General features: G+C 45.1%; 2 protein-coding genes across 9 annotated transcripts in view; one reads left to right on the top strand and one right to left on the bottom strand.

The window, feature by feature from the left end:
- The first annotated feature begins 24,723 nt into the window (after positions 1 to 24,723).
- meis2a (Meis homeobox 2a) lies at positions 24,724 to 103,545 on the top strand. 5 transcript variants are annotated; one of them, XM_035419741.1, is made up of 13 exons: positions 24,738 to 25,463; positions 25,969 to 26,201; positions 26,957 to 27,098; positions 27,491 to 27,541; positions 28,157 to 28,207; positions 28,828 to 28,977; positions 36,727 to 36,841; positions 56,732 to 56,877; positions 78,037 to 78,113; positions 95,840 to 95,898; positions 97,659 to 97,769; positions 98,191 to 98,285; positions 101,401 to 101,517. In XM_035419741.1, exons 1-12 carry the CDS (start codon positions 25,452 to 25,454, stop codon positions 98,247 to 98,249), a joined length of 1,206 nt encoding a protein of 401 aa, XP_035275632.1. In that variant the 5' UTR covers positions 24,738 to 25,451; the 3' UTR covers positions 98,250 to 98,285; positions 101,401 to 101,517. The 5 variants fall into 5 exon arrangements, with proteins under 5 accessions (XP_035275606.1, XP_035275623.1, XP_035275632.1 ...); XM_035419750.1 differs by having other exon boundaries at positions 24,745 to 25,463; positions 97,680 to 97,769; XM_035419715.1 differs by lacking the exon at positions 98,191 to 98,285 and having other exon boundaries at positions 24,724 to 25,463; positions 101,401 to 103,545.
- Positions 103,546 to 117,820: 14,275 nt separating this feature from the next.
- Positions 117,821 to 144,179, bottom strand: part of cdin1 (CDAN1 interacting nuclease 1) — a 63,253-nt gene continuing 36,894 nt past the window's right edge. The window contains exon 11 of one of the 4 annotated variants that reach the window (XM_035396536.1): positions 117,821 to 118,625. In XM_035396536.1, coding sequence (XP_035252427.1) covers positions 118,490 to 118,625 — 136 coding nt within the window. In that variant the 3' untranslated portion in view covers positions 117,821 to 118,489. Of the gene's footprint in view, positions 118,626 to 123,712; positions 124,740 to 140,305; positions 140,426 to 144,179 lie in introns of those variants that run through there. The other 3 variants (XM_035396464.1, XM_035396688.1, XM_035396766.1) reach the window with 3 other exon arrangements.

The raw sequence follows: 144,179 nt of genomic DNA, 5'->3' as shown, positions 1-144,179 counted from the left end.
AATTAATCAACGCATACATTAGACAGTGATGGGCGACCTGCGCATTTTTGACAAAATGATTTTTCATCGTGTTGGGACGATTTCGTTGCCTAATATGCCTCCGAGGCACTCCGACAGAACCCATCATTTATTCTGTCTCTCCCACTGACAGGCTCCAACCTGTCTTCCCCAGAAAATGAACATTATCTGTGCTCCTGAGACGTTTAGCGAGGGGCTAAGCTTTTGAGTGACGATAATAGACAGACAGAAATATAAGACCGCGATAATGTTCTCTTTCTTGCACGATCACCATTTTTTTTTTTTTGCCCCGTCCCCAACCCCTCCTGCTCCAAAACAGAGGCTTTCTCCGTGATGAGCAGCATATGTCGAGATAAAACATGCATGCAAAATTTAAAATAAACACATAGTTTGATTGCTCTTTGTTTTGCAGCTAAGGGAAGACAATTATGTCTTCATAATGAAGTGAAGCATTTTTAAATAGATTTTTTTTTTTCTGCAGTTCCGAGCATATGGCCGTGACAGACGTTAGTCATTTTTGCTGCGGAAATTGCAAGCAAACGACCCAGCATTCCTTATGAAAATCACATTCAATTAGAATCCGTGTCAAAGTATGGACCGCAAAGCCGCACCCACAAATCTGACTCTTCTCATGTGTGTGGCGGTATCAGTCGTGGATATTGCTGTTTTTTTTTAATCTTCATGGATTTTTATGATCACTTTGATTTCCATTACAGAAAAAAAAAACATTAAAAGTTCTTTTTAAATCTCTTTTCTTATACTTTTTTTCTTTGAATATATCAGACAACATGAAAGTATCTGGAAAAATAAAGTTTCTTTGCGACAAAAATCACTGGGTGTATATCATGGTCATAAGTTCAGCAGAAATATTACTAGCTGAAATTGTTGAGGTGTTCAATGACAATGAGATTAAAAAGATAAATAAAATAAGAAAATGTATTCTCTTAATTATATCTACTAGTAAGTAATTTTGATAATATATTTAATATAGTTCCTGTATTGTGTGTATGCCTCTTGTACACCACATGTACACTGTGAGTGCCTGGTGTGTGTGGGTGTGTGTCTGTGTCTGTATGCATGTGTGCGTATGTGTGTGTATATGCATGTATGTGTGTGCGTGTGTGTTTGGGTGTGTGTGTGTGCCCGCATGCGTATGTGTGCGCATGCGCGTATGTGCTCATTCACACAGTATGAACAGTACTCTGTGTGGCTGATCCGTCCAGTCTCCCCCATCTCTCTCTCTCCCTCTCTCAGCCCATATGTGCAGTAGGTTATCTGAGTCTCTCACCCATGTGGTCTGTCATTAGCACCTTCATTAAAGCCAGGCGGCTAGCTCACTTGTCTGGAACAGGTATCGCCGTGCTTTACGTTAATGAAGGCGCAATATGCTACCTGTTATTTTAGGATCGTTTCCGCTAAGCCCCAGTAATGAAATGAGCTTTACGGAACCTCATTTGCTTTTAATAAACTCCTTTTTTCCCCCTACATCTTCAGGGTTGAAAGGCACACAGGATTGACAGGGCTGGTTATATTATAGAAAGGGAATCAGGTTCAGAAGGCAGAATAAAATGAACATGGTCTCATTTTATTTTTTATTTATTTATTTATTTATTTATTTGAACTTATGATTAAGAATGGCATAAGGATGACGCTTAAATCCGCTGAAAGATGTACATGTGACCTTATAAAGAGACTGCTTCTACATATCTGCTATATGAGTTTTCTTTAATAATCATTCACAGCTACTAGTCAATTACTGTCTCACACACATGGATCCGTGTCCACATAAGCACCTCAGTGCCTCAGCTTTTGTGTTGGATATTAAAATATAAATGCTAATAATTAAGGAATATGTTAATGTGGCATTATTAAGACATATATAAATGACCTCTTCTAATAGACAATCACTCATGACAATCAGGACAATCTTGTGATACAAGATAGCAGCAAAACAGGTGCAGTTGAATAGCTGAAGCAGACAATTGAACTGACTGGCTTGGCTCCTATTTTGAACCTGAAGTGAGCACCAACTGACATGCACTAACCAGTCTTCCATTCAGCTGAAATATCAAGGCTTACTTGCAAACTGCTGGTGCAAGACATTCACAATTTCAAGCAATTGTTTACCTCACAGTTTTCTAATGCAGTCATAAATGGAACAATTAAATATATCGCCATCCCTTGGGAAAGTCAGGCTCCTTCAGAAACCGACGTCTTCGAGCAGGTTACGTCACGCGGCTGCCGTAACTAAGTACAGTACCGCGAGGAAAGCCACGTTGTCAGCACACATTAATCATTCGCAACGTCGGAAACAGACTCCTTTCATAAGCAATTTCACTCATTAGAAGGATGGTGCATATTCAAATTATGCAGCGAGAAGAAGCTGCACAATAACAGAGAAATAAAGTTAAATTTAGACAAAGGAAGCACGGCGTGTGAGATTTTAACCCTCGCCTGGGCTCTGTGATGGAGAAATCTGTTGGCGTAATGAGCACATTCAAGGCTTCGAGTCAGAAACAGATAAACACGCCCTGCATTGATTCTACGGGGTCTGTTGAGTAGACAGGATAAGCAGGGCTATTTCTTCCCTAAAACATGAAACCCCATTTAACAGTCCTTTTATTAAAGAATATAGCTGAGTGTTTATAGTCTGCAGTTTTTAATACGATCTATGAATCAGGCACCCTTTCATAAGATCAAATCCGGGACTATTTTAATCTATCAATAAACCCAGGGCCCACATCAGATGCTATATTATAGTCTATGAATACGGTGCTATGAATTATATGTGAACTGTAATCCTGATGCTAGTGGAACCCAGACCAACACAAAGGGACATACTATTTGAGACAGTTAAACATTAAAATCTCAAGAGATTTATTTCACAAATCAAGCATCAGTACACTTTCAAATGGGATGAAAGCCAGCCAAGCATTTCTTTATTAGAATCATTATTCCTGCTGTTCTTTCATGGATGCCTGTATTCAGAGAAGCAAACACACTGGGGCTCAGTTCTGAAGTCCTGCTTCCACATTTACACCACAGCTATCAGGCTGACATAAATTATAATGCAGCCAGAATTATGATCTTTTATAATTAATTAAAGGACCTTCATGAAGCTGCTTTTCAGGGGATTATAATTTGAATCCATTCTTTTTTTTTTCTTCCTTTATTCAGTCTGGTAATTTCGCAAAAACAAAACATCTCCACACATAAAAACAGGGGTTGACACTTCTCTTCATTCTTGTTTTTGCAGCAGACCAGGAGTCAAGAAGAAAATGTGTTTTCTTCTTTATAACTGACACTATGCTCCCTGCTAGCGTGTGGTAATTAGCATGGACCACCTTATCACTTCTGCATGTCAAATATAATAGCAAAACTGGCATGCAATTAAAAAGCTCTGATGGCTGTTGTTCCTGAGGTATTTGTGGTGCTTCAGTTTTTTAAATGAGAACAGCATCTCTAATCTGAATTCTTATGTTTCTTGCATATGTGGTTTACTGCATGATTATCTATACATAAATGAATAACTGTAATATACCATGTATATGCGTATCAATACAGATAAAGTATACGTTTTGCACATAATATTACGAGGTTACTGAAGACATGAAGTCTGATTTAGAGGTATTATAGGTTATTTTCTAGTCTACGAAAGTGTAGACAGATTCTTTCATATATTTGTTATATCATAATTATAGTATGCACTTCAAAACCAGGTCTCTGGTCTCTGGTTAGTGGCACTTTTAACCAAATATTCATATTGTAGTCTTTTTGTGTCATGCCTATGACTGGTATTGAGCTCTACAACACATCCTGATCATAGCCACAGATAATATGACTTAATAAACAGGTTTTTTTTTACTACCCAGAACTCTGCAGCAAAGCCATGCAGCAGGAGAAAGCTGAGAAGGTCACGCTGGTCAGCCGTGGAATCTATCTGTACAGGAGGGTCAGTGTCATCCAAACCCCATTGGAACACATTTGGTAAGGTTCAACACCTGCACTCCCTACCACGGCTCTCCTCGCTCCCCTCCCTCTTCCCCCTCTCCCCAGGGCGTCTGGGTTCTGGAAAAGATGTTTTACCAACAGTAGGCCCCATTTTAAGAGAGTTCTGTCAGTAATACTTGGCCCGCTGTGTGTTTGAAGAAGATGAACATGAAGAGTCACATTTGACTCCCTCTGTTCCATACACATTTCGGTTGACATTCACACATTCATGTTTTGCATAACCCACAAATGCTTATATGTTCTGAGTCTGTGTGTCGGAAGTTTAAAATGATAAAATCAGTTCAAAACTTCACACGTCCCACTTAATGTGCATTGGAACCTCTTGACAGTGAATATATGCAGCCAATGCACAATAAACAGAATATCGCAATAAGGACATTTATCCAGACGAGTCCTTTTGTTAAGTAACACTGCTCAAATAATATATGAGTAGCTCATATACCTCTTATGAGGCTTATTACCAGTCACATGGCAGTTCAAATATAGGTTGCAGGTGTGTCCTACTTCAGTGGTTTTATGTCCCATGGTTGGTACCACTTTAGTCACTAAAGAGGGAGTACAGGATTTTAAATGTGCTCCCTACTCTCCTTCGTTTTCTGCTTCCTATTTCTGGTTCTACCTATCCATCGGTCTAGAAGTAATTTTACAGTTCAATCAGGGATTCTAATAAACTGACCTGTACTTTAATGACTAATTCATTGTCTTCTTTATTACCTTCATGGGCATAAACTGGATTAATGACTTGAGCAAGGTTAAAAACAGTACTACTGAGCGTTTCCTTTTTCTGTTATCAATCATTCGCTGGTTTCTTAAAAAAGAACACTGTGAAGATTAAATGAATATTACTGATCCGCTTCAGCTGTGACAGAGTAGGCAGAGACAGAGTGTGAATGGAGTAATGCAGCCAATTATTGTTTTATTAAAAATTATCTCAGTAAACCTCCACAGAAAACACAACAAGCTAAGCGCTGATTAGTGTTTGGTGAGCTTCAAATGACAACTTTTAAATCAGTTTTTAATGGGGATATTACTTCATCAGTCTGTTTTAATGGGGTGAATACCGTACGTCTGTTGTTGGTTTTCCCAAAAAAAATAAAAAAAATAAATGAATAAATAATAATAATAATAATAATAATAATAATCACTTTCTGTGATTCTAGGCACAATAAAGTGTTTGCATGATTAGAACAATGACAGAATCAAATCATGTATTATTTCCAGCATAAATATCTGTTCATGGGTCAGTTTTGAACCTAATGGTTCATTCGGTGTGCCATCAACTAAAACATGAATGTACATTATAACGTGTATATTATCAATGGGTTAAACTGATTGCAAAGTCTGAAAGCCTTCAAAATTGTAAATATATTTCAACTATTTCAAACAAATCTGTCCCTTTTCATTTTTAATTACATATTTGGCTGAACTGGGACAAACTTCTTATTCAAAAAATTCCCTAAACTGTAAACAGAAGAAGGAAAGAAGAAGACCAAAATTTAATATTTAATTTTTACTTTTTTATCTTGGTTTTTGACAGCTACTGTGAGTTCCTCCTCTTTTTGCTGTTGCTGCTGTTTTTTGCTTTTATTCATAAATTCTGAAAGGCAGAGAGAAGGAGGGAGAGAGAGAGAAAAAGAGAGAGAAGGAGAGAGAGAGGACTAGATGTCTGTTCTTTGTTTACCATTCCTTATTCCCTCCACATATATACGTTTCTGCATCTCTTGCCTTCCTTCCGTGGCCCAAGTCATTTCTGACAATGTTAATGATTTACTGTAAAGCACTCTGTGCCGGATGATTTGTGACATGTGGGATGGCTGAACGGGGAGGACCAGGCAGGTTTCTGGGGGAGTGTTTGGGATGCAGAGACGCCTTGAAGATAGCAATTTATTATATTTAAGACAAGTGTGACACCCTACTTCAAGGAAGCAGCGCCCATACATATCGAGGGGGGATTTTTTTGTGGTCGAAGTGGGGAGGGGAAGGTAAGTACAAAGGAATGCCTCAGTGTTTTTGGAGATGACATAAAGATAGCAGGCGAGGAAATGGAGGCGGGAGGCTGGAAAATAATGGGTAATGGAAGAATTTAGCCCGAGGCTATATGCCTGCTTTGCCTACTTCTGTATAACTAGTATATTTATAATTCAAATACATACCTTTAATTATTAACTACCAGTGAATATTAAAGAAGAATACAGGATATTATGTACAGATAGTCAGGCCAAATTCATTAAATTTCATATTTTTGACATTTGCTGCAAGAAACAAAGAAAAATAACTGGGTAGCAAAAGTTGCTAACTATTTAGCACTGTCCACTAACTGTCCATTTCTTATTCCAAATGTGGGTATGTGACAACAGCAGCAGAAAGAAACATGTCATTCTTACCATTTTTTATTTTTTGACCATAGCAAACAAAACATTAGAAATATTGATTCAAGAGCATTCAGGAGGTCAGAATAATAGTCTATTCTTATTGTGCTTGTATACAAGAAATATGCCACCAATACAAACAAAACAAAAAAAAAAACATATTTAAGCATTAAATTATTTGAAGGAGCATACCAACACAAGAAAAAGCAGTGTGTACATTTCGAGCAGAATAGATGTTATATATGATTTGCTTTTAGACTGCTATAGTATTGTCTCCTCTGGCAACAAAATACATTTTCATAATGCAATGGTTGCATTATGAGAATGCATTAAACAATATGGATTGGTTCATCACTATATTCACAAACCGTGTTCCAGTCTCCCTAACTGTTTTGAAGGCCTTTCAACACTTCAGCCTGTTCAATTTACTGTAATACAATTGGCTATTTAATTATGAACATAAGTTTGCGGACTCCATTAGCCAGGCCCCTATATTTGTTTCGGATGTGGGTATGTAAACCACACTGCTATTCCCGTAAGGATATGAAGAATATGTTTTCCTTAAACATGTGTACATGGCACATAACAATTAAAATATGTATGCAATGCTTAGCTAGCGGACTGAAAGCTGCAGTGAGGATGCTGAATAGTAAGAATTACATTAAATAAAGCATCTCTATTAACTTATTGATTCTATATACATTGAATAGATATAATAAGGATGTAATGTATAGAAAAGCAAACAGTAAATATGCTAAATAAACAGAACAAAAAAGATATTTCCAATAAAGGGTAGCATTCTGACAGTTACAAATCAAGCACGTAATAGTCATTCTTGCTGACAGTCCATCCTCATTGTAATGGTTTACTGTCACCAAGAATACATCCTGGGAAGACTCTGTTTACTAAATGCATAGGCCTATATTTTACATTTCCATTGTAGGATATAGTAGATAAGGGCACTGTTTACACAGAATATAAATGGGGTCAAAAATAATTGATGCTGGTTTTCAAGTTGCTTTGCTGGAGTGGGAACAGGAGCCTTAGTCAGTCAGTCCATGGTGTGATGAGTGTAACATTCTGAGTGTTCTGCCACTCAAAAAGCAGAATAACCTAAATGCATGATGTCACTACATAAACATAAATGAAGAATAAATGTGAATAGACTATTTTTTTTATCATTTCTCAGCTTATGACACAATATCCTTTTTCAATTGAATAGGATATATTTGTTCTTGATGTACAGTATTCAAATGTGTCATTGTCGAATGAATAATCATACTACTATAGTACTACTAGTACTATAAATAGTGGATTGTTCATATGCGGTTGTCGTTAGTAGTAGTAGTAGTAGTAGAAGTAGTAGTGGGAAAAAGAATGAATTGTCAATATGAATTGGTTTAACGTGATATCAGGCTAAAAGTTGTCCTATTTTGATCATTATCAGGCTTTTCTACTGTTAGGAGACAGTACCATATTATGCAAAAGAGAATCTTTCCGGTTCCCAGTGTTGCCTCTGGTCCTGTTCAAAATCAGATTTATTTGTGTGACATCCATGCAGGAGGGCAATATACAGTTACCTTCACTAGACTTAATAAAGACTGAAACAAGTAAGGTTTTTCCATAGCATATGATGGGGTGGGCAATCTGCATTATGATAACCTAGCAACTCTCCTTGGGAGAATAATGTTCACGCATCACCTGTGTATTATTTATTATGAATTCATTATGACTTTGTTGTCATTATTTGTTGGCCATTCTTTCTATTAACCGGCACAGTAAATTAAGAAGTAGCAACCTTTCTTGAAGCCACAGTGGCTCCAGTCTAGACGCCCTTTATCAGCAAAGGTATGTGGTTAATTGGCCATGGAGGGGTATCTTTTTTATTTTGAGCAATCAATAATAGTGAGTGAGGACAGACCTATGACATTAGAATATCTCAGTGCTAATCATAGAAGCGTTGAATCCTAGCACTATGCTAGAACTTCCTCAATAATGTTTTTGCCTTGCATCAGTTGGCCAATCCTATTCAATGTGAAAGGGTAAGTATCAATATGCTACCGAACACACAAATGACGTTGCGATAACAGACACAGTGCCATGAAAAAGTATTTGCCCCTTCCTGATTTCCTCTATTATTTCATATTTGTCACACTAAATAGCTTCAGTTATTTAGACAAAATGTAATATTAGACAAAGGGAAACTGAGTAAACACAAAACACATTTTTGATTTAATTTATTTAAGGAAAAAAAATTCAAACACCCATATCGCCCACGTGAAAAAGTAATTGCCCACTTTGTTAAACAATCAATCAAGTAACCAAATTTAATTGATAATTAGATTCAGCTGATTGAACACAGTCAGGCTTGATTGCAGCCAGCCCTGTTGAATTTGAACCTCACTTATATTGAACCTTACCATAAGAGTAAAGTAGTCACCACAAAGTTTCGACAAGCACACTATGCCACGATCAAAGGAAATTCCAGATGAGAAAAAAGTTGTGGAAATACATCAGTTTGGAAATGGTTGCAAAGTCATTTCTAAGCCTCTGGGGCTCCACTGAACCACAGTGAGAGCACTGTGGAGAACACTTGGAACAGGGGTGAATCTTCCCAGGAGTGGCCAGCCTGCCAAAATTTCTCCAAGGGTGCAGCAACAACTCATCCAGAAGTCACAAAAGATCCCAGAAGAACATTCAAAGAATGGAAGGCCTCTCTAGCCTCGGCTAAGGCCAGTGTTAATGACTCCACAATTAGAAAGAGATGGAATTCATGAGAGAGTAGCAAGAGGGAAACCACTGGAAGTGTTTGGTCGCAGTTATTTCTGCTAACAATGGTGCAACTAGTTATTAAGTTTACAGGGGCAATTACTTTTAGGGGAAATGGGTGTTCGATAAGTTTTATCATTAAATAAATGACATAATAATTTTAAAATGTGTTTTGTGTTTACTCAGGTTCCCTTGGTCTAATACTAGATTTTGTCTAACAGTCTGAAACAATTCAGTGAGGCAAAAATACAATAATGAAGGAAATCAGGAAGAAATACTTTTTCACAGCACTGTATATATATTTATAATCGTCACAAGCTATATTTAAATGTATACAACTTAAATGCCTATTTATTGGACAAATAAACATGTTTTATTAACACACACAGGAAACCAATGAAAGGTCTGTGTCAAGTAATTAAATTATTTATTTATATGTCTTTATCCAACAGCATTACAAATATTTTAAAACTGCAAGCACAGAATCCAAAGTGGAAAAGGAATTTTGTGTATATTAAATATGATGGTTTAAAATGTTCATTTAATGTACAGTAACCATTTAGTGTACAGTAGCCATTTGTGTCTGAACTCAGACAGCTATAAAACTTCTCAACCAGGTGTCATTTTTGTCATTAGGTTTGTTCAATTTTAATTAGGTCCAATACAACTTTAGGCATTTAAAATTGCATAGTAGATAATGATGAGGTAAAAACTAAAGCAAAAAGGCAGCAAATGGATTACAATATCTCAAGGTAGGAAATTAAAGCACAGTTCAACATTCAAATGTATTCCAAAGGGGCCTTTTGCAACCAATATTAGAACTAGGGACTGTATAGACAGAGAGGAGTTAAAAGGACAACCCTGAATACTGGTCCATACCCCTACACAAGGCACACTGTCAGGTGGCTGACTGTTACGGTTTTAAATTTGAATCTCATAGACCAGTCAACATTGCAACTAAAAAGAATCTTGTTAAAGGCCACCAAGACCATCACACTTGTTTTGGAGAAGAATATACTGTATTTAAATAAACCCTTTTTTACACTTGCACCAAGACACCAAAGGGATATTTTCAATATATGTCAAGCACAATAGATTATGCTTCCACATTACTCATGTTTGTTTTGTTCGGTTTGTTATTTTAAGGTATGCACATGTCAAAGTAAAGCACAAATTCAACATATTTGCACATGCTTAATAGAAAGACCTGTTCTGCTTTTGTGGAAGGAGCCTGTTTGAATGGGCCTCTTTGATGTGCCTCATACATATTGAAGATCTGCATCAAGAGAATCAAGAGAAAAAGAGAGAGAGAGAGAGAGAGAGAGAGAGAGAGAGAGAGAGCTCATTGGAAGCGTGCTAATCTTACACATCCCATAGATGCTGTTTGTTGTTTTCCTGTTCCTTTTCTCCGGATGAGTTAATGAGGAGAAATGCACTTTTCGCTCATTTTCACTAATTGATTATTAAATGTAAGAAAGAACAGCATCCCCCCTGGTTACACTCAAGGGTGTGATGATAGATAGAATTGTGGAACATAATGAGGATTTTAAAAGACTAAATTGGCTGGGGGAATTCTTAATTTAATTCCTCTCGTATGATACCGACTTTCGGAGAATCTTAGCTGCTGCAGCGTGGAGAGTGTTTTTTTTCTTCTTTCTTTCTTTTTGGATTAAATCAACACATATTGCATAGGACGCAAGCGCGTTTTTATACATTTTCACTTGGAATGTGCGGCCATGTGGAAAAGATAAATAATATCATGCTGCAAATCATCATTCCTCTCACAAACCTAAAAGCCTCTCCTTACAAGTGTGGTCCCTGAACGAACGCCCTCCAATGTGCATGCGTGCAGGAAGACACTCTTTAGTTTATCTTTGATCTGTTAAAACTGTACTTGGAATTCTCTCAATAGATTTAAAAATTTTTTGAATTTGCTTTTAAATGATATTTAATCTGGAGTTGTGTGTGTGTGTGGGGGGGGGGGGGTGGCTGGGGGGGGGGCTATTTCCTTCAGTATTAAAATATCAGTGGTAAAATACATTACATTCTTATCACAAGCTTTCTGCTCAGTGGGAATTACAGTCATGGTTAAAAAAACACAAGAACATAGTGACATAAAGACTTTTTTATGAGATATCTGTAATGAGGGTGCTGTTTTTCACTAAGGACAGTGAACTCATGATTCCTATGCTAACTGATACACATAAACAAGAAAGTTCGATTGAAATGTTGTAAACTATTGTAAATTTTTTGTAAAAAGTTGACAGCTGTATATTTAGTGACAAAAAAACATTCATAGAATTGAACTGGTTGTGACACCAATAGGCACAGTTGTGATTGGCTAAACATTTTAGCATCTTTGAAATTACAGAATAAACAAAATTATGATATAGACTGACACTAAAACAATAAATGAATACAGAAGATAGTTAAAAGTAGAGGAGTCAAAACATTTTGTGAAATTGCATTCGAAGCTGATCTGAATAACACCTTCTTTGTGATTTTATCACTGTATTAAGGTATCAGTGAGGTTATAAAACACATCTCTGTCTTTTATAACCTCAGTTCTCTATGCAATTGTGAGTTCCTGCAGCACATTACTCTGCTCGTACAGCTGAACTCTTAATGTCTGCTGAGTCATTATCAAGGGTGGTCAGTGCCTCAGCGGGTCACTTCACCACACCGTAATTATTGCTTACCATTGCTCCTTGAGTTCCTGTCAGATGCCATGAATTAGCATTGCTGCTCCAATGAGGATCGTCATGCAGTGTGTGTCACGCTGTGAGAGTTCCCCGGAAACATTGCAGAAACTTTACAAAGAAATGAAACCGCATTGAGTGATGTATCGTGAGCAGTACCCAATCCACAAATTGCGAGGCTCACAATTTAAAAACTGGCTTTTTAAATTAGTTTTCAGTGTGTGAGAGATCTGCGAGTTTCAGATACATGTCATGAATAAAACAAGCAGCACTTGTGTTTGCTTTTCTTTCTTTCCTCTGTGTCCGTTCACATGACTGGGTAACTGCATGTTTCTTTTTTTTTCACCTTTTGTTAGCTTTGGACACTGTAGTACAAAAACTGTGCAATTCAATTTTGTGATGAAATGTACAATAACATATAATGACTTTAGTTTGAAGGCAATTATTATACAGATAAAATATTGAACATACAGCATATCAATTTGACTTTTTCATATTCTGCCTTCTCAGCTTTGGCTCCTACCCCACTTTCAATACGATTTACTGAAAAGGGGAATTCAGAAAGTCTGCTGAAGATCGTGCTACAATGAGAGGTGACGTTCAGAAGTGCAGTTGATATGGTTCCGTTTACCCAATGAATTCCTACCAACAGAATAGGCAGGGATGACAGGAAATTGATTGACTGGCGGACTGCACCTTTCCAGATGTAAGTGACTAGTTAAAATGGTATGAAAGCAGTCAGACTGTATTACAATGCAAGAGGTTGACACTTAGTGCTTGCTGGTAATGTTGCCTGCATTGCTAAATCAATTGAATAAACAAAGCAATCTTTAAAAAAAAAAAAACTGTTCCGTGCATTTGAATGTGGGGCCATTTTATTGTATTATGTAGTAAGTGCTACTAAAACACAGTATGTCATTGTAAAAAGCCGGATGCACAAACAAGCCTATAAATATGTTCTGTTGTTCACCCATACCGGTGTCTTTCATCAGTAGACAGGCACAGCCCTTTGGTTGCACTACTAGGAAAATTGACTGTCGAAGCCTTGCAGGTCAAAAAAGAGGGTTAGAGGTCATTGTTTTGTAGTATGAGGAAGGGAGACTACCTTGTGTGAAACAACGGCAGTACAAGTGTTGTTGTTGTTGTTGGTGGTGCTGCTGTTGCTGTTGTTTTGGTTGTTGTTGTTGTTGTTTTGGTTGTTGTTCTTGCTGTTGCTGCTGCTGCTGTTGCTGTTGTTTTTGTTGTTCTTGTGCTTCGCAAGATAAGTTTTATAGAGGAATTTTATGAGGTGTAGATGTAGCCCACATGGCATATTTTGGATCACACATACAGCATGCTTCAGAGCTAGGGCTAAGAGCCACTGATTCATGTAATATGGGTCCCATGGAGTGCTGTTCTAATCATTACAGTTTCAATGGTTTAAGCCAGAGCAGCACCCAGCCCCTCTGAATTAGAGCGTTGCATCATTACTTTTTTATCTCTTGACTGGATAGTTGGCCCTTCCATTTATTTGGAACTACACCTCCAATAAATTGCTTTTTATGTTCCAAATACCGTTGAAATATTGTTTTGCATTCCAAAGCTCTCAGAGAGGTGTGTTTGCTCCCCAATAACTGTCATGTTGTATCTATAAATAAAAAGACACCACTGTTTACCCGTTCTCCTAAAATGGATGCATGTTTGTGAGCACAAGCAGATATTATTGCGTTTGAATTTCATTAAAATGGCCAGAAGTCATTGTATGCATGTCTCTATTTCCAGTAATGTGCTCCTCGGGCTTCTTGCAAGCAATTTGAAAGGAACGCCTGTTTTCCTTGTTCCTCCTTCTGCTCATCTAATGAAATATAAGATTCATATGTAACACTGAAGTATTAAACTTCTTTACTGTACTTAATAATTCATGGCCCAACCTATCATGTGAATGAATATTTACATGTAAAGTATCCCTTGGAGCCTTCCGTAAGCTAGAGGGAGGGGTGTGCATATGTGTTTACGGTATTAAATGCTCAAACATTCCTGCAGATCCTGTTTTGCCTCCAACCATTTAACACTCCTTCTACGGCATTTACAACCATTTTTTTTCTGCTTTAGCAATTCAACTTATTCAGACGCCATTTAGAAAAGGAGTTCGAAATTGTAGACAGACAATGTACGTGGCCAAAATGTGAACGATCAGAAGAAAAAAAAGGTTTTAAAACAAATTCAATACTTCTCAAGCTGGTTACCTTTTTTTGCTGTAAATATAATAAAACAACATCATTAAATCACCAGTGCTCTACATTTGCCTTTAATGAATGCAAGAGCAATTAGTGGGTTGTTTTAAATGTGCCTGTTTACACTGGGAAAAGGCTAATTAGGAATTAACTTCAAGGAATTTAAGTGAAAGTAAAATGAAAAGGCAACTTTTCTTTATCAGAAGGCACACTCTATAAACAGAAGCTAAATTTTCATATTCCAGCTATCATATGCTTTTACTCAAACACACAAATACACCTATAAGTTTCCTGTTTATTAGCCAAATAGTTTTATATTGCTTGTTGGCAAAATAAAGCTAGCAATAGTATGAAATTATAATCACGGCAATAAGAGGTTCAGTCAAAATAGATCTTTTGAGTGTGGGATACTGATTCCTAATTGTTATTAACCTGGATACGATTGCCATCTCTGTTCTGAATATGTGCAGATGTCCAGTTATAACAGTTATAAAGGTAAACAATAACCATATATGTGGATTTCATAAATAATACAGGAGTAAAATCCAAATTTGCTTGTGTGCATGTTCATGGTTAGTCAATGTGAAATAACAGCCTGCTTCAGTCTTTTTCTTTGCAGTTTATCTGTAACAGTCACTTTAATATTAAACTTTAATATTGAGTCAATAGAGATCAACCTGTAATATGCTTGTTCATTATTATGGTTATTTTTTTGCAATGTAGAAAAACACCAAAGGCATGTTTTGTGATATCTTTTGTGAATGAATGCATCCATTGTAAATTAGAGCCACAATGGCTGTACAAGTGACCTGCTTGGCCTAATGTTGGATATTGGTGTATATAATGGGCAATTGTCACCAGCTAAACTTTGGCACATTGGTGATTGTGATGGAATCAGCTGACTGTTGCTATATTATAAACAGTTAATATTGGCCCAGTAATGCCACTCAACGCTTTCCTAACACCATTTCTTCAGTCAGCACCATTTTGAAGGTTCCCAGTCATTTTCCTCCAACAGATGTTTTTCCAACCTGAATGAAGTGTGTCTAACCTATAGCAGGGTCAAACTCATCCCTGTGTGTGTGTGTGTGTGTGTGTGTGAGGGGGTGGGGGGTTCATAATGTGTGTGTGTGTGTGTGTGTGTGTGGGTGTGAACAAACACACACAAGTACAGAGTGCTAAGTATTAAAATAGGGTTAATGGTTAATGTTTAAGAGAGATTGTGACACATCCATATATTGATGCCAAATCAGAGGGGAGGAGATTACTGTAAATAAACTCAGTTCCAAGTTCTGGTTTGGCAGAAATACATGGATAACATGTCATAATCTATCTAAATCATTTTCCGATAGACCTGGTGTCACTCCTTATAACTGTTTCCATGTTTTTGGAACAATAAATGTTTTCAAATGACACAATCCAAAGCAGTCTTTTTTAAGGGCAAAACTTAGTAGGTACAAACTTGAAAAAAGAAAATAAATTTTACTCTTTGTCTTTTTTTTTTTTTTGCGAAAAATGCCTCAAGTCAGCACTCTTCCACCTGTACCAATGCAAGAAGCACTGCAATTTAAGTGCGTGCACAATACTCATGCATTCGGCTGAAAGTCAGTGACTGTATTACAGGCCTCAAACTGCTATATGAGGGCTAACAGCAATCTGAATATCTGAATTTACAAAGAACCAAGGCCGACTTACACCCACAATACATCTGGTGTGACAAGGCCAGTTGATCCCAGGCTATGGACAGGGTAGAGGCTAGTGATTATGACCGCATGACCCAGCCTGTTTATCTGTTTCATAGATTATACATCTGGTATATGGCAGCTATGCTGATTGCTAAATCTTGGACAAAGCTGCTAATTAGTTAGTTTTCTTCAGATAGGATGACACAGTCCTTACCAATTTTGTACGCATTTTAATTGCCCCATTGATGAATACGGAAAGCAGTGGTTTTACCAGCTCATGATTCCATTTTGTAATTGGAATGCAAAAAACTAACAAAAAAATACAAAATGAAACATTTTTTCAGCATAAAAACTGAATTGCAGTGTGTGTTGTGTGTGTGTGTGTGTGTGTGTGTAGGTGGGGGAATATTCCCTAAACAAAAATATTCCGATACTGGTTGTCATGGATGCTCATGTAAGCCTTTATAGTCCTTTTTCCTCATTTTCGAAAAGGGAGTTTAAAGTGGTGACTCTTAAAACGCGTGGGTTTACTAAAACAGAGAAAGAAACACGTAGTTCAAATTACCCTTGCATCTCTTCACCTTAAATGGAATTACCATAGAGACAACAAACAAGACCTTTGTCCTATATCATTGGCATGCACATGACTTGTTGATGATGGCATAAATCTGAGGTGATTATGTAAGACTGGTTGCCCAGGGAGATTATTAAGACATGTATTCACCCAGCAAAAATGATGTTGCTCCAGTACAGCATATGGCCCCACAGATAATATAACCTCCGAGTAAGCCAGTGCGATGGAGTACGGGGATGTTCGGTTCAGAGTGTAAAACTGCAAGTTTCTGTCTCCCTTAAAGTGACGCTGGCGCACTTTAAGGATCTGATATGCGCCGTATCCGGTACAAAACTGCAATAAGATCAGACTTCAATGGCGCTCATTCGGAGGGTACCGGTGTCTGATATTTATTTAAGAATTTAAGTTTCGCTGTTGTCACAGCCTCTCCTCCGGTCCCAGTGGCACTCAAATCACATCTATATCCCCTCTGTGGATAAGTGGCTGGCTGAGAAAGGAACAGTCTGCTTTGATATTTCACTCCTCATTTGAATCACCAGCCTCTTTATTTGACAATGCGCCGTAATTACCTGGGTATCTTGGCTGATCACATGAAAAACCCCCACGACTGCAGGAAATGCACAAACAGAAAGAAACGGGGGGGTGGAAATAAACCCAACAAACAATATCTTTTTCAGCATTTTAGTAATTACATTAAAGGAAACCAACCGGGCGCTTTTGGATTCCAGTCCCCTCTCGACACGCAGGAGCCCTGACGAGCCTCAGGTCTCCGTGAGCAAAGCCAACTGCGGCAGGAATATAAATGTGACCTTTTATTTCATAACCCCACCATTCCCGAGAAAGCCATGACTGGTCACGTAGGATCTTTTCATTCAGACCCACAGGCAGTAATTGAGGCATTAATAGAATACCTGTAACTTTTTTTTTTTCTTCAAAAATCAATAGGACATACTTGTTAGCTCTGAGTTTTAATTGCCAATGTTGTGCAAGCGTGATTTCCTTTCAATGCTCAACATTATTAATGCCGCTAAATGTTCATACTTCTTTCATTGTAAATTGCTGTGACAAAAAGAATCATGTTCAAATATTTCCCCTGGTTTTTTTGTTATTACATCTTGCTGACTGGTAGGCCACTCCAGCCTTATGAGCTGTTATTTCAGGTTCACATTAATTAAGAAAACACAATTATGTGCAATATGAGGTATTGCTAATAACAGGCATTGAACAGCCTATGGCCATACCTTGTGTGAAATAATAAAAAATGATGGCAATGTGATTTCAGTCAAAAACAAAGCTGTATAAATTTGCTCAGTGCATTCAAAAACACAAGAGATAATTATTTATCAAAATTGTTTATTGATACTCAATATGCCAAGATCGTCATAATACAGTCAAAACATACTGTACACAGGTTGGCTTATGTTTTTTTTTTTCTTTTTTCTTTTTTTGAAACAAACATCCATGATCATAAAATAAAATGCATGCACTGCAAGAACAAAACAATTGAATCTTACAGATGTTTTAACCCTTTATGGACAAAACAGTGATATGCAATGACTCAACTGCACTCCAATAACATATCAATCCCTTAATTTCATTCAAGGGCTGTATTTTTGTTATAACTTATGCAACATTTGTATTGTTCATTTTTGGTGTATGTTAAGCACAAATTACCTTGCACTTTCATTTAATTACCTTCTGACAAGTAAATAACTGTTTACACCTCATATAGTCCCATTAATGAAGTTGATGAATCTTTATCCTAATACAAGCTCACCAAGAGATGCACTTCATTAATTCTGGTCCATTTAAAAATGACAGCAATACAGGAAAAAAATGTTAATATTCTGATAAAGCTTTCGTGGGGTTGTAACAGAAACCTGAAATGAACCATGCTACTGTAGCTTACTAAAATACTTGATGTTGAGCAGGGCTCTTTTGTATCTCAAAATAAATATTTAATGACTACAGAAAAGTAACCACAAAGATATATCGTTCACTCTGCCACAACACTGATCAGATACAAATAAACATGCCCGTGCAAAAAATGGTTTATTTCGTTAGCTTATTCCGGAAGACTTTTTGTTTTTGTTTCATTTCAATCCAGCGGTACGGAGTGCATATGCCTTCAACCAGAAGACACAGCAACTCGTTACTGTGTAAAACGACGCTTCACACTCCAAAAGATAGCACATAATGCATACATAGTAATTATTTCTCTTTGCAAGTTTGCAAACAATGCTGAAATGAGAAACCACATATATTGCAAACATTTCATAAACCATTTACGTTTTAAAAAATGGTTCGTCGCAATTAAACCACCACGACGGGGGGTCTGTGCGTTTATCATCCTCTGAAATTATCAAATGTATAAAAGATACCAAAATGACACAAAAATGTATTATGTATTTGTCAAAATTTTTCATGACATTGCAAAGGGTGCTGACAGGTGCACATAAATTAATTAGGTCAATGTAGTAATTCTCTGATTAGGAAGTGAAGAAGAGCGTGTTTATGGCCCAGCGTCCTTATTCCAAATGGGTAGTGATGCAGTTGTTGCCTATATAGCAAATAGGTGAACAGAACGTTTTATAATGTAATAAATACCTTATAGGTGGGCCTACCCTGCCTCTTTAAACCCCTTAAGTCTGATAAATGATGAGTGACAGAGGATCCGCGAGAGGGTCACTGCTATTAACTTCTCGGCATCTCGGCTCCACTTAAACTTCTCTCAATTACATCTAATGATGTGGAGAGATAGCACCTCTATCCATCTACCTCCTTTCTCTAAATAAAAATTCATATCTTTCTCCAAATGCATGATTAACAAACCGAAATGCCTTTGTGGAGTGTGTTCACGTTCCACGTTCAAGCAAAAGAACGCAGTGGGCACTTTTGCTGCGAACCGCCAATGCCTACTGCAGTGCGTACAGTCCGCGGTAGCTTATTTCGGTAGGCTATGCTATGGCTGCGGATTTCTGATGAAACGAAGTGCTGTCGCCGGGAACGACGCTCCTAGAACAGCTCTGATTAAATTACCTGGCAGATCCAGTTGACAAAATGTGTGGAATATTTCTGTTAAACTTTTATATATTTATTTATTCGGTTATTGTGCGCCTCGGAAGGGGATTTTCTTTAAATTATGAGGACTCGTGGTTCTGGCACAGCACATTCGCAATCTTTAGTGGAATAAAATAATGTAGGCTATTTTTGGTACGTCGAAAGAAGTACGAAAGTGTTGCTAATGGCAACCCTTAAATGTCCGTGCAAAATCTAAGTTTCCATAGTATCGATTAATTAAATAATACATGATTTAACTACAGTTAATCCAAAATGGCTTCGTGCTTTCACATGGACGGCAACATGTATGTTTAAACACTGAAGAGTAAATTGGTGGACGGTGGTGGACATTTTAATTTGTATATATATATATTTTACTTTTAAGTAACATGCGCATAGCAACAATAATAATAATAATAATAATAATAATAATAATAATAATTTATTGCGAGAAAAATTATTTCAAACACAGTCAAGATCATGGCACCAATTGCATCTCGCTGCGAAATCTCACCTTTCAGCGTTGGCTTGAAATTAAATGGCCTGGCTTTCTAGAGTTAACTTGCTGTTGAAACATTTTAATAATTGGAGTACAATGTGCACAATGACGATTATAAACTTAATCAGGCAACAAGAAAAAAAATGCTTGGGTTATATGGTCATTTTTATATAGCTGTTTTGTGGGGTTGTGCATGTATGTTCGGTCTGCAAATTCCAGTACATGTATGTATGTATGACTCATGAACAACTGTGAATTAAAAATGCCTCCCTCCCCAACTGGTTTGCTGAACCAATTCGTGTTAACTGTAATACTACGCAATTACAAAACCAGATATTCTCGCGTATAATAAATGGTTTTTTGTTGTTGTTGTTGTTGTTGTTGTTGTTGTTTTCTCAAATACTTACGGAAATGAACATATAAAAAGTGGAGGATAAACAAAATGGAAGAGTCTCCTTAGTGGTAATTTGTATGTATGATTAAAGGCAAAAAGAAATGTTTGTAAAACTTCACAGAAATATAGAAATTTACATTACTTTTTCCTAATTTCCAAGAACATATACATGTCCATTCGTCCGCCGGTATAAAACCTGACAATCTAGTTTATATTGATAATAAATAATAACGAGCCGCCTGATGATTAAAAACATTGCGCATTTGTAAATGCGACCGACTTAAAACCTTCGGCGTTTAGATAACTCCGCCAGATGGCGCTAGAGGGCTGCATATTTTAGTGAACTCTAGGCCTTCTAGGGGTCTCAAAGGCAGAATCCCACAGATTTTTCAAGAGAATACCATAGTTACATTTTGTATGTCCACGACCCCATGCCTCCCTCTCCTCCTCCATCCTCACTAGACTATGAGAATCGCGGTTGAAAAAAAAGGACTCTTTGGAACCGAAGAATTTACAGTCAGTCGCGAAACTTTTACAAGTATTTGAGTTACCCATTCCACTTTCTGGGACCCCAGTCACATTTCACGCGGGGTCAGAAAGAGTTCAACCTGATGAGGTAATGCTGGGCACTACATTGCCAATGAATATACTAAGAGAGAACACTTTCAAAACAACAACATGTAAATCCTTCAGTATTAGTAAATCAACGCATGTAAATTAACCAAGAATGAGACTACCAAGCCAATAGGTCGTACAGAGGGCTTGGATGCGCAACGCAAAAAGATGGTCTGAAAACAGACGAATACGCGTAAAATGAGAAACTGACAAAGTCGTGTTAATGTTCACAAAGAAACCACTGCACTTACAAGTTTTATAAAGTAAAAAGCGAAGGGGAATTTTAGAGAAAATGGTGAGGCTAGACTAACGAAACAGTCATTTGTTTTTAATAACTTAAATTTAAGACATTTTAAAAACGTCTCTTACAGAATTAAAGTCTACAATAGCTATATAAAGAGCCTGGCAAAAGAAAGAAATCGGTTAAGTTGCGTTTGTATTGTTTATATGAATCGTCCACATTGCTGCGATCATAGTAAAAGATAGGATTATGATTGCGGCTTTATGTATATGGAATTTCAGTGATCACTGGACCAAAACAGCTTAGCGCTTGTAGGGATGGAAAGGAACCCTGCTTTTGACTCTCCATTTCTCGTTTTCTTTCTATCTGCAGAAAAGAGGCAGTTAATACAGCAGTCAGGTTTGAGGGAAAAATTCACCGTTTCTGGAAAGACTTTCGGTTCTGATTTAAGTTAAGTCCTCTGGGACTCCATGGCTATGATCAACTCTTATCATTTTCTTTAAATACGTTGGCTATATTTACATAATCTCAAACAATCAACAAGACAAACTCAGAACAAAGTTACAAACAAGATTAGGACGGTGTTATTTGTTCCTGCGGTTGAGCATCAATTGTTTCAGCAGATGTACTTACGGACACTAAGAGGATTTAATACCCGATTTGTATCAGCTACCTTTGTGAGGAAATAAATACCCTAATATATGTTTCCATATTTTAGGCTAAAAAATTATTTGCGCGAATATCAGGCGAAGGGGCCGAGTGAAAGTAGGCCTACGTGGTTGCACGATGCCACTGTTTTCTAATAACTGAAGTTTGAGGAGTTTGTTGATGCACTTGTAGGATGTGACGCGAAGTGGATCTTTAGCCTCGTGATTGTCTCCGTCGTGTTTTTCTTGAAATGGATCCTTTGCCCCTAATGAATCCCAACGCAGCTGGGCATGTCCCACACGGATACCGAGAGCTTTAACCCTAAAGTGACCTCAATTTGACACCACGAGATGAAATTTTACCGCCTGTTAATGCCATCTTCAGCAGAAGCGAAGGATCCGCATGTTGACGGAGTTATGCTTCTGTAGGAACAGATTTTTTTTCAATGAATGGTCCTCTTTCTGTAAGGTTGCACATCAAAGATAAATTCACTTGTAAGTTGCATTGAGAACATTTATAATGCACTATGTTTGTTTGAACATGATATTGTGTTTCTAATTGATTATAAACGAATTGTAGGATAGCCTACGATTAGATGGGGATAGAATGCTAAAAATAATAACTCCCGATAAGAATAAAACATTATGAACTAAATTGTATGGTTTGACTTTCTTTGTGCGCGTAAGGATAGCATACATTGTAAACATAAGAAGCATCGTCAATGAATATGTAATTACAACATGCACTATTTCAGTCACTGCAATTTATGTTCTTATAAATAGCGAGTCATGAAGTTAAAAAATCATCACAATTTTGTGCAGAAAACATATTTTAACCCGGAATAATTGGGGAAGTAAGCAGTGTTTAAAATGTGCGTATTTAAAAGTATGTAAGTATGTAAAGATAGCAAACGTCACTATGCCGTGCGGTAAACAGTTCCACGTTGCCGTCGTCAATGTTAAAATTTGTCCTCAAAAAAATTGTAATACGGTGGTATCCATGTGTAAATCCTAAATTATAATTATATTAAAAAGCAAAACAATAGAGCGCATTGCTCAGGTACAATAAAGTGTAAAATACAAAACAAACTATGCGCATACTATTTAACAAATACTCAAATTTTTAAACTATAAGTTAAAACACATAGGCTAGTTATCAATTTCCTTCAAAATAAATATTTATAACTGATGTAAGGTAAACGCATATTAAAGTAATCTGGTTTATAGTAGAAAGTGAAAACTCTGTCATCAAAAATTCCCTCATCTCTGGCTCTGATTACAGAGTGTATCCACTTGTTCATCTAATGACGATAATATCTCTACAACGAATAACTTTAGTCTAAGCTTAGCTACACACTACTAGTTTCTTTGCGACGAGCAACATGGAAAGCCAGTCTTAACAAAGGGCATATGATTCACTTACCAATGTTTGTCCGGGAAAAGTCAAGCGTTCGTACTCAAGTCATTGTGCGCGAGGGCATTTTAAAGCGGTGATCGCAAGATAAAGGACCGCTCTTCAATAATTTAGGCTAGCCGTGCTCTGGTTTTCTGCACAGAACGTAGCAGCGCCCAAAAGTATTAGGGCAGACCGCGATGTCGCTCTGCGCATAAGACTGTAGTTCCTTCTCGGGCTATAGCACGTTGTGATGTCCACACAGCCGTTTGTCAACCCTGCAGTTCTACTTTTTCTAGCTGGGGCTTCCCACCCCCTTATACACAACAAGCATAATTGTTGTTACCGTGATTCATTTATTAAATCTGTTTCGTTGCTATTAGTATGATCAACTCAAGCATCCGAGTGCTTGTCTTTTGGAAGGTTATTGACCTAACTATCTCCCTCCCATTCCCGAGTGTATACGACACGTTAACTCATACCATGAATGGTTAATTTAAAAGATTAAAAAATACATTAGTAGATATATAGTTAGCCATATATGTGAAAAGCTATCGATATACCACGGTGTCATATGCGCAACAGGGCACATTATCATTGATGAAGCTAAATATTAAAAGGATAGATGGCCTGTTTAGGTTTTGTGCGCAAAAGAGCATGGACTAAGGAAAAGAGGCCAGCGCCACAGCAATCGATGGCCGGAGCATTGCTCCTCCTCTAAACCTCAAGCGTTCCCTATGATTGATGATTCTTGGGGAGCTTTGATAATTGACTACTCTGAGGTAAGGCATGGATTTCTATCTAGGGAGGGGATTGGACGAAAGAAACATACAAAATTACTTTCCCTACAAAAGGTTTTTTTTTTTTTCTTTTGGAAAAGTTCATTCTGTGCTCAAAGGGGTGCGCCATATCATTTAATTTACTAAATAACCCCTTCGTAATTAGCAGCACCATTAGCAGCATTACCGAGTTAATTCTTGAGCACACAGGCTTGCAACCACAACAAAAGATACCAGCAAGCTTCAACCTCGTAAATTAAATTAAAACTATCCTTGAAATCATTTCTATAAATAGCTGGAAGTAGCCAGCTTCAGCTGAAGGAGGGACATTAAACCTTGTTTAATTATCGTTTCGTTTATTTAATTTAGGTGAATATCCCTCAAACAATATAGATAAACACTGGTTGTAAACCTGGAGATTGCTTTTTTATTTTGTAATTTGAAGGCCATTGTGTTTTTAACGTTCCTGATAATATAGTTTCAGTTTGATATATGCCAGATTTGTAAAATAATTAATAAATAAAGTGCTGAAAGAGAGGGAAATAAATGCACAACTGTTACCAGTGGAAGGGTGAGCTTAAGTTTGTTAATGGAAGCTGAATTTAATGATTTCAGACTTCAGAAAAAAACTTATCTGGATCTCAGATGTACAATCCCTTTTCTTTTTTCTCCCGATCTAGTTTTGATTCTTATTATCGCTGAAGAATTGGTTGAGAGGCGATGCTGTGTTGTTTGGCTCCCCCCGTGCGGAGTTGAAGCAGTCCTCGTGCATACTCTGCATATCACAGGCTTTGGTCTCTCCTCTCTTTCTATAGCTGTTGCAGGACTGGCTATGGCCACCACTACTTCCGGGTTCCGTCATTTCATTCTCCCGCCGATCAGCGCTGCAAACTGACTCTGTTCTATAAGCAAGCTAGCAGCCAACCTGCCAACACTCGCTGACACTCACTCATCTCAGACCGCGAGAAAGACGAAATACCTACGGGAGAAAGGAAAGATCTGAATTGCAATCTCTTAATTTCTATCGCTTTTTCTTTTTACAGTAATAATAAAACAAGATAGCGATCCAAAGGCATAAAGGAGACACGGAGTTGTTGGAAGAAAACGGGCTAAAAAGATTCATCCTCTCTTGAACATCATCACCAACCATCATTCATTCATTACCTTGACAACCCCTGGCTTTGATTGACAGCTGGAGTGGCAAAAAGCCATGAGACACGACAGTTTAGTTACATGCAGGTTGTTGATGGGCCGATTGTAACCTTCAGTTTGGTGCTTGACAATTTTTTTCTTTTTTTGGGGAAAGAGGAAAACAAGAAAAATTGCAAAACTCCTCCTGATGCTTCTGCTTGTTCTGAACCACACTGGAGAATAGGAGAATTCACTAAGTTGGTTGAAAAAGGAATCTTACCACTAAATCACTTTCTAACCGGACTGGGATATTAAATATACGACACATCCAGGAGTTTATTGGAGCGCAGCCTGATGGCGCAAAGGGTAGGTTTTAAATCTCCAACACTTACCTATACAAATCCACTATAGGAGGGCCTCTTCTGTTGCTCTCCTCTGCTGATGGTGGCGAATATACAAAATATTCATTTCTAAGTCGTTTTATTTGACATTTTGCAGTACCTTAACTCTTCAGTCTTCGTGTATTCCTCTGGTTAGCCGGCGATCACAGCGACATTATCGGAGCTGTTTTTAAAGGGACTCCTCTAGGATATTTTGTGGTTTTTCAAAAGTAACCCGCTCGTGGGGTGACTGCCGTTTATGATGTTTTTGGTAATTTCAAACTTATTTGCGCGTTTACATGGGAAGGAAACATTCTTTATGATCTTTTAAACCGATACTTGCTTCCAACTCAATAGGACTGCAGTTTCTTTCCTGGTCTAGCCAGTCTTGCGTTTTGCAGTCGTTGTTTTAGTTAGCTAACGAATTTCTTTCTAAGTGTTCATTTATTTTTTTTCTGTACTACCTCTCACTTCTCTGCCTCTCTTTTCAGTACGATGAGCTGGCCCATTACGGTGGAATGGACGGAGTGGGGGTTCCAGCGTCCATGTACGGAGATCCGCATGCCCCTCGACCGCTTCCCCAAGTGCATCACTTGAATCATGGACCGCCGCTTCATGCCAGCCAGCACTACGGTGCACATGCACCCCATCCCAACGTAATGCCCACGAGCATGGGCTCCGCAGTCAACGATGTTTTAAAGAGGGATAAAGATCAAATTTATGGGTAGGTGGAAAATAGTTCTTACACTTGTATTGGTGACTCAAAGTATTGTCCGCGGGATTTTAAAACAACAACAAACTTTAATTTAACAATTATTTCCAATATTCATTTAATGTTAAACAAAGTTGCTGGGAACAAGCTAAACGCTTATTTTAAGTAACCTTATTTTGACACCGCTTAGTGAGCAAGTGCCGCCTGTATCATTTTTTTTATTTTATTTAAAACAAAATATTTACGTACTATCGTGGTACATGGAGTTCTACATTTATATAAACCACAAGTAGGCTTAGTTGTCAATATATATAACGCACACACGTAAACAAATAAGCATTACTGACACATTGCGGTTTTTTGGTGACCCTTTTTCCATATTTTGCTGATAAGTAAATCTGATAATCAAATTAGTAAAAACATTAAAAGGCTGTTATTTGATTCATAAATTTTGTCGAATCATGTAGAGCTATTTCGCGCATAACTAGCCTACTATATAAGTAACGCACAATTATTTTGCTTTTTCATTTAATTAATTACATTAATTTTGAAATACTTGACATTATACGTTTAGCACTGACTTGGAGAAAAACTACTGTCGTTTAGATTGGGACCCATAGACTAAAATATGTTACAAACAGCACTTCGTTTAAAAGACTTGCGTAATTTTCTTGAAATGGGGGAAAAAAATATCTCGTACAGTCTCTCAATTTACACCATTCTAAGAACTCAGGAGTCAGTGCTTAAGTTGTGTCTCCCTGTTGCAGTCACCCGTTATTCCCCTTGCTCGCGCTGGTTTTTGAGAAGTGCGAGCTGGCTACGTGCACACCCAGGGAGCCCGGAGTAGCAGGCGGGGATGTCTGTTCCTCCGACTCCTTCAACGAGGACATCGCAGTCTTTGCCAAACAGGTCAATTTAAAAATATGTACACATCTATTTGCATCGCCTTGTGCTATCCCGCAAAGTGCCTGTTGTCGTTGTATATATGATAATTGCCTGGTTATTGTTGTGGTGGGCTGCATTTGTTACACTTTTTGTAGTCTGCTTTTGAATAGTGCAAGTTTTTTTTTTTTTTTTTTTAAAAATTAAAGTAAGGAGTCCATATAGGCAACTCACAACCAACCGTCAAGTGTTCAGCCATATATATATATATATATATATATATATAATATCGTACCCTACTTTCATTTTTTTAACTTATACTGAGTGATTTTCCTTGAGTGAATTATAGAAAGTTAAAAGCCAACGCAAAATATGACTAACAAAACAGCGACGTAATATCGTTTGTGTTATTGTTTTAGGTGCGAGCAGAAAAACCTTTATTTTCTTCAAATCCAGAGTTGGATAATTTGGTAAGCGATGCATGGGCGCCCTTTATACATTCATTTTCATGTGGTATGGCGGCACCTTTGAATGTAGCCTAACTTCTTGTTTTTATGTTTGACTCCTACACTTCGGTTCCCCACAATGCAATGTAAATACGCTGGGTTTTGATTAGAAAGAGCAACACAAATGTTTCGCAGCGTTCTTTGAAGTGTTACAAGGGGGAACTCTGAGGGGTCTCGAGTGGCACTGCATTGCCCTACCATAGGAGGCCGTGAAGGAAGTCACTGATTAGGCAAAGCGCGGTGACTTCTTTCAGAACTATTCATTTGCTAGTACTGAACGATCAGTTTTGCTTAAAATACTGTAGCCCCCTTTGCAGCTTTTACAGCAAGTCTACTGGTGTTATATTTGAGTGGTATGTTTATTGTTAATTATGCCAATGTATTCATAATAATTTACACCAAGCATCAATATCATCAATATAACAAATAATAAAATCACGGATTGTCTGTAAAACCCACAAAGTCGCAGAGATAACTATGTGTCATTTCTTCATTTTGTGACTTGACGTCGTAATGTATGTTTTGAAATTTGTTAAATATTGAATGCGCGTCTAATTCATACCTTTCCCATTTTTGTAGATGATTCAAGCCATACAAGTATTACGATTTCACCTTTTGGAATTAGAAAAGGTAAAGTCTGACTTATTTTCTAAAATATTTCCATAAGGAAAATGTGCAATGTTTTTGTTTTAGATTATCCTCTAACGCCTTTACACTATCTCTTGGGGTTTCTGAAGTTTTGATCTCACATCTGTGTCGCCTTTACCTAATATCCGGTTAAACTAACCACGGTTAGCTTATTCAAATCATCATCAGAGCATAGTCTCTTGTTATAAATGACCCATAATATAGGCCACTTGAAACCCACAATACTGTGACATACCCTCCATGCAAACTTTGACAGCAAGATTAGACTATTGTTTTATTTTTGCCCTTTGTAACTGTACTGACTAATGGCACCTACATGAATAATTGTAGCCTGTTGATATTTGACTATTAGCCAGTGCGACTGAGTTAGAATATATCATCTGGAAATGTACTTTTATTTGCTCATTATCTGACCAGTTTTCGCGTAGTGTTTATCTTTTTTCCGACGGCAACTTGTTGCTTCAGTCTCAAGAGAATAATAATCGCTGCAACAATTTCACTATTGTTTCCGTGACTTCGTCGATTATGCCCCATAATTGTAGTTATTCTTGGACTGGCCGACCAGCTTTCCCATCCTGAAAAAAGGTATTCTTTGTTTTTAGGTGCACGAGCTCTGCGACAACTTTTGCCACCGGTACATTAGTTGTTTGAAAGGGAAAATGCCAATTGATCTAGTTATTGACGAACGGGATGGCAGCTCAAAGTCGGACCACGAGGAGCTCTCGGGATCTTCAACCAACCTAGCTGATCACGTAAGTAGCTTGGGTTTATTATTGCATAGCCTATCGTAGGCCTAGTGCTTTTTGTGAGCTATATTGCTGGAACACGGGTTAGTGGCGTCGTCGTAACAGACACCAAGCAATTGTCAGTGCTGTACTTTAGAATGAATAATGTTTATGTTGTGTACAGTTGCCTACTGTGTGTTTCCATCTCAGTGAATTTTCATTATCGTGCATTTGGTGATTTTGGTTTGACCAGACAGATAACTAATCTTGATGTCAGAATGCTAATTAACTGTATCAATCCTTTTTATATTACACGTTCGAAAAGCCATTAAGTGAAATGTTAATCTAGGACTTGACTATGAGTTATTCTAGTGGCTTTGAGGTATGGCTTAATTAAATAATTAATTAATTAGACTTGTAGACAAGTGGGAATGGTAACCCGTCGTTATTAAACGGACAGAACAAGGTGCAAGTTATGAACATTATATTATTTACGACATATATATATATATATTTTTTAAGTAGGCTACGGCGTTGTATCGCTTATAATTATGACAATTGCATGTCACGACACATGACTGTCCTTTATTACGGCTGTACAAAAATGTTCTATGTAAAGGTAGAACTGATATCAGTTACAAAGTCTATGCGCGATTGCAACTCTGGAAGCCTTTCTATGGAACGCTGCCTTACAATTCCACTGAAAGCTCCAGTGCATTCGCGTTAAAATGAACAGAAACGAAAAGTAAAGAGGTTGGACGAAAAACAGAGTGAACGATAAGCTAATTTAAAGCTGCGGGGTTTAGACTAGGAGAGGGGAGAAAGTGGGCTTTAGATGGATCTTACCGTTCACCATTGTCAAGTTCATAATGTTTCAGGCTGAATTGATGGTTTGACACTATGGAAAGGACGTTGCTTGTTGTTGACGTTAATATGCTTAATTGTTTCTTATTGAACGTTGAGTGGTTATGCCGCTGTCTGTCCCACTGCACTCGTTTTGAGGCCTCCGGCCTCTCTAATACTGAATACAATTATCTGTAGTCAGCCTCAAGTAGGCTACAGTGCTTTTACTTTAGGAAATAGGTCTTGGACCCATACGGCATTTTGTACAATAAACGCCTCACTAAAACAGTTGTGATAGTAATGTCTTGTTGATAAACGGGGTTCATAGGTTTTATTACGGTGTAATACTTGAAAAAGGTGCGAGATTAGGCTACTATTTTGGTGAAATTGAGGAGCGCTCATTGCAACACAATGACTGGTTAATATAAACCAGCAGCACAAGCTCAAGAGCATTAGGAATTAAAGTAGATTTAAGTGTTATGCAAAGTCACTTCGCTGCATCTGTTGGGTCTAGCTGTAAAAGCGGCAGATTCCCTTCCTCGGTCTGCCGTGTTTGTGGAGTTACTCCAAGTGCACAGTAAAGGTGGATGCATTTTTGGAATTAAATGTCGAATCGCGCTGTACGTTTAACAGCTAACCGCAGCTCGACGCTGTGAAGCTTGTTTCAAGTATAAGTGCAGAAACGAGGCATGGTGTTGTTTATACTGAAGAGATTAGATAAACTAGCCTGTTTAGTTTCGTGGCAGATGGTTGATGCTCAAGCCAATTTTCAGTCTTCCCTCGCAATGTGCAGACCTCGACGCTGTCGCTTGTTCCCTGTTATAAGTATTATTTTGATCAATTTAAAATGAAAGAATACAATAAAAGAAAAGGGATGGCAATGCGCGCAGACCTTGGTGTGCATGACAAGCCTGTTATCCTGCACTCCGGTTAAACACTTCATTAGCTGTTTTAGTTCAGAGCGGTTTGTTTTCTTTTGGTGACACCTATGAACATTATAGGTCTACTATATTTAGTTGTTCAGCAGTCTTTAGAAATCCGAAGTTCACCTGTTTTGTCCATGTTGTAGTTTTTTTTAAATAGGTTTAAATTTTACAGTGAATATGAATGGAACTCATAGCCCATATTTGACATGTAAAATGCTTTCATGCTTTATGTAAAAATAGAAATTATATATCTGTAACTTTATGTATTACAATTTAAGTTCTTTGTTCAGTGTATTGTTATAGTAAAATCGAATGCATATTATGTAGCTTATATTCCGTCTTATTGTAAGATTATTTGAGATGGCTGATTTTAAAATAAATTTCAATATTAATAATAAAGGCACAAAATGCCAATATTAGAGATAAGCAGTAACTTAGTGTAGTATCACTGAGAGCACTAGCATGGAAGATGGGAGTATAACTAACTCATCTGAGAGATTATGCGCATGCGTTCAGATTTAAGACATAATTAGACTATAAAATATTGTGATGCATGGATGTGACTCTCAGATCAAAAGAAACATACATTTCCATATCAGTAAGTAAAGGTCTGCGGTACTTGGCTGTGAAAAATGGAAAGTTGACGTGTTTGGAATATTTCAATGCACATAACATTGTGAGCCGTGCTAGAAATACACTGGCTGATGGCGAGAAGTTGCAGCTTTTTTATTTATTTTTTTGTTTTATTTCATTTTTTATTCTACTCTATTTTATTATTCATTACGATCTTCTTTTAGTCAGAGAGGGAAAGGCAATTTGATAGTTAGATATGCTAATTTATTTAGTTAGAATCTCTCACGTCCATTTTTCTTTGCTTTGATATGCATTTTTAATATATAGCCCGGGGCTACATCTCATTTGGTGAAAGTTGGTTCGGTAGTGATGATGAGGCTCCTCACAACGAAGGAGACAGCCCGTTGTGTTCTTTATTCTCCCTCTTTTCCACTTCTACCTGATGGTAGGGCCTAATAAGCACTGTTTTATTTACACTTGAATGCTGCATTGTCTTTGAACTGATTGGATTATCACATTGTCAATGGAGACGGGGCCTTTGTTACGCAGTTGTTGTTGTTTTTTTTGTTGTTTTTTTTTTACATTTGCTTCCTGTTACTATCCTTAACCTCCCCCCTTTCCCAATTGCTTGTAAAAAAAAAAGAAGTAATATGGTCTACATGAAAAGCGAAATGACTTATGGCTCGATCTCTCTAATGATCAGTTTTGTTGCTGATCGATGCCTATCTCTTAGTTATTCGAATGAAATCTTAGTCTTCCCTGTGCTACACCTAATTAAGACAGGGAATGGAATTAATGATACTTCAAACTAATGGACATGTCTTTGTGCCCACGCTCTGACTATTATAAGGGGATTTTTCATCTAGTAAACTGCGTATTGGCTATAAGTGCTTTATCTAACACACATGCAGATGCATGCACACACACACGCGCAGACACACTTACTACTGAACTCCTTGTTTTTATGATTTCCCTATAGGTTCAAATTAGGAAAAAATATTGTAGTATTTGTTCGTTTGTCACACTCAATTATTTTTCACTGCACAGGCCAATGGCTGTAGCTGCTCCTGAAGTTATGTGTAGGTTACCTGAGCCTTGCACAATTTCAGTGAAGACATCTATTTATCTTTCATTTTTAGCTTTGGGATTTTACCAGCCAAAGCCGTAGAAGTGTTTACGAAAAATATTTAATGTAATAATATGCAATTTTTGTAAACTTAAATTATTTTTTAAAATTGGTTTTTAATTCTCTCTGTGTCTCTTTTTTCATATTTTGATTATTACTTATTGCATGATTGAGTATTTTACCTTCTGTTTTCGTAGAAGTGCAGCTTTCCTTGTGGTGTCTAGATGCAGTCAACCAAGGAATTTCAGTCGTGGTTGTGTTCCTAACAGAGCAGGCCTCGCAGTGTAATTTAGTTTGGACTTTCCCATCGAAACAGTCGTGTCACACAATGCAGTTTACAGCTCCAAACTGTTTTTTTTTTTTTTTTGTGATGTCAGAGAGTAGTTCTGCATATCCTATTCCGTTTGCTGTAAAATGGCATAGGCTGCTGGCACAGCTCCTAATGACCAGCGCTGGAGAGGCCAGACTCACTTGTTGCTCTCATTTTTAGCAGCATACCATCAATGGCACTACGAAGCGCAAGAGTTCAATATTAATGTGCCACAGTGTAAAGTAATTATTATAAATAAATAAAAGGGCTTTTCGCAATGTTGTTGGTGTGAGGTTGGGATCAAAACTAAAGCGGTGATTATATGTTCGTTGCAGCGGTTAATAAAAACTTTAGAATCACATAAATCTATTTTTTTTTTTATATTTTCTTCTGTCCTGAAAACACTTTATTTTTAAATGTGGCAAAGCAATTAGATTTCACACTGAGCATTTTGTTTACATATTTGTCTGCAAGTTTAAATGCATTGATATGATAGTGGAATATGCCTGGTTGTCTGAGAGAATGTTAACTTGATTTGTCTAATGTTAAAAAGCCAATGGAAAAGATCATTTTACCCTTGTGTAGTGTACTTGTACATGAACATGAATCATGAAATAATTCATATCCATAATCGGATATGGTCTGCATCTTTTCTCTGTATGGGATAATTGATAATTGATGGTGCTGTAAATAGATTGTTGTTGAAAAGTAACCTTCACTTTAACATCATTCTGGAGCTGCTATATTATTACGCTTTAGATTGTACAAAAATGTGTAAGGGGCTTTTCTGGTGCAGCTGTGTAGAGAGATACATCTTGAAATGTCATCCTGCTAAGATTTATGGTCCAGCGTGTTTCTTGCACGTCAGCAGTATGGAATATGTACGCTTTTGAGCCTGTCCAACAATTGCATTCAGCAGTACACAGTGGTATAGTAATCTTCTACCTACTGTTCTTCTGCACCTCCCAGCGTGGGATTATACAAGTATATCCTTATATAGAGGCACGTCAGGTTTCCCCCTCGTTCGACAGGAGACCCCTAGCTTCTTCTCATGCGATTTCCTGGGAATTTAAACAAAATTCAATGATGGCGCTAAATCAATTTTATTTGAAATTCCAAGGGATGTGGAAAGAGCGGCAAAATTGTGTTTTGATGGCGAGGCGGCGCGTGTAAATGAGAAACGGCGGATAGTGACGGAGCGGCGTTCTCTAGTGGCCTCGCCGCTACAAGCTTTCCCCATATTGTCTCCTGCTTTTATATTAATTACAACTTGCATTATCAGCTGTGAGCCTGTAACCCAGCAAATAGAAAAGCCTGCCCCTGGAGACCTAGCTCCTTCTATCTATTTTCCATCTACTCCTATTGTGCTACACCCGCTGTCTGCCGCTCAGGCTCTCCTCCCGGTAACAGTGCTCTTTAACACAATTAAGGAAGAGCACAGAGTGAACCATATTCGGCCCCTAATTATCCGGGCTGCGGGGAATAGCTGCACGTGCGCGGTTCGGTTTTTTCGGTCTCTCAGCTGGATCGGCGAGGGGCCATTGGGTGACGCGCTTTCATGACTTGTCTGAACTTTAATGGACTCCGGGGATCCTGACGACTGTTTTTGGTGTGCGAGCCCGGGCGTCTGCCGAGCGCCCCTCGTAGCGATGGGAGCAGTGCTGAATTATTCATCGCAGGCAGAGGCTCTTGCTTTTGTCACCTCGCAGGGCGAGGAAAGTTAGCGCTCGTGTCATGCTGTTTGTTGTGATGTCACGGGAGAGAAAAGGTTCTGGATAATATCTGGTCAAGCACAGGCACTGTTACTGTAATTTAATACAAATTTTAAAAAAACACTGAAAAAGAAACGCAATTATGTATCTAGCTATCGGTAAGGGAATGGCCCAAGATGTTCTGCTGTTGGATTTGACATTCTGCCACAGTCTGGTGTCCTAATGTTGGGCCTGGTGCCTCGCAATTTGTGTTGGCCCCGGCGTGTTTGCAGCGGTGCGGGGAGGTTTGGGAAAGCTCTGGCCTGCGCTGCCGTGGGTGTTTCGGCTCCAGGAAGTGGGACCCGGTCATTTTCTTCCCTTAGAACAACAACAGTGCATTTCCAGTGCATGCCTGGCTCGGCCTACATGCATCGCGAGCCCCGTGTTGTTATTTCTGCCTTTTCGCTTCGCCCCCCTGCCCCCCCTTTGTGACGGTTGAACCTGAGTGAAACGTGAAGGAAGAGTTTGCAGATAATCGAGGCGAGGTCGGCCTGTGGTGCCGCGTTGTGAAATGAAGCCGCGGTCCTCTCTCTTCTCCCCCCCCCGCTCGGTCGGCTGGGGCCTAGGTGAGTGCGTCGCAGCCGTGTTGCTTTCTAAGGAGGGAAGGGCCTCGCTTGTCATCCGAGGGCTGAATTCACGCCGAGCCGTTGTTTCAGCTCTTTTTTTCTCCTAATTCTCGGAGCTCTTTATCTGCTCGCCGTCCGGCGAGCGGCTGACGCTAAGAGGTCGCGGTGTGGTGAAGGGCCTCTGTCTGCTGCTCGCCTTCAGCTCGAAGCTATTTGAGTGCCCTCCTAAACTTCCAGATAGAGAGGGGCGCTCGCGGGAGCGCGAACGGCGCGAACGACGAGGCGCCCGGGGAAACGGCCGCGTTCCAGCCTCCTCCCTCCCCGCCGCTCGCCCGTCCTCTCTCTTCAGAGCAGCTCACTTGGCAGGCGGAGGTCAGATTCGACATAACTCATTCAGCAGTTCAGCAGAGACGTACTCGGGCCTGGACACAATGGTAACTCCTTTTCTGGAATATTTTGTGGTGTATGCGATTTTTTTTTATTTCGAGCGAGTGAGCGAGAGAGAGAGAGAGAGAGAGAGAGAGAGAGGGAGCGAGCTGGCTGAGGTTTGTGGGAAAGCCCTGTTTCGGGCCTGTGTTTGTTTGGCTTTGGGCCCTTTTTCAAGGGGCTGTTCTCCCCAGGCCCAGACGGGGCATGACTAGCCCCTAACATTTTGTCATCACGTGCAGGTGACATGTCGGAGCTGAGTTGTGGTTCTCGGGAAGGGGGGGGGGGGTCATCGGGGGTGGGGTGACGTGTTCGGTGTGCCGTCTCTGGCTTACTGGCAGAGGAAATTCCACCTCTTGCCTGCCTTCGTGTGGTGCTGATAAAGCCCTTCCTGTACAGTAGAAATCCTGTTTCCCTGCATGCACCAGCAGGGCACTGTGGCTGACCAGGAAAGGGGAGGAGGACTTGCAAGAGAAAGTCTGCTACAGGAGCCTCTCTCTCGAGCCGCAAACCCTCGAGTTTTATACACTTCTCACTGCTCGAGAAGCCAGCCTTCACTGTAGGAATAAAATAACTGCTTGTGTGAGTGCATGTGTGTGTGTGTGTATGTGTTGTTGTGTGTGCCCGTGCTTTCTTTTTTTTTGGTTGCAAAATTAGAAAGAGAATGCGGTTATGCCTTATTTTCTTTTCAGGATATTGTAATAATCAGTGGCAATGGTGTGTGTTATTTTCTTGTTTCGTATTCTTCAGGGAAGTCTTAATTAGCTATGCTATGAACTAGCTTCATGTTACTGCTCTTGTGTGTTTAGACAATCTTTGTTGATTTAAGTATCTTAGATCACTGGGTGTAGCATAAAAATAAGTTGAATCTGCCTGTACTCCAGCTATTGTTACGATCTGTTGTTATGATATTATTCATCACTGAAATGGTTAGATATTAAACTACCGTGCAGTCAGTGAACTGTGTGTTTAATGCCTCTTGTTCTCGCGTATTTATCTTGCGGATTATGATGCATTCAGCCGGCTTGACTGGAGCGGGAGAGGTGAATTCCCCGTTGAGAATAGCGTGTAGAATTGAGCTCGCCCCTGCCCTGTTGTGTAGACCGAGAAGCCGGAGTTCCCGAAGGTCCTCCGAAGACTGCAGCGTCTCTCGGATGTCAGTCTCACGTTACCGGCCGCTCATGTGGTCTCTCTCTCTCCTCTCTCTCTTTCTCCCTCCCTCCCTCCCTCCGGACGGCTTTTCTCGGACCCCCAGAACCCGGCGTCCTGGAGAGACCACGATGACGCCACCTCCACGCATTCGGCTGGCACACCCGGGCCCTCCAGCGGGGGACACGCCTCACAAAGTGGAGACAACAGCAGCGAACAAGGTGAGGGACCCCCCGACCCCCCCCCCCACCCCCGCTCCACCCGTCCCATACCCCCACCCTGTCAGCACGCCACACACCCTCACACAGGAAGACACTCCTTTCTCCCATTTTACCCATCCAACTTTGTGTCTCTGCTGAACTAATGAAGCAAGTCACGTTAACCCTTTAGTGTCTGAAATTCAATCCCACAATCCCCTTAAGCATCAGAAATTAAGCATTGTCGCACTACAACTCATTGCCCCTCTTGCTGTGGGACCAGTGCAATGTCACGTACTTACTGTGCTGGCCTCCTAAATTTAACCACTGTAAAAGCAAACTATCAGCTCCTTTGAAAAAAATGCACCTTCACTCAGATAGTTTTTTGTGTACACATATAGAGGCTGTATGTACAGTTTGTCTTATTATGGGTTACAAACTAAAGCTATGTGGGGTTTAGCTGAACAGTGTGCTTAGAAAAGCTTGTAATTAATTGGATTTTTCTGCCCGCTCTCACTAGCATTTAAAGCATATTAACTCTGCTAGCTCTACGGAGGTAATTATGGCTCAGAAGGGCTTGTCTTTTTATCAGGATTCAGACTGCTAGAAAGCAAATATGCATTATATATATTTTGTTACTTCTGTTCCATAGAATGCCACTTTCTCATAGTGCCCCAGCCAAAAAATATGAATGCATTATGAGCATAAAAGGACTGTAAATTATAAGCTTTATTCAATGCTCTAATTCTTCATTGTTATAAAAAGAAGCAGGCCTTTCTGTTGTGCGTCTTTGGCTGCGTTTAAATATTCCAGGCTAATTACAACGAACAACTGGATGCCTTTAATTTTCTGCTTGCTTAATGCACTGACAGTGAAACAGGAACAAGCAGAAAGGAGCTTTTTATAGCATTTGTTATGCATTTATTATATTTTTTTAACTTTACCAAGTTTTTTTTTTCCTTCTGCGACGCAAATTGACATTTCGTAACTCGAGATATTGCAGAGCTACTGAGGGAGAGCTTCTGTCAGGCCCTATTTGTTTTGTTTTCAACACTTTTGTCATTTTGGATGTTTGTATATCACCACTTGAAAAGGCAGCTTTGAGATCCTCCTCTTTCATTCATGTTGAAGAACGAAATGTATTCGAGGTTTGCATAAAATTTCATCACACAGCACTCAAGAGTATCTCTGGCAGGAAATCACACGACGGGCCAGCGTGTTGTCACGTTCAATCTCCACTATCATTTTCGCCAATATGCAATCAAACCTATTGATGTAGCCCCTGCTGGGAGACGTGTAATTGTAGTGCTCCAAATGTCTGTCGGTTTGTGTGGTTTTTTAAACTGTTACTGACCACAAACCCACACTCTCTGCGCTGTGTGTAAACCTTGGTCCAGCCTTGCGGTTCGTTCATGTCAAGTCTGCTTCCATCATCCGCGCTCCCTCCTTCCTGCTCCACAGAGGCCTTAAGTAGCAGTGATATAGACTCAGGAGCTGCACCGCGAATTAGAACGCGGGCCCTCCTGTGTGCTTGGCAAGGTGTAGAGAAGCTATAAAATTCAGCTTTAAAATGAATACTCTGGGTCATTTACGTGAGAGAGTCAGCCAAAGCCACAAAACACCGTTTGATATTTTACACATTTTCATACGTCAGTTTCTATATTGCTAATAATGAATCGGGGCCAGACATATATAATGGCTTATTTGTACCGGGGGTTTGTCTATCAGCTCTTTTTCTCCCTTGTCATCTCTGCAAATTCAGCGATGGAGAGAGAAAGAGGCAGAGGGCGAGAGAGAGAGAGAGTGAGAGGGAGAGCGGGGAGGGAGGGAGAGGAGAGAGAGAGAGAGAGAGAGAGAGAGAGAGAGTGGAGAGGCAGAGAAAGAAATGCACTGCCTATTGATTATCTTACACACATAAGTACAAGTGACCTGTAATCCACAGAGCACTTATCGACTCCCTCTCTGCACCGGATCCAGTAACCGCTGATCAATGCGGCCAAGACCGGTAACTGTGGCAGTGCAGCAGCGCGGGGCCCGGTCAGCCCTGGACGGACCCGTCCGGACCTGTGCCAACGGGGCTGGCGCTAAGTTTAATAAAAACCCAACAACAGGGACAACGTCTTCTGGAGACAAAGGGTGGCAGAGAGGCAGGCTGATTGAATGGTCTAATGAGGCCATCTTCCAGCCAGTTGTTTTGTGCGAGGCGAGCTCTGACCTTTCACTTTGCTCGGGAGCCCGGCACTTCATTTTTCACATTCTTGCAATTACGTTAACGCTTGAAGCATTTCTGACTCCCAACTCTGCCCCGCCGCCGCTGCGGGTGACTCCGCGCTGGGACTCGGCCCCCGCCTCTGATCCCTCCGTGCACCCCTCCCAGACCCGCTCTGACCCCCCCCCCCCCCTCCCCGCCCCAAAATCTCCCCATTTCACGAGCTGGTTCTCAGGAGTCCAGGCCGCAGCCAGAGAGGGTGTTGGGGGGGGGGGGGGAGATTTTGTGTTCAGGGCCCCTTCCTGCTAGAGAAGGAGAGACACCGAGACTAGAGGAAACAGAAAAGCCGCTGGATTTTATCAGTGAGAAAAAAAAAGGGGGGGGGGCGGGGGGGTTTGGGGCAAATCCTGCCATTGCAGTGCATTTTCAAAGGTGTGTTCAGCTTGAGAAATCAGGACCGTTTCCCTTCAAACAAACGTCTGGGCAGCCCTCCGGGTCCCGGGCTTCCTTCGCACTATTTTCGCGGACGGCTAAAGTGCGTCTGATTACATAACGTCTGCGGAGGAGCTCTCAAACGATCGCTAAGTAGCTGCGACGGGCGAGCTTCGTTTTTCTGTTGTTTTCATCTCCCTCTAATGAAGTCGTCAGTGGGAGAGTATGGTTCACATTAGCAGCCGTAGCCGTACGGCCGCGAGACCCGGCCAGAGCCTTCGGGTGCGCGCCGCGCAGATAAGTTTCGCCAAGAATTCGTCTGCTCTTTTCATTTATCGCGAAGCACTTTGTGTTGCACCGAGGTGTACGAAATGTGCCACATAAATAAAGGGTGATTGATTTATTGAAGAAAACTTACATTTACAATCTAGCATTCGTATCTCGGTTCTGCATATTTCCGAGGAATTTGTGCCAAGAAATAATTTACCAGGTGACAAAATATGCACGGCTCCTTTTTAGGAATAAATTATTGGCGAGCGGCAAGATTAGATGACGCATGCTTTTGGCATGGGGAGCTTTTCACATATAAGACGTTCTTTGAAAAGGAATTATGAATTATCACCTCTGGGGCAAGTTCAGCGTATAAACAGACTCAAGCATGTCTGTCTAGTTTCAGGCTAAGGGATCGAACGTAAGGGATCTTCGGTAAGCTTGCTCTGCGCGAGCAGGAACATGCAGCAAGCGTGTCTGGTCACTCTGCGTGTTTCCAGAGCATTTTTTTCTGTGAGACGTGTGCCTGTAGGCCAGAGGACCCTCTTCTTTTCGCATGAGCTCGCCCGCTCACCTGTTCGTATGGGAGAAGGGCAATGCTTTCAATTTAAGCCCCATGTCATAGGCCCCCATTAATTGTTAAAATTATTTGAAGGTGTCATATTTTGTGATGAACACCTACCCGAAACTGAGCTCCTGAAAGCCATATTGATTGCTCTGGCTCTTCAGAGGTCTGTAGCATCTAGGACTTCCACCTAAGCGTGTCTAAGCCTAGGCAGAGGCCAGGTTGGGAATGTCTGTGCGGGAGCCCCAGTCTGTGGCTGTGATTATTAGCTATGCATGAAATCCAAATCGATGTTGACATCTTGAGTGGTGAGTAAAAGGCCTCACCATATCATTCCTTCTTTCTTTTTTTTCTTTTTTTACCAAAAAAAAAAGAAACATTTTGTACATTTTCTCAGCAATTGAGCAGCCCGTGCTCTGTGGAGGCTTTGAACTCCCAGGAGGGCTGAGGTGAGCAGCCCTGAGTGAGCTCGCTCCGGTGCTGCGTGTGGTTTTAAAGCACCTTCCCTCCCTCCCTCCCTCCCTCCCTCTCTCTCCCTCAAACCGGGCCTCCGCTTGGCACTGCCGCCACACCGGTGGACCCGCTCCGGGACGGTAAAAAAAAAAAAAAAAAAAGGCTCACGGTGAACCCAGAACGCTGCAGCGGAAGTGTTGTCGATTCCGGCAGCTTCTGCGCCCGCATGGAATCGAAACTGGGACGGCCCCGCTTTCAACGCCACCTCAAAATGGCGGGGAGGGAATAGAAAAGAGCCGGGGAGAGGCGTCTGCAGGCACCGCAGAGCGGGATACGGAAGTCTTACCGCATGTTCTGCAGCTCCCTGCCCCACCAGGACGACACAGGCGGAGGTGTGTGTGTGTGCGTTTGTATGTGGTGGAGGAGGTTGGAACTGGGTGGGGGGTGGAGGGTGGGTGGGTGGGTGTTGGCTGTCTCTCGGCGCCTGTTAGAGTTTAATTTAGAGTGGTAATTAAAGCTGAATACGGCCTCATAAACAAAAGATAAACAATAAAGCAGCCGCGGTCCCTGCTGTTTCACGGCCGTCACTCCCAGCTGTTGGAGGACTGATAATTTTTACACAGTGCGCTACCCCCGGCGCACCGCGCCGCCACGGCAACACAGAGGGGGTCAGCCAGAAGCTTCCCGGCGTCTCCACGGAAACACCGGGGTTATCTGGCCCTACACGGAGGGCACGGCAGCCGGGCAGAGAGAGGAGCCCGTCCCCACAATCGCTTACGAAAAGCGCTCAAATGCCGCGATGGTCGCATTAATGGTGAATTAGGAGCTGTTAGCATGTCGTCCCGGTGTACGTCCAGCTTTCTCTGCCATTTTTGGCCGTACGGCTACATGCCTTGCTCTCGATGACATCATCACCACCACCACAGAAGAAGAAGAAGAAGAAGAAGAAGAAGAAAAGAAAATGGCTCAACAGATGTCCGCGCCGCTGGCCTCTGGTGATGCATTTCATTCGGGGGTTTTTTTTTTTTTTGCAGGGCGCGTTTCTCGTGTTCCTCCTAAAACATTGATGCCGCGTTTTAAATGTTTACTCTCGCTGAGCTGTTATTGTGACCCATCTCTGCTCTGTGCTAGTGAGGTATTCGCAGGGCTTTTGGGAAGACTGGATCTGTTTCTCTTTTTTTATAAAGGGCAGGGTGATTGTTGAAAGCTGAGAATAGTTGCTCTGGAAAAAAAAAAAATACAGAGGGGATACACTCACAATCCCATTAGCATAACAGTGGGTAAATTATTCATGCCAAGTGGTGAATCTATGGGGAAAAGTATAGTTAATGCACATAGTTTTAAAATGTATCCCTTACTGCTCAGAGACCAGATTCTTGCTGGATTCAGCATTCAGAGACGTTTACGGGAAAGGGCCTCTCACTGGAGTGTACAAAGCCGTTTCAGAGGGTTTCGCTTTGAGGTTCGTCTATCCCTCTCTCTCTCTCCTCTCTTTCTTTCAGTCTCCCCTCCCACTCTCTCTCTCTCTCTTTCTCTCTCTCTTCTTCTGTCTCTCTTTCCTTCTCTCTCCACTCCTACTTTCTCTCTCTCTCTACCACTCTCTCTCTCTCTCTTTCTCTCTCTCTCTCAGTGCCACAGACCATCTGGCTTGCTTCCAAAAGGTGATTAAACAGAATGATCAGCTCTCTCCCTCGCTCTCTCTCTCTCTCCCTCTCTCTCTCGCTCCCTTACTATGGAACAGGCTTCATTCTTTGAATTAAAAAAAAAAACATCAAAAGAGGGGGGGGGAGAGTATCTTAAACGCTCGCGTTCGCTAGCGAGTCAACTAGAGTACTCCCTAACGTCATCTCTCGCGACCCCTCCTTCCCCGGCATTACAGCGCTCTCCACTCTCCCCTCCTCCCTCCTCCCTCTCTTTCTTCTTTCTTTTATTTTTCGGTTTTCAGATGTTCCTCAGGCGTCTTCCCCAGTGCAGCTCGTAGCCTGTCCTTTTGGCCTGTAATCATGAACAGGTTGTGTGCTGAGCCCGGCCCACACGACCATCTCCTCCGCAGGAAGGCCGCACTAACTGGGTCAGCCTAATGTGCAAACTAATGTTCGGCTGGACATGGGGAAAAAATTACTCAAATGATTCTTACGCCAGCTGCGGAGAATGTATGCTATGTGTCATTAGGGAACGCTTTAGGGAAAGTCTCTTTTTTTTCTGTCCTTTTTTTTTTTTGGACAGATGAACTCGAGCTTCACTCAGAGTGCATTTGGTGTAATTAAAAAAGAGAGTAAGGAATGGCAGCAGGAAGCAGATCGTGATTGGACTGTTGGAGCGTGGTGACTCTTTTCGGACTTCCCTTGGCCGACTGGAGAGGGGCTGAAATATTGCGTTGCTAGCCTCCTGGAGCTCTCGTAGCGTAGCGATGTTCGACACGGCGGGACTGATGTAATGCAGCTAAAAGGGATTTCAACCACCGGTCTCTGGGGCTTTGTTGCATCCACTAATGCAGTTGTGTGTTTTTGTAAGGATAACGACGCTCTGTTCTTTAAAGTGACGCGTTTCCACAAGAATTTGCAGGTCTTGTTTTCGCAAGGTGCCTGCGAGGTCAGCCAAAATGTCACCCCTAAGAAGTGATAATCCGAAGCACCAGTCACCAGCAGAGAGGGCGGTGTGCGGTTCGTACGAGCGTGTGTGTGCTTGTGACACAGAAAACAGAGAGAGAGAGTGAGGGAATGATACAGAGTCAGAGAGGAGAGAGTGAGATAGACAGAGAGAGGAGGAGGAGGTAGAGAACAGAAGGAAGAAGAAGGGAGAAAAAAAGAGGGAAGTAGGAAAGAGTGATATATAGAGAGAAGGAGGTAGGGAACAGAGGGAAGAAGTAGGGGAAGTAGGAAGAGAGCGAAAGTGGGGTGGGGGAACAATGGGAGAGAATGAGTGTAGGAGAGAGAGGGGTGGAGGGGGGAGAGAGAGAGAGAGAGAGAGCAGAGAGTAGAGGGGATTTGCCAGGGGCAGCAACAGGCTGTGTTTGAAAATGGCCCTTATTTTGGGTGGGTCCCCATTAGGGTTTGGAGGGAGGTTACAGGGGCCACGTCTCTCAAAGGCACACCTGCGGGGCGACTCTGACGCCCGCCGGGCCGCTCGTCCAGTGGCGTTTAAGGTGTGCTCATTTGGGCATTAACCCCGCGTCCCCGGCACCCTGTTTCCTTGTACCTTTTGTGTTTGTCTGATGGGCCTTGCTCTTTTCTCTTCCCCCCTCCCCTGGCTTTATAATCCCCCCCCCCCCCCCCCCCGCCCCTCTGCGCCCGGGCAGCACCTCGTGGAGCTAACCTCCCTTTAAAAAACAAAGGCATTTTTCAATGTAATCGTATAGCCGAGCGGCGCGTTCTCGTCGGGGTGGGGTCTGCCAAAGGGAGTCTCGGTTATGTACTGCTGCCGTACCCTACAGGTACTTCTTTTAAAGGCGGCCGGAGTCCGACTCCGAGCGGGCGGACCGCAGCGAGACGCGTTTCGTTTTTAATTTTTCTCTGTCCTCTTTTCGCAAGTGCGTGTTTTAGGCTAAATCTTGGGAGGATCGTTTAAGATAAGCACGTTTTCGCGTCTGATAGCACAGTGCGGTGTGTTCAGCGTAATGAGTCTCAGAGCGAGCTCCTGCTTGTTTTGGCAGTAATGGTTGCTCGCTTTATTTTTTTGCACACATCCTGTATTTTTTTTTTCTACGCACAATAATTGTTCTTTTTTATTTGGAGGAGGGAAAATTCTGATGGAATCATAAGGTTTGACAGTCGTTAGAACCATTAGCTCTCGTTATTGTGGGCAACCGCCTAATAATTTGTAATTACCCCAAGGAGGTATTACAAGGGTTAGTCAGCAAGGATAATTTCTTATTTACCAGCCTGAAGCAGCGAACGCTGCTGAAGAAGGAAGGGTAATTCACAACAAAACAAAACAACATGCCAAACCAAGCTCTCTGCTCGCTGGCTCCAGGGTGTGGGTGAAAAAAAATGTTCATTATGCATTACAATAATTCGTTTAGAAGGTTATCAATTTCAGAACAGAGGGGCTGTTTGTGGGGAAGGCACCATATCAAAAGAGATGGGTAAACCTGTAAAAACCGCACCTCTCCCGTTTCTGCCTAAACGTTCTGAGGTTTTTAAGAGGAAAGGTTTTTATTTGGTCGCTGCTGTTGCTGTTATTGTTTTTCTGCTGCTTCGCCATTTTTCCAGTCTCCTGTGTGTCTCTGAAATGGGGAAACGTGACTTTCTTTAATGATAACAGCTTTGCTTAGGAATGCAGTCACATCCCCTTTGTTCTGGGGCTGCCTAGTAATGCTCAACTTCAAATGTTGTCTTTTGGCCCATTTAGCCTTGTTTGTTTGGCTACTGCTGTACTTGTGTATTTTTTTTTTATAGTTTTGTGACATTTCTTCTATAGAAACGTAGCGATTATTTTGCACTTTCAGCTACTGCAGCAGTAAGGTTGCGAAGCATATTTCCTGGTACCACCAGGCCACCACGGCGAAGATTAGACCGATTGAGGAATGTTTGGAGAGAGTAGACAATGCTTCAAACCAACAAAATCAAGATACATTTTTGGCCTTTTCTCGCAGCTGTGAGGTTTCTCCAGAAACTTTGGGTTAACTCACGGTTTGGAACCACAGTAAAGTAGTAATACATAATAAATAAATAAAATAAATGAATAAATAAACTGAGATTTTTGTAAAAATTTCCCTAAGAGAGGGAGAGAGTTGCATTGTTAGGCTCGAATGCTTACATCCTGAGATGCGGCCCTGTCTGCAGGAGACATCTGTGAAGGCTGACCTTTCGACCCCTGAAAGAATGCAGAGAAGGTGGGGGGGGGGGGGGGGGGAGCAGATTTACCCCTGCCTGGCCCGCAGGACAGCCACGATGTGCATGAGAACAAATTCTGTAACTATTAACAAAGAGAGAGGAGGAGGAGAGAAAAAAGGCGAAAAATAACAAGAGAAAAACAAGGAGAGCGGGCCAAAGCGCGTAGGACACGCCGGCCTCGCTCCTGCCTTACAGGCCTGGTGCTTCTCCTCCGGTCTCATGAGATCGTTTTTCATCCATTATAAGTCAAAAGGAAGCACAGTAAAATGAAAGGTTATGCAACTGGCCCTGGACTGGTGGAGAGATTCTCCCTGCTGGAAGGCCTACTGCTATTCAAAGCACCTGCTATTGTGTGGGCGCCCACTGGGCCCCTATTGTTGTGCAGAAATTAGTCGTGCTTCCTTTAGTAGCCCTCTGCGGTTGCCTGCGTGGCTCGGGCTCCGGTGAGCGCTGGTTGTGGATCCCTGCTCCCACTCCTTCAGGAGCTGAGCGTTCTTCGCTCCCCACTGTTACACTTTTTGTTTAGTGTTTTTTTTTCTTCTTTTTTTTCTTTCAACAAAGTGTTTTTAATGTGGGTGCATCTCTTTGATTTCTTTGGTTCCTAGAGTGAAATTTTGGGCTGGGTAGAGCCATGGGGTCCTCTGCTTGGCTGCTCAGTGTGTGTGTGTGTGTGTGTGGGTGTGTGTGCATATGTGTGTGTGTGTGTGTGTGTTTGTTGGGGGGCATGGGGGATGGGAGGGGAAATTGAAAAGTCATAATGAAGGCGAAAATAAAACAAAGGAAACAGCAGACTTCAAAACCTGAGAGGCATGAAGCCCAGTTAATTAATTGCATCAGAGGATCTCCTTGCGGAGCGGAACTTTGGGGCTGCATATTAACTCAGGAGGCATCGTGTAAGAGGGGAGATGATTAAGAGCTTGGGAAAGAGTCTGGCGCATCTCAATGATACCCAAGGAGCTCTTTCCAGAGCGAGCTGGAGCACTGGGTGCGGAGGAATGTGAGTACGGTCGGTGTGGTGCGTCTACGTTCCCCACGTTAGCCACCTGCTACCCCATTCCAAAACATGCATTTTTTTCCAGAATGGCGGCGTGCGTTCGAATGGTAGCAAAGCCTCCGTCAATGACCTAATTAAGAAAATGCACAAGGAACGTGACGCAAAACCTATTTGGGTAGGTCGAGGCGCTGGAGTGGCAGTAATTTGAATCCCGGCTTTGAGTCGCTATTTTTCACCGCGGTAATGGTCTTCTCGCAAGCCGGCCACAGGAAGAGCCCAATCTCTACTGCCAAGAACTGTCAAGCCCCCAAAATCAAAATTAGTGCCAGGATTGGGCAGTAATGAAATGACCTGCGGAATTTATCTTAAGGAGCAGAGACAGTCAATAGAAGGCTCATCAAAACCTTACTGCCAGCCCTATTAATGAACGGAAATTGTCTTCCATAAATGAATTAAACAGCTTCCTACACGGGTCCAATTATGATTTTTTTATCTTTTTCTTTGTCTTTCATTAATTTGTTATTTTCAAAGGCGGCGTTCGACGCGGTGTGGGGGTTAGCGTTAGCCTCTCAGGGGCGGAGCCAGCTCTCTGACCACCGTTTGTAGCGTACGTGAGTTACGGAATTCAGGCCTCGGTAAGGGCAGCGGCGATCTCCGACACGCCGCTCCCCAGCCCTCCCCCTTTTTTTTTTTCTTTTTTTATAAATGATAATTAATGTCTGAAATGGCTCAGCCGAGGACCCAGACAGCCGTTATTGACTTGTAAAGGAGCCGGTAGGTGAGGGGTCTTGACAAGACAGGAGTAGCTTCCTTTCTTGTAAAGCAGTATCTGATTTCTTTGCTGGCTGGGTTCCCCCGAGAGGGCGTTCTCGCTCGCTGCCGATCAGGGACTCGCAGCTGTATGGAAAAAGGTTGGGGTGCGGTGGGGGTGTGGGGATGGGGGGGGGGGGGGTTCGCGAAGAAAGTGTCGTTTTGTGAAAGAGGTGCTCGTCGTTTACGCCGCGGAAGCCTCCGTGTGCGAGCGAGGGAGAGCAAGAGAAAGAGAGAAAGAGAGAGAGAGAGAGAATGAACCACGCACCCACTCCTGTGTGTGTGTGTGTGACAGCACAAAGGACAAGCAAAAGAGAAAAGCAAGTCAGCAAGAGAGGAGACAAAAGCGGTGATCAGCTAACACTGCTCGGCGCGGCCCTGACTAATTCATGAGAAAAAAACTGTGCTGCGGAGAGGACGGGCGGCGGGGAGGAGGCAGGTGGAACTGGAGGAAGTTTTTCATTGACTCCTCCCGAGCAGGCGAGGGGAGCCCGTGGGGGGATTCCTCTCAGTTTGAACTTTATCAGGGTCTACGCTTAATCAATACGCTATCGGAAAAAGAATTAATTACTAAAGCAGAATAAAACAGCTGCATTTTAAACCGAGGATTCATCAATTCTGTAATCTCTCGGTTACAGCTCAGGTGCCGAGAGGATCATTCCGACTTCATGTAATGAGGAACTGTGGGAGTTCCCCCCCCCCACCCAAACCCCCAGTCTCCCTGCTCCACACCACCCCCCCCCCACCTCAAACGGGCCGAGAATACGCAATCGCCTTCTTCAGCTGTTTGTCATCATGGCTGAATCTCTTCCACTCTGCCCTCTCCTCCTGCAACACTCCACAGACTCCCTCACTGTCTCTTTCCCTCACTCCCTCTCTTCCTCTTTCCTCTTCTTCCTCTCTTCCTCTTGCTCTCTCTCTCACTCACTTCCTCTTTTCCTGTCACACTCGCTCCCTCTCTTTCTCTCTCCCTCTGTCCCTCTCTCCTTCTCTCCTGCATCGCATTCCCTCTCCAGTCGGTTCCTGCCTTCCCAGGCATGGAGGGTGTTAATGTGGAAACCGCTGAAACGGAGAGAAGCGGTCGGAGCGCGGTGGCACCTGCGGGATGGGCGGGTGCGGGCCGCGGGCGCGGGCGCGGGGCCGCCCTAACCCGGGCATTCCTCCTCCGCCGGGTGACACCGGGCCCCGGGGGTGGGAGGGGCCCCGGCGCTGCCCGGCCCGGCCAAGCCGTAACTCCAGCTCCGGCCTGTAAATATTTCATCCCGTAATTTCCATAATGGCGAAATTTCAAGGAGGGTTGAAAAGGGTTATGGGTGATGAATTAGGTTTTTAGTGAGCTCATTAGGAAGCCAAACAGAGTTTAGACAGCAAAGCAGGCAGCGCTGGTGTAATCAGTTCTGCTCGCTTTCTTCCCTGCCTCCAGGACATTTCTGCAAACTTCATGGCAGGGGCTGATGGGAGTGTGCTGAGCAGAGGCTGCAATCTGATGGTTGACTTGTTGATTTATAAACCTTTTAATTCATTTTCTTTCTTCTCCGCTCTAATAGCCATCGCTGAAACATCACCCTCTCCATTAGCCCCCCGTTTTTTTTTCCAGTTTTTTTTTTCTTTTCTTTTTCGCCCGTCGTCCACCGGGTGCGTTGGGAAAAAGGCACTTTAATAACTTCAAGGTGTCTCGCGTTGCTCCTGTCACAGGGAGGAAAATAAATCTGATCTGTTTGTTTTTGTTCCAAGTGTAATTGGGGGAAGAAAATCACCACCAAACACCGTTATCTGCGGCTTGTAAGGCCCGGGCTGTTGGGTACGGTACACAGACCGTACGCGGTTCAACCTCAGCCTCCTAACCAGCTCTTACTCTTGTTTTTAAAGAGGCTTTTGGTTTCCCCTTATGAGGGATTAATAACTCCGTATCGCCCATAGCGGACGACGCCACACAAGGAGGTGGGCCTCCCTTCTTTTTTCTTTTTTTTTTTTCCCTCTCCCTTTTTTTGTCTCTCTTCCACCTCCGAATCTAATTCTACCATAACGAAGGGCCCTTTTTTTTCTTCTTTTTTTTTTTGTTGCTGAAAATGATGCAGTTTGCTCTGCTAATTTTCATGCTCATTCCAATTAATTTAACATGACCTACATTTCCTTCCGGGGGGCTCCATGCTTTCTAATTAGAGGGGAATCACCTAAAGGATGAGTTTTAGTTACCAACGCTGGAGAGCCACGGATGTCATTTATTTCCGACGGTAATAAAGTCTCACAGTGAGGGGCGGCTATCTGATGTTTGCAGGGAGCGATGGGCTCTATTGTAGCGGCGTTCATACCACCAGTGATCACGGGTCGGGAGGGAGTGTGTGTGTGTGTGTGTGGGGGGGGGGGGGGGGGGGGTTTGGTAGGCGACGGTGGTAGAGGAGGATTTTAAAGCTATCTTTAAGAGATTCGGCGCACCTAGATAACCTCGGGGACCAATTAGTGTAATTTTATTTCAGAAAGGGGAAGGGCGGCTCGGCGGAGTGTAGGGGAGCTGGGCGGAGCTGTCGGGGAACCAGCGAGTGTGAAATCTTTGGTCTGGACCCAGGGCCCTTCACTGGGCGCTGAACCTTGTCTCTGGAGCGGGGGGCAGTCATGGGCATCACAGCGCCTTTTAGGCCCCGAAACAGAGGGGCCTGCTCTCCCGACCCCCGCCATTTAGCCCTTTGCTGTTCATGCAAATCGCACGCCCGATATCGACAGCAGTCCAGCGGCACAACGTGTCTTCATTATGTCCTCTTTTCTAATTATTTTCCCCTTCCCTGCCCTCTGCTGCCCCCCCCCCCTTCCACTGCGCACATCCAATTCCTGTCTTTTTACTGGAATGCTGCAGTTCACACAAAGAAAGGGCTGCACTGTTAGTGAGTTACATTCTCTCTCTCTCTCTCTCTCTCTCTCTCTCTTTGTTTTTCTCGCTCTCTCTCTGTCTATCTCTCCACCCTCTGTCTTTTCAGCTGGTGGAAGATGGGCTTTTATCACTATTCACTGTACAAGTACATCAAAACCTGCGGCACCTTGTCCCATTGCTCAGTCATAGAAATGCCTCCCACAAACTGAAATAATTTTCTCAGACAAGTGGAGGTTATTATAACGCGCATTATTATTTGGTGATCTATATAAATTGAGTGAGGCTCATTGCTGTTGCTTTTTCATATAAAATGTAATTTTATAAAAATGTCTCTCAATAATGATTCAAATGTGCTCAAGTAGTGAAAAAGTAGGTAAGCAAATAATTTAGTCGCAATTGCCTCAAGTTTAATTTAATTTAACCCCATTCACCCTACCCAAAAAAATACAATAACTGAAGCGAATGCCAAAGAAACAAACCCTCCCCAGCTTTTGTACAGCGTTGAATTGTCACGGTGAAGTACACTTGAGGGGCACAGCCTGCAGGAAAAAAAAGCCCCCAGTTTCCACATTTGTGACTTATAAAATCATCAGCACCAAGTGATTAACCGGCTAATGAGGGACGGGGGGGCGATGATGGAAAACGCTCCTCGGCTCGATCCGGGCCGCAATCAGGGGCCAGGAGCAGCCATTGTGGACCTCTCAAAGGCCCTATTTATGATGTAATTAGATAATTGTTGTTACAGGTAGCAGGTTAATTACACTTGTAATTACCCAGCCCAGTGCCTTTGATAATATACATGGCCCGGCTTTCCCAAACATCAGGATTATTGGCAGATGATTATCGCTTGGAACTGGAGTCCCGGGACCCTCCCCTCTCCTCTTTCACTGCCCTCCCTTTTGTGAGTTCGGGGGAGCGGGGAGGGGAGGGGAGGGGGGGAGGGGGCGTGCTTTAGTTTTTTCACTTTGGGTTAAAAGGTAGGCCTGACTGGGTCTTAAAACAAGTTTGGCCTACCCCTCCCCTTCCCTGCCCCGACCCCAAACACCTCCCCCCTCCGAGCCAAGTTTGAAAATCTTCTCTGGAGGGTCAGAGTTTGGCTTCTGTTCTGATTCTCTGCATCAGTGGAGAGACGATAGCTATCTCCAGCATTCCTAGGATGACAGAAAGATATCTGCTCTATGGGAGGGTGGGAGGGAGTGAGAGAGAAAGAGAGAGAGAGAGAGAGAGAGAGAGACGGGGGTAGGGCAGAGAGCAGGGGGGCTGAATTTTAAGGAGAGTTAACTTCCAATTTACACAGTTTTCTCAGTGCATGGTTCTGTACTTTTGCAGGAACATTTAACATGTGAACCAGGGAGAGGCTCGCAGGCTGAGCTTCCTTTAAACGAGGTGCAGTGAGATGGAGAGACCTCACGGTGTTAGGAATGAACCGAAGGAGCAGGCTGCTCTCTCGCTGAGGATTCTCACTTCTCAGTGGTGGCAGAAGACTTGGAGCAACACCTGACATTAGCGGGAAAAAACACAGCGAAACTGTAATTACTGCGACAGGTTTTAAAGCGCTTAATGACTCTCGCCATCACACTGCAATTTGTCAGAGTGCACGGTGTTTACCAAGCTGTTCTTTTATGGTGCGTTGTGTGGGGTGTTGTTGTTTGTTTTTTGTTTTTTTTAAAAACGGAGTTCAGGAAATAATTGCAATAAAAAGATCAAGCTCAGGAGGCAAGGTGGTTTTCTGCAACCCCAACATTTGACATGAACACAAAACCCCCCAACCCCCCCCCCCCCCCCACCCCACACACACACACACACAAGAACAGGGAGCTGGGCTCGGACTCTTAAACAGTTTCGCGAGTTGCGGGGGAAAGTTCCGGAGAGCGGCGGCGCGTCGTTAGCGGGCTGTGATTATTTTTGTCTGAAGCTCTTAGTTAGCATATTGCGGGCGTCTGGGTGAGGCGGGGAGCCCTAATCCCGCGGGCCAGCGTGAAACGGCGCAGGGCCCGCTGGCGTGTGAATGGAAGCGCTGTGTTTTCGGGAACATGTGGTCTCTGTGCTGGAGGGAGAGCCCGGCGTAACTCCTGTGTAAATAAAGGGGGAGGCGAACAAAGGAGGAGCCCCCGCCGCTTCCCGCATTCGCAGCCATTTGGGGCGCTGAATGTGCTAAATGCTGCTTATGCCGGCTGGAAAGTTGAGGAGAAAAGGGGGCATAAAATCCCCTTCTTCTCTTCCCTCCATTTTCTCTGACCGGGCCCTGGAGGGTGGGGTGGAGGGTTTTGGGGGGGTCAGCAGGACCGGGGGAAGCCCAAGGTAAATGGGCCGGAGACGCGGGGTCGTTCTGGCCCCGTCCTTGTCCCTCTCCTGCCCCCCCCTGCCCCCCCCCCCCCCCCCTCTCGCCCCCCCCAGCCCTGGCTGCTGGCAGTTTACCAGCGGAGGCACTGCACAGTAGGCCATGCCCCTGCTCCCCTCTGACTGATACAGAGTTTCTGCGAACATGCCTGAGCGGCGTGGCCCTGCGGGGGGGCCCGGGGGGGGCCGGGGGGGCGCGGGGGGGCCCCCGTAATTAGTCACTTTAACTACGGCTTCCATAGGTCACCACAAAGAAGGGGCGCTGCCTTTGTGCTCACGCCCCATTACCCTGAAACAAACGCCGGATCCACCGCCCGGTCACAAAGTGACGATTCGATTCTGAAAATTCTCCTCCGAGTTCTCAGTAACTTGTGTAACCGGACAAGAATAGAGCGCTTTGAATTTTAATCGTTCTTCTGCACTCAGCCTGTGTCCAGTAGTGTGTTTTATGGAGCAAAAAAAGTTGATGCGTAACGTTATATAAAAACCGAGCGCATTAAAAATCCTTTTTAACTGAGGGAATGGCCTGAATTTCCATTTTTCTGCTGCTGCATACCATTGACATTACCCTGCTCCTCAGAGAGTGTATTTACTTGCACATACTGCGATGTCGATGCCCATTTTATTGAGTGTGGGAAAACTGCTCTGCTCTAATAGTGCCAGACCTGTCACACCTTGTCCTGTGAATTGCTGTGAATCCCAGCCTTAATAAGAGGCTGAATGTGAGCAGTTTGCCCTTGTGTGTTTTTTCTTCGTCCCTGATTGGAGACGCTCGGAATACACCGCACACACAGCTCGGGCTCCTGTCTGTGACACCTTGCACAAAAAAAAAACCGCTCGGGCAGAGGAAACCTTAACTGTTAAAAAATCTGCTTCCCGGGCTGGTGCCTGAGTCGTTTGAGCGGCGCAGTGGTTATGAAATGCGCTTTCTGCATTCGTTCCCTGCTGCGCGCCCGCATGGGCCACGGGCCTGCGGTCGCATGCTCTCTAACCACCGCGCCACGCGGCTGCCCCACTACCCATGATGCCCCATGGCAATACACTGCGGGCTCTGATAATGGCCAACTCACCTGCATCATCCCGGCTCCATCAGAGCCCGCAGGAGCCTGCGTTCGACATACTAATTCACACCGCCATCTGCATTTCCAATGCACCGCGCGCACGCTGCACGCGGCCTCCCCGTTCATTATAAACGCCGCGAACTCCGCGCAGGTTTTTACGAAATGTGCATTTTATGTTTATGTTCGTATTTGCTGCTGCATATTCTGCATTAATAACCAGCTCTGAGGCTGGTTAAAATTGGTAGACAGGGAAATAACCGAATGCAGTTTTAATAACCACCCATTGGAGATGGAATCATTTCGTATTTCACTTTTAATTTTTAATTTTTATTTTCGTGTGCGTGAGTGCGCGATGGTGCTTTTCGTACCATAAGGTCATTTTTCCAGCCCGCCTGCTCTTTTCCCCCTCCGTTCATACAAAAACATGCACATACTTTCATTGTGAGCACTTTAAGTCGAGGGAGAGAGGGAGAGAGGGAGAGAGGGGCTGTCTTTTTTTTTTTTCTGTCTCCGAGGGCACTGCTTTTCCAAAACTGCCTGGGGCTACACTCCAGCACCTCTCCTCCCTGAGGCCCTCCGCCCGGCTCCTAATAGCCTTCCCCCATCTGTGTCACATGGACAGATGATGGGACGCTTCCCCTTCCCAGTTTTTTGGAGTGCACATCCACACAGGTTAAAATGGCAGAGTTGCCAGGGAACAGTCAGAAGCCATTAGCGTTTGGGACAATTTGCCCTGCAGCGTTCCTTCTCTGGCACATAAGAAAGGAGTGGGGGTGGGTGTAAATCACCAGCTCTCCTTAGATGTAATGAGGTTGTGCAAGTTCTCTTTTTTCTTTCTTTCTTTCATTTTCTCTTTCTCCCTCTCTCTTTCTTTCTTTTCTTTTTTCTTTCCCTCAGATCCAGAAGAATCTCTCTCTCTTTTTTTTGCGATTATTTCCCCCTGCTTTAGCCGGCTTTCCTATTTTCTTTCGGTCGCTCCCCCCCCCCCCCCCCCCTTACCTCAGAGCGCAGTCTCTCGCTCGCTCACTCGCTCGCACACGCGTGTGCGTACGTGTGCGTGTGAGGGAGAGTGAGAAGCACGCGTGCGCATGTACAGTACGTGTGCGTGTGGAGACGGCTGTAAAGCCCGGGCCCTCTCCGGGAGTCCTGTTTCAGCCTTGCAGGGGCGCAGCGAGAGCCCCCTGGGCGGTGGGGTAATGAAGTGACAGGTCAGTGGGTAAATACGAGCGGGTCGCCCCGGCCTAGCCAGGGGAGGCTATCGCGTTGCAGTCAAAATGGAAACATCAATATCATTAATCTGCCAGCTTTCGGCCGCGGCTTCGCTGCCGCCGCGGCCCGGGGTAGCCGAAGGAAGGGGAGGGGGTTTGGCTGAGCTGGGGCAGGCGGGGGTGGGGGGGGGGGGGGGGGGGGTGGGCGAGAGGGGGTCAGAAAAAAGGCAACCCAAATTAAGAAAAAAAAAAAGAAAAAGTTGATCAGCTCTGAACGTAAGCCAGCCCGGGTGAGCTCTGTTATTGTTTGTTGTTGAAGTTCAACGCGACGGGGAAAATTAGCGCCGGCCCGAGCGCCCTGGGCTCTCGGCTGACGGGAAAGCTTGTGCGGCATCCAGCTCGGGCTACGGCTAGGCCAGGGCTTATTGTTTTAGGCTTTCCCCAACAAGGATTTTACTTAGTGTGGGATTTATGGCATTGGCTGCTAATGAATGCCCGCTCTTCAATTACAAAACTGGGGAGTCCTGCTCCCTATTCCCGCATGTCCTTCAGAGACCCTGAGCGCCTCAGACTCCAGCGGGGAACGCAAGCTCGGCACTTCTCTGTGTTCCTCTTTCGTGTGGCTCCGCACTAATGATGTGGAAGGAAAACACTGCTTGGGAGAAGCAGGGGAAGAAAGAAAGAGAGAGAGAGAGAGAGAGAGAGAGAAACAAGGGAGGGAAAGAGAGGGGAGGGAGGAGGGAAGGTCTCTGCGCTGTCCTTGTATTCTTCATTTATTTTGCATTTGATTACGCCACCAGTCGGATCCTTTCTCTTTCCCCCTTTTTAATGTTATTAGTTCAAATATTTATGCGCGAATATGGCTTGTATAGGTGCCCGTGATTGATGTCTCCCCAAAAACAGGAAGACATGCAAGAATGAATTTTAAGAAAGTAGGGGTCCTGCTATGCCTTAGTGGAGGAGTTTTTCAGATACATAATTTAGATGCCCTCAAGGAAGGCTTTCAAGGCATTTTTGCCTCAGGGCAAGAAAAAATAACTATGACTGTTAAAAGTAAATCATTTTTGCTAATGCACAATTAATGCCGGAGAAAAGCCTGGAAAAGGAGAGGGCCAGGGATGGAAACTTCAGTTTAAAGGAAGCAACCTGCCTTGATATGCACGTTTCCTCTTGAAATCAAATTATGATGGACGTTAATGCAGGGGAAGCCAGCGATGTCCTGTCATGCAAATCTCCTGGCAGAAGGGGGAGGGGTTGAAGCTAGGGAGGGATGAGGGGGTGGGTGGGTGGGTGGATGGGGGGGCAGGGGGTGGGGAGGGGGGGGGTGTCTGTAGTCCATTATGTGCATCGAACTGCAACAATGAAACACCCCAATACACATCCCACTCCAGTTCACATGCTGCACAATTGTGGTGTGTGTGTGTGTGTGTGTGTGCGCTTTATATATCTTCATAAGGCTGGCTTTCTACTGCCCTTCTTCCTGATCCCCCCTCCCCCTTAAAAAAATCATTACATTATGTCAAGCATGCAATTCTAATTGAATTAATGACATGAGGCTCGGCAGAAAGCTCAAGTTCAGAACTTGGGAGACGAAGCCTTGTTGTTTTTTTCTTCTCCCTCCTTCGCTCCGCTTCTTCTTCCCCCTCTTCTCCTATCTGAACTGGAGTGGAAGGAGAGCCTTTTTACGAGCCTTGTGCCGCCCAGCTAACCAAAACAAAGAGTCATTAGTCGTCTCTTTTTTGATTGGCCCCTTTCTCGGGGATGACCCTGCTTTGATTTATGGCTGAATCTGACCGCCCCCCACCCCTCTCTCTCTCTCTCTCTCTCTCTCTCTCTCTCTCTCTCCTCTGTGGCTCTCTCTCTCTTCACAGGGGACGGTCTGGACAACAGTGTGGCTTCTCCGGGCACGGGGGACGACGACGACCCCGACAAGGACAAAAAACGGCAGAAAAAGCGCGGCATCTTCCCCAAAGTAGCGACGAATATCATGAGGGCGTGGCTGTTCCAGCACCTCACGGTAAGAGCGCGGCTCTGGATCGCGACTTCAGTCCCAATCTCTCTTTTTTTCCCCCCGGTCCGGTCCTCACGCGCACCTGCCACAGACGGGGCCGTATCTGGCTTCTGCCACCCCACCTGTCACTCACCTGTCAGCGGCGGAGATGGCCCAGGTCAACTCATTCCGCCGTCCAGTTTATTTAACTGAAGAGTGTCCAAGATCAGCGTGAACAGCGATACATAACCTAGCAGCGCCAGCAGTCCATCACAGACTTTCATTCTCATGCTGCAGGGTTGTTTATTTGTCGCTCGCCCCAGTGACAGCTTGGCTCAAGTAGGTTTTGTGAAAGAGACTCTCTGCTAAAGTATGGTTTATAAAGCAAAAGGCCTCCAGAACAATGTGATAGAGAGTGTGTGTTCTTCAAAGACATAGCTCAGAACCTAGGTGACTGAAGTCCATATTGAAAAGCAAGGTATTTAATTACTGTGGTCATCCAGCTAGAAATAGTCACACATTCATTGACAATCCCCAGTCTGGAGCCTTAGCTACATGTCCTGGTGTTCTGCAGACAGCAGCAGCAATATCTGTGGTCCAATACATCCTGTGTGTATCTGTGTGTGCGTATCTGTGTGTGTGTGTGTGTGTGTGTGTGTGTGTGTATGCGTGTGTGTTTGTTAATCTTCAAGGGCGCCTTGTTCTCTGAAAACTAAAAGTAAGGAGTTGCTGCAGTTTTTCTGAAAAACTTTCAAGCTTGCTGTTGAAGCAGATCAAGCAGTTCTCTTTGTGCAATTGGCAAATAATTATAAAAATGCTACATTTCAGGTACATTTGCTGCATTTGCTTGTTCTAAAGCTGCAAATAGTTTTTGCTTGGTTCACTGAACTGACTGTGTACCTTTAAATTCTTACTATTAATAACTGTAAAAATTCAGACCTGTGGTTTAGTGAGAAGTGATATTATTCTCCCAATCGGAAGAGGTTGTGGAGCTGAATGGAGAGATCACTCGCCTGTTTGTTTGTGTTTTCTTCCCTTTTCTTCATCAAAATTGCATCCGACAATTACAGATTTGGCTCGCCGAGCTAAAATTAAAGTGGGACGAAATACTTACAGGCTACCAAAGTTTATTTAACATCCATTCAAATCGTGTTTGGAAGGGAATTTCCCCAGTGGAGGAGAATGTGTCCTAGAATGCGCGTGTGTGCCTGTGAACATGTTGCGTGCGTGCGTGTGTGTGTCTGTGTGACTATTAGTGGGGCTGGGGTATTCAAAGGCTTAGACAAGAGTCACTGAGCAGAGGTGACATACTGAGGCCAGCATGCCAGCGGGGCTGGGGAGAGGGAGAGTCAGTCGAGCCTTTCCTACGGCCCCTCTGGTGTCAGGACATTATTAGCAGGCTGGGGTGTATTGATTTTGATGAGGAGGTCAGATTTCAGGGGTGGGTGGAGGGGGGGGGGTGTCCGTGGCGGTCCCTAACCTCGGGGAGAGGGGGGGCGGGGGTCGGGGGTGCAGGGGGGAGAGAGGAGGAGAAGCAGAGGGACAAGGGGTCGGCTGCTTTCCCACATAAGAAGGTCAGGTGCCCGCCCGTACCCAGTTTGCGCCCAAAGCCACTCCAGTGAGACGGGGCCCGGGGCCTGACAAAATAATGAGGGCCCTGCAAATACTGACTAATTGAAAGGGCTGTAAATCCATTACATATTGGTCAGGGATAATCAGGAGTGTTTAATCACTTTTATCTATTCAGGAGCACTGAAGCTGCAACGGCAAAGCCCTGAACCTTGCCATGCGCTTATTGCTCTCATCATTATCAAAATTACTTCACAGCTGTTCTTTGCTACATCACCTCTGCTGGAGATTTCGCAACCTGTAAAGAGCTTTTAATCTGGAGGCCGACTGAGCGCACGGGAGAGAGAGAGAGAGAGAGAGTCCTCCTTTCTCCTCCTTCTTTTCTCTTTTCCTTCTTTCTCCTGCTACAAGTTTGAGGGGCTGGTTGGTTGGGTTTGGTGCGTGAGTAGTTTAGAAAAGGGGGGGGTGGGGGATGTGGAGGGAGCGGGAGGGGGGGGGGGGGGGTTGGAATATCCATTTTGGAGGCCTCTGTGAAGCCACCTACCACAGTGTTTTTTTTTTTGTTGTTTTTTTTTTTTTACACACGTCGGCTAGTTAATTTACTCGGCTCATAGCGAGTAGAAATTTCTTGCTTTATTGAGAGATCATTAGGCGTCTTTCCTGGCGACTGAAGGAATGCCCGTCGCAGGCCTCCCTCTCTCTCTCTCTCTCACCGTTTCAGCGCTCCCTGTAAAAAAAGAGAGAATGAATCAGAGAAAGCTTTGCAGCCTTTCCGCCAATTTTCTATAGAATTGTTTTAAAATTGCACTGAAAGAGAGACAGAGAAGGAGAAAGAGAGAGTGAGCAAAGCCCATAGATTTTGTCCAGGAGCAGTTTTTCAGGTTTTTTCATTCATGGAAATACAGCCTTCAAGACCCCCTTTTCCCCCTCTTTTATTACTTCTCCTGCTTTTAGATGTTTTCTCAAATCTTTATTTGTCCCTTTTGTGAAAAGCTCAGGCCGGACTTGTACCAGCATTAATCCCTCCCTTTTAACCTACCTTTATATTTTTTAGAAAAAAGGGACTAATTGAATTATCCCCCTGCCCCCCCTCCCCCGCCTCCCTCAGACCCAGCCCCCCCCCCCCCCCCCCCCCACACACCCATCCCCTTTTATTTTAATTTGTTAAGCAAATGCATTTTCCATTTTCAGGATGCGTTTGTGCAGGGGGAATTGGAGGGGACTTTGGCCCTTGAATGGCCTATTGCGGCGTTCTGGCATTCACGCATTCATTAACTGTGGGGGAATAGAAAGGAGCTGGGCTGTATTTTCTCAAACGCCCCGGCCAGCATGGAGCAACTTTTCCACGAGCCACAGGGGTCTCCCTACATATGTTCTCAACCTCTCGCCATTGTCACCTATTCTGAAAAGCTCAAAAGAACCCCCCCAAAAAACAACACAGGCCAACAGTAACAATTGTTAGCTTTTGGATTCAGTATAACAAAATCTGGAGCCCTCCCCTCTCCGCGCTCCCCGTCGCACCATTACCCCACACTTTCATGAGAGAAATCTCACCGTGGGCCAGGCTAGGACTGTTGGGTTTGTGGTGTTTTCTTTACCAAAAAAAAATACTCACATCTGTCTTGCACAACACCAACAACAAGACTTGGCATCTTCTTAACATCTCGGTTAAACGGACAAATTGTTCCACAGATCAGCTGACAAAAGGATGGAACCAGAGGGCCAGGGATTCTGTCTCTTTTTCCTCTCTTCCTGGATACCATCCAATCACAGAAGGAAAGAGGGAAATCCCAGATTGTTGGTATAAGCTTTTCAATACTACGGGGAGATTATGTTATCAGAAAGGTAAACTTCACTGTTAGGGCAAATTTTAGCGCTGCACTTCAAAGACGCGCGGGGGGGGGGGGGCTGGGGAGCGGGAGGGAGACGGCGGAGCGGGGGTAGGGGGAAGAGTCGGGTTTGTTCAGAGTGGCTGAGGTTGCCCCACCGTTTCATGTAGACAAGCCCCTCAGTCCTCTCAATTAGCCTCTCCGTGCCCCGGCTTCCCTCCTCCAGAGCCCCTGCCTGCCCCGCGAAGACAAGGGTCGGCACTGCAATGAAAACAGGAAGCACTCAGATACAAAGATACCACTCAGGGACGGCCTATCTTTTCAGCAACGTAAACCTCAAACACCAGCAAAAATAAATAGGGATCTTTGTGCAGTTTGGGGCGGGCTTCTCTTTTTTTTTTCCCCCGGGTGAGTTCATATCGCGCGGGCCGGCCATAGGAGGAGGGGGGAGAATGTTTTTGGAGTTTGGAGTGTCTCGGGTTTTTTTTTGCGCCAGGGTTTGCTATCTGCTGGGGTGTTTTGGGAAGACTTGCTAAGCTGTTAAGCCAGGTGAAGTGCTCCCATGGGGGACCACTGAAAGGGAGGCAAGATACTACATGTTTGCTTTTAAAAAATGATTAGAAAAAATAGCATTATTAATCATGAAAAAAGTTGTACACACACAAAAAAAAAAAAAAAATCCACATTAGCGATAATTGCAACGACGGGAATACGAATCCTGATAATATTAACGGTATCACCTCGTCTGATGTTAAGGGTAATGATGGTGATGATGTGTCGGCACACTCTGTGACAAAATGAGCAAATCACACCACAAACATCATTAGCAGGCCAGGGGGGCAAGAGAGATGCAGGGCCAGCGGCCACTGTTCCCAGTGGAACATTAGTCTCCATGGTGACGGGAAGTCACCTCCAGGTCGGCCTGGGATCCACCGTCTGAACTGTCCTTGGGAAAAAAAAATAAAAGCGAAAAACGCACAGCAGGTCAGCCCCCCTAACATGGGCGCTGCGGGCCTATCCCTAGTAACGGATGTTTGTCTTGACCGAAAAACAAGTGCGCTGCTCCCAAAAGAGGCCTGTGTTTGAGTAGACTAAACATTTACCCTGTTCTGTCGTGGCCTGTTTGTGTCCTCCTAATCCGTGTGTATTGTTCTGTCAGTGTCATTAAGCTGGTGCCACACATCTGCTATCGGTTTGAGCGCCGGGGTACAGAACTCCTGCTCTGCCTCATGTGTCCCGCTTTGTGTGTGCTTTTCATTTGTTTCGTTCCTTTTGCATATTTTTTCGCCCCGCTCGCCAGAGAGCCGGCCAGCCTCGTTCCCCGGGCTGCCTTTTCTGTGCGCGCATGTGGCGCTGAGCTTTTTTTAAAAAATTTGTTTCTGCCTCCGGTGGGGTTGTTTTGTGCTCCGTGGGGGTAGGGGGGGGGGGGGTTCGCGGGGGTTCGCGGGGGGTCACCAGGGTTCAGAGCTGAGAGGGGCCCACACGCTCATCTGTCATGAGCTCGTTTGCCTCCGAGCCGGGAAGTCGGCACTCCAGTCACCCGTGGCAACCCAGGCGGCGGCGCGGTTCATCGCCACGGCCATGTGTGCGAGAGCGCGCGCGTTCGGACGAGCGCGGGAGCCCGCGTTTGTGCGCGTGCGTCGGGGTGCGACAGAGAACCGAACCCAGAACCAAAGCCAAACCCCAGGAGGTCAGGGAGGAAGGGGGGTGGGGGGTGGGGGGGGGGTGATCTGTGTTTTTTTGGAAATAGCAAACTCTCAGGTAATTACTGGCGGGGTCTGGTCTGGTCGGTCCCTTTTGTGAGAGACCCCCACGCTCACGCGCACCGCCCCAGCAACCCTGGGACGGGGACACAAGTCATCTCTGACCGCCATCTGTTCCCCTCCGCTCCCTTTCTCACATTAAGCTGTGAATCAGGGAAACCAGAGACCGCCTCACTGGCGGGGTACTAATGAACCCGCGAGGAGGGAAGCACAACAGCCACGCGGCGTTCTCCGCTATTTCTTTTTTGGAACTAAAGTATAAAATTATCCGCCATCATAAATCACGATTACTTACACTTGCCATAAGTCATGTTGCGTCATAAATCATGTTTACTAATATTCAGGATAATGCTGTTGTTTCCCCTGTTTTAAATGGGAGAGTCTGCAGGAAGAAAAAAAAAAAGGAAAGTTTAGAAGCCCATATCCAGTAACTTCTTTTTTTTTGTAGGCTATATAATTATATGACAAACCACATCGGCTCTCTTTTCATGTCAAACCCTTTACAGTTTGGTCTAATTCCCTTCCCTGTGTGGTGTCGTGGAAACGTGATTGACAAAGCCTTGTTTACAATACGCAAGGCCTAAGTCTGAAACAGTCCCAAAGATTTATTACAGCATTAGAATGTAACAGCCGTGAGTTATTTCATGCTCAACGTCAGTCCTTTTCACTTTGTCTCTTAATCCCAATCTGTCATAATTACACTTCAAACCGGTAGGCTAGCTGTGAGGCTATAACACGTTTGGGTTCACTTTAACGCTTTAAAAAACTAACAAAGTGTTGATGACTCTTTGGGAGCGCCGATCTCTCCTGTACTTTCCTGCCGCGTTGCGGGACCCGTGGAGCTCTACGCGGCTTCTCGTGCAGCTGTTCCTGGCGCCCCCTCCGCTCCACAGTTTGCTCATGCCCCATGTGTACTTTTTAACACTTTCAACGAGGTCGTAAAAATCGGCGCGTTCTGACAGGATGTTTACAGCCCATTTTGACGCCATTAGAGGGTAATTACCCAATTCGGGAACTCGGGTGCGAAGGCATCGCTGCTGATCTGCCATTACAAGGCCCCAAAAACAACCCCCCCGCCCCCCCCCCCCCACCCCCCCAAAAAAAAAAATGGCAGTGAAAATATGTAAGTCGGGATCACGCCTCGGCGTTTGCGGCCTCAGCATTTGCCCCGGATGTCGCCGGGAGACGGTCGCGCCCCGCCCCAACCCGCCGGCCCCGTCAGGATGAAAAGAGGAAAGGAAAGGTGAAGGAAGGTGAGGGGAGGTCCGATGGCCTTTGGGGGGGTAGGCTCTGCCAGCAGAGAGGCAGAACGCGGTGAACTGAAGTGAGCCCTCGGCCCCGTTGTCCTGGCAAAGGTGGCTTCGTTTCCTGTGACCCGTGCCAAAGACTAACAGAGAGGGCCTGTGTTGCGAAATCAGATGTATAAACTGCAGGGAGTGCCGGAGACTCCAGGCCTGCCCGCCTCACCGGCTTCGGCCTCGCGCATAACCAGGCCCCCGACTCTCCAGCGCTGATATCGATCCGTTAACTAGGAGCCGACCTGGTTCTCTGCCCCTAACACCTGGGTGATGTAACGGATGGGTGAGGTGGTGGACGGCGAGCGCTGTTGTGGAAAAGCAGGGGAGCTGGCGCTGGGGATTCTGGGGCGGGGGGGGGGGGGGGTCTCCTTCGCCCCGGCCAAACGTTCGGCGGGTAAATCCTCACGCGAGCGCTTCCCTCTGTCTCCCCTTTCCCTCTGTCTCGCCTTCACCCCTCCCCTCGCCTCCTTGCTCCCCCCTCCCACCCACCACCACCACCACCACCAGCACCAACAGCCCCCTCAACCCCATCCCCTCTGCCGAGCCAGAGGGGGTTCTGGGAAGAGACCCGGCCAGGCCGTCGATACGACTCCCCATTAATCATAGGCTAGCACGTGGTGACGCAGGATCTGAGACCGTCCCATTGAGATGGTGTTATGTGCTGGAGGCTTACAAACAGCCTGGCCCCTTTGATATTCATCTCACACCAGGAGAAGGGAAATGCGGGGGGGAAAAGGCACAGAGCAAACAGGGAAGTAGCAAACGGGGGGGGGGGGGGGGGGGGGGAGAAAACAGCAGAAATCAAAAACAGACCCACTTTCTCTCTTTGCTTTGTCATGGGACCCTGGCTGCGCTGAAGCTCAGTTCTGCCATTTTGTTGCGTGATTGTTGTTATTATTTTTTTTTCCTTTGGTTTCGCTGCTTTTGTTATCTTCCATTTCTCTCCTCCCCTCCCCCCCCCCCCCACTTGAAAACTTCACAGTGAGTTCCCTGTAAAGGAAGTGAGTTCCCTGTAAAGTAAAGCCATGTCTGTCTTCCGTCTGTATCGAGTCTTGCTCTGCCATTCTTTTCTTTTTTTGTAAAAAGAAAGCCTCCCCAAAGTGTAGAAGTCTGCCTTGGCTGCTGATTGTAACCGTGTGTGTGCTGAAAAAGACAAACAAGGCCGCCCAATTTGTTGTGGTTTCCTTTCTGCCGCCTCCCTTGAGGTAACAAGTGAGTCCTCCTCCGAAGGGAGTGCCTCAGAGGTCACATGACCCCTGGCACACGCACGCGTCGCTTTCACTGAAATCTATTAGTCCTCAGATGTTCAGTTTGGAACTTCCTGAAGAGTATTTACAACACACAAAATACCACACAGACTGACGCATATGAGTCTTCCATCAAGAACCATCAGACGGAAGAAGAATGAGGAAATAAACAAACTGAATCCTGATCTGGAACAGGCCCTGGCTACAGATGTGGATCTGTGTGAATATTGATTGGCATTGTCTGGTTGTTATATCCCAGGTTTTTTTGTATGAACACCGGTTCATACAAAAAAAAAAAACCTTTTTCTTAACTTTGTAAAACGAGCTTGTACGATTATGTAAATAAAGGACAGTGGTGCCACAGGGTTCGCTGCAGACCCCAGAAGACCCTCTCCTCTCTCTCTCTCTCTCTCTCTCTCCCTCCTCTTCCTCTTCATCTCCTGGATTGAGAGCCGAAGAAAAGGGGGGGGGGGAGAAAACCTGTAATTATCCACACTTTTCTGAATCCCCCTTAATGTTCATTATTTAAACCAGCGGCAATTACAAGTTCAAAGGGGTTTAGAGGGCCAGCAGCCCGCATAATCACTGCCAAATTAAGCGGGGCCCATTCGTCACAGAAGAGCACACTGAGAGCCGTGAATCACGCATGCAGTGACAGGCGCTGATTTACATAAAGACACAAATCTGCGGCCCCCAGGGCTCAGCGGCGCTCCATCCCCCAGAATCCTCTTATGCACGCTTTTTATTTGCTGCTGGAAACTTTGGCACGGCTAATACCTGTGATCATCTTCTTATTGGTCTCCTTCTTCCCTTTCGCGTCGCCAGTCCGCCCACCTAGCCTTAAACTCCCACCCAACACACACACACATTCACACACTGACACACACACACACACACACACACCTCATACTCACACTCACACACACACACACACACACACACAGACTCACACTCTCACACACACACACACTCATACTCTCTCACACACACTCACACCTCATACTCACACACACCACACACACACACACACACACACACACACAAACTCACACTCAGACACATACACACACACACACTCACACTCAGACGTACACTCACACTCAGACACACACACTCACACTCAGACGTACACTCACACTCAGACACACACACTCACACTCACTCACACTCTCTCACACACACACACACTCACACTCAGACGCTCACACACACTCACACTCATACTCACACTCTCTCACACACACACACATACAAACACACGTACACACGCATGCACACACATGCCCCCCCAAACTTCTTTGCTGTTCCCCCTCCTATGCGTGATGTAAATTGGGAGTATGCATTTCAGTCCCTGGAGTTGAAGGTGTATCTCTGTTACCTTTGGGGACGGTCACAATGCTTAATCCTGTCTTCAGGTGGCTGTTCAGCACATTGAATGAAGGGATCATAGAGGCCGGGGTTAGCTCCAGTTACATGGCTCTCTGACCACGGGTCACTTCATATAGTCTTCCCAACAAAAACACATCCCTACCTGTCTGCATCTCTCTCTTTGTTTCTCTCCATCTGTCTCCCTATCCCTCTCTTTCTCTCTCTCTCTCTCTCACTCTCTCCTCATATACATCATTCTGTATTTTTTCATGGTCATCCATTACCATTTCAAAAAAAAGTGCTTTGTATGTAGTGAGGATCCTTTGAGTCCCTCGACACTCTGTGGTAGAGGTCACATGGTCGCTATGTCTCAGACTAATATTGTGAAGCTTGTTCTGGGTAGCCTGGGCCTGCATGGTGAAAGCTACATTGTCTATCCTCTTTTTTCCCTCGTGGTGTAAGTACGAGCCTGCTCATTTCTTATTGAAAAAGACGCGTGTGAGGAAATGGGAGCTCTCTGTTTCATTAAGTGACCCAACCAGGCAGATGAGTGCGTGCGCTTGGTCCCCGGTTTGCATGTGTAAGTGTATTGGAGATTAATAGGCTGCTGTTGCTATTTCATTGATTATCTCCCATGATTCCCCCCCACCACCCCCCTCCCCTTTTTCTGCACAGATATTAAAAAGTAATGAAGCCTACGGAAGTAGGAAGGCGAGCTTTCACGCATCATTTTCAGTTATTTGGATTCAAACAGAGAGGGATCTTTTCTCGTCGCAGTTTGAGTGGAATTGAGTAAATAAACGCGGCGAGCGCCGTCGAGCAAACAGCGGCGACTGTAAAAGATGTGTGTTTAAGCTGAGGCGGCCCTCCGACGCGCGGTGCGCGCCTCGCAGATGTTAGCAATTCCGCGACGTAGCATTCCTGACGTTAGAGCCGTGTTGTAATTGCCATAATGGGGCCCGTAACCACTGACAGTAATGGAATCGCCGAAAATGTCCTAAAGCACCTGGAATTAGAGCGGTCTGCAGCCTCGCCTCAAGATGTCCATTGTTGGGGTTTTTTTTTTTTTCGTAAAAAAAAGAGGCCCTTCCCCCCCCCCCACCCCTCGTCTAATCCCGCTGTCCTTCTCCGAGCTGGTCCGGCCTGGTCTCTGTTGCATTGACAGAAAGTGTTATCTGCACTCGAATTAGAATGGCGCCCTGGGCCCTCGTGGACCATCGTGTAGAAAACGGAGTTTAAAGTTTGTCGTAATTGCATTCAGCTCTGTTGCGGGCCCTGTCGAATGGCGGGAGGGGAGGGAGGGGAGCGAGGGGGGGCTGTTGGGAAAATGACTTCCTGAGACATTACCATCAATCACCGCAAAGGTCAAGCCCCGGAGTCCTAGCCATCACGAGAGGCAGAAATAAATGATAAAGGAAAGTAATGCTTTGCATGGAGCAGAGAGAAGAGGTGTGATGATGCACAGGAGTGGAGTGGAGCACAGAGTTACTGTGTCTGTGTGTGAGGGGGGTGGGGGGCGTGGGGGGGGTACGTTACAGGTTTCTGTGAATCTTCCTCTGTATGGAGATATCCCAATAAGAGCCTGGGTTAAGAGTTTGGGGACCGGGGAGCTTTAACCAAAGTGCTCTTTGTTGTCTCCGTGGGACGCATAGAGGACGTTGCGCATTACCGGAACTGTGTCTCTCCCCGGGCCCGCCTTAAAAACAGGGCCTGGCCTCGCCGGTCAAAGTCCACCCTCGCCGGTCAAAGTCCACCCGTCTCAGCTCCATTGCATCATTAATTATTCCTGCGTCAAAACGAGAGAAAAAACGGGGGAGGGCAAAGTGAAGGGGGGGGGGGGGGGTAGGCGAACGGGAGAGGGCAAAAATAGCAGCTGTCTTTTACACCTCTGCCCGGTCTGGTTTACAGTGATGCAAGCGTGCGGGGGGGGGGGGGGGGGGGGGGCGGGCCTTCGGTTACCGCGGCCGGCGCTTGTGTTACATTCTTGAAGCGGGGGCTCGCTGAGCTGTTGAAAAGAACACAGACGCCTGTCAGCAGCCCCCCGAGCCGGGCCGCCATCGGCCCGCCCCGCATCCTGAAAGGTTAATGACCTCCCCCCCGCACTTCGGGTTTGTTTTGGGCCGCTGCGCCCCCTTTTTTCGTTAAGCCCCGCGCGCCGTGCGTGTCGCTTCTTGTCCGAGGCTGGGCGGGTTCCCTGAGAGGTCCCCCGAAAAGCACCCGCTTTTCCCTCTGACCCCGCAATGCAGGGAGAACCTGACACTGTGGCACCGGGCTCCACTGGAGCAGCGGACTGGGCGGGAGGGTGGGGGGGTGGGGGGGTGCGGTAATGAACATGTGCGGTAGGAATTAACGCTGAAAAGTTCATTAACTTCCCTAATGGAAAGGTATATAAATTAGCATTAATTAAAAGACTTTTGCGATAAAGACGTCCCGGGTAGGATGCTTTAATGTACTCCAGAGAGCTCTTGCAGATGAGGCGTCGGTGGGTAGCGCCGCAGCGGTGGAGAGGTAGCGCTGCCGATCCAGAGGAAGTTTCTCGGCCTGACGGGCTCCCTCGCTACGCGCCTGGTTTCCCCGCAGCGGACGCCCGGCCTCGGCCGGGGACGCCCGGGCTGCTCTGTCCTCGCAGGCTTAGCGTTTCATTAGTTAAGAAAACGATTGGCACGGAAAGGTCAGCCGCGTTTCTGATTTTAGTTCTCCCTCCCCTCCTCTAATCGTGGTAAGTGGGGCTCGCTGTTGGTCATTTTCCCCAGGGGTCTTCGGGCTGCAAACCACTTCCTGCCTGCCTTGTAAGCAGATAAACCCAGCAACACGCCGGGAGCCAATAGCAGGGCAGGGGCAGGTAGGTCAGAGGTCGGCAGGGCCCTGAGGTTCCTTGCTGAGGGGCAAGACTGAGTGCCAGTAAGAGCGCTGGGGAAAACCAGAATAGAATGCACTTAAGGTTGGCCTGTGGTGTCGTGTATGCCCCCCCCCCCACCCACCTTTACAATTTTACACTTCATAAAGGCATTTTAACTCTCCTTACAACTTGTCCCTGGAACATTAAGAATCTGCAGGTCCTCGGGTCGCTTGTCAGTTTACAGCAATATACCGCTGGGGCCTTTGCTGAGTGACGAGAGATATTCTGAACTTGTGTGTGGCACCATGTGGAATTTCTTTGAAGACGTGAGTTTTTAGAAAGCCAGAAACAGGAGTTACATGGTGTCCCCAGTTGCTACAGACATACCTGCCATGTTACAGTGGTGAGGTGACAATATTTGAAAGGCTGGGCTCCTCCTGATTTACGGAAAGTGCGTATAATTTTTTTTTGATGAATCAACATTTTGACTGTCACAGCGGTTTTCACCACTGAAATGGTGGGCGCTAAGCAACGTACGTCTGTACGCTTCCGGTGAGAGCTTCCCTTAGTGGATACGGCTCCCGTCCGGCGGAGTTCAGTCCTCTTGAAAAATTGCTAAATAGGTGACATGGTTGACTTCAACACATTTAGCGCCATTAGCAACCAGCCGCTGACCCGTGCAGCTGTTCGGGGCAGCCGTACTCTCCTTAATGGCTTTTGTTGCCGCGGTGGTTGTTGGCTTTAATTTTGACATTAAAAATTGACATTACAAAATTGACATTACACTTCAAAAACAGCCTTGACATTCCAAAATTGCCTCCAGGGCTTCGAGTGGGAATGCAGCCGATTTCTGCGCCCTGTGAGGGCCTATTGTTCCTCAAGATGCTTGTTGTTGCTACCGGTCTACGGCAAATATGGGGAGTTCTGGGAGAGAATAAAGGACTGCATTTAGCTACACTCATAGAGCACTTTTGGGAAAAAAAAAGAACAGAACAAAACAAAAGTCGTCAAGTGGTGCTTCCAATAATGACCTTTGTTGTGAACAAACAAATGGCTTTCGTTCGCCAATTAACCTGTCGGAATGCTGGAGATCATTCCCCTTCCGATGCGCGCTCCTCTAATGAAGCACAAAGGAGGCTGCGAATCAGGAATGCCCTCGCCGCTCGCGTCGGGCATTAAAGCCCTTTCAGCCCGGGCTTGGAGAGGCGGCTTAGAGCACGGAGCTGTTTTCGCATTAGCTGACCTGTTGTTCTTGGCTTTATGAGCTGCTTCTCGGAGGAGCCAGGAGATTCCTGTCCGACCTGATCTGCCGGCGTGTAATAACTCGATCCGTTTCATGCAGACAAAATATATTAAAAGTATGGCGGAGGGAAGTTTGTGCCCCAGGGAGAGGGGGGTGGAGGGGGGGTGGGGGGGGGGGGGAGAGATAATGCGGTGGAATTGTTCAGAGGTAGTTAGATGCCTAATGGTCTAATATGTGTGCCATGTGAGAACTGGGGTCTGCTGCTCATGAATTCTGCCCAGACTTATCGACTCATTCCAGGCACAGAATAGAATCGTCACCGTTCTGCAGCTGAGATTCCTGTTTCTGCGTGCGTGCGCTGGGCAGAGAGAGAGAGAGAGAGAAAGAGTGTGTGTGTGTGTCTCAGTGTGTGTGTGTGTGTGTGGTTCTCAACTGTCATAAGAGTTGTAAAATGTGTTATAAATAGAGAACCATTTGCTGAGTTGAGTTTAACAGTTTTTTAAGTGGCCCGCTTAGATTTTAGCCTGTGGTTATTGCCACCAGTGCCGGTCCACTATACGCTCATTTTGGGGCGTGCCATTTTAAGCCTCGGAAGCACCAGGCCCTAATTGTCTATGTCCCCTGGCCTCTGCTCACGTTTGATTTATCCTGTTGGCCTGGTTGGAGTTTCACTGCTTTACAATGTGTGCACAGGCCTTTAAATGAGTGTTGATGCTTATCCAGTGGACGGGCTAGTTTGTGTGCTAGCATACGCTCCCAATGGCTTTATGGTGGGTAATACTGACGAGTGGCAAGGTGTGGGATCAGGAGGCAGGGAGGGTAATCCCCCCACTCTCTGGCATGCCCCTGGGTCGAAGCACCGAGGCAGCGCTTATCTCCCTGCTGGTAGCACCACAGGTGGAACTGTGGATAGGAGAGTGAACAACAGCAACCGGTTGCCGGTGGCAACAGCTTAGGCAGTGCAGCAGTTAGAGAGGAAGGTGTCATAGCACAGGCAGTGTTCTGTCAGACTGGAATCCAGGAGAGGAAACACGAATGCCAATGCTAGTCATGAAACAAGGAATGTTGTGCGATGTTGATAGTTTACCTGTAATCTCGCAGATACATGTGGTTGGTTTTAAAGCTGCGAGTCAACCTGTCAGAACAACAAAGCAGATCTTTGCTCATGAGAAACAAGGCCGTATTCCAACCATATAGGACCCAGTTAGACTTAGTGTCCAAAATTTTGTTTTGGTTTTTGTAAAATGGAGAGACCAGGAGCAGGCCGTTCCTCCACACTGTGCTGAGCGCGGGGTGGATAGCCGGCGGACCCCACGGACGGGCGCGACTCAGCCCTCTGCACGGGCGCAGGTATCGGGTTCCCTCCCCTTGAAAGCGGCGGGCCGCGGCGGAGGAACAGAGAGGCTTGAACTCGATCTGATGATTAAACAGCTTCATCTTTATGGCCACGGGCGACGTCTGCGCCCCGGCCCGGAAGAGCAGGGAGCTTTTGTCCCTGAGAGACGAGGCGCACCCCGCCCCCTCCGTCCCCCCGTCCCCCCCGCGCCCCCACGGAGGACTGGGGTCTTTGTCTGATACCGCAGGGAAAGGGTGGCGACTGGGCCCCCGTCTTGGGCAAGGTGTAGTCTCAGATGAACCTGATCTAATGTTACTGTCCTCTATCGCTGTCGATTCTGAAAGACTCCTCCAGTCAAGCAGAACGTAGGAGCGGGGGTCTGGACCTTGCTTGGAGCTGTGAAGACACAGCAGTCTGTAACTAAGGCTCCGTGAAGGAGTAGGTATCACATTTCAATTAAATAAAAACCAAAGGGTAAAAAAAAATAAAGAAATGGTGGCTGGTGGTGCCACCAACACAAGCGGTTGGAGCTTTTTCAACCCGAAGTTGCTTGGGCTGCATTCTTTAATCCTCTGCTGCCTGCGTTTAAATCCTCTGCTCCTGGCTGTTTGCTTCCCGGCCAAAGAAGCAGACCTGAATACACCGTGTCTAATTCTGACATGTTTCTCGTGTTTGCGCACACAGTAATTGGCGTTCCATTTTTTTTATGTTAACACTGATGCAGCGCTGTGTGAAGCCATGTTTCCTCTCCGGGCGAAGGGGAGCAGGGTGTCAGCGGCAGTAGGAGTCCACCACAGTCCCAGCATGCACTGCAGAGTAAAGTATAGGCAGTCTAGTGATGGACTGGGGACAGAGAGAGGGGGACAGGTTCCTGGAAAATAAATCATCTCTGCATTTCATTGGCTGCTCGCTTTTGGGTCTTTTGCGATTGTGGTTTCTTCCCCTGTGTGTGCGTGTGTGTGTGTGTGTGTGTAAGTGTGTGTGCATGTGGTTTTGCGTGTGTGTGTGTGTGTGTGTGTGAGTGTTTATGTGTGTGTGTATGCGCCTGGCATGGGGATGGGGGGTGAGGAGGGGGTGGTGGAAATGATTGCTTTTTAGCCTTATGGATGTTTACTGTTATGAGCTATGTTCTGGTGATCCTCCCAGGGCTTTCAATCCTCCCCTTCACAGGCAACAGTTTGCTTGGCAGGCGAATTGATAGCCAAAGTTGCTCTAGAACCTTGCACCATCCTCAGTGAACATAAATTAATGGTGTAAAGCAAACAGGCAACTGGACCGGAGCCAAGAGCGAGCAGGAGTGGAGCCAGCTATTGTTGAGGGGGCAGCACTGAATTCAGCCAGGGAGCCCCAGCGCACAATAGCAGTGCATGGCTGGCGGGTCTAGAGCGGGCCTTTGAAGTGTATGAAATGATAACTGTTTTATTTCTGAAGACACAAGCGCTGGGGCCGTCCGCGACCCGCTGCTGTAATTGTTGCTCTGTAGTCTATCAGAACCCGGAGAGGCAGGGCTCTAAGCTAAGTTATTTGCGGCATTCGCCTGGCTGCTAGATGTGTGTGTGTGCGTGCGTGTGCGTGTGTGTGCGTGTGTGTGTGATTGTGTGTGTGTGTGTCTGTCTGTGCCTGTGTACGAATATGCGTGTGCATGTGCACTTGTTTATGAACGTGTGTGTGGGAGAGAGAGAATATGTTTGTAAATAGGTGTGTTTTCTAATTTGTGTGTGCGTGCGTCTGTGTGTGTTGATGTTTGTGTGTGTGTGTGTGTGTGTATGTGTGTGTGTGTATGTGTATGTGTGTGTGTGTGTGTGTGTGTGTGTGTATGTTTGTGTGTGTGTGTGTGTGTTTATGTATGTGTGTGTATGTGTGTGTGTGTTCTGTGCTGGAAAGTGGTCTGAGGCAGTTGGCCTGGGAGGGTGAGTCATGTGGCATTCTTGCCTGTTTTCTCCCTGTTGTCAGGAAGCAATGAGAGCCCAGGCCTCGGAAAATAAAACAAACACAAAACAGACCCCCCACCCCCCCACCCCCACCCACCCACCCACCAAAAAACACACACAAAGAGAAAGAGAGTGAGGGAGAGCACAAGAGAAAGAGAGCACATTGTTAAAGCCAGAACTTGCTCTGCTTGGCTCTATCAATCTCTTAAAATATTTGTGTCCATAATGCACTCAAAGCTCATTTTCAGAGCACTTCCAATAATAGCGTGTTTCCTGTGCTTATCGTATGTTTTGCCCAATGGTAATAATTGATTCAGATTAGAGATGCATAGAGTGCATATTGTAATTAAAGCTGATATGACATTTGTTCCATATTTCATTGAATATATCACTAATAATTTTGTAGTTCACCATATTTGGCTAGCATTTACAAATCTTAAATTCCAATTGTCAAATTTCAATAAATTGTGTTTATTTTTCTAATATCTTTTTCATTAAAGAAAAAAATATTTCCGCCACATGCTCAGTTTGAATGTCATTTGTAATATAATAATATTAACAGCAACATATTTTTATTTAGAATGTGCCAATCTTATTCATCCTGTATACATATTAAAATGTCATGCCTATATTTGATTATTTTTGTTGGGACCGTGAATATTATTATTATTACAAAATAGTCACTGGGATTAGAGGCAAATAAGATTGCAATCAATTTGAAAAATATATTAAATAATATAATTAAATAATGCAATGAAGCAAATAGGACAATATTAGAGAAGCTCAGCTGAAGGTTGTAATAAGGCTCCATGGAATGCCATTAGCTTCAAAACAGCCAAAGCTGACAAAGGCTTATTTAATATTTAAAGAATTATCTCTGCGGATTGCTAAGTGGTCCCTTTATTAAATGTGGGATCTTAAAAAAAAAAATTAAAAAAAAAGATTTATCGCTTTAATAAACATGGAGAAAATAAAAAGGAGGAAGAAGCGCGGTAGCCTTTTCCGTAGGAGCGAGCCTTTTTTTCGCGAGCATAAAGGAAAATAAAAACACAGGAGGCGGCGCGCGCGTTGTGGTGGCGATGCGCGGGGCCGGCGGCCCGGCCTCGGCCGATTTCCGCGGCTTCATTAGCATGGCGCGGGCTTGCAGGACACCTCGCCCCCCGCGACCCGCGTCTTTAATTCATCGCGGTCTGGCTCGGCGCTGATGAAGTCATCCATCATCATCATCGGGCCCTCCGCGGCGGCGCGGGGCCTCGGCCCTGCGAAGTTCAGCTGCTGCGGGTGCCATTACGCGCGGCGGAGGAGAGCGGGGAGGGAGCATTACACCGTGTAATTTAGACAGCGACGCGAGCCGCGCGCGCACGCAGGGGAGAACAGCACCGCGTTTATACCGTTAGCGTACAACACGCCGCGGTCACGGCGTGGCATAAAGCCTTCACACTGTGTGTGTGTGTGTGTGTGTGTGTGTGTGTGCGTGTGTGTGTGAGCGAGTCTGTGTGTGTGTGTGTGTCTAAGCTTGTCCGACTGTGCATGCGTCCTGGGGTTTGTGTGATATTGTGAGAACGTTTATGTTTTTGCGCGCATTTGTGTGGGATGTATACCTCTATGTGTTCTGTGTGCGTGTGCACGTGTGTGTGTGTGTGTGTGAGAGTGTGTGTGAGTGAGTCTGTGTGTGTATGTGTGTCTAAGCTTGTGCGATTGTGCATGCGTGCTGGGCTTTGTGTGTTTGTGTTTGTGATTTTGTGTGCATTTGTGTGGGATGTATACCTCTATGCATTTTGTGTGTGTGTGTGTGTGTGTGTGGTTATGTGTAAGTGTGTGCATTATGCTAGGGTAAGATATTAAAAACACGATGAAAGTGTCATGGTGGGATATCACACACTCAGGCCATTAATGGGTCTCCTTGTAATTAACAGAGCTTTTCCATTCTAGCCAAGCGCAGGGCAGGGCAATAAAAATGCTCATTTCTCCACCTAATTATTTATGGACTGCTTTACATTCTGTGGTCAGTCGGGCTTCAGAACATTTGATTGGCCGTTTGTAACACACTGTTGGTGCAGTTTAAAGTTCAAGAGGTTATTTTCTCTCCTTTTTTTCACTTTTTGATGAATTAAAAAATATGCTACACGTTTAGGTGGGAATCTTTAGAGAAGAAGCAGCTAAACTGACCGAATGGGTTTACATCATTGTATTATTTGCCCAGCGATTAATACCTGTGCACGTTGCTTATTTTACCACAACAAAATATTTGACTTTTTTGCGACTGAGGCTTGCGTAGGTACAGATCCTCGCTGTCGGCTGTGACAGCAGCCTAGCCTGCCCCAAGACCGGCCCAAGATCCGAATCCTCCATGCCACCCAGCCGTCTAACCTTCCTGGGCTTTGTGTTCACACAACAGTACACAGCCACAGCTCAGAACCCAGCTGCCCTCGCTGTTCCGTACGACTGTGTTTGTAGAACCCGCGGTCGGAGGGGACGCCGATATATAGCCGTTCTCCTTTACGAAGGAGGGAAGAAGGGAGAAAAGAGAAGGGAGTGGGGGAGAGAGAGAGAGAGAGAGAGAGAGAGGAGGTGAGGAGCGAGCACGTGTTTACCGTAATTGACAGTGGGGGAGCTGACGAAAGGCCACGGGGAGGAAATAAGATTTTTTTTTTTTGCGCGTCGTGCCCGTGGTCCAGGGGAAAAAATTTCCTTAGCCAAGGCCTTTTTTCGGGGGGTTTTAGAGTCCCCACTCTCCTTGATGAGACATCTTTCTTGTTTGTTCAAACCATTCATTATGTGGCCGGTGGATGAGTGGTGCCGCCGCTCGGCGTATTTATCACTGCGGCCCGGCGCTCGGGCTGACAGAGCGGGATTGATGACCGGGGAGCGGGCCGAGCGGCCGAGGAAGCCTTAATACAATGTAAATTACTGACTCCCATTTCCAATCCGACCCCGTTCCTCCGCCGCTCCCCCCCCCCCCACCCCCCCGCCGAAAATTATTAGTGTTTTTTATAGTACGGCCGAGGTCATTACTAATGTGAAAAAGCTGAGGATGCCAAGAGGAGGGAGAGGAGAGGAGAGGAGAGGAGAGGAGAGGAGAGGAAGGGGTCCGGTCGTATTACGCGTTGTTGTCCAGGGATAGAGGAGGGGGGTAGAAAAAAAAGCAGACGCACGCATACACACGCGCGCGCACACACGTACACACACCCACACACACACACACACACACGAGCACAGAGAGAGCCCCGTTCCCCTCAGCCAAAGAAATGTCAGCACCTAGCAATCAAAAAATGTATTTCTATTTAAGCGTTATCATCTTTCTTTGTTAATTTTAGCATATTAAAAGCCACCGCACACACAACTACAAATCTGATTAATCCTTCTCTGCAGCCCGGTCTCATTATTTGTCCAATCTGTGGGCTATTTTCTTATTAATTGAACGCATTCCTCAAATGTTTTTTTCTGACCTTTAATTAAAATGGACCCTGAGACAGCATTGCCTGAAAACCTCCTATTGCATTAGTACCCTTTTTGCTTGTCTCCCTAAAGAATCCTCCTGAGAGTTTGTTTTTTTTTTCTTCAAGCAACATAAAAAAAAAATATATCGCTGTGTGTATTGTTGCCTTGCCAATTTTTAATGGTATATTTTAAAAAGATCTTCCCTTATATTTCTTCAACATACGTTCGAAAGCCAAAAGAAGGTAATAGCAGGAATGGAGCAAGGAATTGTTTTCTGTTGTATTTTTTTTTTGCTCCAATCACAGTCCTTTCCTGCTGAGATTAGGAGGGACGATACAGACAGAGTTACAGACAAAGGTGGGGTCTGTGAATCGCGTGCCGGGGGGACCCCGGTCCCGCCCAAAAAAACCAGCCGGATTAGGCGGGACTTGGGAAGCGCAGGACGCGCGTGTGCGGGGTCGGCGGATAAAAACAGACCCGTTCGTTTGTTTCGTTTGCGTGTGCGGAGACTCCTAATCTGCCTGTTTAAGACGTCTGTCATCAGTGATCACCGTTGTGTTGTCATGCTCCGCGGCGGGGAGAAGACGGGAGTCCAAAGCCGGGCTAGAGGACTGCCATTTATGTCACGTCATGTTTGGCATATTGGAGCTGACGCAGATGGTATCATCGCGTCTCTGCCCGTGGAATTGCATTCTCAGGTGGATCTCCTGGCAATTTCCAGGCCTTTTTTTTCAAAGGGCCTGTTCCTCCACACTGGCCTTGTTTCTGCCACAGCTGCGCGACGAATGATACCAGAAGCGACGATGAAGCACCCCGCACGTGTGCTCTTCCTGTTTGGAGAAATATATAAATATATGCTGCATATACATCTTCACACGCTCATTTGTTTTTTTTGTTTTTTTTCATTTTCTGCCATTGTTGGGAAAAATTAGGTATCTATGAGAAAATGTAATGCTAGGAGATGCCTGGACCTGGCCTTATAGGGAGATGGGTACTGGGTATGGGAGGCTGTGTTGCAGTTCACCCTCTTCACTCTTTTGGGCAAATTTTGACTTTAGGCAGGGATCCCCTGGCCTCAGCATATGACGGGCCTCCACAAAGTTGTGTATGTGTGTGTGTGTGTATTTGTGTGTTTGTGTTTTTGGGTTGGGAACAGCCAACCTATCGCACAGTCAGGGAATGTCCTTCTACGCAGCGTCAAGGCTGGAGCATGAAGCATGTTGTCTTGTGAGCTACTTTCTGCAGGTATGACTGGAATGAGAGCTATGGGAGCAAACAGCGACAGCGCTAATGGGTCTGTTGTCCTTTTGTCTCTCTTGCAGCACCCCTACCCTTCTGAAGAACAGAAAAAACAGCTAGCCCAAGACACAGGCCTCACCATCCTACAAGTAAACAACTGGTGAGTCCAGTCTGAAGTCTGCATCGCGGTCGCCAGGATCACGTCGCCTTTCATTTTTAAAAAGCTTCACCTCCCTCTCCCCGGCAGCGAAGACGTTTAGCGCTCATATTGTGCGAAAACGATTTATTTACAACCCCCTATCCCCCCCCCCCTTTTTCTGTGGATATCGGAGCAATGTGTGTAAGCTATCAGTATGTATCCATTTTATCAGGGAAGTGTTTAGCTGTAAGTCAACGCTCTTTGCTGTTTGATATACATTTATTCACTTTGATATATTTAAGTAAAAAAGGAAGATCTACACCCCCCCCCCCCACCCCACAACCACTACCTACCACCACCAGACACACACCCCCCCTCCCTTTTTACACATGCTATATGGTGGATTAAGGCTTCTGTGGCCTGGCCAGCAGTCTCTTTGTAGATGGCTTAGCACATAACTGGGGGTGGTGGATTAAATAAAATGATCACAGAAGCAAAGAAATGATACAGGAATTACTTATCAAAATACTGGCCCAGGTTTTATCTTCGGCTTAATTTTGTTCAGTACATTCTCGGGGTGATGTTCAGATTAATTGAACTGACAGCTTCCTTTCAAAATTCCGGGAAGGTATTTGCACGGATTTCAGGTCTTATACAAACTTAATTACATGGAACCCCATTTTATCATTCTAATTCCATGTAGCGGAGGTTCTATTTACAAATGAGAAGTCTCTGCCTTTTATTCACAGCTTTCCTTAATATATTTATCAAAGCAGGTTCATTTACAAAGTGCTCTATCTGTGGGATACAGGCGGACCCACATTAACGAAGCTTTTAGGTTTATCAGACTCGCAGGCTGATGAGCTACCCGTGGGTCAATTGATTTTTTGGTTCTGTGATTCATTTTTTCCCCCCTCATTTTTCCCGGATCACAATAAGAGACATGCCTGGAGAATTAGCCGGTTTGTCTGCCTTATCTGTCAGGCAATTTTTTTTTTTTTTCTCTCCCTTCCAAGGCGAGTCAAGCTACTTAAATTGGCCACAGGAACTGCCGTTATCTGACTTTAATGCACCCTACAGTGTGGATAGCATTTCAATTACACCGGTAACCAAAGATTAGCCTCCCCGCCCCGTCTCACGGCTCGGCGCTGAGGACACCACGCACCTTACCTACAGGAGCATAAAATTGAGTTGCCTTGCCTCTGTCATGGTGATTAATGCAGAAATAAACTGCTAACCTGAGAGAAATGAGAGAGTCTCCATTCAGGGCCGTGAAATCCAAGCCAATCCTGGAATAGCGTGCATCCGTTAAAGAGCCTGAGAGAATCTCGCCGCGGGAAGCGTCCCGCTGGCGTGGCGGTGGAGGGTGGCGTCCGAGGAAACGGTCCTTTCCACGCATTACGGGATATCAGCGGGGTGAAAATTTCGGGTCTTCTCGAGCAGAGGTAGATAGGAGGTTAGGGAGGTTTTTGGACATATTCGCGTGTGGGGGGGGGGGGGGTGGGGGTTAATGCACGGGGGGGTGTGGGTGTTGGGTATGCGGGGGCCACATTGTACAGCGGGGGCATGTTATTGGGTGTGATACGGTGTTGGAAAGACAAGACGGAGACAGGATGCTGGGTTTTACCAAGCGGGACAGGGGAGTTAAATGTTCCATTGTTCAGGTGGGCCCCCCTCTCTCCCAGTGTCTTCTTCTGGTGGGCTGGGGTGGTGGGGGGGGGGGTGTGGGGGGGACGGTCTGCTCCTTGGGCCCGGGGATATGACAGACCCTGTGATATGAAATTCCTGTTGATAGGCTGGAGGAAAAAAAAAAAAGAGAGAGAGGGGAGGCGAATTCCGGAGCGCACGGAGGCATTGTGGCCGGCCCGCCTTTGATTCGGGGGCCGGGGAGCGTTTGGCCCGCGACAGCGAGGAGGAGGAGGAGGAGGAGGAGGAGGAGGCAGGGTCCGTGGTCTTCAGTTTCCCTCCCGCCTTGGGGGAAGATGTGCTGAATCACTGCATTGTCTGGAGGCACAATCGAGGCTGGGACAGGGGCACAAGGGCGCTCTGTGTGAGTGTCAATGGATAGCACATCTCCCCCGGACGCGTCCCCCGCACGCTTACCTGCGCCTCACCTGGCCGCCCCCGCCCTCCCCCACCCTCCCCCACCCCCCCGTCGCGTCAGGCTAGCCGGGGCTGCGCGAGGATTCTCTGCCCCCCCCCGCTGAACAGAGCTGGCGTTCAGGGCGCTGCTGTCTGACCTTAGCGGTGTTCGCGCGTGTTAATGTGCGTCCGCGGCGGCGCCCGCGACAGCCCTTCCGTGAAGGTGGGAAAGGCGCGGTCCCGGCCCGCCGGAGAGCGGACGGGAGAGGTTAAAGCACGCAGCCTCGCCGCGCGGATCACCGGAGGCAGGGGGACGGATTCGTCCTCACACAGTAGCAGCAGGCCTCGTGCGTGTAGGCGCCAAGGTACAGACACTGTCCCCTCAGAGCCATTCGTGTGCTTCGGCTGTGTCGCGCTGAGTCTCTCTGCGGTTTAATGATCATTTTTTTGTAATCGGGTTCTATGAGAATAGGATTTACGGCGGCTCTCAGACAGGCTTTTGTCTAATTCATTCATGGGAATGTATGCGTGCGGTCTGCGTGCGGTCTGCACTACAGTTCGGTTGGGTTAGCGAAGCTCCCTGAGCTGTGCGGGGCTGCAGCCAGGAGCGGATGAGGCCGGGAGGGCGGCTCTTGGCACAGGTGAAGCCTCGCGGAGCTGGCGGGCTGGATCCAGCTGCAGCTGCCGCGGAGGAGCCCCTGTGTTATTCTATCAGTCTGGGCTAAATGGTCCCTGACTGCATCCTTTTAAGTCCCCGTACAGGCGCAGCTAGACGTGCCCCCGCGCACCAGCACAAACACACCGTCCTGTGATTATTTACCCCCCCCCCTCGGCCGCGCCTCGGCGCAGGGCTGTTCTGTGGCCTGAAAGATGATCCCGATGACAGATGACTGAAGAGAGGAGCGGCGGCTAAAAAAAGGAAGGAAATCGCCTCTCATTATTCCTCCGTCTCCCGCACGCGGGCGTTCGGGCCTCTCTCTCTTTCAACCGCCGGCCCGCTCTGCGGCCGTGGCAACCGCGACCGCGGCGTATCGCTAATACCAGCGCGGGGGCGTGGAGCCGCTTTCTGTTCTTACCTGGCTGCCTTCCCTCCCTCCCTCCCTCCCTCCCGCCCGCCCGCTCGCTTTTTGAGGAACGAAAGGATAGAGCGCCTAATTAGCGGGGAGAAGGGGACACAATAAGTGACTTATTAAGACACGTAGGCGGGCCGGCCGACCTTAGCACTCTTAGACGGGTCACGTGATCGGGGCTGGCGGCCGCCGGGCTGGGTCGGCGGCACCTCCCCGCGCCCCGCGCGACCTGAGCCTCCGATGCCCCCGCGCTCCCAGAAGGCCGAGCGTCCCAGCCTTGTCCGCCGCCTCTGTTGCGCCCGGCGACGGGGCGAGTGACGCGTCTTTCCGGGGCGTGGCCCGCCAAGGAATTCGCCGGGGCTCCGCCTCCCATTGTTCCGCCCCCGACTGCCCGCCCTGTGCCGCACGCTCTGGCGCAGACTTGGCAGGAGGAGCGCAGGCCGCCCCAGGTTTACAAACAGCATCTTGTTAGTGGCAAAGCAGGCCATGCGTCTATGGTAGTGTCACGGGGAACTCAAAGGCCAGCTTTGTTGCTTCAATAACTGTGTTTTTTTTCCCCCCTTTTCCCTCCACTAACAAAAAGGCTAGTCAAACAGAAACAGTGTTCTTTTTTATGACCCTCCAGCTTGGCACCGCAAACTGTTATGAAATGCTAAATAATAACTAATTTTTTCCAAATGCTATGTAAAAATATAAATTGGCTTGACCTCATTTTTTTATTTATTTTTTTTTAATCCTTCTTTTATTCTCTCACTGGCCCCAGAGCACGGCTCTTTAAAACGGGTCATTTGAGTTCCTGGCATTCCCTCCCCTCGCGCTGCCCCTGCATTGGTCAGATAGTTTGCTGGAGTTTCTGTTCATCCCTTGACCTTTGACCCCCGTGGAAATGTCAGGCTGTTTTTTTGGCTTCGACCCGCGCGTCCCTCTGGTCCCCGCATTGTGTCCTCGCCTTCTAAATATACAGCCGGAGCGGCGCGGGGCGACGGCCAGACACGCAGGGCTCCGGGCCCAGGCAGCGCAGGCAGGATGATCCCCCTCATTTGGGGACCACTAATTGGCAGTTAATTAGCCGCATTTACTCTCTCACAGGATCCCAAGGCCCAGCCCCCTAAATTCATTTGATATGCCTTTTTTTCCATCTGCGCAGCTTCATAGTGCCTCTGTCCTGCATTTCCTGGGAAATGTCATGTATTTTTAGATGATTTACACCAAAACAAAAATACAAAAAATACACTAATATTGCCGTCGTCTGGATTAGTCACAGTGTTAATATTCTGTGGTATTACTTGCTCAAGTAAATGCCATTGATTTGCACCAGTTAAATCCACTGCTTAAATTCCCCTTACAGAGCAGTGCTGTATGGCTAGCTTTCATTCAGATATGAAATTAAAAGAGTTGCAAGCACATGAGTTGAGGCGAAAGTCAGTGTTCCTCATATTGATTTTTGTTTTATCTATTTATTTGCCTGGGATTGGCATTGTTAGGATGCCTGGGTGTAATTAACAGGACCCTACCACCCTGTCAAACAGCCATGGGTCCATTTCATCATAGTCTGGCAGCAGTATGGTGTGTGGTGGGCCCCTCTCTCAAATGGGAACGGGGTTCTTCTCTGAACATCAACGTCATTATGAAAAACAGGTGCCCACAGAAATGTTCCTGAGGTAAACCGGCATCCTTTTGTTAATCTTACAAGAGTGAATCTTCTTTTTTACCCTTACACAACCCGGGGGAGGCATCACACGAGATCAGCCAACAAAGGAAGGTTTCTCTCTTTTTTCTTTTTTTTTCTTCTTTAAAAAAAAAAATTAATTCCGAACTGCTAGATTTTATTGGTGGGTTGTTTAATAGCAAGAGCGCTGCATTTCTGAACATCACTGAGAAACGTTAGCGTGGGTGAGCTCCTTTTTTTATTTTAAGACGGTAATTCTTGTTCTGGGTAGGAGCTGCAGATGTGGGGAAGAAGGAGGAAGGGGGGAGGGTGGAGAGGGAGAAGGAGAATACAAGGGGAAAAAAGTAGGTTAATTTATTTCATTTGCAGGTACAGAGTTTTAAAAAAAAGAAGGGGGGGTTGGGGGAAGGAGTACAGAATGCAGTTTTCATGAATAAGCAGCTTAATTCACACTGGCACTCACAGTAAGCCTTATAGGAGCTCCCAGAGCCCGCGGCCATCTGTGAGCAGAATAGCAATTTTATTACTTTGTCATTAAACCAATTTCACAGCAGTATTGTTTGTTAATGAGCAGCCGCAAACGAGCGAAGATGTCACACGCTGAAATAGCAGCGAGATTTGTGACCCGGCTCTGTGCTGCTAGCCGAAGACGGGGGGGACGGCTGCAGCCTATAAAAGCCGAAAACTGCTCAAAGATAAAATGCAAAGTCTATACAGTCGAGCCTCTGTTTACGAGCTTCCATTTTACTTTAGCGCTCCGCGGCTCGGCCCGGGTGTCTTCACGAGCTTTCCCGATCGCGCGACCGTGAGCGCTCCGGCGTCCGCCGCTGATATTCGGGATCGGGGGGGGGTATTCGAGTGCTAACGGCACCTTTGATCATTTACTGACCTCCTCATGTCTGTGAGCACCGGAAAAAATGCAACTGTCCTGTACATCGACATTTCGAGCGACCGAAAATGTCTGCCGTTTTTAAAAACTGGCACAGGCGTACGTAACCGACGAATGCGATTAATTCACTGGAGGATGTTTTTTTTTTTATTAATTTGTATATTTTAATGTGAAAAGAGCGTCTGCACCATTATGTGTGTAATTAGGTTTAATCCACGCATTATTACTTATAAGCAGTCTGTTGCTGCGCGCGCCATAATCAAAAATAATTTACATGCATCTAAAAGCAGGTAGTATAAATGAATATTTCAGATTAGCATTATTTATGTGGGATTTACAGCCTGTAAAAAAAGGACACACTAATTTATTAGGTTTGTAGGAAAAGTCACAGCATTTTAATGTGGCGCTTGTGGTGCAGTAGAATGTGCATTATGTATTCTGTTTTCTGTCTGAGAGCGGGATCTGCCTGTAATCACCTCATATGATTGTGAGCCGCTCTCCTGAATGCGTTTTTTACACTGTTCATTTTGAGGTTCGGAAACATCACAGACACACACATACACCCACACCTATACAGGCACACACACACACACAAATAGACTTATGCACACACACACACACACACAAGCACACACAGACAGACACACACACACTCACACACACCCACGTGCACACAAACGCACACACACACACACAGACACACACACACTCACACCCTCACACACACACACACACACACACACACACACACACAGAGCATAGCCCGTTTGCAGCTCAGCTATGCCGGTGCAAGGCCCTCGTTGTGACAACAGTCAGCCATGTTGTTATACTCCTGTCGGGAAGTGTCTGGCTATGATGGCAGAGCCCCATTAGTCTGCTCTATGTTGGGCCTATGCTACTTGGCAGCCATACATAATCTCCCCTCCCCCAGTGTCCTCTGCCCGTGCTATTACTGCAGGGCCGTGCCAGACAGATCAATTCACTTTGTTACATTCCTGCCTTTATTTATAGCCATGCAGTATAGCTGCTCTTCCTTATGGACTAGCAATGGGGTAAATACAGTCCACATTAAAGGAATCCAGGGTGGCGAGAGCAGGAGGAGGGGAGGGGGGGGGAGGGGGGGGGGGGGGGGGGGGGTGGGAGGAGGGGTGGGGGGGAGGGAAGTGGGGGTGTTGCACCGAGCGTCATTTCTGCTGATGCTGCAAATAACATGGAGAAAGAGAGGGCCCCACCGGACCTGGAGCTGACAGAAAAGATTTGAAATAATTACTTTATCTGTTGAGGGAGATCGCCGCGGCGACGGGTCGCCCGCGGGAACGGCGTAGCGGGCTAAGGCCCCAGAGGCGGGGCTTGGCGAGTGAAAGGTGACCAGGTGTGACTAGCCGGCCCCACCCCCAATCCCCCCTCCCCCCCCCCCTCCACCTCCGGGCTGTTTGAAGAGTGAATCCTCCCCGTTTTGCGGTTGATATCTCTAAGCCCTGAGAACCCGCCGATGGCGTTCACCCCCCCCACCCCCCCGTGTTCAGACACGCTTCACCAGGGTGTCATCGCGTCTTCAGCACGAGGCGTCTGCCCTGCCTTCTGAGGCGTCTGCTCGCCCTTTTGTTCGGCTCCGTAATTGTATCTGCAACAACCTCTAATGTATTTGTGCTACCTGTATAAAATGAATTTATTGCCTTGCCCTACGGTTTGAACTTGCGTGCCGATAACCTCATTATGAAAGGTCCTATAAATCAATGCTTGCATTTGTTTATTTAATGATCTTTCCCAGTGTTCGGGCGGTTATGGATGAGGTGTCAATAGAATTGATGCCGAGATGTAGCACAGATATCTGGGACTTGTGTGAAACAGTGAATTTTGAATGGAAAAAAGTTGCAAATCCAAACATGTATTAATGCGGTTTGGAATTTGGGACAGGTTTGCAGTGTTAAAAGATAAACTGAATGTCTGTTCTCCTCGATTAAGATATCAGACGCGCTGCCGGTATTGAAACATTATGCGCGGCTAGGCTTAACAATACAATCCCGCCTATCAGTAAAATCTAGGATTTCCCACAGCCATTTGAATATTTATCTCCTTATTATGACAATGATGTTTCAATTCCTGCCTATTGTTCATGTGCAGAATGCGTTCCCTCATCCCCCACTAACTCCTTGGAGAGCCTGTTACTACCCGTCGTACCCCCACGACTGGGGGGGTGGGGGGGGAGGAGGATTATACTAACACTTTAATTTGTCACCTCCCGCACCGTGTTCATTAGCGAGTCTCTGTGAAGGTGGGGGGAGGGGGGGGGGAGGGCTCAGAGTTAGGAGCTGTGGCCAAGGATGCAGACCTCATACCAAGTTGCCTGCTACTCCAGGTCCCCCCAAAACCCTAACACCCCCCCAAAACTTGTTTCTGATAACTTGTCATATTGGTTCCATCTGTAGATGGATTTTCTATTTTACATTGCCTTGCAAAAAATAGCCTATTTTTTTTTTTAATCAATCTCGGGCATTTGATTTTGTGAATGAAGTAACTGTTAACTGGTCAAATACACGTGCGATGCTACAAAAATGCTCTTTTGCGGTTCCTGTCTCCTGTTAAAATAAAAACAAGGAAAATAGGAGCATTCCTTTTTTTCAGTTTTTAAAGGAGTTAGCATCGACGTTGTTGAATGAGTAACGTTGTTAAACTCCGATTCGATAATGAGGCAACGGTGCTGTTTGCTCGTTCATTACGGTCAGGGATTACAATCAGGCCTCCAGTTTGGCCCTCTCTCCCTCTGAACCCACACGCGCACTGAACAAACGACCCACATTTTAAATCTTTTCTTTTTTACCTCTTTCATGTCCCTCCCCAGTTTGGCTGCGCCTGGCTGAGGGAGCAGGCAGAGTTAGGGCTGGGGGGGGGAGGTGCGGAGGCAGGTGAGGAGAAAATCATCCCCGATGCCGTAGGGCTCCGTAAAGCCCCGCTCTCTCTCTCCACGGGAGGGGGACCTGACGGGACAGGGCTCTGGCCCCGGGGTCGACTTTCGTTTCACAACACGGGATTTGCGTGGATCTGCGTCCGCTGGACGTCCCGCTAATGTGCGAGCCTGCACGAAAGACAGAGGGGGGGTGGGGAAACCCCGGCTTCCTGAAACCGCCTCACCCTCTCAGGTATGAGAGGGACGTCCGCGCGCGGGACCTGACCACGCCGCGCGTCCCCCGGGCCTCGAGCCCACACCCTGCCGGCGGCCGCGCGTGTGGGGGAGGCCGGACGCGCCCGACCGCCCCTCTGTGGGGCACCTTCCCTTCCGCAAAACAATGCTATTTATAGCGGCGCGGCGTTGGGCTCGCTCTCCCCAAACCGCGGTCAGTGTGCAGCGTGTGTGTGCGTGCGGCTGGGGGTGCGGAGGGGATGGATTATTTAAGGAAATGGTCGAGGGCGGCGCCCCCGACGTTTGACCGATGGCGGTGCGCGCAGCGGGGCGGCGGCGGCGGCTCTACGGCCCGGCGGAGGGACCGGCTGAGGCCCGGGAAGCCTGGCAGGCTCCGAGCTCCGCCCTCTCTCAGACCTGCTTCTGTAAGAGCGGGAGAGAAGAGGCCTGAATACCCAGTATTACAGCAGCCAGCAGCCTCCCTCTCTCTCTCTGACTCTCTCTCGCTCTCTCTCTTTCCCTCTCTCTCTCTCTCTCTTCTGACTCTCTCTCTCTCCCTCTCTCTCTCTCTCTCCTGACTCTCTCTCTCTCCCTCTCTCTCTGACTCTCTCTCTCTCTGACTCTCTCTCGCTCTCTCTCTCTCTCTGTGTCTCTCTTTCTCTCTCTGATTCTCTCGCCCTCTCTCTCTCTCACTTGCTCTCTCTCTCTCTCCCTCCCTCTCTCTCTCTCTCTCTCTCTCTGACTCTCTCTCTCTCTCTCTCTCTCTCTCTCTCACACCCACTCACACATACACAGCCACACCCACACCTACACACACACACACACACACACACGCATACGCATACACACGCACACACATACAGGTTTTTGGTGCCCCTTCTTTTCATTGCCGATGCTGCAGCACATTTTATTTGGCTCGAATTCATCATCCCTGGGAAGAAAAACAACCTCCAGGGACAAAAAGGGGGACACCCTTCCGCAGATACTGCTTCTGTCTCCCCCTCCCCCGCCCTCACCCCCCACCCCCCGTTTGCAAATCAGAAGTATTTGCGTTACATAATGAGCAGAATTCAAGTCCCTCTCGGCAGGCTGCTCCCGTGGAAGCAGCCGGAGCTAAGCCCATTATAAGCTCATAACAGAGGGCATGGAGAAATGTTTGATATCAAGCAAAGGAAATAGATTGGCCTTATTTCCTGTCTGGCTGGCGCGCTGTAAGCACTTGTGTTGCCTAGACGATGCAGTCAATTGACACTCAATTTTGTTTGAAATCTCACGCCTCCATTGTCATTATCAGTTTCCCCCCGGTAATCCACCGAGCTGCCTGTTTGATATCTGACAATAAGCGGAGTCTCCCAATCTGGTACTCCATTACTGGGGTCTGTGGGGGGAAAAAAAACGGAAGGGAAAAAAGGGAGACGAAAACGGCCCGTGTTTTCGATAGTATCTGGCGATTAGGCGTGGGGGCGCTGGAAAGGAGAGATTATACCTGGCCTGCCGGTGGTGTAGGGGAAAGGGAAAGGGCCTTTGCTCTCACCTCCTTTGCATGTGGGCGGGTGACCTTGCACAACACCTAGTAATTTACAGGAGGCCGGGGTAGATTGTACTCCGCCGTAATGATAGGGCTAGTTCTCTCTCTCTCTCCCTCTCCCTCTCCCTCTCTCTCTCTCTCTCTCTCCCTCTCCCCTTTTCTCTGTGTCTCCCTCTCTCTCACCCTTACCCTGTGGAGTCAATAAAAGCAGATAATTGAGACATTTTGTAGTGCCTTCTCCCTGTCGCCGCAATTGAGTTGAGCGAGCGGGTTGCTTATGGGTTCAGACCCCATCCGTTCCCGACCTCCCCAGGGCTCTGTAGAATGTGTGCTAACTGCCCTGTGCTCAGTGCGGGGCCTTCCCCGGCCTGCTACCTCTCTCTCCGCTCTGGCACGTTTAGCCTTGTGAGCACGGGTGTGAGCGTAGACGTGCATCGAGTGATCTCAGTGTGTGTGTGTGTGTGTGTGTGTGTGTGAGAGAGAGAGAGAGAGTGGTTGTGTGAGTAGGAGAATATGAAAGAATATGTAGTGTGTATATGTGTGTGTGCATGTGTGTGTGAGAGAGAGAGGAGAGAGAGAGAGAGAGAGAGAGAGAGAGAGAGAGAGAGAGAGATACCTCTTCCTTCACTCCTTATGCGAGTCATGAATGAAAGCAAAGACCAGACACGAAACCCAGAGAAAAGCGTCTTGCTTTTGAGGAACCAAAGTAGCTTAAAGCGGGGATGATCTCTGTCATGCGCCATATTCCGAACCCTGACTGAAACTAATATTGGCACAAACAGGATGTTTTTGAAATGCGCATCAAATAGCGGTAAATAGGAAAAGAGCAGCCTCTCTTCCCCCCTGTGAGCGTGAGCAGCCCTGGCACGAGAGCTCGGTGTGAACCAGGGCATTCATCAGGAGCGTTCAGGGGAGGGGACACTGAGGGGGTGTCATCCAGCCTCTAATCCTGTTACTGCTGGTGAGAATCAAAATAACTGTACCAGCCAAAGCATTCCAGAGCAAAGGTGCCTGTCAGAAAAGGAGAGGGGTTTAATTAAGGGGGGAGATTAGGAGCCAATCGGAGAGAGAGAGCGGGGAGCATTCTTCGCTCATAGCACAGGAAAACTGGTAGTGCTAGTGCAGGTTAGCCGCGCACGGTTGCTACAATAAGGCCCTTTTCATACAGGTGTGTTTACGCCCGAGGCCAGGTTGGCCACAGTCCATTCCATTCACACAGAGCCTGGATTGAACAATAACTATCATATCTCTTAAAAAAAAAAAAAAGAGAGAGAGAGAGAGAGGAAAAAAAAAAATCAGGGTGAAGCGTCAAAGGAGATGCCTGAGAGCTTTGTCAGGGCCAAGAAAAACCCGGGCGCAGTTGTCAGAGCTTGTTGATGTTTCGGGAGAACAGAACAGTTTTTTCCTCTGGATTCCGCGGATCCGCCGCAGGACAGAGAGCAAAATAGAAGCGGAAGAACAAAGTCCTGCCGTCCGAAGCAGCCGCTGCTGCTGGCCGGATCAAAGGCGTGACACTCGCCTCCCCGGCCCGCTCGTCCACCAGAGGTGTTTGACGGACAGCTAACAGCTGGCTCGCCCCCCCCCCCGCCGCACGGGGGCCGGGGCTGAGCGTCCTCCGCGGGGGCCGGGGGGTTACGTCCCGCGGCCGGAACCGAAGGGGGCGGCCGGGGGGGTGGAGGTGGGGGCTGGGGTGGGGGGCAGGGCACAGGGCAGCAAACCTGTGCCCTGCAGAAGGGATCTCAGATCTCAGAGGTTTGGTGCTCGCACACCTTTTTGCTTCATCATGAGTCCTTTGCTTGTTTATTTGCCCTGGAGGAGTTGGCGGGCCCTTTGGTTAAGATTAGGTGGTCACTAACACCCCCTCCCTCCTCCCTCCACACCCCACCCCCCACAAAACCAAGAACATCCTGCACTCATGGGACACCTGTCTCAACTTGTCGATGGTGATGCACATTGAAGGAGCTCGTCTGATTTGCATAGTGCATCACAGATGGGGGGGGGGGTCAGATCCGACTTGATTTATCTTGTAAGTAGGGCCAGAGCCCAGACCAATTCTGTATCGACACCAGTGAAATATGACTTGGAAGGGCTTTGAGTGAGTGATATGCACGTAGGCCAGAGTGATTTCCGTCAGAGGTAAACTCCGGAGGAAAGTCATGCCCCCCCCCCCCCCCCCCCGCCCCCCAACAGCAGCTATCCGTCTTCTGCCAGACGTTCCAGGGAGAGAGTGCTGCAGTGCTATTGATTTACTTTAATTAGCAGCTCGTTAAATTGTGTCAGTTTGCAAAACAAATATATAATTCTTTGTCTGATTTTGCACTTCACCATTAATGATTCCTGCACACCCAGAGTTTGAAGAGGAAATTGGTTTTTAGAAAGATTGAGAAAGAGAGAAAGAGAGAGAGAGAGAGAAAGAGAGAGAATGTGCCCGGGTGGAAATTCCACCGATACATATTTTTGTTTTGAGGGGAATGTTGTCAAAGAAGCAAATGGAAATTCAGGAAAAAAAAGGAGTTTGGAAGCCGAATAAAAACTGGCCAGTGGAAGTCGGTGGAGAAGGAAAGGTGAAACGATTCCCAGAGAAGAGCGCCAGGAAACTATGTAAACACAATGGCGGCCTTAATGTCAGCTTTTCGAAGCATGGCTTCCAAAATGATTCCGTTTCGCTTGGTTTCACATCTGCAATAAATCATACGCAGGGTGAGGTAATGTACTACGGCTTATGTCTCTTGACTCCTGTTTTAACTTAAAGAAGAAAGATCCCAGATATGAATGGCTAGAGGAAGTCTCGCAGTGTTTCTCTCCTCCCCTCCTTTCAAGTAGCTTTGAAAGATCCTTTTTGATAGTTTATGATAAATCCACAGATAGGTGCAATCTGGTGGTGAGCTTAAATAGTTACAAAGCCTCCACAATGACAGTCTGCACTGATTCTATCTCTGTTCGCTGTACGTCAGATTGAAGGCAGGGATCACCCAGTGGATCCTGCCTGCCCCATTTTAATAGATTATAATTGGGACTTGCTTGCTAGTAGTTATTTGAATGGAGGTCTAGTCTGCGTATGTGTCACAAGAAAAAATGGAAGTTTTCAGCTCTAGTTTCAGCTCTCTTTTTGATTACTTTAAGAAAGATCAGTCAGTTTCATATTTTGACTAAATGTCTTTTTTTAAATAGAAGTATGGAAGGAAGGAAATTTACTTGGAACCAGAAGACAGTCATTTTTGCAGATGATAATCAGAGAAAGAGTTAAGCATGTAGCGTTACTGGTTTTAGCACTGCAGCAAAAACACGGCCCAGACGTTTGTCTGTAAAAGGAGCTCATTTTCTGGGGCATTGTGGCTGTTTTTCAGTTAATCACGTAAAGGATCCCCCCTCAGCCAGTGTGCTCACAAAGCAAGATTTGGAGTAATAGACCTGTTTTCTTGGGCCAACATGTTCAAGTGTGTTTTTTTTTTTCCCCAAACCTGTCAAACAAGTGACCCTGCTCCTGATTGGCTGGGATGCCTCATATCCTGGTTTTTATTGGCTGGGCTCTCTGAGAGGCTTTTCTCTTGGCAGGGCTCCAGGGCAGGGTGGTTTGACTTGAAGATTTCTTAGCAAAGGAATGCTGACAACAGGAGCAAGTTACCAGGTGTGGCCGAAATTCAGTTAACCAGAAACAAGCAGAGATTGAGAGATTGAAAAAAACTGTCAAACAAGACTGAGCAACACTGATTTGTTGACTTTTTTCATTTGTTGACAGCGTATTTTTTTATTTACCTACGGTGTGATGTAATGGTGTCAGGTATCAGTTCCTAATAATGGACAGCCATTGGAACAAGCTGAGTTCATGTAGGCTTGCGGAATGAGTTTTGCCTAAGAGCTACGAAGCCGGAGGTAGAAGTCGACCTCTCATTGTTTGGAAACTGAACGTCTTGGAGTGTCACCTCTATCGACTTAACAAAAAGTACAACCAAGCAAGTGCTTTGGGTAGTTACGCTGGCATTTATGGCCGGCGATTGAAGGTTGACCCAGCTCTGCTAAAGGCTAAGTTCAAGTGGAGCCCTGCGGGGGCTGGCCCATTATTCATATTTTTGCAGTTATTGTGCTGCGTCTCCTGTAAAGAAAAATAAGCAGCCGCGCGCGGCCGTAAATCCTCCCCCCCCCCCCCCCCGACCCGCTCTGAAGGCGATAAACTGACAGGGGTCCGGTTGCACGTGGGGAGCTGGTGCACGCGGCGCACACTCGCCCAGTGTTCCCGAAAAAAAAAAAAACGCGACCGCGGAAAAAAAGTGTAAATGCTTCCAGAGGCCTGTTTGCGCTCCGGTGTGAAGAAGGCGCACACAAAAACACATTTTTTCCCCCCGCCGCGCAGGAGCGATGGGAACGGGGTTTTTATACGCCCGCTGAATTGATTTGTAAACCGGGGTGCCCTGCACATTAAACAGGAGCCCGTCGGGTTTTTTTTTTTTTAGTAATGTAAACATTCTGATGAGTATCCAAAGGAATGACCTCCATACGACCCTTTAACCTTGCTTTTAATTATTTGTTTGAAGACAGCATGGAGTTCCCATGCAGAGAGGCGGTGGGGGGGTGAGGGGGGGTGGAGGGGGGGGTGATAATGCCAGTCAGTGTGTGCACGAGGGAATGTTCAACAGGGGGGGCTGTGAAAAAGGGGTAAGGGGGGGGGGGGGGGGTGGAGTGGGGGTTGGGGGTGGGGGGTGCTGGTGAGCAGGCGAAGGCCATAATAAGCAGACTACCAGATGTAAATAATAAAAATGGTTGGAGGTTGGAAAAATCTCTGTCCATTTCTGTGCGCCTCAGTGGGCGGGGTGGGGTGGACAGGAGGGCGGAGGGGGTGTGTGCGTCTCCTGCCCCCCCCCCCCCCCCCCCCCACGCTCAGGCCTGCCCGGGGCCCTCGCATGCCTCCTTGCCTCGCTCCCATCTCGGGAGGTTTGTTTTGTTGTTCTAAGCACACACCATTAGCAGCTCATGGGAGGGGAGAAAACAGTGTTATCAGGCCGCCTCTGATAATCTCAATTGGCTTTACTCGAACTGATAAAAGCCTCTGTGGGGGCCGGACTGGGTTCTGGTCAGCTCCTGCCGCGTTACTGTGGCAACTTGTTTAGGGAATAAAAACAGGCCTGCATGTGTGCGCTTTATTGTGTTTGGGGCGTTGCTAGTGGGGACAGTGTTGACATGCTGGGGTTCATCCCAGCGGGGACTGGGAAGGAAACATGTGAATGTCTGTATATACATAGATGTTTTCTGTTTTTTCTCCTCCCTCCAAAATAATTGTTGTTGATGGGGCATATATGCTTTAACTAGGCTTGCATATGCATTCTAGGGGGACTATTTCACGCCGTAGTATGCGTGCGCTCCTAAGAAGCAGCAGAGCACTGGCCTTAATCCAGCGTAGAAGAAATAGCATCGACAGACAAATAAAATAAAAAGAAGTGTCGTAAAGACAAAAATCGTTAGGAAGAAGGAGCACGACACGTTGAACTTCTTAAACGGCGTGCCCATTGGACGCTTCATTTTACGCCGGCCAATGGAGTGCGGCCGCAGCACCTGGAAGCCTCTCTCCTGATGCTACGTATTGATCTCGTTCCAACGAGCGGGGTAAGAAGGCACATGGTTACAATTCCGAAACACTGAATAATGTCTGAGGGGGGAGAAAAGCACAAAAAAAAAAGAAGCAAGACATATATTTTGGCAGGCCGCTCGCTTTGAGCCTGCCCAGAAAGCCGAAAGGAGGAATCTTTCTCGTATTTACTTGCTCAGCTGGTTTTGATGCTGGAGGCTGCTCTCCCCCGCCTCCCCAGGCACAGTGACATTTTTGACAACAAAGGTAGATAAGAGACAACCAGAGATGCGCCTTTGGTCTCTGACTTGCTAAGAACTTTGCTTTCAAGTACAGGCGGAAAAAAAAAAGGAAATATGCGAAAATTAAACCAAATCTTCTGTTCGACTGATCTGTAATTTCTCCTCCTACTATATCTCTGTTTTTTTTCTCTTTACCACCTCTGCTGTGCTATTGAATTTTCACTTTTTTTTGTTCTTTATTGTTTTTACTGTGACATTTAATCTAAAGTTTTTCTTTCTTTCTCGGTAATGTGTTTCTACGCTCTCTCCTGGGATGGGAGTCGAGGATTTTCTGAGTCCCCCCCCCCCCCCCCCCAGTAAATAAGCCCAGATTTTCTTTTCCCACTTGTGCATTTTGTGAATTTGACTATGTCACTTGAAAGCCGCAGATTATAGCTGTTTAAGTTAATAGGAGGGAAGGTAAGGGCAGGTATCGAGGGTTCACGGGGGATTAGAAAACCAAATTGATTCCAGTCCTTACCTCCATCTAATGACCAGTTCTGCGGCATTGCTTGTATATTGGGAACTGTTTAAAAGAACGGGGTCCGGCCCGGGGTAGATGGACTTCGCAATCGCTCGAACCCCCCCCCTCTAATATCAAACACATGCTTGTACCTGTGGAGCGTTCCCTCCCCTGTGCCTGCAGACCCTGAGAGGGGAGTCCCGCGCCACATTGGCCAGCTTGCCTTTGACACGGCCCTGGGCGTCCTCCATTCTTACTTAAAAAGGGTGCCCCTGGCTGGCAGTAACCTCCGGATGACCCCTGGGCTTTACAGTCAAAAGCTGCAGGAGCTAAGAAGGCCAGGGAGTCTTTGTGGAGCAGCACTTATTTGCCTCTGTGGCGGTGATAAAACTTCAGACAGCCTAATTGATGGGCTTGCTGACATAACAATACCTTGTGAAAGCACAGAGTGGCGATGCCTGGTCCTCATTTATAGACAGCTGGAAGGGGAGCCAACCGCCCTACAATGAAGAGAGCAGGGGGGTGGTGGAGGGAGGGAGGAGGGGGGGGGTGGAAAAAAGAATGAAAGGGACCATTTGTGCCTTGCCCCGGCGAACTTTTAACTTATTTTGAATTTCTAATGAGTGATAACACGCAAAGAATAACATGTTTATGTGCATTAACTCTCGTCTCGCTGCTTTGGGGATTTAGGAGGAGTGAGAAAAGATGCAGCGTTAAAAGGTCTGCCTATCCTGTCACCCAGTGGGGTTGACTGGAGCTACAGCTCAGGCCCATTAATGTCTGGAATTGCTTCTGGTATCCATAGTTACCAAATGTAATCAAAAGCTTTATTAAACAACAGGAATAGATCATAAGGAACATTAAAGGACTACGTCGCTGGGTCTCTGTGTCTGTGCACATTAACTCTTTTGTAGTTTTCGCCGTTTTAGGTCTTCCGTGACAAATACGTTAGCCGATGTCGCTAAGCTATGAAAAGGAATTTTTTTAAAGTTACCGACACGCTCTTAAATAAATGTTTCTCTGCAGTCGTTGATAAAGGACTGGTGATTTAAGGTGCGCTCTGTCTCCCATTTCTGTCCCGCAGGTTCATTAATGCCAGGAGAAGAATAGTACAGCCCATGATTGACCAGTCAAATCGAGCAGGTAAACAGCCTTCTGTTAACTTCAAAAGTCCCGCTCCTGACCACTCTCTCTCTCTCTCTTTCTTGCTGTCTCTTTCTCTCTCTCCCTCCCTCTCTCTCTCTCTCTTTCTTGCTGTCTCTTTCTCTCTCTCCCTCCCCCTCCCTCTCTTTCTCTCTCCCTCCCTCTCTCTCTCTCTCTCTATCTCTCTCTGCACTCACCTGCCATACAAAACACCCACAAGCCTGAATGTCTGGGAGTACACCCCCCCCCCACCCCCTCCCATCCCCAATCCCTCCCCTCCATCCAATCCCCACCTGCCCTCCCCCCCCCTCCCCGCCATCTCTCCCAAGGAAGCAGTCTTCTGTCAGGAGCACCTCGCTGATTTATTCTAATTGGAGATTTCCCAATCTAACCAGTGAAAAGCACATTTATAAATGTTCTCTGTGAATTGGTAATTGGGCACAAGAGGAGCGCCAGGAGTGTTGATGGGACCGCTGCGAGCGCTTTTCCCCATCACTTCCTGTGTCTTAGTCGACTACGCCGCAGCGTGGGGCTGGCGCGTGGGTCCGCCCTCGCCCAGCTCCGCTTTCACCATTCGCCACACATTTCAATTACCATAAGTATTACATACATAATTGTATTTAATTATGCAATCGCAAAGATTAATTATCTGTAATTAATTCATTTGAATAATTAATAATTAGTTCCTTGATAAAAAAAAAAAAATGTTGGAATATTATGCATTGATTTGCCATATTTGGCTAGTTGTTATGCAGCTTATCTTATTCGTAGATAGATATATAAATAGATAGATAGATAGATATCCATAGTGATGTAAAAAAAAAAACATTTAAAAAAAAGAAAATATTCGCTCCATTTTTCCATTGGCTGCAAGTGAACCAAATCCTCCTAGAACTGTCATAAATTTGCACATTTGAAATTTACAGAATCCCACCAAATTTGCGTACAAAACAAGGGGAATAATATTCATCATTTTATAAATATGCTAAAGCAATTTGTCTTTATGGGAAAGGCTCTTTGTTAATTATTTAACTCTGGTGAAAAGTTGCTCAAATTGGGTGGAGATTGTGCAAATGAAGCTGTGTAATTATTGAAATGAGATGCAGCACTACCCAGAAATCACCGCTCAGGCTACAATTACTTATGTTTGTTCTGAATATTTGAAAGCGTGCTTTAAACTGTCGCGATCAGCAAACCTTCAAAAAGACAGCATGACAAAAAGCTTCCCTTAATCTTATGGGCTTATAGATTACTCTGGATAATACATATTAGTCCTGGAAAAACGCTGCTTGTTCAAGATACCACTGTGGGCCTTGTATTTCCAGGGCTGTGGTATCTGAGTAAAACTACACAAGCCAGAGTAATATTAATGTGACATGATAGTTTTAAAAATAAAATAACATTTGTGTAGTGGAGGTGGTTTAGATGGTGAAGGTATATGTTATGTGTTCAGAGGTGGAAGGGGGTGGGTTCGGGTGGGGGGGGTTGTGTCCCATTGTGTAATGCATGTAAACCCTGTGGTTCCTCTCTCAATAAGAGTCCAATCACGCTCACCCTAGCATGGTCTGTGTGTGTTTTGTCAGTGGACTGCGAATGTGATAAAAACCAGAGGTTACGTGAAAAACGATTCTCACGTAAGCGTTCGTGTGGTAGCCGGCGACGCAGCGTGTTGTGTGTTGGGCTGGAGCCGGGACTGTTGCTGATTGTCTGGTGTGTCTTCTCTTCTTTTTCCCTCGTGTCCACGTTTTGACTACAATCAGGTTTTCTTCTTGATCCTTCAGTGAGCCAAGGAGCAGCGTACAGTCCGGAAGGACAGCCCATGGGCAGTTTTGTGCTGGACGGTCAGCAACACATGGGGATCCGGCCAGCCGGTAAGAGCGCCCAGCACGCCAGTCACTGGTGCTCCGCCACGCGTCACCCCCAACACCACCACCGCCACCGCCACCGCCGGCGCAATCCCGCCAACCCTCCCCAAATCCACACTGTCACAGCCAGCCAGTCCCGTCTTTCTGCCTGCCTAGCTTTCTGTCCTTCTCACCCATCTCACTGGAAATATGCACAAATCTCTTTTTTTTTCTTTCTTTCTTTTTTTCCTTTTAAAAGATTCTTTAAAGATTTGCGGCCGCTTACAGATTCGTTCCGGTCAGATGCTTCCCCTTCACCTCATTTTCCTCCCCATCCTTTTCATTCTCTGCTGAATCTATTATTTGAAATGGGAATCTGCTCTGGCTGTCTGCGATTCACTCTGGCTGACTCTCTGGCATCCTCTCGGATTTTTATCTCCTCCTCTAGGGCCTATGAGCGGAATGGGCATGAATATGGGTATGGACGGTCAGTGGCACTACATGTAACCTCCATCTTGTAAAGCGAACGCAGAGAAGGGGGAAGTAAGTACAACTGGGCTCTTTCTCTGGGTTTTCTGACTTATTTTATTTTTTATTTTTTTACACCACTAGCCCCCCCAAACCCCCATTTCCCCAAACACCACTACAACCGTTCCCCCAACCCCCCTACCGCAGCGTGGGGTTCACAGCTGGGTTAGCATCATTCGCTGTAAAAAGTAGCTTCCCAGGGTACCGCTAACTTCCCAGGGGTACGGACGGAAGGGAACATGGGAGGGGGGAACTCTCAGGGAATTCTGGGAATGGCGGCTGGGGGGTCCGTTCCGCCAGCCTTTCGCCCGGCACTTGTGGCGGCGGACGGAGAAACGTGGCACCGTGCGCAAATTTATTTATCACAACAGCGGCATCGCTCTCCCTCTCTCCCCTCCAACAGCCAGCCAATGCAAATGTTGGACATTTAGGGAAAAATAACATCTCCAGGGCAGCCGTTGACAGGGAGAAATTAAGCAGGCTCCAGTGAAGCGATAAAGAAGGAGAAGTGAAACTGTCCTCGGAGTGACATAAATCTGTCGGGGGAAGGATTGATGTCCAAATTATCTTATATGCAAAGACGGAGCGGTGCAGTACATTACGGTCCCCGGCGAGATATACGGGGTGAGGTGACATGTCAGATCCTTCACCGGGGGAACCTGTGTGTTTTGATTATTTTTAACAGGGGCCCACTGACGCCCAACACGAGACACAGAGACGGGAGAGTCACTCAAATAAATTTAAGGGAGGAGGACATTAAAGAATGACTGCATATAAAAGAGGGAATTTCTCTCTCTCTGGCTCGCCCGCTCTCTCTCTCTGTCTCCCTCTCTCTCTCTGTCTCTCTCTCTCTCTCTCTCTCTCTCTCTCTCTCTCCCGCTCCCCTGCTCTCCGCGGCTAAATGGCCGCGGTCTGATTAAGACGCCCATTACACCTCCTGCCGGCGCCGTGGCGCTGACATTTGAGAAATCAAGACATATCGCATCCCAGAGGCACCGGGGCATAGGAAATTTTATTTAACACCTAAACTTCGTTGTTCAATGAGGCACAATATAATAACACTTACCTTGATTAAAAGAACCCTTTATATGTAAATAGGTGCCGGATTTTCTGAAGGGTCACCACGGCGATGCCGCCGACAGAGCCCATTTCTCCCTTTTTTTTCCCCTGCCTTTCCTAATGGAGTCAAAAACGTAGAGAGCAATGTTCCCTAAAACAGCCACATAGAGACAACATTTGCTCAGCTTGGATAATTCTTAATATAGGCTATATAATTTCTAGACTATTTAATTACATAACATATTTTATGCTTCATGACCAATTACATTAATAGCTTAATGCAGAGGAATATTATCCTCTCTTGATTTGATTATGCAGCCACACAATATGGTATATTTGGTACTTAATTATCATCAGCCATTGAGCAAGCTGCTGTGCTAGAACAAACAGGGAGAGTGGGTCTGTTCAGTCAGTGTTATTGTCTTCAGATGGTTTTACCACTTCTGTTAATAAAGGGGACACAGATCTACTTAACAGAATGACTGCAGCTTACAAGACTTGAGATTACCAGCTTACAGTGTCAAAAACATCTGCTGGGCTTCTTAACAGGAACTGGTCTAGGTTATGTGGAGGTGAACACAGTTCTTTCCACGCAAGATTGATTGACTTTTTTTTTTTTTTATCGCCGTGATAGTGAGATTTTAAGAGACCGCATTACAAACATGTGCATTTCCGAATGAACCAGTGTGTGAGAAGAGTATTAGAAAGCGCTGCGGCTTTCAGCCAATGAGATTGGCTATTAATCTCAGCCCGCTCCACCCCCCCCTTCCCATACCGGTCTCCGCCTGTGTAATTTCTTAATTGCAGAGTAAGGTAGAGGAATGTAGCGAGTGAGCATGCCTGGTGACCTTTGCGTGACCTCTTTCCTCCTTGCCATGGCTAATCCTCGAGGGGGGTCACATTACGAAGCGCTGCAGCCCAGGCCCCGGCTCTGCCGTCTCCCCAGGCTCCAGGCCCGGGCGTCTTCTCTCCCCTGTCCCTTGCCCTGGTTCTCCCCAGGGTCCAGGGCCCGTTCCCAGGCCTGTTGCTGCGGCCTGTCCCTGGGCAATGAGTCTTGTGCCGCGTGTACCCACGCTGGCTGGCTGGGTCCACTGAAAGCACCCAATGTGTGCTGCTCTACACGGCTCTGGGAAGCCTCGCCCTCCTCCAGTCACAGCATCAGCTCTTGGCATACTGGTGTAGTGTCCCTACACATAGTTACTCTGTCCACAGGATGTGTGCTATTTCTTCTGAAATTGCTGGACTTCACTGGAGTTCTCCTTCTCCTACAGCACTTGCTATACCCCCTCCCTCCCTCCCTCCCTCCCTCTTTCTCTCTCTCGCTCTCTCTCTCTCTCCTCAGCTAGGCCTGTCACTAGCTCAATACACAACCCACTTCCAGGAGGGATGCTTTGTTTGCGTGAAGTGTTTTTTTATTTAGAAAACCTGCATTGTGCGGTATTCTTTGGAATGCATGTTATGATAGTTAAGTGAGTCTACATTATTTAATAAGTTCTTTGAGTGTTCAAATCAAATATATTCATAGTGGTGCATCCCCTCGAGAGAACAACTATTCAGTTTGTCACTAAATTCAGCTGGGAAATTGACTGCTCCTTATGCTGGGTATAACTATAGCTAACATCAATACGGCGCACTTGTTTTCCATATCCTCCCAGCATTCTGTGTAAACGGAGGACTGCGGATCGCATTTCAACCTGCGCACTGGCCAGACTTGTATTGGTCATTCTATATTCTTCCCAAAAATAGCATACTGCTCTCCATCCTTAATGCACTAGATTAAAAAGAAATAGAACTGTTTTGTGTGAATGATAGCAGCAGCAATTTTTTTTTTGCATCAATAGTAGCTCTTTCTCCTGTGACCGTGTGCCCAAATACTTTTACTTCCATGTCGATTAAAATGCATTTTTGTGTTCATATATTAAATAATTTTTTTAATGTGAATCTGTGTGATCAAAGTCAGTTCTCATACGCGGACCAGAATGACATCTGTCACTTTAAATCAGTGCTCCTGAAACGTGGGAAACTTTCGCCTCCTCTTACCCCCGCTCTGTGTCCGCTCTGTGTGTTGCAGCTCTACAAGGCATGGCGGGGGAACGCGTACCTCAGAGCGGTCCTGCGGGCATGAACATGGCACTGCCCGGCTACACCCCTCCCCAGATGGCACCTCACCCCTCCCAGTTACGACACAGACCCCCCACGCACCCGTACCTACCCGGCCACGCCCACCACCCAGCCATGCTGATGCACGGAGGACGCCCCTCCCCCTTCATCCAGGAATGACCATGCCTGTGCAGAGACCCCCCCTGTTGACCCCCATTGACCCCAGCGCCGGTGGACAAGTCCTGGACATCCACGCCCAATAGTATAAGGGAACGTCACAACAAAACAACAGCAACTAAAAGAAAAAAAAACAACAAAAAACAAACAAAAAAAAAAACAAAAAAACAAAACTATTTTAAGACTATTTTTAAGACAAAAGAGAAAAAAGACACATTTTGACCAGAATTGACACTAAAAATGGAATTCCAGACGAGCTGTGATGATTTTTTTTAACTTGTCAATTTTGTTACTTTCAACAACGGAGGACCAAGCTGACAAGATCACTTTGTAAAGTCTTGGGCTTTTGTTAATGATCAACAGAAGATGTTTTGACTTCTTAAACATGAACACATGCACACATATACACATGCACACTAAACAAAAAAAATACACACAAACACTCTGAAGTGACACGCGCAATTTTAAAGAAATCACTCTGGATGATTAAAAAAAAAAAAAGATAAAAAGACTCCAAGAGTTATAACTACTGTAGTATAAAAGTATAGAAACTAAGTTAAAACTTGTGCATTTTCGTTGGTCACTCAATTTATGTTTCCTGAGCTAGTTCTAGAATAAAAGTTTATCCCCACTTTCACACTGTGTGTGTTGTTCCCAAAAGAGAGACTGTCTTGGTGCAGCAATAAAGAGAACATCTCAGTATCTTTTCGAGCGCCCGAAACACAGAGACTGCAGTGGGCAAGCTGTGTTAAATAAGGAACAGAACTACCACCTAAAGATGCTGCTGGACAACACCTGATCTCTCCGGAAAATTCAGTTTGAACATTTTTCATGCCCTTTCTTTGGTTCTTGAATGAATGTTGCCCTGTAGGTAAAGTTCTTAGTTTGAATTGCCCAAGCACTGGATCGTGTTGGTTTTATACATTTTTATTTTAATATTAATATTATTATTTTTGTTTTCGTTTTTTTTTTTTTTTTTTTTTGTATCCTGGACTCTGACTGAAAGAGGCTATTGAAGGAAGCTTAAAGTGGAATAGCAGCACCCTGCAATAGTTCTTGGCCTTTGGATCAATATATTTGCCACATGGACAATACTGACACAACGGTGGATTCTTTGGCACTGAGAGAAGCTATTGATGGTTGATGCACCAAAAACCTAAAAAATAAGAAAAAAAAAGAACTTAAATTATGAACTCAAAGCTTGGAGAAAAGCTTAGAGAATATTGTAACAAACTTCGTACAGAGTTCAGTCTATTAATTGTTTCATGTTAGATATTCTATGTGTTTACCTCAATTGAAAAAGAATGTTTTTGCTAGTTTCAGATCTGCTGTGGCATTGATATTGTATGTCCATGAATTCCTTCCTTTTTCAGCACGTGTTCCTCACTAGAAGAAAAAAAAATGCTGTCTCCCTTAAGCTTTGTCAAAAATACATTAAATACTTGTATGAGGACTGTGACGTTATGTTTAAAAGGTGTTCAGTCACAAATGCTGTAATAAATATTTCATTTTTTGATTTTTGTTAGATTTTTGTGTGCTTAAGTGTGTATTGACAAATGGCGTTACCTAATGGGTCTTCAGAAGGAATATTCCCAAAGTATTATTATTATTATTATTATTATTGGTGTTGTTTTGTTGTATTACTTTTAGTTTTAGGTGTTTACTAGAATTTTGTAAGTCGTGCTATATGTCTAGTTCTGTCTGCAAGGCTACGCGGAGAAAGACTTAGTTGCGCATGGCGTTCTGTCCTCCTAATAACATGAGTCACCTGTAGGTGTTATGCATAATGTCGATGATAGTGATAAAATGATCCAATAAACCAGAATAGTACGCGATATACATAGCAATATGCATTATAACGAGTATAACTGTTTTGCCTTTTATAATCCGCTCAGAAAATATTTTCGAAGCATAAATTATGCTTTTTGATTTCGCCTTTATCTTGAATGCATTCGTGTCTTTGTTATTTAGGCTACGGATTGAGAAAAGAACAAGAAAATAACACGGAGGTATGGTGCTGCCTTATTATCAAAGCTCAGAACGAGTTTTGCTGTTACAAAAGCCTCACCTTGCTTGTTTAATAGCATTTTATAAACTACTTTATAAAATGGAAATTAGAGGTCTTGAAAATGTGAAATGGCAAAAATTAGAAATAGGCCGCTGTGGGGGGATACTGACCAAATATCAAAACTGTTGTCCCGCATTCATATTTATGAGATCTTAGTTTTATTGTCTGAACATACATTTCAATATGTGATGCTTGCTGCATTGTTGGTATTGAAAATTGGAGATGGAATGATATTTATGGTGTGTGTGTGTGTGTGTGTGTGTGTGTGTGTGTAAGGTTGAAGCATAATACAAGTGCATTATGCTTCATAACTGAGGAATCGTGTGCGGTTGAAGAGGGAAATCGGATGTTGGTCTCTGTGCTCCGGCCGCTCTGTGCTCAGTGCCAGAGCACGTACAATTTAGACGGGAAAATTCTGCCACTGGAGAGCGACCCCTACTGGTAGCGCGTAAATTGCCCTGTGGTTAACTGTCATTCCTTTCATTTCTTCGCGCTAGTATTTGCCCGCGGCCACGGGAGTCATACCCTTAAACCAAAAATGACAATCTTACCATTTCTCTGACTGAATTCTTTCCTGACCTACTGGCAGAAACCTAAACATATCAACGGCACGACAGTGTTTCACTTTTTCTTAATATTTTTGCCATTATATTGTAGTAGAAAGCACAATAATACACTATTATTATTATTATTATTATTATTATTATTCCAATCTTCTTCTTCTTCTGATTCTTTTTCTTTTCTTCTCCCAATTCTTCTTATTCTTATTCTTTTTTTTTCTTTTTTGCTGCTACTAATTCTGCTGTTTGCTAAATTCCAATTACAGTAAGACATATATTTCGACCTTAGATAAAATACATGATTATGATTATGATTATAATTATCTCTTTCTGTCCCCCGGGCAAATATGCCCATCTTGTGTGAAAATACAAGATCTGGCCCCACAGTCCTCGTAATTTACCATCCAATCACATAAAGCATAGATAGTCACGGCTGCTGGACATTTCTCTTTTAAACTCCGTGGCTGGCCTCTTTTAGATGGCCTGCAGAACATCAGCTTAGTGTTTCGAGCTGCTTTAGTTGAGGGTAACAAAATCAAAAATGTATGTGTGTCGTGTTCCATATTGCGTCAAGACCCGCCAAATGGCTGGTGTGCGTCTTGATTACATTCGTATGACGACTAAATCTGAAATGCCAAAAAAATCTGCTTTATTACCCGGAAAAGTCTTTCTGGACTTTAATCATTTGCTAGGCTTTGGTTATTGTGCGACATGGATATTGTGCAAAAGAGCAAATTTGGACGTGTGGACGATTTACAAACTGATTTCATATAGTGTAATAGGCCTATAAACATTTTAAAAGGTTAGTTGCTTACCCGCTCACACAAATTCATGGCCATTAAATGTCCACACTAAAAAGTAGGTCTAACGGCAACCAGAGAGATTCACTACTATGTGTAACTTTAGTATTATTTGCATCTGAATTAGAATCCTAGTTATTGCAACAATGTTGGTATCGCGTTTGTGTTTCAAAGAAATGTGTTTTTATTCGGTAAATAAATGATTTCAAAATATGTGCAATATTTGAATTAGACTACTACATTTCGACTTATTTAAATTTAAGATTTTCTACGAAAAATACAATATTTGTATTTCTGCGGATATTTTTAAACCAACGGTTGTCCTAATATCGGATGTAATCGGCATAATGATCATAGAAGCAGTTGTAATATTTATTATGTTTGAGAAAATGTGTGAATAAATTAGTTATCATATAATTTAAAACCTTAATTGTTAACTTCTTTCAGTGTCCGTATTACGTTGAAAACGGACAGAACCTTCGTATTGTGTGGAATTTTATCAGATGAGAGTGAAATACTATGCCTTGATTATAGTGAAGAAGGAATCGTAATATTAATAGTTTTTTTTTTCTTCCTTTTTTTTTTGAGGAGACAGAAGGTAGATTGCCTTCGCCGCTTCTCTTTGCCGATTCGGTCTGACAGGAATGATGGATGATCTAGCCGAGCTAAACAACTCCACCCCTTCATCTCCTCTCTGTCAAAGCTACTTTGGGTACTGCTGCAGGAATAAAATAAGGAATATTCTCCTGCACAACGCGCGCTGGCTTTTTCAGTTTTTCAGCCTCGCTTAGTCAATAACAAGTAGCAGACACCTGAAATTATATTTATTGAAGACTTGAAAATGTAGCCAAAGGTGCTACAGAGGCAACATGCTAATTCCACCAAACCTTTTGTAATTCAAAATTACTTAAAAACATCGAAGTTTACATGATGATGTTATTTGATTTGTAGCACTATTTACTGTAAGAAAATGACATCACAAGACTATAACTAATGATTCTTATGTCAAAGAAAAATAAGATGCCAAATTAAACTATACTGTAAATAAAGAATGGGGTGGACACAAGATTTTTTAAAAAAGATTTTTTTATAACTTAAAAGTAAGTTATACTAGCGAAGGCCTATAATAGGCTACATTTTTTACATTTATATTTTGTACATTGTTTCTTTTATTTTTTACATTAGCCTATTTTTATACTTATAGCCCATTTCATTCGCTTGCCTGTATTATTATTATTATTATTACTACTACTACTACTATCATTGTTGTTGTTATTATTATTATTATCATTATCATCATCATTTCTGTGCCTTTTTAAAATTTCAGCAGTTTCTCTTTCGCCATAAGGTGTTTCTATGACTACGTTATGTATGTGTGAGGGTCAAAAGCGGGGGTTCCGGAGAGAAAAGGCCGCATTTTGGTGATCATTTATCAATGTCAGCCAGATAATGATTCTCACTGCAGTCCCCTATTGATGAGGATAATTACATTAGCTCAGAGTGAGTGATCAATAAAGCACAGAGAAAATGTTTTATTATAGCCAGCCAAAAAGGTTTCTATGAGCCAAGGTTGTTGTTTTCCTTCACTTAACTATTTTAAAAAATAATTTACAAATAAACATATGGAGCTTTTCGTGCACCGACGTAGAACTCTGTTGTAGTTATGCACAAAAACATATAGCCTTCTTTCAACCGTATACTTAATGCAAAATGCCTTTTTTCCCAGGTCGTCTGTAGTCTTTAAAGCTTTCACTGTGAAAAATGGTGTGACTGTTTGAGATTCATTTCGCCAAATAACTGTAACTTCAGTGCTGTGCATCAGTTAAGACAGAAGAAAAAAAAGATCCAGACCAAACGTACAGTCTGAGAATCTACAGTAAAGGAATGGTTCATACTTCATAATAAATGTTATCTTTCTTTACTGGCATTTGCAAAGAAAGTAATAAATGATGATCTAGTTATTTGTGTTAGCCAAACTATTTTTTTTTTCATCACAATAAGATACTAGTTCAGTTGCTGATATTGCAGATAACTGGGACAGATCCAAATTATATTACTAATGACACCATTTTATAAAAGTAAAATGTATATATGCACAAGCAGCCTATGCAGGTCTATAGTTTTGCGGCAGTATATACTACATATTCGGCCAAAAACAAAGTCGAATTTGAAAGAGGAATGGGGTGTCCTTACACCCTGGAAATTCCAAAAGGCCCACTTATGAAAGTACGATGCAGTGCATTAACATTTAAGGAAATTATATGTGGATAAAACATTTGAGTGGGTACTACATATGGTACTGATTTTGTTAATTTATCGTTAGGGATTGAAATAAAAACAATACGCAGGCCTTAATAATAATTAAAATAAAAAATAAAAAAACGACGAGAAAAACATTGGAATTCCAAAAGCATATCAAACCGTTTCAAAGAGATGAATCGTGTATTTCATAAAGGAATAAAAGAGCAGTTCGCCGTGTGTGTGTGTGTGCGTGTGTGTGTGTGTGTGAGTGTGTGTGTGTGTTTTAATTGTCAACAACTCAGTCCCCGCAGGAATGTTGCTAGCTCTTTCGCCTAATTCTCCGAAGTGCTCGATGCCAGCTTCCATTTATTCTTGATGATCAAGCCTGCGGGAGACAATTCGATATAATATGTTTATCATTTATAATATTTTCAATATAATTGTGGTAAAATACGAACGAACAAAAATATCACTCATTTTAAGCTCAGCCACCGTGTCACCGTTGACTATTTTAACTCAAACTCATGACCGTTAAGCTAAATTGACTTGACATAAAAAAACGTTATATATTGGAATAATAATAATAATAATAATAATAATAATAATAATAATAACAACAAGATCAAGTAAGATCATTTAAATTTCATGTAATTTCAAAAATATTCAAAAACATCATATAATATAGGCTATAGCCAAATGGCATGAAAGCAGACCATAACAAAAACTGCATAACAATAGTGTTCAGCAAAATAAAATATTGCAGTGTAGCTCGGCGAATATTAAATAAGAATGCATGAAATATACACACAGCCTTTTCGCGGTTCGATTACATAAACCTGCATCTTTGAATACATGTAGCCTAAACCGAAAATACTTCCTATTAATAATACACGGACGAATGGAAAGCCGAATAAAAAGTATGTTGTGGAAAAGGAGAAAACTAACGACATGGTTTTCCGTTAGGGGGGAAAATCAGATTAATAACTAGCAGGGTAATGTTGAGGACTTTTTCCGCTTGATCGCTTTTTTGAATTAGAGCCGATTTCTTCACACTCCAGCGGTGCTTGTCTTCTTAAAAATGAGTGACAGATCCCCCCCTCCTCTCTTTTTTCTCCCTCGAACTTAATGATGCAAAATTTCTAATTAGTTAAATCACATCGCTAAAGGGTGCAAAATTGGCTAGGAGAATCGAAATGGTCAGTCCCTGTGATGTAAAAATAAAAAGGGACATCTGACTTGAAAAATAAATAAAGCGCAATAAAATAAAATAGCTCGGAGTTTAGTAAAGCCTCAAGGATCTTAGCCTTTATATTTCAATCAGTTAAGATTTAATTAGCAACCCCCGGGCTGGGCGATCTGATATTTCCTCATTAGGCACTCCTCGCTAATACTGAGTGTTAGATTGTCTTAAAGGTTGTCAACATATGACCAGTTTTTACAGTGAAATAATCAGGGTTTATAGCTGGAGGACTCAAGATCTGCAAATAAATCCTGCTTGGATCAGCGGAACTAACAGGCGAAAAAATGTTGATAATTTATCGTTGTGTTTCCTAACTTGCATTAATGTATAATTTTTCAGTTATTTGAACAAAAAAAGGTTAGAAATATCTTGCGGGTAGCTCAGGGCAGCAAAGTGAGACATTTCACAAGAACTGTAAATAACAGGGAAAAAGCAGGGATTGGGTAAAGAAATACGAAGAAAAACACGGGGTGGGAATAGAGAGAGAGAGAGAGCTGCGTTCGCAATGCTTCTTCCCCCGTGCCAAAGCCAACAGAAGGAAACCTGGCCCAATGTTGCTGCAACGTCATGGCGACCCCCTCTGGAGGAAAAAGGAAATGTCTATGTAGGTAATTCACTGTATTTTCATTTTTTCTTTAATTAAAAAGGCAGCCTATATTTTAATTGGTTATTGCCATTCATGCATAGCGAAAGCGTCAAATTACTGAAATGAAAAACACCACAAACATAAAATATTGCATGTACAATTTAAAGAATTTTTTTTCAAACGATTCAAAGGCTTATCTTATAATGGATTTGTTTAGAACACACAACATACATTCGATATTTCTGATCATACGCAGGCCTATTTTACGAATATGGAATTTAGGTCATCAATTTTGTGTAATTATAGCATGGTATGGTAACAATAGACAACTAGTAACCTTCGGGAGAGGGTGAAACTTTATCTTTATAAGGTAACCATCGTCAAATTCATAAGAATAATAGGCCTAATTATAGGAAGAGACACTATAATATAGATGCACATTTGAAAATAAGGTCTAGTAACATGTACAGCAAAGCCTCACCGTACTGTTTTAATAGAATCTACAGTCGATAAAATATGACAGCGAATGAATTTTCAATATTTTAAATTCGTATTCACAATGTTTACTTTTGCATTTCTAAGGTAGTGTCATATAACCATAAGCAAAACGATAATGCATGTGACTTGGTGTAGGTTACCCCTAAAGGCTCTTTACATATATTTAATCACAGGTAGGACCTATTTATGTATGTTGAAGGTGGGCTATTGATTGTCTAGTCAATAAATTATCGATTTAAGGTTCAATAAGTTTCACTGGGGACCTGTTGCTCGTAATACATATTATTTGGCTTGCTTTTATAATCTTGGAAATTTTATAATTTCGGGTTTTTTTTTTTCAATATCAAATCACCAAGTAAGCAGATTCAGTTGTCGCCAATATCCTCAGTAAATATACTGGCGATAAAAGTACGACCCACCCTATACACTCCAGGCCTGCTATCGTTAATCTTGAACTGTTATAAGATTATAACAAATAATGGCATCAGTAGGCCAATCATTATCCTCTTGGATCTTCATGATCTTTACAATCGAAATAAAGTGTATGTGTGTGTGTGTGTGTGAGAGAGAGAGAGAGAGAGAGAGAGAGAGAGGGTGGGGGTAGACAGTTGGTGTCATCTGCCATGAACCCTTGCATGTCGAGTGTGACTGATAATTTCGGAGAAATTTTAAAGAACATCGATGGATAAAATGCAAATTCATGTAAAATTTAAACAACATTAATAAATATAGTTTAAAAACTATATTAATGAAAATAAAAACAGCAATACAGTTTATAATAATAATAATAATAATAATAATAATTATTATTATTATTATTATACAGGAAATAAAAAAATATTGGTATAGTGTGGTTTTGTAGTGTGCGTATGTGTTGGGGGGGGGGGGGGGGGGTTGGACAATGTGCCAATGAAATGTATGGGGGTCTGAACTGAACATTTTGTTCCCTTTTTATTTTTTGAAAAAGCCAAAATAATTTTGTTTACTAGTCTACTAATTATCACAAAAGTTCAGTTAGGAGTGCAATTATAGATTACACAAAATTAGCTCTTGAGAGACTTTCATACACAATTGTCTTAGCGCTCACTCACAGGAGAAAGTGCTTAGAGCTCCAAACTGAGCAAACGTTGATGTTGCCTACTCGATAACGAGACTCGGTGCACATTTTAAAACCAGATATGGTCATATTATGAATGCACACCTCGTTAACGACCCCACCTCTCCCTAAAGAAATTAGTTACGGATTTGTTAAAGAAACGCATAAATCATGCCAGCATATAGTACAGTATGTTAGAACAGGCTGCACTACACCACAGCCTATACCCTTATACAGCATTAGCTCTGTTTGTTTTGACATTTGTGACGATTTTCAATATTTCAAATAAGATGTTATTTGCATAGACATTCCACAATTACATAGCCTATGTAAATTTCAAAGTATGACTGCACTGTTGCAGAGGTACTGGACTCAAGAGCCACCATCATAAGAATGCAATTTGCCTTGTTAACACTACACATAATGATGAAATGTTTTTAATACAAGACGAGCATTTAGGCTATTTCACACCTTGAATTGACAACAGGCGGTGGACAGGCCTGTAATCAAAAAATAAACAATGTAAGTTAAATATTTTTCACGGGTAAAGAAATGCGCAAGTTCAACAGTGGTAGGCCTATCAGCCGTTTTAAGTATTATTTAACGCGCGAGTTCAATACAGGTTGTCAAATGCGCTTATCTGAGCTGAGGTAGCCAACATCACGTCTGTTTATATCCGCTCTCAAGAGTTTTTCTTTGTCAACACTGGCATCCTGCGACTTCCCTCACCCCAGCTAATTGTTCTGACACCGGATATAAAGGGTGACTTTCCTACATCGAAGCAGAAAACCGTCGCGAAAATTCAGTCACCAGTAGTGCTACGGCAGCTCAACCAAAAACTGCAAACGTCAGGGGCTGACCTACTGTTTGCTGTAGTTTTTTTTTTTTTTTAAAACTGCGTGTGCACAGCTAGCTAGGTTTTATTTTAATTTGTGTAGGTATGTTATCCCGACTCTGAGAGTACAGTCTTCCCATTCCACATTGGTAAGATTGCAAGCAGTGAGTAAATCAGCACCCCTGTCCGCTTGTCTCCCAGGACAACAGTGCCAGGCCATGTTCATGCAAAGGCACACTTGCCAGAAGAAGTGGCTGCAGGATATAGGAGAGAGAAACGGTATGCCCTGTTAGCAGCCAGAAGCTTTGGTGATGAAATGTAATAGTTGGTGTCAAGAACTTTTTTTAGCCAAGCACCTCAGCTGGTGGCAATAAATAGCACAAGATGTTCAAACTATGACATAAGCAAATTCAGGTTTCTCTCAACCCATTGCTTTATTTTATTTTATTATTTTTGAGGCAATGCACACATTAAAGGCATTGTGTGTGTGAATTGCAGTCAAGTTACCTTAACAGAAGGTGTTCAAATATAAAAAAAACAACAACACATGCAATCACACAGCCACTCTAGGACTGCAGTGCTCGCCGTACACTTATTCTAAGGTTGCGGGAGTCCAGGCCATACATTACCTGAGGAGTTACCTTGACACAATATAAACATTGCGTCTACAGTATGGAATTGCTTGGGTTGGGTTGTGGGGAAAGACAAGGACACACCTGGAGACAGGAAATCTTTAGAAAGTGAAACACACTTTATTACACACCTGAAGTGCTTGGCTGGGGTCTGTAATCTGTGTGAAAGTGCCAACTGCTTTTTTAATGGATACATTATAGTGGAGCTCTGTGGATTCTCAATGAGCCATTGATGCTCACTGAGCCATAGAACTGCAAGATAATAATAATAATAACAATAATAATAATAATAATAATAATAATAATACATGCACACAGACATACACAGTAAAAGGTCCAGTGTTAATTCAATTCTAACAGATAACATTTGGTACCAATGGTTAGAGTTGAAGTAACACTGGACATTTTATTGTGTGCATACACCTTTATGTTCTTGTTAGGTTTTTTCATGAAAATACTATTCCTACAATATACAAATGGAACAAAAAACATGCTTTTCACACATTAAAATTACAAGTTGTTTATTTATTAATTAATAATTAAAACAGATTGTGTTAGATACAGAAATAATAACATGCAACAGTTCATTGATTTAAGTTTCATTATAATAAACTAAAACGAAGAAAATGAGTCAGCTGAACAGAACCAGAGAAAGTGACGGCCATGCTACCATTGAAATTAGGTTTTTTTCTTTTAAACATTCTGAAACCTTCTGCATTGCACAGAGATGTTTAAAGGAAATAATTTAAAAACATTGAGATCATTATACATCTACTAATACCACTACTACAACTACCACTAACACTACTACTACCACCACCTATAATAATAATAATAAAAATAATAATATAGCGAATGTGTTCTGTCCTGGAGTACGCTTGACAGCACTTAAAATTAATCCACATGAATACAGAGAAACGCGAACAACACGAACAGACAGAGGCCCATTTGACTGGATGGATCAGATATTGGCTACATAATCTCCTTTCTTATGGGGACATCAGATAAAAAAAATGCTGCATCGGGCCAGAATCTTTGCACAGGTCGTATCCTCCTCTGGCTGGTGAAAGAAAATGTGATGTAAAAATGACAAACAGCACACAGATCACAGGTGGAGCTACGGCACGCACAGAACACTCTGCAAAATAGTTAATTACTCACCAAGCCAGGTCCACCAGTCACAAAGACTCCAGGAACATCACACCCCCCCACCCCCTCCAAATGAAAAAAAAAAAAAATCTAGCCCCGACCTCAGCCCTCTATGATTCCAAGCAGAAAAATATTATGTTGCCAATGGTAACAATTTAATAAAATAACCAATCACATCTGCCCTTTCAAACATATCCAAAATTAGGCAGGGCCACACGTAATATGGAGCCCTCTTTGTGTTATGATTTTTAGCAGTATTTACTGCGTTATGATAAACGATCACTGAGGCTGTTTTGACAAAAGCTGGATATTTATGAATGGGTGCCTGCCTGCCCTGCAGTGTGAACTCGGGTGAGCAGGATTAGCAGTTGGGATGCTGTTTTGGTAGCGGCTGCAGAAGGAGGTTTTACTTTCCTCTCTTTAATAATCGAAGGCTAAGGCTGAGGCTGAGGCGACAGTGGCAGCGCCCCCCCCACAAAACCCCCCCCCCCACCCCCTCCCCTCGCCGGGAACATTTTTTTCATAATAACAAGCCAGTGACAGCTCTCATCAGGAGACCCCGCTCGCGATCGGGAACTTGTGGGAGGGTGCAGCCGGGTTTGTTTTTCCTGTATCAAATTTTCTGCAACCCCCTCCAGCTACGGAATCACATTTTCCTAACTCATATTTTTAATCACACGTCTTTAGAATGTCACGCCGCTCCCCGCTCGCGCTCCTGAGCGCCGTGGCGCCGCCGCGTGCCGCGCGGGGCCGGGGACGTCAGGTTCGGACCGCGCCGGGACGCGAGACGGCACGGAATCTGGGTCACGTCTGTCAAGGCCCAAATGCCAGTCGGGCGCTGACCTTTAGGATGGCGACACCGCTGCCTCCGTGCAGGAGGAGCAGCCGTCCGCACATGCCTGGGAAGGCACTCTTTTCCACGACTCCCATCAAAGGCCGTTTTCTTTGTTGTGTGTATGTTTTTTTTTCTTCTTCTCCCCAGCCACGTCTATACGATTCGCCACAGGAAGGACAAATCGAACTAGACATCCCGCCTGGACAACTAAACGTGACGTGTGACATATCAGCGGAACCAAAAGGGGTGCGGCGTCCGTCAGTGGTTTAAAGACGCAACATGGATCACTATAGCGAGGACTGGCAAACTGAAATATACTTATTGTCAGAATTTGAGAGCGCTCATAAAGCTTCCGCGGTAACTTGCGGGACTTTAACCTGGATGTCGGACGCAGTACCTCCGATGATAAGAAGCCCAGTCAACACCTTTCAGCGCACAAATATCATATCCATCAAGGATATCGGAGTTTCCACCAGCCAGCAATTATCATTACTGGTAGTGACTAGTGTTACTGTCTGGGGTAAAATGACGCTCTGTGCTATTTGGTGTCATCGCAAAAATGGAGATATATTTATGGAGCACACTGGGTGTGTCTGATCTGGGGTCAGAGCAGAGTCAGACTAACCAACCTTTGGAGTTCCTTGGTCTTCCTCTGCCAGGAGTGATGTCATCACTTCCCAGAATTCCTTCAGCAATCTCCATCTCCCCCTGTGTGGGCTATGCCTGGGTAACCCCTGTAACACCCACTGCTTGCACTCTGCTCCACCCTTCCTGGCCATATCACCTTGTCAATCACACTTTGGCCTGGTGGGGTTTTTTTTTTTTTTTTTTTTTCTTTGGCTTTTTAAATAAACTTTTAATGGAGGTGCTTCAAAAGCAGCAGCACTTAAGGTATCAGCTTCCCCTTGGCTCAGGAGAGAGAGTGCAGCATTACCCTTTCGGTTATTCATCTTAAGAAGACCTTGCGAGTCCGTGCTCCTCTCCAGAAACTTTATATTGCAGCCTGGCAATCTCTGCAGGAGGAGAGCGACTGAGATTACTTTCCAAGCGCACAGTAATTCCTGCGGTAGACATGGGCCGAAGTTCCCCGATGCTAAGCGAGAGGGATCTTGGTGGATGTTGGATGCCCACTCAACCGGCAGGATTGCCTGCTACTGGGGAAGCTCGTTCCACTGCCCTCTCCTCTCAATCTGGGCTGTCCTGGTGGCCTCTAACAGTGGATTAGACTCCCCAGGGAGGAGGCACCTCAGAACAGATTATAAACTTCCAAAAGGCTGGACAGCCGCACTTCAGTCTTGACCTCCGTGGGCTGCTGCTGTACCACAGAGGTTGTGGTCCGTTGGTGGTTGCTGAGGCACCTCAAGGCCTCCCAGCTTGGCTCGAGGTGAAAAGCAGTAAATACGTGATTATCTGAGAGCTACAGCATCACTGCTGGAAATCCACAGACACAGCAAATTCATACAGGTGAAACAGTATACATACAAAAGTTAGTGGAATGATACAGATTTAAGGGTGGACTGCTATCAACAATGAATACAGCTCTCACGGCTTATTTTCCCTCAAAGCAAACCAATGGGCTTTCAAAATACAATAACAATGCATGGTCTTGTGATTTGGAATTAAAACATGTAGCATTTATACAACTTAAACGTATCTGTGCCTCTTGTACACCTTACACGAATAATATCACAATGGAAACAAAGGACATAGGGGATATTTGACCCTAATTAGTCCATAACCCAGGACTAAACACCCGTGTCAATAAGACAATTGACTAAAGTGTGATATTTCATACCAGACCAGGGCCAGTCACAGTCTGCGAAAGAGCCATGTCCCTGTGGCATTCTAATTACAAGCCACATCTTACAGTTGGGGGCCAAGGGAGGTGTTGTCCACGCTCATTTTAAAATGATATCAGATTACAAGCAAACGGAGCATTAGGAGTCTCGGCCCCAGAGGCTGATCGCTCGAGTAGAGCCTTATTTGGAAAGCTTTGCAAGGGGGTCATTGTTGACAAGAACAATGAGCATAAATAGAGGCCGTGAGCGAAACACAAAAATAAAGACGTCTTTCAAAATAATTTAATAGAAACTTTTTTTTATTTATACTTGCAAAGTGGAAATCTCAAATGGCACTGGCATCACTACGCTCCTTTGAAGTGGACTTAAAAAAAAAAAAAAAAAGTATTTGGTTTGCATTGTGTGCAGAAACTAATTTATATGGCCTGACCCAGGCTCCTCTTTGTGCAACAGCCATCTTGGAAAACAATGGCAGGAAGGCTTGAAACCCGAGAGGAACTGAATCTGCTGTTTACCGTTTTATTCATCATTACATTTTCCCCCGTTAAAAAGCCTTGTTTTTCTGCCCAAGAGGAGCTGTAAAGTGATGTCTAAGCATTCCAGGCCCATGCAATAAGGTAGTGTTTACTAGGCACTGGGGGACAGTTGTTTTGTACCACTCCGAGAGGGCATGACCGAGGAAATCATGGCCTACCCTGACCCAGGCCCGACCCCGGTCCTCCTGGCAGGATCAGGCCTGAATGGGAGTGGTTAAAGGTTAGAGGTTTAAAGGTAACAAATCATGCGGCAGTTTACTGGTATTTAAACCTCTCACCCGGGCACAGCCACCCGCCCAAGGGCCATGCAGCAAGCGGCATCGCCCAACGCATGAGGTTGCCGCAATGGAAGCGGACCGCTTCAGGTAACCCTCACCGCCGCGATACAGTTAAAACCAGACCGGGGAGAGGGGTATGGGGGGTGTGGTCAAGGCTGGGGAAAAGGAAGGAAGGGGGCCAGGGACGGTCCTGATTGGCCAATGTCCAACCTCGGCCCCTAGCCATTTGTGCCTTCTGGAAAGACAGGCGGAGGGGGTGTGTCAGCGTTTTACCACCTTTGTGCTTGTGTGTGTGTGTGTGTGTATGTCTGTGCATAAGAGCATTCATTTACATTACTCTATAAGTACACATTAATATAGTGTATTGCAACTGGTCTTTTTATCCACGTATGGCATACGTCCATGAAAATGCAATGGTATTTACTGAATAACTGACAGAAACCGACATGCACCACTCTTGTTGCTATATGGTTGGTTAGCCCGTAATAAGTTGGTTGAACCCACAACCTCAAGACATGATAGCGGGAAGTAGAACTAAAGTGCGCAATACAGTCAATGCACATGACAAAATGAGTTTGGATTTCAATAAACAGAAAAACGACTTCGCAGCGTTTCTCCGACGCGAGCGAAATAAACATTTTTTTTTTCCCGGTGGCGAAGCCGCTCCCTCGTCTCCCTCATTCCTCTCTCGGAGAAAGGACCCCCTATCGCCAGTCCATATATGCCATTGAAAACATCATTCAATTTTACGCTCGCTTCTCCGTCCTGCTTTGGCTGTGTTTCTCCCATTAGGACCCGCTCATAAAGAAGGCCTGGCTGTAAAGTTTGCCTGCCGAGATGTACAGCCTTGGAAGACAAAACTGCCCCCTCAGAACCGCCAGTTCCGCAGAACCGAAGCGTCTGGTTTTTACAAAGACTTATTGTGCTGTACGGTAGCGCCGCGCTCAACACCGCCGCCAGAGAAACCGCTAACTGGCGTGCTCAGCGGAACCCGGATTCGCTGAAATACATGCGTGCGGCACATGACAAAGGAACAACCCAAGCAAAAGTTCTAGAGCAGACTAGAGTAAAAAAAATGATTTTATTTCAGTCAGTTCATATTAGTTGGGGCCACGTGGACACAGAATTACAGACACTCAAATTTAAAACAAAAAAATAAATGGCTGGCAACTGAACTGAAAGAAAAGAACATTCCTAAGGCAGTTAAAACATATCTCTGAAGATAAAAAGGTAAGGATCCCGGGGTTAGGGATTATCACTCAATTAAAAAGCCACTTAAAAGCGTGTGACACCGCGACACATTCTCCACAGAAAAAAGACAAGAAAAGATCAGCAATCCCAACTTTTAAAAAGCCCCCTATCAGCTCGAGGTGTCTGCCCCCCGCGGAGTGAACGAGAGGGCAGGAATTCGGGAGGAAGACGGATCGCCCCTGACGGTGATGCGTGGGGCAGGGGAGAGACGGGGGTCGGCGATAAGGACTGGGACTCGTCTGTCCGCTCCTGGGACGCCCCTTCCAGGCTGAGAGCTGAGGCTAAACAGAAACGCAGAGCGTGTTTTCCAGAGAAAAGAAAAAAAAAAAAAAAAAGGTAGGAGCCTGACCCTGGCCGGCGGGAGTTCAGCCGGAGTTCAGGGCAGATGTTTGCCAGTAGTTTCGCACCACAGGAAAGCAAAATTGCTTCCGGATTCACCTCCTCGCCCCCGCCCCCCCGCCCCCCCCTCCTCCCGAGCGTCAGCCCTGGCCCGTCCCGTGGCATAGGGTTACGATGTCTGAGGGGAAGCGGTCCCCCAGCAGGATGCCCCTCTCCCGGTTGCAGTCCAGCTCCTCGATGAAGCCGTGCCAGTAGATGACTAATCCTGGGCCAAACCTGGGAGAGGTACAGAGAGCGAGAGAGGGAGAGAGATACAGAGAGAGAGAGAGAGAGAGAGAGAGAGAGAGAGAGAGAGAGAGAGAGAGAGAGAGAGAGAGAGAGAGAGAGAGAGAGAGAGAGAGAGAGGGAGAGAGAGAGAGAGAGAGATTGAGGAGTTCTGCGGAGGTGTTCCCCTTTGATCACCTCCAGGAAACGTGCCACTCGCGGAAAAACAAAGCCCGCCTTCGGATAAGATCTGGCAAAACGTGACACACACACAGACACACACACACACACAGACACACACACACACACACACACACACACACACACACACACACACACACACACACGTTATGTGCTCGCACACGCACACGCACACGCATACACGCACGCACACACACACACACACACACACACACACACACACACACACACACACACACACACACACACACACGCACACACACACACACACGCACACACACACACACAATGGGCTTTTCGCAGCGGCCGCGGTAACAACGCGGAAAGGTCTTTAGCGGCACGGCGGAAGCTGGCTCCCTCGCGCCATCTGCGCCGCGAGAGCCGGCTCTAACAAGTACTCCGGCTGGCGGTATTGTTCCAGCGGTGTCCAGCTGTTTCATTCACACGGACACTTAAAGCGCAGCGCAGCCTCGGCCGGGGCCTGGGATCCGATTGCAGCAGGGCCATAAATAACGTGGGCCTGGAGAACAGGCAAGCCAATATTAAAATCTCATCCCCCCCCTTTTTTCCTTCGCCCCCCCATTGGTCACATTGCATATCTCAAACACCGTAAAAAGTAAAAAAGCAATTAATAGCAAAAAAAAAAAAAAAAAAGGTTTTGCTGGGGTAGCAGAACCCTTTCACTACTTCCCAGACATGCAATAAATTACCCTTCAAGCTATTTTTTACACTCCGTCCCTTCTTGCGAAACCTGTATCATGCATGTCTTTTGAACTTCATAAGCCATACATTAAGCCCTGTCATATTTTTGTATAGCAGCCCACTGCCACACACAAGAAAAATATTCATAACATTGTCTAGTCAGTCGACACACCACCCTCTTACGATAAATAGCGTGCTGAAGTCCCAACAGACGCGAAGCAGGAAGCAGCCCTGTGGACTACACAACCCATCAGGAAGTTCATTCCTTCAGGCAAAGTTCATAAAAATGCAATGGCAATCAATCATAAAATAAAATATTATATATAAAATATAGCCACTGTACAGTACACACATACACATATATATTTATATACACACAGATGCATATTCGTGCACACTCACACTCTCTCTCACACACACACACACACACACACGCGCACACACACACACGCGCACAAACAGCCCCAGTTAATATATCTGGCCGACCAGCCGCACGTTCTCCTATGGAGAATATGCAATGAAACGGCTGCTTGACTGGCAGCTTTGTGTGACAAGGGCTCTTTTACCGAGCGCATAAATAACAAACCTCCCTCTTCTTTAACCTTTCTATCCAGCATAAAAAAACCATTCAGTCCAACTGTAGTCCACCACCACCCCCACCACCCCCACCTACCCCACCCCCCCCCCCCCTTTTTCTTTTTTTTTTTTTTTTTTACAATCTGTGATTTACGGTTCTGCATCTCTGAGCGAGCGGGCCAAAACTAACAGCTCGGAGAAAGCCGACAGATGCAGAGCAAGTTCAGCGCAAAGTCACACGTAGCTGGAGCGCGCGGCCGACGGCTTCAGCCGCGTTTCTTTTTCTTTTTTCCCCCCCCCGCCCTTCAAAGATTCCCATACTGCGAGCCCACTTCAGGATGGATCGCCATTCTTTTTATGGAAATGTTATGGAAACAAAATCTAAACATTTACATAAGATAACTTTGGCGAAGGGCTGAGCTCCTCTTTTATTGAGCGTCGGTATGCGTACAGGGGCTGGAGGGGCTGGGGGGGGGGGAGGGGGGAGAGAGAGAGAGAGAAAGAAGGCAACCTTCTGAGAAGGTTAAAACTGTACATCAACAGATAACTCGCTAGTGTACGATACATCATAGCCCGGCTCAAGCTGAGCCCGGGCCAGGCTCGTCAGTGAAAGCCAGGCACAAATTGAAACATACAAAATTATAAACACCGCCGAGCATCGCCGGCCAGACTTTTCCATGTTTTGAATTCCCAGCGTCTAGCGCTCCGGCTATTTAGCATCGAGCTTGGCACCGCGGGGACCTTCGAATGAACGCCAGGACGATTCTGCTTACAAAAAAATGACACCGGGGTCATTTTATTCTGGGGTCTGGGGGCCTTGAACAATGCTCACACAGATCACCTGGCGAGGGCAGACATGGCTACAAAAACACTCCGCGGAGACAAAAAAAAAAAAAAAAAAGAAAAAAAGAAAATTAAGGGGGGGAGGGGGGTTGGAGGAGTCTGCGAACTTCCACTAAATTTATTCGAGAACAAGTTTGCGAAAGATTATTTAGGGAAATTTGAACGTCTGTAAAACAAAAGAGATATGGATGTTTGCTAGGTGCGTGGCGTAGGATGCCATTGCTTCGCGGCCGGGAAACACACAGCAATTAAAAGTAATGAGTAGTTGCATTTTATTTTAAGCAGGTGCCTGCTGGTTCAACGGCAGCTTAATGAGAGCACTCCACTTAAGAACCCAACCAAATGGAAGCATTGAGAGAACAAGCTGCCATTAGCACCTCCTCACCCACACGCAATCGCGGCTTAATTAAATTACTAATTACAGCTCTCCGTAGTGTCGTCTCAACCTCCAAATGGTAATTCGGCAAAAAAAAAAAAAAAGAAAAAAAGTTCTTGAAAGAATTGTGTATCACTTATTTTCTCCCTTTTTCAGTTTTCAGGGTTGCTGAGTGCTGGTGTGGCAGCCTCACCGCTACACAATTAGCGTACGTTCCTGACACTCTAATGTCTGTGGGAGGACTCTGTGGGAATCGTGTCTTGCAAACACCTGAAAGTGTTGTCTTCACTTTTGATTGAAAACCCAAACAATGCTGTTTATTTACACTGGTCATAACCTTTGTTTCACCTTTCACTTATTTCACCTTTTGAACACAGGTCTCCACAAAAAAAAAAAAAAAAAAAAAGCAATACTTAACAGAGGCCATTTTGTTTCGCACGGCAGTGATACATTTCATTTTGTGCTATTTCGTAAGGCCTAGGGAGCTTGCTGAGGTCGCACGCGGTGCGCTGGCGGGTCGGGGCGGGGCGTGCCGGACCTCAGCCCGCCAGCTAAAAGCAGCGGCGCGTCGCTGAGGGCTCGTGACAAAGAGCTCAGCGCGCCTGCCCTCTATCAGAACCCCAGGAGGAAGTGAGGAGGCGCTGACAGCCATTTTCCTAAGTTTGTGGATTTCTTCTCTGCGTCCCCCACCCCCCCCCCCCCCTTTGCTGAAACACGGGTCTGGAAAGCGCCAGGCTTCCTAGGTGACACGGAGAGTGTGAGAGGGTGGAGAGGGTGGGGGGTGACGGCCGGGTCTCCTCTGTCACAGCGCCCGGTCAGCTCGTGCTCCCAGCTGGTGATTAATAGGAGTGTATTTATAGGGCTGGGGGCTGCGGGGGGGCTGGGCAAGCTGATATCTGCACAGGACCCCCCCTTCCCCCCACCCCCCGAAGCAGGCGGCGTGTTTTACAGGCTCCCTCTCTGCCCGGCTGGGGAACTGTCCGCGCCTCTCCCCAGCCAAAAAAACAAAAAACAAAAAGAAAAAAAATACCCCAACAGACAGGCCGTCCAGAGGCCGACTCCACGGGAAAGGGAGACGGCAGCTTTTCAGCCAGACAAAACGCAGCCCTCGCGAGCAAAGCAAAACGACCCGGCCGGGCCGTTCATAAATAAGGCTGGGCGAGTCGGGGCTAACACGACCAGGGAGAGAGAGAGTGAGAGATCGTTCCAGTCAGCCAGTTATTAAAGTCACAGTCGCTAAGTACAGCTCCACACTCGAGTGTTTTTACTGCAGTTGGAAACGTTCAATTTCGGTTCAGGTATGCAAAGCGCAAATACACGGCGGGAATCGTCGATGGCCAGGCCCGCCAAACCAACCCCAAACTTACACGAGCGCCATAATTACAGCGGGAAAGACGGCCGTAAAGAACGCGGCATCTTCCGTCGCGTGTAATTCCCTCCGACGTTTTTATGTCCTTTTCCGTCGATGAGATTTTAAAATAGGAACGTGACGCACGCTCGCCTTCCTCCTCCTCCTCCTCCTCCTCCTCCGCCGGGCGGGCGAGGGCGAAATTTACAACCTGCGACAAGGAACGTCAATACGGCTTGTAAGATTAAAGGGGGATTAAGGTGTTTTATCTGGAACCTGGGGAACCTCTGGCGACCCGGGGGACGGGACCTGCCCTCGGCCTAGTGACCGTGCATCTCATTCCGGAACGGTCCGGGCCGTTCCGAGAGGCCACGCGCCACCATCCAGACCCCGCTGTGCCGGTGAACGCTGACCACCAGAACCCTATCATTTTTTTTTGCATATCGATAACCTCTATAATGCATGGGGTAAAGACCTTTATCTTATCCAACAGCCCGCCATAATTGCGCAAACTCTTAGACCTTATTATCCCCCCAGTCTCATATTTATCTCTATATGGCTATTGGCAGGGTGACATCCAATAAACACCTGCCCTGCTTGTGATAATAACCGAAGAAACAGCGCTTCCAGATTTAGCCACTTAATTTATTCCGAAGAGGAGCCGTTGGGAGGGGGCGACTTCGCTTGAAGATGACAAGTCGACGCCAAGACACCTCGACAGGCGACGCACACCTTTCATAGTAAGACTAACGGGGGAGCTTTGCCCAATTTCAATCGTTTTGACGTTGTTTATTATGCATCTAATAACAACAATCAGTTTGCAATAAGCACCCAGGGTGAATGTAAAATGCAGAAAAGGAGAACAGTGCTGCCATTCGGATAAGAACTTAAATGCTTCATAAGTCTGCTGTGACAAACTAGGCTAAAGCAGAAGACTCACAGCTTGTACCACAGCTTCAGGTATATGACTGAACATTATCCGAAAAATAGCCTCCTGTGTCCACTTTTAAGTATTTTATTTATTTATTTAGTAGAGGACACGATACAGAAAAATGATTGAGGGGTGAGTTTCTCATAGTTGAAAGCCTTTTAAGTGCAATGTACAGCACCTGTTCAACAAAAACAGCATAAAAAACAACTATTATGAAGCTTGAGATATTTCCATTGGGGGTATTTCATATACATTTCTGCCCCAAGTTACTTAGTAATACAGGATGGCTTTTTACTGTATACTAGTACATGGCATGCCCTGTGGCACTAGGGAAGTGGATCTGTCGTCTTGTTATGGACTGTTTATCAAACTCTCCCCGTTGCATGGTTCTTAAAAGATGGATGTTCTCAGCTGGCCAACATAGCCTGATGAAGACTTGTTGGAGGTCACTGCATGTACAAGATGTTCAGGTAGACACAACAATAGATCATTGTCTACGGTATCTCAGAATGGGGAATAAAGACCAAAAAAAACAGTCTCTTGGCATGTTATATTTGTGTAACATATGCGCACACTTTGACGACAGCAGTGGTATTACTTTTCCAAATGTTGATCCGCTGGCAGCTTACGGCGAACTTGTGCACCGTTGTTTAACAGAAACGGTACGTTCGGGTGCGGCGTAGCTGCCATATTCCGCGTCTGACCCCGAGCTCAGCTCCGTCTCTCCCTCAGAAGTCCCGACGGCTGCCCCCCCCCCGGTGCTCGGATCTGGGGCGTCACGGTCCGACTCGCTCTGACACACGCGCCTCTCGTTTTGGCTACGGTGGAAAACAAACAGCCGGGAGTCGGGCCTCCTCTCTGCTCGGTAAGAGACGGCCGTGGGAAACCGCGTCGTCGTCGGAGGCCGCCATGTTTTCCTACAGCCGTCACGAGAGCCAGTGTTTTTCCTGACGTCCACGCGGCGGTCGTCTGGTCCGGCGCTCCCCCTGACGGTTTGCCCACGAGTCTCTTCTACAAGAAAGGCTCGCCTCTGCAGCAGGAAGCGGTGTCAGGGAGTTCATCGGATCTTTAAGAGCTCTCTGTTCTCCATCACCCAAATGGGCCCCTGCGTCACCCAAATGGACAAACCCGGTACTCGTGTGGTCCTGACTGCAAATTCATTAGGAGACGATACTTTTAGATTAGACTTTATTATAGAGCATCCTTTCCCACTCATTACTTCCTCTTTTGTGTTAAGCCTTTAGGAGCACTTAGCCGTTGGGGTGCGGAGCTGAATCTCCGTTACAGAGTATAACTATTACAGCTTTAACACAGGTGGCGCATTACGTCTGAAAATCAAACCAATAATTTAGAGGTTGAATATAAACCAGAATGGCAACAGAAAGGGAAGGTAAGCATGGATAAAACATGAAAAAAAGGAAACAAATTCAGGTCTATTTTATTAGGTCCTGCATTTTAGCACATTTGTACTACACTACCAGTCGTATAAAGAATACAATTATTATAATTATATGTATTTCAGTGCTACTATGAAAATACCCCAGGTGACATTTCAGAAAAAAACTGAATATCAATGTGACATGAAACTATTATTTTAAAGGCAGTGTAGTGGCAAGAAGCAGCACAACACAATGGTTATAAGTTTGATTCCTCTGCGAAGACACAGCTGTAACGCAATTAAAAAAAAAAAAACTTTTTAAATAACACATTTTAAATAATAGGATGACAGCAACTCACAAATGCAAGTTAAGCAAGGCATCCTGAATACGAGTCTTTACAACGCAAACAAACAAGAAGCGAATAAACACGTTTTACAAAGGTAGCATTGTGACATCGCTCTAGACCAGCTTCGTTAGCACGAAGACGCACAGTAGCCCTTTCGGCTAATTTGGGAACGGGCCCCAAAACCTGCGCCCTTCTCCTCTCTCTCAGCCCCAATCAGGAAAGCAAGCCGCCGCCGGTGACAGGGGGACCTGGGAGCGGTCCAGACAGGCAGGACGACAGCGTCGAGGGGTTACAAGGTCCTTTAACATGTTATTGTGATCTCCCAGCAGCTTTGCCAATAATTACCCGCTCTCTAGGGGCAAAACCCAATCCCCGCAAACTGCCTACAATTTCTCTTCTGCTCTACCTCGACGGAACCTGGCCTAATCCCGTCTTTAGCCCCCGCCGCTAATATGTTTTCAATTTGTGACAAGTCCTCTTCGGCCGAGGCCGTAATCAACAACAGTTTTGACGGTAACGCAATACAGGCCGGGCCTGGGGGCCGGGGGCCGGGGGCCCGGCGTAGCCTAGCCAGTGTCTCACGTGCAGCGGGAGATCCGTGCGGGTCAGGCGCATGATCCAGGACGTAAACAGCCATGTGCTGCCGCTTCTCTCTTTGAACCGACCTGATGCTGCGTGGTAGGGGGGGGACCTTTACAGTAAAAAAAAAAAAAAAAAAAAAGGACTCACGGTCAAAAGGACATTCCCTTTAGGTGGTGACTTTAGTGTGTTTTCCTCCTGTACTTTAGGTCAGTTATATTTAAAGGGATGGTGGGGGAAATTAAAATTAAATAAAAAATAAAAAAATAACAGCAAAAAAAGGAAAATTGAGAAAAGGAACACAGAAAGCAAAATAAGCTATGATTTCTCTATCCCACTGACAGAAAAATCATTACTACAAACAAGACAGCTTGGAAGTATAAGTTCATGTATGTTAAAGAACCACAGACCCCCAAAATTAGAGCTCTGCTTCAACTCCCTCTGTGGAGTGGACCTGGCTTTCCTCCAAGTCACTACCTTTCCGAAGTGCATAGTCGCGTTACAAGCACTAAATCAACATGTCAACACCATGTGATCTGTGCTTTTCCCTTGAACCATATTGCTTACAGCTACTCAGCATATTTAATACATTACCGCTCTTAACGGCACCCATGCTAAACAAGAGAACGGAACAGTCCCTCGCTCTGTGTTCTAATCCTACAAGGACTATTCTTTTTTTTTTTGGGGCAGACATTAATCTAGTTCTGGGGGGAGGGAAAGAAAAAAAAATGATGTAGGCTGGTAAAGGACCCAAGGATGCGACATGGCACCACGGCCTTGACTCCCAGTCAAAACGCCCCGGTAAGGAGTTTCTCTCACGTCACTGGAATTGAAGTGGCAGCGAACGAAACGAACGTCCCCACAAAAGCAGGCTGCTTACTCTGCAATTTGTTTACATTCCGCACGGTAATTTTAGCCGGGGGGGGGGGGGGGGGTAAAGGGATACCAGTCTGAGCGTCGCTGATTCTTTTCAGAAGTCAAGCGGATCCATATCTGAACCAGGACCCAGAGGTGGCTCAGAGTGATCTTTAACAGAGGTGACAGAAACTCCTAAATCCCTTAGTCATATATGACTAGTTGATGAGACTTGCAGAAAAAAGAAAACCTTAATGTTTTTGAGTACAAGCTGTATACAGTATGTAGCATTTGGATTTTTTTTCTTAAAAAAAAAAAATGAAACTATTATGAGGGAAAAAAGTACATACTGTAGACCAAATGATTTGATACTGAATTTTAAAATACGATACTTCACTTTTACATATTGGTCTGTGAGTCCAGTACAAAATGGCTGCTATGCATCCACTAAATTTCAAACTATTTTCAGATGGTATAAATGCATCCCATTTGTATCTTTATTATTACCCTAATAATAATAATAATAATAATAATGTTTTTTTTAATCACAATCTGCCGTTACAACACATTTCTCTTCAGTAGTACACTACAGACCTGGCCTGTAAGTTGCTTGGTCTGCCAAATGAAGGATAATGACGGGGAACAATAACAAACCCAACACTCCTCCAATTAGAGCCCCATTACGTCACCTGACTGCTTCTCTCCAGGGCTCAGACTGTCACATGACAGGGGAGGAGAGGGAGAGACCCCCCCCCCAGGTCTCAGAAACACACTGGACACAAGTCTGTGCCGCTCCAGAAAAACAAACGAGTCCTCACAACTAATCAATACCAGGTGAATGAGGGAAGAAAAAAGAAAGAAGGAAAAGGAAGGAGTGCGACCTCCCAAAACGAATATGGAGAGCAGCTGGGTGACGGGGCCTGGGGATATTTAAACAACCGAGCTCTGATACCAATCGGCCGTCCTGGACACAGCCAGTGTTTTCTCTGATGATCTGGGTGCAAATCAAATTTCATTGTAGTTTTAAAAAATTTGCTAAGCAAACACCGAAGCCTCCTCCAGCTATAACCGGGGCGATCGCAGCGGGACCGGGGATGGGGGGGGGGGGGGGGGGGGGGGGATTGTGGGATTTGTCCTTTACTCTCTCGACCCGTGTCACTTCAAAGGCGGGGGGCGGGATTTGAGAAAGTGGACCGGCAAAACTAATTAGCCGGCGGATCAGGCTGGAACTTAAACACTGCGAAACATCTAATAAAAGAATCAGTGAGTGACACCGGGGGTCACGGCGACGGCAAACAGTGGTCCTGCAGCAATCTGGTATTGATTTTCACTTGTTTGGGATGAAGGGGGGGGGGGGGGTCTTTATGAGTTGTCAACCTGACAATTTAACCCCTTTTCACAAAACAAACAGAGGGATCTCCGGGCTGACAGTGTTGATCTGTCGCTGGGCTGACACCGCGCCCCTCCCTGACAATGCGCCCGAGTGGAGGGGGGGGGTGGGGGGGGACCCATTGAGATGCAAGAGCCAGCGCAGCGTTAATCGCATTCCCCCCGCAAGGCATGCGACAGAGTCCCTTCCCTGACCGGGCCCCGGCCCCGGCCCCCGCAGCCAGCGCCCGCGCGCCGCACGCCGCAGCAGAGGAGCCGTCCCGCCGCGCACCGCCAACACAAAAACGCTCTTTGTCCGCGGCTGCGGCGCTCGGCCTGGCAGGAATGGGCCAGAGGACCGCGTGGAATGCAGGTAATGGGGCCGGGACAGACGTTCCTACGAATGTCCTGATAATGAACAAAAACCTGACAGGGATACACACACACACACACACACACACATGCAAGCACACCCTTGGCTCAGGATCCGGTTACATTTAAAGGCATTGCAGTATGTACTGCTGTAAACTGATTTATTTTCAGAAAGGCTTCTAGTACCTACATGCACACTTCACAGAGTAAATTACGCAGTGGCGCCTTTTTGAGCGCCTCATGCTGCAACGTGAGAGGGGAGAGAACACACTGTGCAAACCCAGCACCGCAGGTCATCCGCGCAGGTGCCCGCGCCCATGTGACCAGTCTCCGCGGAAGAGTCGCGCGTGCGCAGCGGCGAGCGAGGCCGTCTGACTCCGGGGGTCCCTCCGCGGGCGCGGGGGTGGCCGACGGGCCGTTCCCGCTCCCCCCCCAATCCTCGCCCCGCCATCGCTCGCGTCGCTACCTCAAAGGCTCCAGCCCCGGAGCCCTTCCTCTGATGGCCCTAAACGCTCCACAAGGCCGAGGCCCCTCAGACTTCTCCCCTCAGACCGCCTCGTCCCTCCGTCAGAATGCCGAGGGGGACTCCATTAGCCCGCGCCGGTCCCTCTACCCCCGCTGGCAGGCATTTAGCCAGCCCCTCCATGTTGTGAGGGCTGTCCATGTCAAATTAGCCCGAGCACCCCATTGTCCTTATTACAGCTCGGAAAACGCCATCATGAGTAATGCTACGGGGTCCCTCACTTGTCACTAGTTGTCAGACAGACGGAGAGTGTGGTTACATATAGCTGACAGGTAATCTTAATGTCTTCAATTATCCCAATTAGTCTTGTCATAAACAATTCGATAAGGGTGCGACCAACACAAACAGATAAACACACACGCCCAGGTCTCGGAGTATTAATGAGAAGCGTAATGGGTAAATCAGCGATATAATGCCTGGCTCCCTTTGTTCTCGGAAGCCCGCGCAGCTGTGGGTTGGCAGGCAGTACCTGGTCAGCTCAAATTGTACCATCTCCTTTCATTAGCGCGTGGCTGGCGAGAATCTGAAGGGCCGTGACAAAATTCATTTAAGAGGAGAGGGAGCAGATTGCCTGAAGCAGGTGTTATAAGGGAGATAAAACAAAAGTCCCTCCCACCCCTCGCTTTCTTTTCTTTTCTTTTTTTTTTATCGTTTCCCCAGCTCTTCAACAATAGCAAACGGGATTAATACGAAAAGTATTCAGAGTGCATTCTCCTAGAGATAAATGAGTAATGACAAGTAGGGTGCCTTTAAACTTCAATCAAAGCAACAGAAAAATCCACCCATTGCAAACAGCAAGAGTGCAAAGTGTTTACAAGGCGATGGTGAAATCTAAATATTGTCTTAGTATGACTAAATGGACCACCACCTTTTTGTGAGGGTTCTGTGATAGCTTGGGGTGTTTGGTTAGGTTCCTGTTCCATATAGCTTATCAGGAGACAATGTCAACATCCACTATATCTTTCAAGGTTTTTTTTTCTCCTTTATTTATATGCGCACCCAGTTTTATTTTCAAATAGTTTTATTTTGGGGGGAAAAATAACCATATAAATAAATAAAATGAACTTCCATAACATCATGCAAGTTTAAAAAACATGAAGCAGCAGCTCAGGCCGCAAGGGAAGATTTCATCACTTGCAGTCCAGGTCCAAACTTCTACGGTCGTAATTAAAATCCGAGCTCCAGAAACGCTTCGGCCTGCAACTTGCCGTAAATAAAAAAAATGCATTAAAATGAATATGTTCCTCAAATGATCAAGGCGTTTTCTAAAACGAGCGGAACAACGGCGAGACGTAGCTGCGCGCCTGGCCCGCCCCGGGCGGCCCCCGGCTTTCGGCGAGGAGCGTTTTCCGTGGACGAGGGCCGGGAACGGGAGAACGGGGCGGTCCGCGGAGCAGAATTCCCGCAACATGGAAAACTGTCAAACTGTTCGTTAAAGATCTATGGCGGACCCCTGTCTCTGATCGTGACCCCAGCCAGTGATGGCTGAGGGAGGCAGAAAAAAAAAGAAGAAAAAAAAAAAGAGAGGGAGAGGAGCCGTCACAGGGAAGTTGTAATAGGAAATTGCTCTTGGCAACTATTTGTTCAAGCACCAGAATTATTTTTTGTGCCAACACAGTGAGCCCCATTGGAAAACAGGGCAGGTCTCCCTAATGAGTAATCTATTTCAGTGCAGTCTTGTCTGGGCATGACAGTTTACTGAGAGGCTGGAAGAACTGGTAATTACCGGTGTTACGGGGCAATTAATGCATATTACACTGCAGCACTCATGGTGGCGACTGTCAGTTCCCCAATAAAAATGAGTACTCTTCAGCTAAAGGGTGACATTAATTGGGCCCTTAATGACTATGCAGAGGAGACCAAGCCAAATAGGAACAAAACAGAGACTCCGTCTGACTTCAGGAGCGGGAAAATTGTACTAAAATGAGATTAATTGCTGTTTAGAAAAAAAGAAGAGGGGAAGAATGAAAAAAGATGAAATTATAGGGTTTGGAGTGCAAGGGCTGCTGGTTGTGATGTCAATTCTTTTAATTATTTTTATTTTCTTAATGTAGGGAAAAGGCAATAGGCTCCCTCTTGCAGCCTGTGGCCTTGGTTAGCGTTTGGAACGGGCACAGGTGTGGCGTACTAACGGGCACAGGTGTGGCGTACTGGAGCGCAGCACACAGGTAACCCAGTCTTCAGAGTCGCCGAATCGGTAGCATCCGTTTTTCCGGTTGAAAAACACACGGCGAGCGTCACGCTTACGGTTCCGGTTACGCCCGACGTATCCGGTGTGTCCGTGACACACAAGCCTGGCAGCGCCAAGCTAAGGGTCTGCTAGGAGATTAGCAACACAATCACAAGCCTGGCTACAATTCAAAACATACAAGAGACATGAATTACACGCAAGGGGACAAAAAGACGACTTTAACACACGGCACATTTCTGTGACATTTCACGGAGGCCACCCGAAACGATTTGCAAGTTCCCCGAACTCGCCAGCGACGCGTCGATGCTTTTGAACAATCTACCTAACCGCTCTAAACGGCTGTATTAACGTCACATTTCAGCACAGGTACCTGAATATGCAGGCCTTTTAATTAAAGTATAAACATGCAAAACATGAAGCTATTTGCATTTTCTTCTCCCCGACCCCCTCAACTAAATATGCGCTGCTCTAAAATTCACCGGGCTGCCTCGCTCGCTGTCACGGAGCAGACTCAACACACTGTCATTGGCAGTGATAGAACCCTCCTGCTTCAAAGAGGCCCGTGCGTTGGAAGGGGGGGAGGACGAGCAAATATTTGAATTGCAAAAACGCATCAACTTCCGATGGGAGGGGATGGGAGACAACTCGCTGGAGTTAAAGACCCGCGTTTCCAAACGCGCAAACCCGCCGCTGCCGTGAGCCGGGGCGCGTCACGCTCGCCGCAAACACACTTCTGGAAAATTTCGCGAATCTACATATTTGTGAGGGAACGCAATGTTTTTTAAAGGAGCTTTTCGGAGGTCTGAGATGATGAGAGGGCTGCACAAACGTTTCTGAGCGCGCTCCTGTATCAGAGAGACGCACGCAGGAGTCCTCCCACGCCAGTCCAAGGCTTTCAGGATGTTTCAGGCTGTGATGTGACTGAAATATAGCCGCATAAAACACTGTATAAACTCGATAAGCATGCTCGCCCACCATCTCCATTGAGCAAAAAAAAAAATTCAATAAATAAAATGAAATACTTTAGCCTCTTCAGGACAATTCTCGACAGTTCTAACTCACTTTTTTCCCATTTGCAAATTGCAACTGTTTACCTAAACAGAGAAATGAAACATACATTCTATCACTCCAGGAGTATCTTTGTCTCATACTGGCAGCTTCCACAAGCTTTGAAAGCAGTGGCAGAAAATCCCATAAATAATCTACTCCATAAATGCCCTGGCTATATGGTAGCATATTTTACAAGATTATTCCCCGATTTTCAGTAACAAAATGCTTTTTTTCCAATAGGTAAGTTCATATAAAAATCATTTAATCTTTTGTATTTTCCACAAAAAATAGCGCAACAAAAATATATGAGCACGTTGGTTCTTCTAGCACTGTGCCAGAGATTTCCACTCTCTCACACACAAGCACATACGCACGCACACAAGCATGCACAAAGGATCATACCATGAAGACTTTCTAACCCTGCACTTCAACTTCTCACTGTAAGTAGCCCTGTACCCAATGGAGCCACTTACACCAGGTGATCGTAGATTTGAAATGATCAATATTCTGATACAGCATATCTCTGCAACATATTTCCGGTTTAATAATCAATATATTCCTCTTCTGTGTGAAGGAAGGAGCTATGAAAAGCCACCACCCATTAATGATAACAACATGCCGTCCACTTCCGAGGAGACTGCTCTCGGCTGATTATCTGAAGGCCAACAAAATGTGTCACTTGCACTTAAGAAAGGTCCCTATATAACGCAATGGGGTATGGGCCGCGATGCGCTCACTGCTAAGCAAGTTCAGTACGTGCTGATGCGCCGGGGACAGATATGAATTGAAATTAACGTCGCCTGATTTATAACTTGGCTGCACAGTGACCTCTGTCTCAGAGGCGCGCCCCTAAATCAATCCGCGGCGATAAGAGCCGCCCGCGTCTCCACAACGCGCACCTCGGTACACTCAGCGACCGCCTTATCTCAGAAAAGGAAATCTGAGTAATGACTAAAGACAAGCTATAACAAAACCACTAAATCCAGGTTGTCAAACACAATTTACAATGTATATTTCTCCTCCTCCTTTTTTTTTTTTTTTTTTTTTTTGCTGTTAAAACAGTAATTAGGAAAACCGAGGCGATATGGGTGAGTGTTTACGGCCAGCCATTAGAGGCCCGGGCTGGGAGCGCTCCGTGTTTAACTTTGGGATAAAGGAGAATCACGTGGAGGTCCCTGGGAGAAGGCCCAGTGGCTTTACATCCTCCTGTCAGGGCTGCGCTGTGCGGCTTTATTTGCAGTGATACATGCCGGGGGAGGTCGGAGGTCAAAGTTGAGAGGAGGGCCAACAGGAAAAAGGCCCAAACACTTTGAGAAGATTACAGAGTTTAACATGTTAAGACCTTTCGGTACTTTTTCATTTCATTGTTGGGGGGGGGGGGGTGGTCGAATGTACTTTCCATGCAATCGCATTAAAAAAGGAGAGCTCAAAGAACTTCAAAGACTGCGGTTATGCGTCCTCTTTCTGTCCGAGTCAACTGTTTTAAAGCCCCAGTTTTACTGAATAAAAAGTGTCTGCACTTGCCAAGTGATTCAAGATCGCATTTGACAACACTGCCAATATTTTGGCAGGAAGCAAAACATCACAGCGACCGTGACTGTTTTCTGGTTATTCGTAAGGTCACAGATAACGTCACCACAGTTTCCCACAACCCCTGAAACGCAAAACAAAAACAAAAGTTGGGGTGGTGGGGGGGGGGGGGTGGTTTAAGGTTTTAAAGCGAATAGGTTTTGATTCGATAAAGCAGCCTGGCCAAATGTTTTGTCATAATTTTTCAAGAATTCGGTTTCCTGATAATTCAAACCACAACGATTACTCAAAACAGTATCGGTAGTGTTTCTCCGACTGCGGCTAGCCCCTTAGCGGTAACTCTAGGGCTGCGGACTGTCAGCGAGTTGGGAGATCATGTTCCACTAACTGCTAAGCCCCCTCGTCGCCAGATTAGGTGAGGTGTAGGTGACTGCCCTCTACACTGCCCATGTAATCAAGGAACACAACATCCAATATGATTCAAATTAAGAGCACGGGACCAAGGGGAAAAAAAAAAAAAAAAAGAGAGAGGTAATGCATTGGCTGATCTGCAATCAGCATTGATGAGGTCTGGTAGCCTATTTGGTTTGTATTTATTTATTTTTTTGGGGTAATTTGTTATCTTTTCCTGTCTCCGTTTGTGTGGGAGGGGGCTGGGTGTTGGCGATTGTAGCGTCTGGCGACCAGGCGACTGACCTTTCAATTCGGGACATATCTGTGAATACACTCCTGACAAAATTAATATGAAAGTTCGGGCACGGGGGGCTTGCTCTGATCAGAAACTGACAGCAAACTCTGTCTGAAGTTAATAGTTTTCACATTCATTACAGTCAAAAAGAGGAGAATCCGAGCAGTCGTGGCAGACGGAAAAAACCAGCCTCGGTCAGAGGCAGCCGCGGCCAAATTGAAGTGGCACCTTTCATCACCGAGGTTTCACCAGACAACTCCATTTTTCCCCCATTTCTAGCCTCGCTGACATATTTATGTTTATAATAAAATCAGACTGGTCACTTTAAATACAGGCCCGTCATCTAAAAGACGCAGGGAGATTTAAAATGGCACAGACTTGCAGCATGCACGCGTTTGATAAAAATATCGCTAAAATGAGGAAGTGGATTACTTTGACATTTCTTTACCCATCATTCGGGGGATTTAGAGCCAAAACCGAGACAGTTTACAATTCATTTGTTTAAAAAAAGAGAAAATGTCCTCTTATCTTACATCACAATGAACGGAAGGGTAGGGTATCGCTTGTTTTAAACTCAAGCCTCTACAGAAACTAGATTTATAGTTTGGAGAATATGACTGCACATCAAATCTTAGGGCATAGTAAATTAAAAAGTATACACAGCACATTAACATTACAAAACCACAAAATTTTTTTACAGGAGGTCAAAACTAAATTTTCACCATTTTCCTTAAATCCTTCAGGGCGCATCATCCGTGGGTTACTATGGCCACCATTTATGGCATATGAAAGAAAATGGCGTAATATTCCACCATACAGGCAGCAAAGGACATTCGGTTCTAGGGCACCATTCATCAAAACAGGTTTAGATTAGCAGCAAAGGTTTCACCCTAATCATTTATATATGCGAAATAGTCTGAAGAGGGAATCGGTTGACCTGAGAGATATCGTACATTAGTCGGAATTGATGAATGAAATCAAAGGTCAAAGCTGCAACGGCAGGTCCCTCACATGTCTCCGATTACCCCCACCACGGCTCCCAGGCCCACAGAGTTTAAACTATCAGGCAATCAAGGGACCAGGGAAAAAGGTGAAACTCAAACCAGAGATGTGAGCTACAAGTTACTAGAAGTGCGGTGTTTTTGTCAGTTAATCTTTTCGGTAAATGCCAGACTAAACTGAAAACAAAGAAGGCACTAAAATCGCGTACCTTTCTTTGACCTCTCTAAATGTACTCCAGTGTGACGGAAAAAAGATACTACAGGATATTGAATATACATCTTGGGATTAAAAATTTGAAGTATAAAAGAGTTATTGTTCAAGCGCGTTAGCAAGTAGCAAATAACCATAGAACCGACTGCTAAGACAAAGGGTTAGAGCACTGGTTAAAAGCATATTACATCACAATTTTATATGCATTTGTATTGACATGTAGCTGTTTAGTCCAACCACATTTTAACAGAGGACATGGTTTTGATTGTGAAGTGAAAACAATGTAAGACACAATGTATTTAAGTCAAGCCAACCTGTCTTCAATATTAAGCTCGAATGGCCAGTATAGGGGATGAAATAATACATAACAGTTCAGTGTTGGACTTAAGCCTGTAAAACATACAGACGATAGCTTTTTCACATGGGTGGACATTTACTTTTCAGTTCAAGATTTAGTGAACACGAGAATGGTTGAAATTATTTTTCCTGAAAATGAACGCTGAGTATGCGATTATAGCCCGTTGCCAGATACAACATAACCTCTCAGATATAACATTTCCCTGACGTTTTTAATTGGGAAGGAAATTAGATAGGACTTGTATACTATGGAATATTTATCGCTGCAGGAGTTTGTTTACACTCCAGATTGTCCGGGGGTGTGCAGGAGTCAGAAATGCTTAATTGTAATTTATCTTCGGCAGTTCGGGTCACTCGGTAAAAAAAAAAAAAAAAAAAAAAAAAAAAGGATTGCGTCGGACCCCTTCTCAGTTTTGGCTTTCAAAGTCTCTTTGGGTATAAATCAGCAAAGGCACTTCACCAGAGACCTGCCCGGGTCAGGCCGTACGCAGGGAGCACCGGAGCAGTGATGGAATGGGGGGGGGGGAGGGAAAGTACACACGGACCCACTCTGGACGAGCAGGAAAACCCTCGCGCAACGCACTCATCGGCTCTGAGGAGCGGCGCGTCGCGATTTCTCTTCCCCCCCGCCCCCACCCCGCACCCCGCCCCCCTGCAAAAGTTTCGGAGGGGAGACCCGGCGAGTCCTTGCAGAATACATCTGGTTCTGGATTATGACAACAAAGTGGCAACACGGCGTAATTGATGGCCGCACAGAGAGGTGAAGGCAAACAGAACTAACACAAACCTCGGCAGGAAAGGACAAGGTTGAGCGAGGGACAGCGCTTTTAAAAGAGTAAGTCAGGGTTATTTATACACAGCCACTTATCACTACCATCCAGCACCTTGCCAAGAGCAATACACCTCCAAAGACCATGGTCACTGCACCATTAATTAGACATGAAGGTGTTGTTTGACCGAGGGGCTTAAAAAAATAAACAGATTTTTTTCCCCCTTTTTAATTGAAATCTATGGAACCTTGGTGCTTTTCCTAGAAAATCCCATCTTTAGTTTAAATAATCAAATAAGGTTTCGTAAAAGAAATGCAGCATATGGAAATATATTTTAAACAATGAACCTTAGGGTCTACACAATTCACAAATAAATATAAATGGAAAAAATAATACAAGAAATAAAAAATAAATAACAGAAGAGACCTCCATGTAAAACGCATAGCCACGCACAGATGAATCTGAAAACAGCTGATGTTTCATTTAAAACTAAACCTGGGGAAAAAAATATATAATCCTTGCTCGCAAAGCCGTTTAACATTTTCGATGTCATGAAGCGGCACCAGCCGAAGCTAAAATATGCATTCCTTCCTCTCCTCTTGAGCCAAATGCAATACCTTAAAACTGAACGTAATAGGTATGTTGGTTGATGTAAGAACAAAAGGATATATTGTTTCCATTCAATCGAACATATTTTAGCTGTGAAGCCCTGTCGAGACTGAAAGTGGGGAACCTCCTTTCTTTCTTTTTTTTTTTAAACATTCCCTCTGACAGCCATTGACCTCACGCTCCAGTGCTCCCCTTTGCCTTCAGTGTACAATTGAAGGATCATCTGACGAGAGACTTGTGCTTTTTGCCTGCCTCTTACCCTGCAATTAAGCTGTTTAATACATTTCACTTTGGGGTATTAGAAAAGTGAACTGTGGAGGTACATGAGATGAGACACTTAAGGGTTTAAGAGTCCTTATACATGCATTGAAACTACTTTGTTTTCCAAATTTTTCTCTTCAAAAAATACATTTTAAGTAGGGCCAGTGGAATGTGTGTTATCTGATTTTGTGTGAGGTTTAGCAGTTTGTAGGATTTTACTATAATGCTGTACATTTTTCTGTGGGTTCAATTGCGAAATTGATGAATGGTAGAACATTCTGGACTTTCACAATACTTTCTCGAAAGAAGAATTCACAAAATTTGGGCAGATAGGGTAAAAAAATTTAAAAAAACTTCCAAAAGGACTGCAGAAAAACACCGTAAAAGCATTGTAAAAATGTTCTGCTGCTGAATTAATGTGGTGCTTTACACTTAACCTCCCTCATGCACATCAGGTTATTTCGCCATTTGTCACGGACCTGCCAGAATGAGCTTGATCCCCCCGGAATTCCAAAACACTGTTCCTAAAACTAATTTAAAGGAATTTTAAAATGTAAACCCAATCATGTTTAGTTAACCTAAAACTGTTTACAACCATGGAAGAAAAGAAAGCCTATGGTTTGAACAGTTGTCACAAAAAAATTCCACATGCAATGTTAAAGATGGTATATTTCTTATGCTGTGTTAATGATGCCACTGGGAAGTAACTGATATTATTTAGTCTGAAAAAAATATTACAGTTACAGTTTTAGTTACAGCTGTTATTGCATATGTTAAATCATACTTGATACATTGTATGTTCAGATATCACGATATTCCATTTCAAGGACACAAATCATTTTAATATAGAGAAGTATTTTTTGTGAAAATACTGTTAAAGGTGAACTACAGACAGACAATATGACGAGAAAATATTTGACTGAAAACAAATAAGAAAATCTATATTTTTTAAATGAATAAAAAAGGCATCACATTGGTCGCTACTGGGGAAATCAGTCCAACTGTTACAACAAACAATAAAATGAATAACCCCACTTCCTAATGCAAGAAACTAATATCAGAATAACAACTCGCATGTAAAGAGACATAACAAACAGAAACGTGTACATATAAATGGGCCAATGTAATTCCCAAGATACATCTTCCTCAACACGCTCCAACTATTTGTCACAAGGCTATCTTGTGTCAGGAAAATAACCCCTCACATCTCCGGCTACGCTAGGTGTTGCACGACTCCAAATATCTTTGGGGGTCAAAGGAAAGAGCGAGCTCAAAAACATTTCACCCATCAAAATTCTCCTGTTATATTGGGTTTTACAAAAAGCCATTTTAATAAAGTCCCACTGCTCCCTGTGCCCCTAGACAGGATCTCACAAGGATGACAAATGTTGCTGACTTCTGCCTCCAATGAAACCCGGAAGGTCAGGCCAGGAAAAAAAAAAAAAAAAAAAACCCCAGCGCCTCGAAGAGTCTGATGACATAAATCTTGAAAGCTGACAAAAAAATGTAAGTTAATTTTCTAAAGTTCCGTAACAAAACAGGAATTCGTTCGAGAGGCAGGCTCCTTCTTCGATTTACTTTAGGGTTTCTTTCCATCTTAAACTGTCACGCGCGCACTTTAAAAAGAAGCCTCAGACGCCTCCTGCTTCCAAGTTCTCGGTTTCAGATGCTGCGCTAGTGTCAAAGTTGTTTTTTTTTCCGCCTCAAAGTGCAACAGCAAATTTCTATAATGTGCAAACAGAAAAATGAAAACAAACAACTGAAACTGAAGCGTAGTGAGAAATAAATCCCCCGGCTTCAAAAAAAAAAGAAAAAAGTGCATCATGGATTACATTCAAAAGTATTAAACGGGGCTTCTAAATATGCATTCAAATTCTGCAACTCACTGCAGGAAAACAGCTTGTCATTTGCCATTAGCGCTTATAGGAGGGCATGACGCATAACATGCTTCGCACTTAAGCACACGGGAGGAATGCGCGCCGCAGTAAATCCTGCGATGTACTTAGGCTGCAAATTCCGAAGGAGGCTGCCGCATGAGTTGCCATGTAAATCTTCTCCGGGCCGAAGCGACGCGCTTCACTTATTTTACAGGTCGCACCTTCCAAATACAGCAACCTTTAAGGACCCTCCGGAGGAACCCAAAAACGCTAATGCTGGATGTTGCAAGGGGTATAAAACGGCGAAATGTGAAAGGAACCAACACACGAGGAAAGTATGAAATACTGGCAGCAAACTGCGGCCAAAGTCACCGTTTAAAAAAAAAAAAAAAAAAAAAGATAAAAAGTGACATTTTTTCCCCCCACCTTGGCCCCCATTTTTCACATAATCCCTGAACTTTAAATGCATGTGTGAGCGGCACTTTTCCACATTGCTGAATGAGAAATGAAGGCTCTCTCTACCTCAGTAATCCAGCATTTACTGACACGATAACAGCGTAACTGATCCTCAGTACAGTGTGTCCAAGGACGACTGTACAAGGCAACAGCCCCACGTGGAACAAACGCTTTGCACATGAAGTGAAGCCCGTTTCGTACGCGTGGGGGTCCACGGCATTGGCTGAGCACGCGTCCTTTGTGAGACCTCAAAGCCAGGGCTTCTCTTCAGGTTTGTGTCCCTGTAACGTCCAGCCTCATTGGATCACCACAGCCACGGCCCAAGGGGGTTCCCTCTCAGGTGACATCTTCTATCTGCTGCTCCTCTGTGATGTCCCTGCTTCTGCCAATGCCTCTCCCTCAACCACCAAATCTTCCACATACAAAAACACACACACACACACACTGAGATGCTAACACACACTCATGCAAACGCACACACATCCCCACATACTGTACACACGCCCAGTCCTCTCCATCTTAGACTTCCTTAAAATCAATCCCAGCTGACCTCAATCAGGCTTGTCCACAAAGGACGAGGTCATTACAAATCATTAATTAAACATTCCTAGCCTTACTGTGCATGCAATGGATTTGCAGGAATATGATGGACATATCCATTAAAAGTGAATACATTATGAAATATCTTGCATCAAGAAATTTAATTCATTTCCAGCAATCTGATCAGCACTATTATCACTACCTGCATTATCATTTAATGCATACAGTAACATCAATGAAATATAATATTGGGGAAAATAATTGGTAAAGAATTTTAATTTTTCAATGTATTTGAGTGTACCTATGTCAACCAGTGTCAATCACCTATTTCCAGCATGCAACCTCAAGGTGTCCAGGAGCAGGATAACCCCACAGCATTTTAATGTTGCCGCAGTAGACCCTTGAAACAAAAAGGCTCCAGAACTTGGATGGCTACAGCATCGCCCTCCAGGCATAACCAAGAAAACACATATTAAAAAGCAAACCTGGCCGTAGTGCTTCTCCAGATGTTTAAACCACCGGTAATAAGCCTTAGATAAATCACGAGTGTCTGCTTTACACACACTGAATGAATGCTGCAGTCAACTTTGCGGCAAATGGGAAAAAAAGAGGCAAATGTCCAAAAAAAAAAAAAAAAAAAAAAACGATCCCAAAAAAAAAAAAAAAAATCACAACGGTCTAGGTTTGCGAGTGGTCAAGCCTCATGATGTATATGACAAACACAAAGTCGTAACCCCGCTGCATGCGCGGGAGAAATGAGCCATACTGTCTCATTATATTGCCATAAATCATTTTTGTCCACCACTGACAGCTTTTTATCAGATATAACCTTTTCAAGCTTCCATTAGGACTGCTAGCATTTTCAACTCTGACACATTTGTAGTTTACGAATTCCACGGCTGATTAACTCTGGGCAGAGGCAAGCTGCGGTCCGGGGCCCTTTTTAACAAAGGCCCTTTATCGTGTTATTGGAGGGGGGGGGGGGGGGGGGGGGGTTGGGTTGAGGGTGCAGCTCCAGTCTAAAGATTTAGGCCTTAACATGCAGTTTTAATTCTCATAAAGTCCATTAAGCCATCTGACTTTCTGGTATTGGAAACGCTTACGCTTGCAGACGGCAGAATTAGAAGCTTGTAGAAAATAATGCGGTCCTCAAAACCCCATTAATTACTTTCTGTGTACGGGGACGGGGGGATCGAAAAAACTCAACCGTTAGCCGCCATATTTCTCCATTTCAAGGCGCAGCCGGGCCAAGAACACGTTATTTAACGGTCTGACGAGAAACAGCGATCCTGAGAGTCTCAAGGTCGCCGGGCGTGCCAAGCTTTTGAAGTGGATCTCAGACGTGACTGGAGGGTGACCCGCGCGAGAACGCTGGGCTCGCTGCCATCTGGGAACGGGACGGGACGGGACGAGGAGACCCGTGCACCTCGCTCGGGGAAGCCTGGCCCCGCCCCGCCCCGCCCCGTCCGCGGGGGCGCACACACACACACACACACAGGAGATCCCGTTACCTGGCCGTCTGAAACGGAGCCCGCTGTTACAAGGGGAGCCCGTCTCGGGTGATTTGGCTCGGGCTAAAGAGACACGCGTGTAGGGTTGTGCCCCGAGCTGGAGGACTGGCACTTCACACGATATCAGTTTGGAGAAGAACTAACTAGACGTCAGGCTCAGGTAGTGAAACCAGAGAGAGAGAGAGAGGGAGAGAGGGAGTGAGAGCGCAAGACAGAGAAAGAGAGAGGCAGAGAAAGACAGCGACAGACAGAGAGAGAGAGAGAGAGAGAAAGTGAGAGAGAGAGAGAGTCCTGGGGTCTTCTGGATGAACAGTAACATGCAGCAGTAGTAAGCAGAAGACAGCCCACCTCACTGTCAGACTACCGTCCCTCACTGGCCTCTGTCCTCGCAGTGGAGACGCACGAAGGCAATGGATTTGTACAAAATGAGACGAGTCCTCCACCACTGGCTGATACCAAAGGATCGACAGAACGTGTGCGTAAAGGACAGAAGACAAGCAGAACGCAGAGAATCACAAGAACAAAAAGAACATTAAGAAACAACATTAAGGAAGGCGCGTTGGCAAAATTGGGGTACGTCCCAGGGTTGTGAAAAATTACCTGAACTGTCATGACTACCTTATTAGGCCAAATATAGAAAAATACCTCAAAACACCACACGCTGCTTTGCATTGTATGAGCTGCCTGGTAAAACAGATCCTACTGTAGATTTACAATTATTTTTTGCATATTGTGGGAGAAAATGTCCAGCGCTGTGAGTGAGTATTTCAGCACTCGCAGTCTTTAATCTTCTTCACTTTTCGGAATCACGCGAGGCTTATGTGATTAATATTCAGCATCAGGTGAATAATTTTTATGCAATTCTGATAGTTGGAGAGATGGATAACTCAATTACGAGCACATCCATCAGAGTGCTCCTTGGCATTGGAAAGCTACCAGCTAAGATTGATGGGAAAGGGAGGCCAATGGTTTCCTCGCCATAATACCCAGGCACTGGGCCTGAACACTTTTTTTTTTTTTAACCGGTCTTCATAGGCAAAGCGTCATTACCCCTCACTCCATTGAAAAGAGTATATTACGAGGTTACTGTTTTGGCAAGACTATGGTTTGGATGATGAATATCGTTGGTAAGGGCTTTAAAGGAAAAATTAGGGATGTCAGTTCGGGGGGGGGGGAGAAAGACTATACAATTTTTATTTATTTATTTATTTTTTTCTTGAGGGGAGGAAAAAAATAATTAAGAATTATTACAATTTTCTGGCTTTTGTTAAAAGGAAAATACATAGGAGCACGAACCAAGATCACAACAAATGACATTAGGAAGCACATTAATAAAAAAATAAAAAAACACAGCCAAGACGTTAAATAATGTATCAAAAATATTCCAAAGAGGGGGGTAAAAAAAAAAAAGTGTATGAATAAGGGTATGGACAAATACAAAGACTGCTGGCCCCCAGGACACATCACGTGAAATTAGCCCGCTAAAGAGAGGAGAAAGGACGATGATGTCATCTCCTCTCCGCTGCAGACGGCGCACGGGCGGCCCTGGCCGCGGAGACGACGACGACGCAGCCCGAACAATGGGAGGGAGCGCGTTCCAAATGTCAGACGCAAATGTCAATTAAAAATTACAAGGGACTCCTGAAAGGCGGGGTCTGAAGGGGCTGACATTTTTTTTTTGACGTGGCGGAGTTCGTCTGACCGAGCCTTTTGGCGAGCACGGCGAGGATCCGCGCTGTCAGCTCTTATCGTGAGCAGAGTCCGGCCGCTCGTCGAATGTCAATGAGGAGGATCCTGGGCAGCAGGAGCCGGAGCCGCAGGCGCGGGAAGTCTGTGGAGGGCGCGTCGCCATTTTCAAAACAGACAATCGCCGCCAATAAGCGAATCCCCGCCCCTCGCGCTGGCACCAGACCGCGCGTCCTGAGAGGTCCACGGCAGACGACACCGTGAGAAGGAAACGAACACTTTTTCGAAAAATATAAACACAAACGGTCGTGATTTTCGACTGAGACGGCTTTCAGCGAAGCGATATTTCTCCGCGCACAACATTCTTCACGGTCTAGGAATGTTCTCGCTCGCAAGCCAGCACTATCTGGTGAACGACTTGAGTGACTG

The sequence above is a fragment of the Anguilla anguilla genome, chromosome 1 (genome assembly GCF_013347855.1).
Source record: "Anguilla anguilla isolate fAngAng1 chromosome 1, fAngAng1.pri, whole genome shotgun sequence".
Classification (NCBI taxonomy): Eukaryota; Metazoa; Chordata; class Actinopteri; order Anguilliformes; family Anguillidae; genus Anguilla; species Anguilla anguilla.
Note: the sequence above shows the minus strand (reverse complement) of the source record. Positions and strands in the feature narration are given on the sequence as shown.

Bases quoted from the DNA above. Each gene is read 5' to 3' on its own strand.
- meis2a (XM_035419715.1), top strand. The intron at 36,842-56,731 runs GTGAGGGACCCC...CTCTCTTCACAG, and splicing joins AGACAACAGCAGCGAACAAG to GGGACGGTCTGGACAACAGT. The intron at 97,770-101,400 runs GTAAGAGCGCCC...TGTGTGTTGCAG, and splicing joins CATGGGGATCCGGCCAGCCG to CTCTACAAGGCATGGCGGGG.